At 42.5% G+C, this 144,179-nt stretch overlaps 1 protein-coding gene across 1 annotated transcript in view; it reads left to right on the top strand.

The window, feature by feature from the left end:
- LOC147697927 (uncharacterized) overlaps positions 1 to 2,992 on the top strand; it is a 5,232-nt gene extending 2,240 nt beyond the window's left edge. The window contains exons 2-3 of the mRNA XM_086936161.1: positions 1 to 41; positions 2,298 to 2,992. The exon at positions 1 to 41 is cut by the window's left edge and continues 19 nt beyond it. Of these exons, the coding sequence (XP_086792287.1) occupies positions 1 to 41; positions 2,298 to 2,992 (736 nt within the window). The remainder of the gene's footprint in view (positions 42 to 2,297) is intronic.
- The last annotated feature ends 141,187 nt before the right edge of the window (positions 2,993 to 144,179 follow it).

Raw genomic sequence — 144,179 nt, 5'->3', positions numbered from 1 at the left:
AAGGGATGAGGTGGAGTTGTTCAAGAATCCAAAGGCCACTGGTGAGTGTGAAATCATTTCTATCTTTGTCTGTATACTTACAATGTCTCCTCATGCATGCCTTGTATGCAGACAGTCCAAAAGCATCATTCTTGCATGCAGCATGTTTACACATCACATGTGTATGGAAGTGTCAAGGACTCAATGGCACTATGTGCAAATGCATAATGTCAAAGATAAGGGTCACATGTATGAGGTGTTACTGTGTGCGAGGGACACAGTAACACTTCTTGTGCTGCTGTATGTATCTACCACATAAAAGGAGACCACAATCAAACAATAAATCTATACCTTCATGGAGCACCATACTCAGGTGTGAGGGTCTCAAGGCGCTGAAGGAAGGGGGTGTGCTGCTACTGCTGAAATAGCCAGGTCTTGAGTTGTTTAATGAAGGTAAGATGGTCCTGGGTCAGTCGTAGGTGTGCGGCAAGGGAGTTTCATGTCTTGGTGGCCAGGTAGGAGGATGATCTACCTCCAGTGGTGGATCAGTGAATCCTTGGGATGGTGGCGAGTGCGAGGCTGGCGGAGCGGAGGTGGCTGGTAGGATCTGAGAACGAGAGGCGGATGAGGAGTCATTCTGGGCCCAAGTCATGGAGCCCTGTGTGTGTGTGGGTGAGGAGCCTGAACGTGATCCTTCTGTTGACGGTGACCCAGTGTTGGTTTATATGGCCGGTAGATATGCTGCTGTGGTGAGGGCTGTCGAGGATGAGTTGTGCGGATGCGTTTACTATGGGTTGTAGTTGTTACTGAAGTCTGGCGGTGGTTCCTGTGTATAGGGCATTCCCGTAGTACAGTTGGCTGGTGATGAGGGCCTGGGTAACCGTCTCACACGTTCCGGTGGTGATCCACCAGAATATCTATCGGAGCATGCGCAGGGTGTAAAAGCATAAGGATGAGATGACGTTCACTTGTTTGTTCGTTGTGAGTGAGTAGACCTGGATGAATCCCAAGTGACGTGGATGGTCCGTGGGTGTTGTTGCAGTGACCAGCGTTGTGGACCACCAGGAGTCATCCCCGGCGGATGGTGATTTTCAAAGGATGATGACCTCCGTATTGTGTGAGTTCAGTTTCTGCTGACTGAGCTTCATCCATTCTGCAGCGTCTTTCTTTCCTTAATGGAGGTTGATTTTGGTTGGGGCTGGGTCTTGAGTGAGGGAGAGTACCAGCTGGGTGTCATTGGCATAGGAGATTATGTGGTGGTTGTGTGTGCATGCAATGGCGGCAAGGGTGCTCATGGAGATGTTGAAGAGTGTTGGGCTGAGCGAGGAGCCTTGGGCTACGTGAGAGTCAGTGTATTTAAACAATGCCTACATGACACATGCTAATTGTAGTATAACATAGATATACCTCCTACATGTAGTAATTCCTTGTGCCCCACGTGAGTCAGTACTTGCCATTGTTAGAGGGATGCAACAGTGCTGCAAGTCCATCATTAATTATGTACAACATTCATGCAGTTACCTATGCAACTAAAAGGGTCACTTGCAGATTTCCCTATTGACATCACTACTTCATATGCAATGATGTACATGTGTCTAAATGGTACTTGCATCATTTGCCAGGCATAGTCAATCCACATATCAGGCATTAATGCTGGGCATGATATGATGTCCCCTGTCCAGATGCGTCTACCATGAAAGTGTTGTGCAGTGTGTGTTGCGTTGTGTCAAAATGCTGCACGTATTTACTCCGAAGCAGCACACCATATACAAGTGTAAGAATAATAGGAGGCGGTGCCCAAATCAATAGCAGTGCACGCCTGTGTTTTTCCTAGCAACACAGTCCTAAATTGCCAATTTTTCGTTTCTATGGTGCATTTTACATGTGTGTTGCCTTGTGCAGCATACAGGGATGATGGTCCGTATAACTTGCAATGTATCTGCGTATGAAGTGTCACCTTTTAATGCCTAAACAAACCTTGCCTGCACACAGATGCACTGGCATCATGTTGAAAAGGGGCCTGCATTTGTGCATGCAGAGCATTGGGTTCATGCCCAGGTCAAATGCATTGGAATGCACCGTCTCATATGTATTGAGGCCTTTCATGTTATCTAGATTTGTGATCATGTTAGGAATTACGCAACATCACTTAGCATCCCTGTGTCTGAGCATCAATGATGATGCCAACATGCGTAGAAATTGATGCCCTGTTAACAATAGGCCCTTGACAAAATGTGCCTAACATTGCATTAATGTGCATGTGTACAGGTGTCAATGTGTAAGTCCAGACTGATGTGGATGTTATTGCTCCATTGCAAAAAACATGTCACAAGATGAGGAGAGGCAGTTTCGGATTCGTCTCGAAAGATACCGCCACATCCGCAATGTTGGACGTTCCTTCAGGCAGATGGGACGCAGACATGAGCAGTCACGTGCAGCTGGAGCCTGGAGATCACCAACTCCCACTCCCCCATCCAACACGCAGAGCCGGAAGCAAAAGGAAAAGACATCTCCCATGGACACTGGACCAGGAGCTGGATCATGGCAAGAACATTCTCCCCAAATGGACACCGCATCCCCAAAACAGAGTGGACCCTCAAGCCTACCCACCTCTGCACCATCAACATCTGGTTTGGTCGCACCCCCAGCTAATCTCGAGTCCGGATCATCAACAGATCCCACTTCCGGACATCCCTATGCTCTGACCGCTGTGACAACCACTGCTCCACCATCTGGACCCACCACTGCTCAGCCCCTTGCAACTAACACAGATCAAGCAGCAGTAGCGCCAACTGAACGGGCTCATGTGGAAGTCACACATCCAACAACTGGACATGCAGCAGCTCCCCCAGAGCTCGACGTTGTGCTACTGATGGGCAAAATTGACACAATTGAAAAGGCCCAAAAGGACCTGACTTTGAAGGTGGCGGGCATACAACTGCAGCTGGCCACCCTGTTGAGCATGGTTGCTGACATAAATGCCACCATTACCCAAATGGACGAGCAGCAATGACCACTAACTCAACAACGCCATCACAACTGTGGTAGTTGTCCCTGACATGTAATTTCACATGTAAAGTTACTGACATTGTTATTGTTTACCTCTTTAATAGTTAGATAGCCATTAGGATAGTTGCAGTACTTAGGAATAGTGTTAGGATAAGTGTTAAGTTATTAGGAGTGGGTGGAGGGTTGATGTATAGTATATGTAAAATGTATTTTAAGATGAAAAAAAAGATATCATTGTTTAGTTAGGTAGGTTAATTAGTATGTGTTTAGATTAAGTGTATGTATGCCTGATGTGTGATTGTTGAATAGGGGGTGGGGGGTCATCTGTGTGTTGTGTTGTATGTGTGAGGTAGGTTTAGGAACAGTAAGACAGTATAAGTGTAGATGTTAGTGCCTTAGATTAGCTTAGTGTAGGATTTTTCTTCAAATGTTTATACGTGTAGTGTAGTTGACCATTGCATTTTATTTGTGTGAACTATTTTTGTAAATAAAATATGTTTTTCATTTACAAAAAGTCTGACTTTTAGGCATATGAAGTTGTGAAATCAGCTTAGGGTGAGCCTTACACTTGCTGGCCAAGGAATGTCAACAATGATCTCATATCTGAGATTACCGTTACATGTTAGGTATTGTAAGCCAAATGTTCATTACACTAACACTAATTCATAGAGGCCACTACTCACCCTTGAGGGACTTAAGGTATTGTGTGGCAGGTGAGCCCATGTGATCAACAATCATGTGAAAAGATTGTGGGACCTCTTTCATGATGTTTTGCCAGAGTGAAGCACAGCAGGCCTTCCAGTTGCGCTACCCTTTTGCAGGATGAAGGGCAGGACCGTGCCGTATCTGCAAGATAGTGCGCAGTCCTGTTGTTTTCACCAGCACCGGTGCACAATGGCCTGTCCAGCGCAAACGCAGTCACCTTTGCACAATGGGGCAAGGGTGGCTGCCTTGCGGGGAACATTATTCTTGTACAGGAACGGACACCTCTCAGTTAAGCAATCATCACAACAGCCTCTTCCTCTTACTATATGTGCTGCATTGTGTGGAAAAGGGAAGACAAGGAGAAATGATCGTATTTCTCACCATTGTGCCTTCCTCACACCTGCCCTGGGTCTGTGTAATTTCTGGACAGTGCCTCAGATTTCAGGTTCCTATTACATCTGGGGCAGTGTCAAAAGCCAATGGATGTTGCTGGGAACGAACCCAGCAACACACATTGCACGTGCCTGTAACGCAGAACAATGCGTTCAAGGGTCGGATTTCTAGCATGCAGCATTATCCCATGACTATGGGCCTTGGTGATGGCTGATAAGTATTAGGCAAGGTTAGGCGTCACACGACGTCACAACAAGTGAGGGTCAGATGGCACAAGGGGCGTCATTAATTAGGCCACCTGGTATTGAGACTGTAGCTCAATGTTTGCAGTGTTGTCCCAATGCTGAGGGCCAGTATGACCCAGGTCTTTCCTGCAAGTGGAAAATAAAGCTGCTTCATGGTCTGGCTATGAAGATGCATGGAAATGTGACCATGGCTAGGTCTGTATTGCAGAGGTATGTCTTGTGGGCGTAGAAGCAGATTCATTGGTAGAGGTTTTCTGGTCCAGGGTTGTGGCTGACTGTGGAGGTGGGTGTGAGCTCCTTGAGTGTCAGTATATCTGTATGGGTGTGGATGCAGTAGAGCTCCTGTATGTGCTGGCGGATGTGGTATTGTCATGGGACCCACAGGGAACGTCTAGCTACGATTGTCTGGACATTCATCATTTTTTTCCTTAGGGAATTTGTGATACTAATATTGAGGGCTATCACATTGAATAGGCTGATGATGATGGATGTGTGGCTGATGTAATCAATGAATTTGGTGGCAATAAATTTGATGCTCTTGCAGAGTTTGCGGAGGGTGAAGAAGTATGGTGAGGATACTGCTATTATCCCTAATGACATGGTGAGAGATGAGTTCTGTACAATGTATAGTTTGTGTGCCACATATGAGTGGTGTACTGTTTATCCAGCCCAGGGGACCACCAGGTATAGTCCCATGTGGTAGGGGTTGTTGTGAGGATGATGACCTGTTTTGACAACAAATGGAGATTTGCCCAGCTGAGGCACATACTTGTTAGCACATCTTGCATCCATTGTGGTTAGTTGTGTCCTGTGATGTTGGGTACCTTGGTGAGGGAGAGGCAGCGCTGGGTGTATTAGGCGTAGGGTACTATGCAGAGTCCATGTTCAATGATGTTGTCAGCAAGTGGGGCCATGTAGACATAGTAGACAAAGGTACTGAGGGACAGTCCCTGAGGAACTCAGCATCAGTACTCTGTGTGTTGTGCTGTGAAATGTATTAGGCTGAATCATCTGCTCCGGTCTGCAAGGGAGGAGACAATCCAGTGTGGTGTATTAACTTGCCTCATGCCATAGTGGAGTCTGGCTGCTAGTGTGTTGTGGAACATTGTTTCTTGAAATGATGAGATGTATTGTGTATATGGAGTGGCAGTGTGACCTACTTTGAGGAGTGTGTGGATGTTGCAGTGGCGTGTAGGAGGGACCTCTTGATGCTGTTGTTTGTCATGGAGCAGGATTGGGGATGTTGTATGTTCCTATGAACTTCACTGGGTGCATGTTGACCCTCTGGTTTGTGACTTTGTCTGCAAATGTGTGTGGAAAGATGTGCCTGTTGGTCTTGCGGCCTGTTTGGTCAGCAGGGGTATCATTGGTAATGTCATTTAGCTCTCACCATTTGCAATTACTGTGGATGTGCATGTTCCAATGGTGGAGTCCATATACTGTCACTGTTCATCTGCAATGGGGGATGCAGCCCGGTGGAAGATGTGCTGTGGGCAGGGGTGTGTGGGTGCTCCTTAAACTATGGTCATCAAGGTGTTTGTGGTGTGAAACATGTTGAAATGTGGCCACCAGAGGATGGTGTGTAGTGTGGCTTACTTGGGCTAAGGTGTTGTGTGGGATGCCTTGGTTATGTTCATCTAAGTTGACATTCACTTTGCTGATCTAGTGGTAGGAGACTGATCCAAGTTCTTGAAAATTCCCGTGGAGTGAGTGAGGCCTGAGCTGGGTCATATTGTTAAATTTGGTATGGAGTTGATGATTCCCATGGATTGGCAGGATGTGTAGAGGATTGTGCCCTTGATGATTTTGCATTTGTGTGGATCAGATGAGTTTGACATTTTGCTGTGATGTTGTCCCTGTAGGCGGAGTGTATTTTCTGGGGTTTGGTTGTCCTCAAAGCTAACTCCAGTAGCCTGCACATGAGCATTGATTATTGTATGTCCGTGGCTACACATGTGACATTGGTGGTGTGTTGTATGTTGTGCTTCAAGGAGGTGTGCAGGCATGTATGTGCATATGTAGTACAACATCTGTAATTCGTAATGATCTGAGTTTGTGTGGCACATGGTGGATGGAGGGGTGTGTATTAGTGCTGAGGCACGGGGATCTGTGTTGATCTTGCACCAGTGTCTGCACAGGGACTGTGGCCTTGACATGTGTACCGTGTGTTTTCTGAATGATGAGAGGATGCATTGGGGCTTGGATCAGGGAGGATGTGAGGGATGGCCAAGGAAAATGTTGTTACCTTGGATGAAAATGTGTTCAAGGGTGTGTCCCACCTTGTGAGTTGTGTTGATGACAACCTGGGTATATCTGATATTGGCGATGTTGTCTAGGAGTGCGGTGAAGTTGAATTTGTCAAGGAGTTATACTGGTGTCTGAGCTGTACATAGTCCGTGTATTGTAGGTTGTTGTGCGCTCAGTGATCTGCATTGGAGTTGGCAAATGTTGTGGCACATCAAGGATGTCTGTATGCGAGGGTACAACATGGAGTTGTCCTGTAGTTGACTTTGATACAGGAGTGAACATGTTCAGGACTGTGCAATCACTTGATCATAATGGCATTAGTCTGTTGGAGGCAGTTCCTGGAGATGATGGCAAGGCATCCCTCCATGGTGTTTGTGGCCGTATTTCTGCATGATCTTGTACAAGTTGTGGATTGCGTATGCAATGTCAGTTGCAGATGAGAGCCAGGCAACGTAACTTGTGCCAGAAGCTGTTGATGGCCTCACACATTTATATGCCATATCTGTGCAGAGGACATGTGTGTAGGAGGATGCAGCTCAGGCATTACTGTGCATTGGCATACAGCTGGCTGTTCATAGCTGTCATTGTCTGCAGACAGGGTAAGGTGCTTCAGCAGTGTCAACATGAGACTGTTGCTTGTTATTTGCACGGTGTTAAGAGCTAACAGTTGTATTATCTTACAAGGTTGCATACATGGAGTGCTGCATTTGTAGTGGGGGTGGTTTTAACGACCAGGGTAACTTGAGCTGGTCTTGCTCATGTTGTGTATGTTCACTGATGTGCTTGACCTCTGCACAACAATGGTACCTATATACATAATCCACCATTCAGCTGTGGTCGTGTGTAGGGTGAGCAGCTTGAAGCTGGAGCATGGACGTGTGTGGGTGCTTGATGGACAGGTAACTGCAGTGGCAGTGGCAAGTAAAAGTCAGTGTGAATACAGAGAAAAACAGGGGATACACAACAGACAGCCCAAATTAGCACTGTCAGGAACAGCAGACACACACACCAAGGGCACAATACAGTGAACAAGGCACAGACAGACCATGGTGCCACTGGCAAATTGTCTAATTGGCAATCTACATTGTACTAGTGATACGGATCGTACCATGAGTCTAGTGGGGCATTTCAATTGGGGAATGACATTTCTTGTCTGCTGTTGTACAATAATCTGTGTGACAGGCCTGTACATAAGTAGTTATTGTGGAAGTATGCTAGCTGACTCATTCTCACATAGCGATTTAGCGGATTTTCTAACAGACTCCAAGCTTGAAATCTGTCACGTTGTCACTTCTCCAAAGGAAAAGTGTGACCGTGCTCAAGGATCAGTGGTGTGCCGAGGCTTTGCCATTTGCTCAGATTCACATATGTGTTAGGACATCTCAATTCTGACATGTCATGGAAGTCATCTTGCCATGGCTAATTCCACGGCCAATTTTGTGCATCAGTGTGTCAACATACATCAGGCACACTGAGCCTCATCAATGACAGCCTTGATTCACTTTTGGCATGTGAAAATCGTGATGCTTCGGTGCCACAAGGCTTTAAGGCATGAGGCCCACTGTCTTTGCAGCAGCACTAAAGTGTTTGTAGGACTTCATACATGAGACACCATTTGAGTGTTGAGTGATGTGGTTGCAGGCACTGGTGTGATGCATGTCCCTATTCCTATGCTTAAGTTAATTGAATTGTCTGCTACTTATCTTACATTAGGATGTGCCTTTGATGCCAGCCACGTGCTGATGTTTCCCATTTATACATACATGTGGTATGTCAGATATTTCATCATCACATACATACACCTTGGACTGACCCATATTTATGGTAGCGTGCAAGCAGATCTGATTTTACCAGTCACCCCCTCCTTGTAAAAATTGTAGTGTTAGTCATAACAACTTGTGACATCATTTGTTATGTTAGACATTTCCAATGCTGTACTACACACGTTACTAGTCACTTTATGAACGTTGCCAGTTGAACATTGCATGTTGTGGTTGCAAAATAATGTAAGTGACACAACTTAGCAAGTAGCAAGGTATGACAGAACTCTACTAATCAAGGGACACATACAGTAGGGTTGAGAATGTACATGCACAGTCCATACAACATGACATTTGTGACATGTATGAGGGCCCGATTCACAGAATGAACTTACTACTTTTGGCATTCACAGAATGCACTTACTACTTTTGGTATTCACAGAATGAACTTACTCATTTCGGTATTCACAGAAGTTAGGACTACTAACTTTAGGACTCCTAAATGCCTTCTGTGAATACCAAAAGTCTTAAAATTAGGATTTTTCTCAATTTAGTAGTAATAAAGTTAGGACTCCTAACTTTAGGACTCCTAAATGCCTTCTGTGAATACCGAAAGTCCTAAAATTACGATTTTTCTCAATTTAGTAGTAGTAAAGTTAGGACTACTAACTTTAGGGCGCCTAAATGCCTTCTGTGAATACCGAAAGTCTTAAAATTACGATTTTTCTCAATTTAGTAGTAGTAAAGTTAGGACTACTAACTTTAGGATGCCTAAATGCCTTCTGTGAATACCGAAAGTCTTAAAATTACGATTTTTCTCAATTTAGTAGTAATAAAGTTAGTAGTCCTAACTTTACTACTACTAAATAGAGAAAAATCCTAATTTTAAGACTTTCGGTATTCACAGAAGGCATTTAGGCATCCTAAAGTTAGGAGTCCTAACTTTACTACTACTAAATTGAGAAAAATCCTAATTTTAAGACTTTCGGTATTCACAGAAGGCATTTAGGAGTCCTAAAGTTAGTAGTCCTAACTTCTGTGAATACCGAAATGAGTAAGTTCATTCTGTGAATACCAAAAGTAGTAAGTGCATTCTGTGAATGCCAAAAGTAGTAAGTTCATTCTGTGAATCGGGCCCAATGTGAGTAGGTTTTTATTGTGTGGTAAGTGAGTGTTAACATCATACATTCACCTCATGGAGGGAGGCCACAGATAATTTATTGTAAATCCATTGACTAGCAGTAATTGGTATTTCATAATTACTGGGGTACACTGTCAGTAGTATGAGCACCGGACAGTGTATATTTAGTGTCCTGGTACAATAGGTGATGCTAACGTGCAGTTTTGCGGCGGACTGGAACATCTTCAAAATCTTCTTCATCAGATGTATGTGTTGCCTCAGCTGATGGTGTAATCACTGGTGTAGTCGACATAGGAGGCATACACACATCAGGGACTGCAGATGTTGATGGGATTGTACCTGCATCATGTTCATTGCCCATCAGGTAACGCATAAATGCACTGAGCATGACTTGCTGGTTTACCAGCACTGCTGTAACATCCCGTTGGTAGGCAGCCAAGTTGGTTAGGTATGCATCCTGTTTTTGATTCATTGCTTTAAGTATGTCCTGAATTTCTCTCAGCCTGTTGGCAACTTCAAGGCTGGCACTTGTGTTGGGCATTTGTCTGTGCCTCTGCTGCTTGACTTCTGATATGTCATTCAGGGTCTGAAATAAACTACGTGGTGGAGCATCGTTGCTGCTACCAGTTTCCGCACTGCCACAACCGGATGTTAGGCAATGGAGGACCCCCTCTAGGGTGGCTGCCATGCTCTCTATCCCTTTACGCACCTCCTGCGCCAACTGACCCTGTATATCAACAACACGTTGTTCAAAAGCATTTAGCGTGTCCTGCGAGTGGCGAGGCTGAGATGTTGTGGGAGGTGGCGTAGGAGTGCTTCCATGTTGGGCAAGCGGAGATCCCACTGTGCTGCTTTGCGTTCTTGTGCGGGGAGAGGGTGTTTGAATTGATTGTAACAGGTCCTGGATGAGGCCTATGTCCACGCTTGGTACACTGTCACCGTCCTCATCATCGGCTTCAAACAAAGGTTCCTGCTCATGAGTAGGTGTAGCATGCCCTGAAATGTAAAAAGATGTAGGTTTATGCTCATGTCTGACATATGGTCTACAGATTCACAATTTTGAGTCATCTAGACTTTTTGAATTTGATGTGTGTCAACATGTCAAAGTTAAAGCTACACATCATCACTCATGCTACCTTAAATGACATGGAATGATTCATTTAATGGATTCAAAAAGTTTTTCCTATCACATAGCACATGGCCAGACAGTGCTTGCACACTTGCAACATTCAACTTGAGTGCATGTCCTGATGACTGTTTTGTTGGTGTATATTGAAGACACATTCCAGCACAGTAGCAAGTCCAAGTGGCATTATGCACTCTGTATATGTCTAACAGGTATCAGTCCACAATTACTGATGAATTGGCACATGGATTTTTTACCATCTCACATCATCCCACCTGTCATAGCCATCACGGCTGTGTTGTTTGTGTGTGACCCATTTCCTGTGTCTTCATGCTAATGACGTTATATTTGAATAATACAGATTGCTCCTGGTATGTTGCTCAACCTACACGCAGCTACGTCTGTGTGCCCCTGCTGCCGCTGCTGAGTACACACTGGTAGGTGTGCTGAACCACCATTTTAGTGTCCCGTTAGTGGCCTCCGTGCAACTCTTTTTCCACCTGTTTGCACACCATTTTGCTTTCAGTGCCACTGTTTCACCACCCCATGTACACTTGCTGCTCCCGCCTAACAGCTGCTCCTCCCTCCCACATCCCCATATGTGCCTAACTTTGCGCGGCTGTGCAGCTTGCGCACCAAAGGCACACCTTAAGCAAGCCAATCTGCAGCCATCCGCGCCTGGACCGTGCCCAGCGCTAGGACCCCTAGAGGCCACAAACGCCACTACACCAGACTCCAGTACTACGCCTGTACCCTCCATGTACTCAATGCCGGCCAATACCACACTTGCTTCCAGGCCACCACAATAACATACACACGGGACCCTTTTCCTGCCGCACATGCAGCTTCACATGCGCCTGAGCCACCAAACCCCCACGGACTGGCCCCAGCCACCTCCAATGCATTATCCACAACACCCACTCCACACGCAAACAGCCCATGTGGCTCTGGGATCTGCTGGACACCTCCGCCCCAGATGTGTGATTCTTAACCGTGACCTAGTGGAACTACTCCTCTGCGACCAACATCACCATAGATATCCCAGACAGCTACAAGATCAACCACAGGGATTGCGCTGACTGATTTGGTGGATGAATCGCCATCAACCACAAGTCCACCCTCAAGGTCAGCACCCATGCAGACAACACCATCAACACCGCCAACCACCTGCACTTAAAGATCCACACCGACACCCAACACCACCCTCAGAGGAACCCTCGTCTACAGCACCCCGGACCCTGTGCTCAGTCTGCAGCTCCATCGATGACCTCACCAGCACCCACGCACTCGCCTCCACGCACTACATTATCCTGTGGGACCTGACCTTACACCTCAAGGATAACAACGATGACAACTCCACCATACTGATCAACAACCTCACCAGACCCTGCCTCAGACAACTCGGGACCGAACCCACGCCACAAGCTGGACCCCGTCTTCTCAACAGGCACCCACGTCACCTCCAACCGCACCACTGAACTGCACTCGAACGACCACCACTGCATCAATTTGACCTTCAATAAATCAACCACACACCACCGCAGACAACAGCTGCCTCGCCAATGCTGGGTCAAAGTAAACGTAGACCAGCTGGTCACCCCCCTCGGACAGAGCCCAAACTACAACCCCACCAACCCAGACGCCACTGCCCAAAAACTCTGACAGTGTATCTAGGACTGCACCAACACCTTTGCCCCACTCAAGTTACCCTCCAACAGCCACGCCTGCAACAGAGCCACCTGGTTCAACAACTACCTCCAGACCTACCAACGGGCATGCCGGAAGATGGAGTGAACATGGCTCCAGGGACACACACCGCACAACCACACAGTCCACAAGGACGCCACCTGTATACATCACCACCTCAACAGATTGGCAAAGAGCTCCTCCTTCAGAGCCCGGCTGGATACCAATGCACACAACAGCAATGAGGTCTTCAGCATTGTTATAGAACGCTTAAACCTGTGCGCAAACGTAAACAACATCCCACCCTCACAAGAACTGTGCGACTCACTGTCCATCTTCTCACAGCGCACGTTTGGTGACATCCACGACAGCTTCAACACCACAACCGCCCCAACTATGCCAGACTCCACCTCCCCGGCGAGGACCACCAGCGCCAACCGCATCACCTCCTGGTTCAACGTCAACGAGGACGCAACACACAAGGTCATTCACTCCATACACTCTGGATCACCAGCAGTACCATGACCACACCACATATTGTACGAAGCAGAGGAAGCCATCATACAACAACTACGCAAGTTCATATACATCTTCTTCAATGCAGCAACATTCCTGGACATATGGAAACATGCCAAAAGCAATGCCCTCCTCAAGAGGCACAAGGCACACCCCAAGGCCCTCAAGGACTCACGGCCCATCTACCTGCTCACGTTCCCAATGAAGGTCATCTATGAAATCATCAACATGCAATTGGGCCGCGAGCTGGGAGACACCAAAATGTTTGACCTGTCCCAGTCCGGATTCGTACGTACATACAGCAGCAAGACAGTCCTCATGTCCGGCACAGACAACATCAGGCGCCAACTAGCCGGCAGTAAGACATCAGCCCTCTTGCTCCTGGACTGGTCAACCGCCTTTGACACGGTATGCCATCACACTCTGAAGACACACCTCTGAGAATCCTGAATCCAATTAAAGGCCCTAGACTGGACCACGTCCTTACTCTCCGGCAGAACCCAGAGCGTCCAGAGTTTCCGAATCCCATCCATCAAATCGAACGCCATCAACATCATCTGCGGCGTACCCCAGGGGTCATCCCTCAGCCCAACGCTGTTCAACATGTACATGGCCCCCTCGCACAAGTGGCCCGCCATCACAACCTCTACATCATCTCCTACACCAACAACACCCAGCTCATCCTCTCCATCACCAGGGACCCACACACAGCCTAAACAAACCTCCACGAGGGAATAAAGTCCCTCACCAACTGGATGAGGAGCAGCAGTCTGAAGCTAAACTTGGACATGACACAGGTCCTCATCCTCGGACCCACACCCTCAGCCTGGGACGACTCCTGGTGGGCAACCACACTGGGAACAGCAACAACACCCACTGACCATGCACGCAACTTACAATACATCCACTACTCCTCCCTCTCCATGTCTGAGCAGGTCTACGCCATCTCCTCCTCCTGCTACAACAGCCTCCGCATGCTATGCATGATCGACAAGTGGATCCCCACCCCAGACAAAAATAACGTGACACAGGCCCTCAGCAGCAGCAGACTGGACTACCGCAACGCACTGTATGCAGGATTCCCAGCCACCTACAACGACTGCAACGCATCCAATACACATACGGCTAAATGATTGTCAACGTCCCCCACTGCAGCCACATCATCCCCCAAATGTGAGACCTACGCTGGTTCCCTATCAGAAAGTGGATCACCTTCAAGCTCCTGACCCACCCACACAATGCACTCCAGTAGGCCGGACCAGCCTACCTGTACAGCAGACTCAGCTTCTACACCCCCACATGCCAGGTCCGCTCCACCAGCCTCCCCCTCACCACTGTCCACCGCATCCTATGACCAACCTCCAGCAGCAGATCTTTGTCCTACCTCGCCGCCAAGACCGTGCACACCCTCCTGGCCCACCTACAGCAGACCCAGGACCTACTCGCATTCAGAAGACTCATCAAGACCTGTCTCTTTGAGCAGTAGCGGCAGCCCCCTCCCATCAGAGTGGGAGATCCAACAGGTGTTGTTGCATGCTGAAGGAGTGGTTCCAAGGACACGGACTTCTGTATTCTCTGATTTTGTCTTCATGCAGACTGCGACGTCATGCATTCCTCAATGTATTTCAAGTCTGTGGTTGGTGTAGTCTTAGGTGTGAGATAGTATGAGCTGTGTGTCATCAGCAATGGATACAATGTTGAGGCCGTGCTGGTTTCAAATGGCGCTGAGGCAGCCTGTTGATGTTGACAAGGGTCAGACACATAGATGGTCCCTCTTGCATTCAGCATTGGATTTACGTGTTTTTAAAGAAGAAGGTTGTCAGTCTGATCCTTGGATCTCTTGCTGGGATGAGTGACCCAGTTAAGCGTTGTTCCTTGGAATCCTGCATCATGTAGTGTTGCAAATACTGTGTGGTGTTAGTCTGTGTCGGAGCACACTCACAGCTCTTGGTCCGGGAGGGTGCGGATGCCATCTGTGGCTGTGAATAGGGTGATCTTGGTGCTGTTGTTGATGTGATGAGGACAGGGCTGTATGTGATCCCACAGGTGGCTGTATCTCATGGTCAAGGGGCTGCATTCAGCCGTGACTGGTGTCCTGGTGGGGATGGTAGTATGGCTGTTGTGTTGGGAGAGGTTTGCGTGGTGCTGCCTGTGGCATCTCTTGTGTACCGCAAAGTTGTTATTGTGTAATTTTTTACATTAGGGGGAGCATTGTTGGACACTTATCACAGGGCTGTAGTGCCAGGGTGATGTCTGTAGCTTTGCTGCATAGGTTGTTGTATTCATGCGTGACCTTGATGAGTTTGCAGGAATTTCCAAATTCTTAGACTATTTATTCGTGGGAGTCCCTCATTGCGTCCATGTATGTGTTGGACATTTCAGGTGTCTTGGTGTTTATCCAGTTCTTACTAAGGTATCTGCTGGTGCCTCTTGCTTCTTAGAGATCAGTGCTCTGCCATGCGGTGTCCCTGTAGTGCTGTTTGTCAGGCTTACAGAGGGTGGAGGGCTGGTATGCGCAGTTGTGTATCCAGCTGTGAAGTTCACTTGCTGAAACGCTGGCGTTGGCTGTGTTTGGGACCAGGGTGGTGGTTGTGCTTTGTCAGCAGTGTAGGCAGGTGATATGGCTGCGGGTCATGTTTGCCAAGGCCTGTTGTCATTCTCCGATGTTTTCCATGTGTGAGTGCATGGAGGCTGGCTGAGCTGCATCAGTGAGTGTCTCTAGATCAGTTGTTGCTGGAAATGATTGCGTTTGGGACACGGATGTGCGCATACAGACTTGCCTTAGGCGTGCCTTCAGCACACCATGTGCATGCGTCTGCTGTGCGCTTGCACAGCGGCTGCCATTGAGTAGGGTAAGTGTAAAGTACAATATTCAGTGATGACGGAACACATGAAGACAGGGGTGGGGGCCTTAGTGGTAGAAAATAGACAATATGTGGAGTATGAGCTCAGATGAGAGCACTGAACTAACTTCTAATGAAGACACAAGGGATGAGTGACTGATGTGATCATGCTATGTCTCATCATGGCATGGGAGGGTGGGTAGGGGAGATCTAATATGAGGTGGGGCATGTGCATATTGGGAGATGACTCAGGTGCCACCCATGATGACCAGAGCAGTAATACCCACTTCCATGTTTGGTATGCAGGCTGCATTTCAGCCTCCATGGCAAACATGGCCAACACTCCAGCATGAGGCTGCATAACTTATCCCATTTACAATTACCAGTCACACCAGCACTTCACAGCGTTGTGATTGACTCAGAGTAGGGAGCCTGGCTGTCTAATTCCTTTTACGTGACACAAAGGCAGGGTTGCATAGGCTCCAGAGACATGGGACACAGCTTTGAGGTAAGACTTCCCTTAATATATGTTTTGCAGCACCCACTCACACACACATCCCCGCATCCATACGACATTCATTGTTATTTCCTGCATTTCAAAACTCACAGCTGTCCACCCCCGTAATTGCCAATGTATGCCGCTGTGCCCCCATGCAGAGCAGGTGTACCACTCGTGTGCCAAAAGGCACATACATATTACCAAAACATGCCATGTCATCACATTCCATTGAATTCATTTTTAATAATAGGCATGTTGCAACTGTAGAGTAGGTGTTGCATAGCGGAGACTTTAAGTACACTGTTCAAAGTTAAGTGAGTACATGCCCAAACTATCCTTGTCACCACACACCCAGACCTGAAGCATGAAAATCCTTTAGGAATAGCCACGATCACACAATGGAGTCAGATTTGAGACTAATGCACACACCATTTTTCATTGGCAAAACAAATATACACAGCATTTGTTATATTTAACAACATTTCACCCCCTATTTCTCATGATGTACATCAATACAAATAAGAGTTGAGCCATATTTTACCCCATGACACAACCAAATGTTATTAATTGACACATAAATGCACAACATTTTACATATTTTGTACATTTGTCAAATTTTTTTTTTTACTACTGACACACATAACCACATGAATAACTTACATCACAACATAATTGTGGTCACAATGACTTATTTTGAGATGATATTTTGCAACACATGCATTGCATTGTTGACATTGTACAGCATGCATTGTAATGGTCATCTCAAAACACTAAGGCAACCATAGTCTACGCTGTTTGCATCTGACTGGCTCAGGTCCACACTCTGAACCAAGGTTTATTCCTCTTGGACACTGCAACAATACAATGTCAGCAACCTCCTCACCATCAACCCTGTATACCACCTCACCTGCCAGGACCTAACTCTGCTACAGACATCACCATCACTGTCACTGACAACTTCTGTGTCACCTGCAGGAGGCAGCACAACAATCATGGAAGAGGCATTGAAAACTCATAAACTGGTACACTCAGAATGAGCAGGCACTCTAATGTGCCATGGTTGACCATGTACTACGACAACTACATTATCGTGACCAGGCCCATGGCCATACTCAGCAGCACACTCATGTGCAGGACACCCAGGCCATGTGCCCCATTCTCCAACACCATTGTAGACCTCATTGCCCCCCAGTGTGTGACATCCACAGACAGCATCCCTCTCAATGAACTCAAGTTCAACCTCAGCAGGTAAAGTTACCTGACCACCAACACCTCCTGGGTATCTTCACTGACATCAGACACAAGCATCAAGGGACCTCAACATACCACTGAACAGGACACGGTTAAGTACATGTACTACGGCTGCAGGTACTTCTGATTCGGGCCAGACTTCTGACTCTCCTGGCACTACCATCATTAAATGCATGACATATGTGACTTGCCCAGCAATCACCACCCCCATCCTTGCACCCTCTTGCAGCTGGAGCAAGGACACTGCATGACATCTCATCAACTCCTTGTGCAATGACAGTCCACCAATGCTTAAATACTTGTGACACTACAGCACACAACTACCACTGTTAGGATCTCTAATGACACCATCATTTCTGCACCCCTCATGAATGTACTTGCGTCCGTACTTTCCCCCTGCCTCATGGCAGGCATGTATGTGGGGCAGTGCCATTGGGATGGGCTGCCACTATGCATTGCTAGAGTTGTGTCATGGTTGTGCATACACTAACATAATGATTTATAATGGATCAGTCATTACTTGAATCATCGAGCAATGTCCAGTGAGTACTGTACATCCATGCTATTGCCAGGGGGGACATGGTGGGAAGTGTTGCCTCACTGTCTTCTTGCAGCAACACTTTTCATGTTTGGGGCATAGGAATGCACACAATATTGTTGTTGGTGCACATTCGTAGAGTGTATCTTTGTCACAGGGCAACCCAGTAACCTTGTTTGCAGTGCTGTCCATTACCAGTCCCATGCATATATGTTGTCCCACAAATTGTCACCTTCTTTAGGGACATGTATGCTGTGGTTTTACATTCCAGCAGCTATTGTGCATTTGTGTGAGTTTGCTTGTTTCTTTCATGTCTGTGACAGCCTTGCTAATCTTGCGAGGTGCAGTTCGTTAGATTGTTAGCATTATTTGGATACGTAACGCCTACTTTGCATGTCATTGCCATAGTTTTGTTGGGACATGCAATGCCATTGACATACAAGTTGCTATCACTCCTGAGTAGTTGCTCTCATCTGTATGCTACAGCTTGCTAATGTGATAATACATTCTTGGCACTTTAGCTGCACAAACAGTGCTGCAGACTCGCGGATGATCCATTTGTATAATTAACTATGGTGCATTTTTGCTGAATGTTTAGCAGCTGGACTGCGCCACTTGCAATATAGGTGTGCTGCAGTGCATGCGTAGGTACAGGCCATGAATGGGCTCCATCGGTGAGATGGTGCGCATTCCGGCAAACTATTGATGTTGGGTGTTGTATCACTGCAACAACACCATTGGTACACTTATGTTTTGGCCATTCTCATGACAACATAGATGTGCTCTATTCACTGTGTGACACTACATGTTGTGATTCATGGTATATACGTCATTCATCTAGACGTAGCTGGTCAGTGCTTAAGTCATGCATTCATGTCAGGAGCATCATTCAAGTACAGCAAACCTTGGTGCAAGCCTCTCCCTGTGGCACTGCCTCACCCCTACACCTACCATGATGCAGGTGTGAGGTACTGACACACTTGCCAGATGCTAGTTTATTTGCAGAATTTACATGGATTGCACAGCACCACTATTAAGACTTTTTTTTGGATGTGCAGACCCACCATGCATACGTTATGCATGATGCTTGTGTAATGTGGCACAGGGCTTCACATGCTCACTAACATTCCTGAGTACTTTCCCTTACATATGCAGATCATGAGGCTGAAACCATCATGCACAGAGTAGAACGATGACAGATTTTGGGCCAGTATGGGGTGACTATCAGTAGGGGCTCTTTATTGGGCTCACCTGTCCTTCACAACGACATAGGTGCACAATGCTTGCCATGCGCCGACCCAGGCAAACTTGCACCATGTTGCTGGGGATCCTGCGGTGCAGGGGATCATTGTTTGTGTGCATGGAAGGGACACATTCCTGCATAAGCAGTCATCCAAAGATTTTTCCTCTTTCTATGTGTCCACTTGGATGCAACAGCTATATGTTGGGTATATCGAAGAGGGAACAGATAGTATTTTTTCAGGTTGTGCAAGCCTTACACAGACCCTGAGGATGCATGTCTTTGTGGCGCAGCGTAATAGTTACAGTTTGACTTTGCTATTGGACATTGTCAATAGGACATGGATGTTTCCGGGTACACCCCCAGCAACAGGCCTGGAATTCCGCTTTCTCACACTTTAATGTGGGAATGATGCCAATTACATGATATGTTGTACTATGTAACATGGCTGTCTCTGACCTATTATTGTGGCAGTGGCACATTGTGCCACCAGTACATGATCAGAGTTACATCCTGGCAGCACAGTGGTGGCAGTCCAGGTTATAAATGTGTTAAACTCGGTCTGTTGCAGGATGTTGTGTGATTGGTATTTCATAAGGGTAGTTGTATATTTGCACCTGCGTGTGGCAATTGTCAGGTGTACCAGTGGGCTAGGACTTCACTTTGGAAATATGTTTTTAGTTTGACAGGGGTAGATGTTTACAAAATGTGACATCTGCATGTCCGTGGTACAATACATTTGGAAGACACTTCACTGTTAATGACATTGCATGACTTCTCTTTCCACAACACATCAGTAATTCACCCAGCCACCTTAGTTTATGCACTGCACAACATTACCTTCTTTGCAACATTTCCCCTTGTAGGGACTTACCCTGTGTGTCTTGCGGTTCCTCATGCTGTGCACTGTCCTGTCCTGCAATTTCTACCACCAACTCGTCTGGGATGACAGCCGCAACCCGCTCCTCGAGGTCATCCAGCTCTTTCTGTTGTGATGGGCTGCCTCCTCCTGTCAGCGTTGCTTCTTTGCGGTTTTTTGCCATTTTTTCTTTTGTCCTGTGCTTTGTGTCATTCCAGCGTTTCTTAATGTCAATCACTGTCCTCTTTGATTGGGCCACACAGTTGACCTTTGTCATTATGGACTGCCAAATGACCTCTTTTTTTGATAATGGCAACTTCGAACTTGCAAAAAGCTGGTGCTGGTGGTCTGTCACCTCATTAATGAGTATGTCGTTCTCCTCAGCACTGAAATTTATTTTCCTTTTCCTCTTTCCATGTGTTTCTCCCTGTGTTTCAGGCTGGGCATCCTGGCTGCCCTGTGGAAGGTTCCCTTGACTGCTGATGTCTCCTTCACGCTCCATGGTAGCTATTTTTCGCTTTGCGGGAGAATTAGGAGATGGATGCGTGTATTTTTGGCGTTTTTCCGGAATCTGACGCAACGTGAAAGTGGCGCAGCGCGACGTAGACTTGCGTCAGTACCGCAATTGTGACTTACAGCACTTTTCCAGCAGTTGCGTGACTTTCTGGTGCGTCAGGACGGCAGCGTCTGCGTCACTTTTTTCCGACTTTCGGCACCACTTGCAACATGATGCGCCATTGCATTCATTTGACGCATCTGCGTCGCAAAATTGTGACGCAGCGCGTCGTACGGAATTGTGACGCATCCCTGCGCCTGCGCAAGGATGCGTCTTTTCATAAATGAGGGCCATTGACTTCACAGGGTTTGCAGTTGCAACCCCTGGCACCCTTGGCAGGCTCCTGGTGGTCTCTAGCACTGCCTTTGCTACCCCTGGACTCAGAAGTGGGGAAATAAGTGCCAAAAACCCAGGGGCTGTTTTGCATTCGGTATTTTCAGCATGTTTCTCTTAATACAATGAATGTCTTTCCACTAGAGGAAAGACAATCATTCAACTAAGGGTAAAAGACTATGAATGCAAGCAGCGTGCTTTGGTGCAGGCTTACCTCTGAAGAAGTTCTAGGGAGAACGAAATGCATTAGGAATTCACCTCATGCTGTTCCAAAAAGAAATAAAAGCGGCAAATAGAGAGTTACGTGTGCGGCTCATTTTCTGTCCTGAGGGGGAGAAGTGTGGAGATGTTTATCGGCTTGGTTCTGAAAAGGAGCGACGTACCACCACAAGAGCGCCATCATCGCCCGACTTTGAACCGTCTGTGAAGATCATTAAAATATCAAGGGCGATGCGGTGCCGCCGAAGACTGGCTTCTGTATTGGACACGGAAGAGTCTTGAAAGTGGACTCGAACACGGGGCAACTATGTGCCATAAAAACAATAATTAACAAAAGTATTATACTCGGAATAGCATGTTTTAGCACCGCCCACTGGAGGGATGAAACTTGGCATGACCGTTTGAACCACAGGCCCTATAATGCATTTCAAAAGCATTCCACTAGAGGAAAGACAATCATTCAACTAAGGGCAAAAGACTGTGAATGCAAGCGGCGTGCTTTGGTGCAGGCTTACCTCTGAAGAAGTTCTAGGGAGAACGAAATGCATTAGGAATTCGCCTCATGCTGTTCCAAAAAGAAATAAAAGCGGCAAATAGAGAGTTACGTGTGCGGCTCATTTTCTGTCCTGAGGCGGAGAATTGTGGAGATGTTTATCGGCTTGGTTCTGCCGAGGAGCGACGCACCACCCCAAGAGTGCCATCATCGCCTGACTTTGAACCGTCTGTGAAGATCATTAATATATATATATATATATATATATATATTCACTGAAAAAACCATAGGTTATAGACCATATATAGTTAGGAATTTGCATTTACAAAACCTTGAAAATTCACTGAAAAACCATAGGTTAGAGACCATATATAGTTAGCTGGACATTTTATTGACATAAAACCAATGAAATTCCATATATAGTTAGTTGCACTAACTATATATCGCGCACCCGCAATCCACTGCTGATGATGTCACATATTACATCATTCATGACATGGTCAGTGACATCACTGATGACATCACTGATGACATCTCAAATGACATCACTGATGACATCACTGATGACATCACTGATGACATCTCAAATGACATCATCTAGTGTCTGTGTGTTTTTGTAAAGTTTAAATATGTTTTACATATTGAAGAATGAGTGGATGTATGGAAGACTGAGTGTGTGTGTGGCTGGCTGGGAGGTGTGTGACTCTGTGCATATCAATGTGTACTTGTATCAGTGATTGTATAAGAGAGTAAGTATGTGTTAGTATATGTGTGAAAAGTATGGTGTTCTGTGTTTAACTGTATAGATGAGGAAATCGAAGTGTGATTGATTCTTCACAGGACTGACTAGGTGTATGAGTGCATATGATAGTGTTGTAATAATGAGTGACTGTATGTATGAGTGATTGTATGGGTGAATGAGTGAATGTGTGTGTAGACGTAGGAATCAGTGAGTGCGTATGTAGTAACTGGTATTGGTGTGTCATGATGTCATCAGTGATGTCATTTGAGATGTCATCAGTGATGTCATTTGAGATGTCATCAGTGATGTCATCAGTGATGTCACTGAAGTATGGTGTTCTGTGTTTAACTGTATAGATGAGGAAATGGAAGTGTGATTGATTCTTTAAAGGACTGACTAGGTGTGTGAGTAACTCCATGGATGAGTGGCAGTGTGTGAGTGTCTGCATAGGTGTATGAGTGCATATGATAGTGTTGTAATAATGAGTGACTGTATGTATGAGTGATTGTATGGGTGAATGAGTGAATGTGTGTGTAGACGTAGGAATCAGTGAGTGCGTATGTAGTAACTGGTATTGGTGTGTCATGATGTCATCAGTGATGTCATTTGAGATGTCATCAGTGATGTCATCAGTGATGTCATTTGAGATGTCATCAGTGATGTCATCAGTGATGTCACTGACCATGTCATGAATGATGTAATATGTGACATCATCAGCAGTGGATTGCGGGTGCGCGATATATAGTTAGTGCAACTAACTATATATGGAATTTCATTGGTTTTATGTCAATAAAATGTCCAGCTAACTATATATGGTCTCTAACCTATGGTTTTTCAGTGAATTTTCAAGGTTTTGTAAATGCAAATTCCTAACTATATATGGTCTATAACCTATGGTTTTTTCAGTGAATTTCATTGGTTTTTTAAAAGCTAATATCTATAGCTGTAAAATATATTCTTTATTACGTGACGTATCACGTAGCCACGTGGGACGCCTCATGGCGCGTCGCATAACCGTGACGTATCGGCTCTGCAGCGCAAACAAAACCCGTAACGTAAGCGTGCCGGAGCACGCTTACAGATATATATATATTTTTTACCTTAATTAGACAAAATCCACACGTGCACATATCTTGAGGCCTTGCAAAGGCACATCAAACAAACAGTCCCTACAATTTTGCCAAGTTTGCTGGAAATCTATTCCCTTAATTTTTTTTTTACTGTTTCTCTTGGTTTTCCCCTTGTTACGCTTACCGGGACGCTACCCGGTACGCGAACCGGACGCTCCAAAAACACAAGATGGCGGACTCCCGTTACGCTGCCGGTTAGCTGCCCGGTTCGCGTACCGGGAAGCGCCTCTACCGCGAAAAATCGCGGGGGACTTTAATATCCCCCTCATCAATCCTAGGGGGTCAGGAGGGGTTTACCTTGCCCCCTTTCCTTCATCTCCCCCTTCTTTTTTCACCACATCTTGTCTCTCGAACCTACCGAGAGACAAGATGGCGGCCGCTCCGGGTCCCAAAACGTGTTTTTCCAATGCAATTTTCCATAGGGGCGGTTGGCCTCACTTTTAGCCTGAACGGCTGAATGGATTTACACCAAACTTGGCAAAATTGTAGGGACTGGTAGCCCGACGTGCCTTTGCTATGTCTCAAGATATGTGCTCCAGTGGATTTTGAGTAATTTAGGTTCAAAAAAATATATATATCTATAGGCGCGCTCCGGTGCGCGCACCAGGGAGCGCACCGGGGAGCACACCGGGCGCGCACGGAAAGCTGATTGGCTCTCAGGTGTCTGTAAACATTCTAAACAGTCCGGAGCGGCCGCCATCTTGTGTCTCGGTAGGATCGAGACATGAGAGGTGGCCAAAACAAAGGGGGAAATGACCATAAGGGGGCAGAGTAGACATCCCCTGTCCCCCTAGGTTTGATGTGGGGGCCATTAAAGGGCCCTGCGGGGTCTCAAATTTTATTTTTATTTTTTTCGATTTTCGCGGGGGAAGCGCCCGGTACGCGCACCGGGGAGCACACCGGGGAGCGTACTATGGGAAAAAAATCACTTTAAAAAATTGTATGTTTATTAATTGTTTTTTTTGTTGTTTTTTTATTTTATTTAAGTACCTACATGTAGGTACCAATGCAGAGACTTAAATTTAATGTACACCATCTCCTCTGTAGATATCTTGCATGTTGTTATCGAAGTTATTGTGGTATATGGAATCCATAACATAGTCTGTCAGGAAAGCAGAAACAGATCTTTTAAGCACTCCCTGAGAAGTCCTAGGGGATCATGGGTAGTCTATCCTGATCCCTTATGATGAAAAAGAGGTGTAAAATACACATAGGAGATAATATAGTGGGAGAAAGGTAGTAACTATGAGTAAACTTACTATGTAACAGAAAAAAAGTTGCACAGTATACTATAAGTCTCATTTTTCAATGTTAAATCTCAAAATTCTATTTGGAATAACTTTTGCGCCGGATGACAAATCTGCCTGAAAATTTCCTCAAAATGGCCTCGCGGCGCCCCGGTCCTTCCCTGAAAGTTTGGGGGGGATTCGTCAAGCGGGGGCCGAGATAAAAGGGGGGGTCCCAAAACGCGTTTTCCCCATGTTAATTTCCATAGGGCAATCGATTTCACTTTTAGCCCGAACGGCTGAATGGATTTACATCAAACTTGGCAAAATTGTAGGGACTGGTAGCCCGACGTGCCTTTGCTATGTCTCAAGATATGTGCTCCAGTGGATTTTGAGTAATTTAGGTTAAAAAAAAATATATATATATATAGGCTCGCTCCGGTGCGCGCACCGGGGAGCGCACCGGGCGCGCCACGCGACTTGCGCACGGAAAGCTGATTGGCTCTCGGGTGTGTGTAAACATTCTAAACAGTCCGGAGCGGCTGCCATTTTGTGTCTCGGTAGGATCGAGACATGAGAGGTGGCCAAAACAAAGGGGGAAATGACCATAAGGGGGCAGAGTAGACATTCCCTGTCCCCCTAGGTTTGATGTGGGGGCCATTAAAGGTCCCTGCGGGGTCTCAAAATGTTATTTTATTTTTTTGATTTTCGCGGGCGAAGCGCCCGGTACGCGCACCGGGGAGCGCACCGGGGAGCGTACTATGGGAAAAAAATCACTTTAAAAAATTGTATGTTTATTAATTGTTTTTTTTGTTGTTTTTTATTTTATTTAAGTACCTACATGTAGGTACCAATGCAGAGACTAAAATTTAATGTACACCATCTCCTCTGTAGATATCTTGCATGTTGTTATCGAAGTTATTGTGGCATATGGAATCCATAACATAGTCTGTCAGGAAAGCAGAAACAGATCTTTTAAGCACTCCCTGAGAAGTCCTAGGGGATCATGGGTAGTCTATCCTGATCCCTTATGATGAAAAAGAGGTGTAAAATACACATAGGAGATAATATAGTGGGAGAAAGGTAGTAACTATGAGTAAACTTACTATGTAACAGAAAAAAAGTTGCACAGTATACTATAAGTCTCATTTTATAATATAATTATTTTGGTAATACTTCATGAATTACATATAAAAATGAATATTGTCTCAAACAATTTAAAATTATTAAATATACATTTATTCCTCTGATACTTTTTCATAATTTAATAAAACTTGTAACATAATATTGTCCGGTATTTCCTCATAATTATAAGTACGTGATTCCATTTGTTCCAAACATTCTATTAACCGTTGGTCCAAAGAGTCATCCATGAAATCAACATTATCTTTTTGCTCTTCTGGATTTTCCACCTTTACTTCGATAGAAGTAACATTTGCTTGTTTTTCTCCTTCCATTTTCTTTCTGAAAATTGCATAAAAATTAACTATATTAGTAGAGTTAGGGTACTGTTGGGTTTAAGTTTAGACAGGTACTTTTTTTTTATTTCAAAGTATTTTATTTATAAAGAAATGACAAAGAATAGAAGGAACAAAATACAATAAAAGTGATACAATTGAAATAAGATCAATGCACAAACAGGGACTAAAATTGAGGTGTAAGCAAAATAAATGCATACAAAAGCAAAAATAGCCTATTATAGATTACAGAAGCCGATTAGGTGAAGGCTAGCAACAAAACCTTAAGAACAAAAGTATCACTATCAAATTTGAGGTGAGGACCGGGGAGGAAATAGAAGAAAGAAAGAGGAGAGAAAGAGAGAGCGATAGGAAAGATGAAACGGGGATAGAGGACAGGAAAAAGAAAAAAGAAGGAGAGAAAAGAAGAAGGAAAAAGAAGGATTCCCACATGACTAACCCTACATAAAGACAAAAAGAAAACATAAGACACCAGTTAGACAGACTAATCAAAAGGAAACTGAGCGACCAATCCTTTCGATGACAAATCCATATAATCATCCAAAGGTTTCCAAACCCCACTAGAAATAGAAGGAGAGAGATGAGCTTGATCAATCGAAGTGTGAGCGCTGCGTAAGAAGGAGACCCAAGCCCACCATGTATGATAGGAAACCGAAGAGAAGGATTTCCACTCCATAAGTATGATTTTCACCGCAACAGTCAGAAGAAGATCCATCAACTGCATTTCCATTGGATCTAAGGGGAGAGGTACTTTTGAGTTTTTAACAGTGAAGTAATTTTTGGGCAGTGTATGGTTTCAGGCAGGAAGTAGAACTATTAAAAAGTGCATGTGATGAAGCCTAAGTAAATTCATAATTATACCAGAGAAGCCTAACTCAATCCATAACTATTACAGAGAAGTCTATCTCAATCTATAACTATTACAGAGGGATAGTATATAACTAGCAGAATATTTTCTCTCAAATTAACTTAAAGTGCACAACATACTTCACTTTCCAAAATAACAACTTACCTTTGAGAAAGCAGTTGAAGTTGTCAATGTTATTTCTTTTCAAATGTACTTCAGGAAACAGTAGTCAAAATGGCTGTGTTTCCCTCTCTTCTTTTATATATATTCTTGTACATAACCAATCAAATGCCAGGAAAAAATCTTAGAAAATGAAAGAAACTTTTTAATTGGTTGTAAATTCTAACACTTCATATGTGTTTTTGACATGTAATTTACCTCAGGATATTTAGACAGGCCTGTAGCCTAAATGTCTCAATGGAATTCCACCAAATTTGGGCAAATGGTAGGGACTGCTATGTAGTAGGGCCTATTCTATATTTGATGAAAGTGTCTCCAGTGGTTTTTCTGAAAATTACTTTCCCACCTTTTTTTATGGAGCGCTTACAGGTGCGCGCTCCGGTACGCGCACCGGCAGTGTAACGGGAGTCCTCCATTTTGTGTTTCGGTACAATCGAGACACAACATGGAGGGTAAACAATGTTCGGTATGGCTAGAAGGGGGCACGGTAGAGACTTCTTGACCCTCTAGGTTTTCTGAGGGGGGCTTAGGAGGCTCATAAAGGTAAAAAAAAAATTGTATTTAATTTTCCGCGGGGGATGCGCCCGGTATGCGCACCGGTAAGCGTACCGGGAAGCGTACTTTGGTGAAAAATAGTGAAAAAAGTTAGAAAAAGATTAACGTTTTGAATGATCAGAGGTAGGGTAGCTCTGAAAAGAGCTTTTGGGTTCTGTGGTTGAGTTAGGTACCTACAAGTAGGTTCCAATGCACAGTCTTAAATTCAGGAGGAACATTCTATTTCCCTCATCTGAGAAGTGCACACCATCTCCTCTGTAGATGTCTTGCATGTTGTAACGCAAGTTATTATTGTATATTGAACCCATTCCACATTCTCTCATGTAAGCAGAAACAGATTTATTCACATGTTTCCGTGCTTTCTCAAATTGTGGACAAAATTGGTTGGACCAGTTCCATTTCTGTCTTTGGCATATATTGGAATATACCAAGGCACCTTGAGGAAAAAGTGCCATTTAATTTCTTATCTAGTGTTTTTAAAACTAAAGTTTTAGTAAAGGGAATTGGCCTTTGAAGACGGGAATAGATACTAAAAGTTAGTTAGTTAGTTAGTTAATCTAATGTTTTAAATTATTTATCTCATGTAGATACTTTAAGTGGATCTCAAAGTAAAAAATACTGATATATCTGACACAAATTGGCCGTGAGGAAAGTGTAAGGTATGATGTTCTTAGATCTTTTTTCATAGGAAGTCGATGAAATGGAAGTTATAGAGCACAGCAGACTTTTTTTCCACCAAAAGGACCTTCACTATCTTCTATTTGGCCTTACGGAAAAGTAAGTGAATCAAAGATTAGTGTACATATATGAGATGTATGTTTGAATGGGTTTTTTTAAACACAATCTTTTAGATTGTGTTCTTTTTTTTTCCCGCTGTTATATGATGAAGACTTTGAACTCACTAATTTAAGTGAAATTCAATATATTCTGAGAACAGCAAAAATAAATAATGTAATATATTGTAGAAGTTATTGTGTAGTTTGCATTGTGTAATTTATATTGTGTTCACATTGTCTCACACTCATTTTCCTTTTTCACCCTTATTTACCTCTCTTTACTCATTTACATTCTCTTTTTTTAACTTTATTTCATCGCTGTTCCTTTACTGCACTTCATTCACAACTTCTCAATCTTATTTGAACTGTCTGCATTTCCTCTCTTCCTTCCACCACTTTTTATCTTTTTCACATTCTCTCAGTACCACTGCTTTAGTTTTCTTACCCTCTCTTTCTTTTTCTCCTTTTTTTCTTTCACACTCATTGTACTGTAGTTCACTTAGTTCTTCCCTTTGTTTTTCTGTGTACTTACTCTCTCACTCCTGTTTTATCCATCGTTCTATATTAACATCATTCCCTTCATCCCTTCACTCTGTAACTCCCCTTCACTCACTCTCAGTCATCTTCTATTCCTCTTTTTTATTAATAGTTCCTTATTCAGACTCCTCTCCTTTTCACTCATTTTCCTTTTACTTTCTTATCTTGCCTGATTTTGTTTTGGTATCTCACATTCTTTTAGTATCTTACTTACCTTTAGTAATTTGTTCTCTTTCTATTTCTTTTTCCTTCTTTTTTCTCTTTCTAAATTACTTTATTTCTGTTTTTGTATCCTTCACTATTGCTTCATTTCCTAGTAAACTATTTTAGATTTTTAAACCTCTTGAACTGTTTCTTCTATTTTAATATATATTTTAAAGTAATTATAATGTGTTTTTTCTTTTGTCTTTCACAGATACACGTTTTCATTAATTATATGGTAAGTGTGTTTACAAAATGTAGTTTGTTATCACCTTTTGTTTTATTTTCACTACTTTTCTCTCACCCTACCTCACCCTTGTTTCCTTACTTTGCTTCCCTCACTTATTCTTATCCTCCATGTTTACTTCCTACCACATTCAACTTCTTTCAGTACCTCTGCTTATCCACACTCCTTCACTTACCTTTTTTACTGGTTCACTTAGTCCCTTTGTGACACTCCTTCCTTTACTCTCTCTCTTCTTTCTCTCTGTCACTCCCCATGTCTTACCCTTATTCACTTATATCCACCCTCTTTCACTCCTCTTTACTTACACTCACTGCTATTTTCTTTCCCTCCGTCACTACTGTTTTTTTTCTTTGGTTCCGTCACTATCTGTCATTCCCCATACTTAACTCTCCTTCCTTTTACTTTCATCATCCATTCACATTCTCCCAGAACCTCTGCTTTAGTCTTCTTCCTCTTTCTTCTCTTCTTTTGCTCCCTTATTCATTTTCTTTTTCTCAGTTACTTCCTCTTACACTTTTTCTCTGTCTTACTATCTATTACACAGTCCCTCTGTGTTCCTCCCTCTAGCTCTCTTTCTCTTAACACCACTCTCTCTGTCCCCATTCCTCATGGTCACTCCTTCATTATTTATTTATTTATTTTTTTTGGGTGCGCTGACGGTACGCGCACCGGGGCGTTCACCGGTACGCGCACCGGGAGCGCTCCAGAGTCAAATATAAAAAAAAAGTAAAATACTATTTTAAAACAAAAAAATTATCTTAATATACATTATAGTGTTCATTTTTAGAAAAACATACCTTTCTCAGCTATAGACATTTGTGAAAAAATAAGCTTAGAAATTCACTAAAAAGTACATCGGTATGAAGCCCTATAAAAAGTTAAAAATTAGCAGTTAAAAAACCTATGAAATTCACAGAAAAAACCAAAGGTTTCACACAAGTTATAGTTAGAAATTAGCATGAAAAAAACCTTTGAAATTCACTGAAAAAAACAGAGGTTTCACACCAGTTATAGTTAGGAATTAGCATTTAAAAAACCTAGAAATTCACTGAAAAAACCATAGGTTTCACACCAGTTATAGTTAGCTGGAAATTTTACTGACATAAAACCAATGAAATTCCCACGTTATAGTTAGTTGGACTCACTATAACTTGCGCCTGTAATGCACTGCTGATGACATCACATATTACATCACTCATGACATGGTCAGTTACATCACTCATGACATCACTGATGACACCATCCAGTGAATGTGTGTCTTTCTGAAAAATAAATATGTTTTATATATGTATATGTAAAAGTTGATTGAAGAATAAATGTTTAAATAAGTGTCTAAATTGATTTTTTTTAATTGATCGGTTAACTGGCTTATTAAGTGTATCTTAGTGAATACATATATTAGCGAGTAATGTTTAAAAATTTAAATATATGTATCAGTGTTTCACTTTGTGTATAAGTGGCTGTATGGGTTGGTGAGTAGCTACATGTGTGTGTATATGTGTTATTATATGTTTTTTTTAATATCAGTATGAGTGTCTGTATGGTTTGATGGGGGTGTTACTTAGCACATAGATGCATCAAAGACTGACTCACTGTATGTTTTTTGAAAACAGCATATGTGCAGGACTGTATGAGTAGATGAGTGTGTATATGTGTGTGTTAGTGATTGAATGCCTATCTCAGTAGTGTGTTTATCAGTAACAAGATATTTTTAATCTAGTATATGTGAGTATTGATGTATATGAGTCGGTATATGTGAAAGTGAGAGATTGTAAGAGTTCCAGTTTAAATAAGTATGTGTTTCTATGAGTGATTGTTTAAAAGAGTACATATTTGTAAGTTTCCTTAGAAGTAAGGTGGTAGTGTGTGTATATCTGTATATGCAAATAAATGGATGTTTATTAGTTTATTTGCATATGTGAGTATATGTGTGAGTAACTTTTTGATGACTGTCGGTGTGTAACAGGATGAATAGGTGTATCACTACACATGATGAGTGAGTATATGTATGAGTGACTATATAAAACTGTTGGTGAATGTGTGAATGTGTACATAGATGGTGAAATTACTGAATTGGTTGTTGTAACTGGTATGGGTATATCCACTTTTTTGAAAATGTTAGTTTCTATTTTTGAATATGTGTTTCAAGGGTTACTTTACAGTGAAAGGAGATCAGTCACTGTGTCACAAGGATGGTGTCATCAGTGATGTCATGAGTGATGTAACTGACCATGTCATGAGTGATGTAATATGTGATGTCATCAGCAGTGCATTAGACGCGCAAGTTATAGTGAGTCCAACTAACTATAACGTGGGAATTTCATTGGTTTTATGTCAGTAAAATTTCCAGCTAACTATAACTGGTGTGAAACCTATGGTTTTTTCAGTGAATATATATATATATATATATATATATATATATATATATATATATTCAATGAAAAAACCATTGGTTTTAGGCCATATATAGTTAGGGATTTGCATTTACAAAACCTTATTTTACTCGCATAAAACCATTGAAATTCCATATATAGTCATAAGCGCTAACTATATATCGCGCACCCGCAATCCACTGCTGATGATGTCACATATTACATCATTCATGACATGGTTAGTGACATCACTGATGACATCACTGATGACATCTCAAATGACATCACTGATGACATCACTGATGACAACATCCAGTGACTGTATGTTTCTGTAAAGTTAAAATATCTCTTACATATTGAAGAATGAGTGGATATATAAGTGTCTGGATGAAGGATTTAGTAGGTGCATGACTGACTGTATGAGTGAGTGATTAAATGTGTCTCACTGAGTGCATGGGTTAGTGACTAAACTGTCTTAATTTGTGCATCATTATGTCTGTTGTTCTGTAAACTGTTGCATGTGTTGATAAGTAGCTATATGAGTAACTATATGGGTTATTGATTGGTTGCCCAAGTATTTGTATGGGATACTGAGTGTGTGTGTGGGTGGCTGGGAGGTGTGTGACTCTGTGCATAGATGTGTGAGCAGTTGATTCACTAGATGTATGGTTTCAAAAGTGCATGTGGAAACAGCTGTATGGGCGGTTGACTGTGTGCATGAGTGTATTGGTGAGTGAATGGATATCTCAGTGCTACATGTCAAAGTAAGTACATATGTAAAACACAGTACATGTGAGAGTTGACATATATAAATAACTGTGCATAAGAGCCAGTGAATGTGTGAGTGGCTGTATGGATCATTGTGAACTTGTATCAGGGATTGTATAATAGAGTAAATATGTGTTAGTATATGTTTGAATAAGTAAAGTTTGTATAACTGTATAGTTGAGGAAATGGAGGTGTGATTGATTCTTTGCATGACTGACTAGGTGTGTGAGTAACTCCATGGATGAGTGACAGTCTGTGAGTGTCTGTTTACACTGATTGTATCTAAGGTTATATTAGAGTCTGAAGAGGTTCATCGTATTATCACATGAATGATATCATCAGTGATGTTATCAGTCATGTCAAATGAGATGTTTTCAGTGATGTCATCAGTGATGTCATTTGAGATGTCATCAGTGATGTCATCAGTGATGTCACTAACCATGTCATGAATGATGTAATATGTGACATCATCAGCAGTGGATTGCGGGTGCGCGATATATAGTTAGCGCTTATAACTATATATGGAATTTCAATGGTTTTATGCGAGTAAAATAAGGTTTTGTAAATGCAAATCCCTAACTATATATGGCCTAAAACCAATGGTTTTTTCATTGAATTTTCAAGGTTTTGTAAATGCAAATTCCTAACTATATATCCACTATAACCTATGGTTTTTTCTGTGAATTTCATTGGTTTTTTAATAGCAAATATGAAAAGCTTTAAAATGTCAAGTACGTGATAGATAAAAACATTTTCGTATTTATGCACGCTGATGTGCTTTGAACGCTGCACCCCCCCCTCCCCTCTTTTGTCTTAGTAGTACTCTCTCTTTGCAGATACTGAAGGGTAGTTAACGCAGGCCTTTACCCCCGTTGTAATCCGTCGTGCCTGCTTGTCTCTCCATTTGATTGATTGTTGTCCAAGCATTTACTGTTTTAGAATTGGTTCTCTTTGGATCATTCTCTATTTACAAACAAGCACAAAGTCGCAATACTCTGTTTAGTCTTTGCAGATAGTGAAAAATCGTGTAAAAAAATAAAAGTAATCGAGCAAAATCAGTAGGCCACTAATTGGATCTCTTTTTGACCTCGCTAAAATAGAAATATTAGGAACAACCCTTCATGAGAAATACGAAAATAGTGAGATGAACTGAGCTCCACACCATGAGGGCTGCAAGACAGCTCGGCTCCATCACCCATCCCGCACAAAATAACGACAAACCCTATGCAAATATTAAAAATATAGACAACACACCAGCAAAGAAACAGGGTAAAACATTTTATTAAAAAACTATTTACATAACGTTGGTTTATAAGATGATGTCAGTAGTGGACCGATGTGTGAATAGGTCGAAAGCAGCACAAGGCTCCAAGATCCGGATGGCAACCTCCTGGATGTTGGGTGCCATAGTTCAGAGTTCTGAGTTTGAGCCTTTTTCAATGCCTGTGCTTTGTTGAATCAAAATGGCGGCTTGACACAAAGCTGACTCAAGCGTTGCTACTGATGCTATGCAGACCAAAACTGGTTTTCAGTTTGTACATTTTTCTAGATTTTTCAATCCAAGTTTGGTTGACTTTGTAGAACGATGGCTTCAAATTTTCAACATACGGTGTGGTGGCGCTGACTGGGAGGGGGCGCTTCGCTCCTGCCCCCTCCCCAAGTAAGATTTTCATACGTGAAAGTACGTTAATGGTTTTGGTCCCTGAGTTGCTTCGATGTCACTGCCATTCTCAAATGGCATAAGTTCTGGATGTTGGGTGCCATAGTTAAGAGTTCTGAGCAGTGCTTGTAACACTGTCTGAAGCTTATTTCCACCTACTGCAGCTTCACTATTCTCAAAGTAAGTGAGTGTCGTTTGTGGACCTGACTGCATTAGAAAACAATGTGATATGTTACCTTCCTAAACAGCTTGACGGAGGCCCCTTAGGGGCGGTGTGATGGCCATGGACTCGGAGAAGACGCTTGGCTCCGACACCCTCCCCAAGTCTTATAGCACTGGTGTAGCCTGAGATCGCCCCCGACATAGGCGGCCGGCTCCCGGGGTCCGGCAGAACTTTTTGCCTTTTGATGACTCTTCAATTCTGAACCTTGTCCCACAATCCGTTTGACCTGAAGACACGCTGTAGTGGGGCGCCCCTTTACCGTTTCAGTTGCCATTCCGCCCGCTTTTGCTACACTGTGCCTCTTCCGCCATTCAGCTGTTTACCGCCCGCTCTTGCGACTACAGCGTCTCGCTCATCATGTAGTTGAGTTGCTCCCGCTCTTGCGGTGCAGCGATAGGCGGCTGCCACAGGACTCTCAAAATGGCGGCCGGCTCTTCGGTTTTGGGCCTGGTCCACTAAAATGGCCCTGGGACACCTTTGAACTCGGACGCTTCCCTGATAGGGCTTGGGTCCCATTCTCGAAAAGCGTCCCCTCAGCCGTGAAGATTCTACAAAAGTCTTGGGGGCCTCCGACTCCCGCAGGCTTCTGGTGGGGAGCGGCTGCCATGATTGCTCGTGGAATGGCCACGACGGAGCTACGAGATGGTAGTGGTCTCATGCTGACGCCAGCTTTAGTCTGAAACATCCAGAAACACTGTAGACTACCAATTCGATCAGTTCCGGTAGCGCCCCAACATGACCCGGAAGAGAAGAACTTGCCCTCCCCTCTTTGACTGATGGTTCTTGTTGCCTGTCCCCTCTGTTGTCATTTAACAGAACTTTTTGGACTGCTGAAAGGGGTTGTGTTCCGAACGCTGGTTGGTGGAGACATTTTGACTATATTCTTGACCTACGTTGTCGCGTAATGCGTTATATGACACGCCGCGTTAGCGCACCCGGAAGTGATCCGAGGCGCGGCGCGCAGCGCGTAACGTAAGCATAACAGGTCATGTGACTTGTTAATAAAACTTTTCATTGGTTCATTTTACTTTTGTTAATTTAATGATGAAAAGCTTGATCATATGACCTAAAAATTACGCTTTTTATTGTTTTCGAACAATATTTTTTTTCAAACATATGTTATAATATTCCAGGCTAATGTACTTTCCCGGAAAATTTACAACTGTCTTGCAAGTAAAATATATTTCTTTTTCGAGAAAAAGGGCGTTTCTTCCTTCCATGACGGAGCCGTTGAGTAAAAGAGATTCGGCCTGCTGTCTTAGTCTCCGATACGCCTGATTATCAGATTCTTATCGATCACTTTATGTTGCAGACATGAAAAACACAACTGCCCTTGACCATTTATCTTTACTGCGTTCCTACATATTATACCTTTTATCCGTCATGTAATTGGACTGCTTTATTTCACTTGCCTTTTACTGATTCGAAAACAGTGACTAAAAGTAAAAACTTTACCAATGTAAATACTACTACCGTGTTTTGTTTTAAAAACCTTTATTGTGAAAATGTCAGTATACAAATACGGGCCTATAACCACGTGGGCCGGCCACGGAGCAAACTGAAATCGTATATGATGAGGAGACATTTACACTGTAGAAGAACGTAACGAGCGGGCCATTAGGTTGCAAGAACAAAGGTGTCTAACAGTTGCGGAATTGTAATTAAAATACGACAGGGCCACTTACAATAACATTTTCTAGATATACATTTGCGGGCAAGGAGTTACGAGTCCCATTTATACCGGCGCCATTTTGGGCGAGGCCGGGCAGGTCCAAGATATAGTCAAAATGTCTCCACCAACCATCGGCCAGACCAGAACCCCTTTCGGCCCTTTATGCTACAAGATGGTGTCTTCCATTCAGAAAATATTGTTGGCAGCATTTTGAAAGGAAACAGAAACAGCCGTTCTCCTAGTGAGTTTCACATTGTTACATTTAGGAAGAATGTTGAAGAGTAGATATATAGTTAGCGCTTATAACTATATATGGAATTTCAATGGTTTTATGCGAGTAAAATAAGGTTTTGTAAATGCAAATCCCTAACTATATATGGCCTAAAACCAATGGTTTTTTCATTGAATTTTCAAGGTTTTGTAAATGCAAATTCCTAACTATATATCCACTATAACCTATGGTTTTTTCTGTGAATTTCATTGGTTTTTTAATAGCAAATATGAAAAGCTTTAAAATGTCAAGTACGTGATAGATAAAAACATTTTCGTATTTATGCACGCTGATGTGCTTTGAACGCTGCACCCCCCCCCCTCCCCTCTTTTGTCTTAGTAGTACTCTCTCTTTGCAGATACTGAAGGGTAGTTAACGCAGGCCTTTACCCCCGTTGTAATCCGTCGTGCCTGCTTGTCTCTCCATTTGATTGATTGTTGTCCAAGCATTTACTGTTTTAGAATTGGTTCTCTTTGGATCATTCTCTATTTACAAACAAGCACAAAGTCGCAATACTCTGTTTAGTCTTTGCAGATAGTGAAAAATCGTGTAAAAAAATAAAAGTAATCGAGCAAAATCAGTAGGCCACTAATTGGATCTCTTTTTGACCTCGCTAAAATAGAAATATTAGGAACAACCCTTCATGAGAAATACGAAAATAGTGAGATGAACTGAGCTCCACACCATGAGGGCTGCAAGACAGCTCGGCTCCATCACCCATCCCGCACAAAATAACGACAAACCCTATGCAAATATTAAAAATATAGACAACACACCAGCAAAGAAACAGGGTAAAACATTTTATTAAAAAACTATTTACATAACGTAAATATTCCGGGCCGGCCACGGAGCAAACTGAAATCGTATATGATGAGGAGACATTTACACTGTAGAAGAACGTAACGAGCGGGCCATTAGGTTGCAAGAACAAAGGTGTCTAACAGTTGCGGAATCGGTGGACGTACATTTTGTAATTAAAATACGACAGGGCCACTTACAATAACATTTTCTAGATATACATTTGCGGGCAAGGAGTTACGAGTCCCATTTATACCGGCGCCATTTTGGGCGAGGCCGGGCAGGTCCAAGATATAGTCAAAATGTCTCCACCAACCATCGGCCAGACCAGAACCCCTTTCGGCCCTTTATGCTACAAGATGGTGTCTTCCATTCAGAAAATATTGTTGGCAGCATTTTGAAAGAAAACAGAAACAGCCGTTCTCCTAGTGAGTTTCACATTGTTACATTTAGGAAGAATGTTGAAGAGTAGTATGTGGAAAATCTGAAGCCATTTTTCTACAAACTCTCAATCAGACTTGGATGGAAAAAAAAAACATGAAGAATGTACAAACTGAAAACCAATTTTTGTCTGTATAGCATCAACAGTAACGCTTGAGTCAGCTTTGTGTCAAGCCGCCATTTTCATTCAATCAATAGCGTCCCCCTACACACATTCAGGGACCTGGTCGTGTCTTCAGATGAAACGGATTGTAGGAAAAGAAGCAGAAAGGAAAAGGAAAAAAGTTCCGCCGGACCTCGGGAGCCGGCCGCCTATGTCATGTGCGACCTTTGGCCACACCAGGGCAATAGTGAAGCTGCAGCAGGTGCAAATAAGCTTCAGACAGTCTTACAAGCACTGCTCAGAACTCTCAACTGAGGCACTCAACATCCAGGACTTGCCATTCGGATCTTGGCGCCTTGTGCTGGTTCCGACCTATTCACACATCGGTCCACTACTGACATCACCTCATAAGCCAACGGGGCACCCTACACTGACTTTCGGCGCAGCATTGTAGGATGGCCACACCAGTGCGGCAACTTGCTGGACACGACCTCGGTGCCATCCGGATCTCGGCGCGTTCGAGTCACTGTACCGCAAGAGTGACCGGAACTCAGCTGAACACGCCGTCTTTCGGCGCAGCATTGTAGGATGGCCACACCAGTGCAGCAATTTGCTGGACACCACCTTGGGCAATAGTGAAGCTGCAAAAGATGCAAATAAGCTTCAGACAGTCTTTAACTTACTCTGATTCTTATAATAAACTTCAGATAGTCTTACAAGCACTGCTCAGAACTCTCAACTATGGCACTCAACATCCAGAACTTGCCATTCGGATCTTGGCGCCTTGTGCTGGTTCCAACCTATTCACACATCGGTCCACTACTGACATCACCTCATAAGCCAACGGGGCACCCCACGCCGACTTTCGGCGCAGCATTGTAGGATGGCCACACCAGTGCGGCAACTTGCTGGACACAACATCGGGGCCATCCAGATCTCGGCGCGTTCGACTCACTGTACCGCAAGAGTGACCGCAACTCAGCTGGACACGCCATCTTTCAGCGCAGCATTGTAGGATGGCCACACCAGTGCGGCAATTTGCTGGACACCACCTCGGTACCATCCGGATCTCGGCGCGTTCGAGTCACTGTACCGCAACAGTGACCGCAACTCAGCTGGACACGCCGTCTTTCGGCACAGCATTGTAGGATGGCCACACCAGTGCGGCAATTTGCTGGACACCACCTCGGTGCCATCCGGATCTCGGCGCGTTCGAGTCACTGTACCGCAACAGTGGCCGCAACTCAGCTGGACACGCCGTCTTTCGGCGCAGCATTGTAGGATGGCCACACCAGTGCGGCAATTTGCTGGACACCACCTCGGTGCCATCCGGATCTCGGCGCGTTGTGCTGCCTTCGGCCTATTCGCACATCGGTCCGCTACTGACGCCGCCTCACGTGCCAACGGATTTTCTACGCTTTTTGTAGCCCTATGCCGCATAACAGGTCATGTGACTTGTTTATAAAACTTTTCATTGGTTCATTTTACTTTTGGTTTCCTAAAGATGGAAGTCTTGGTCATATGACCTAAAAATAACACTTTTCATTGGTTTAGAACATTTTTTTTTCCCAAACGATGAAAGCCCCACCTTGTTTCTAGATCATTCAGACTGAAGCTGGCGTCAGCATGAGAGCACCACCATCTCGTGGCTCCGTCGTGGTCATTCCGCGAGCAATCATGGCAGCCGCTCCCCACCGGAAGCCTGCGGGAGTCGGGGGCCCCCAAGACTGTTGTAGAATCTTCACGGCTGAGGGGACGCTTTTCGAGAATGGAGCCCAAGCCCTAACAGGCAAGCGTCCGAGTTCCAAGGTGTCCCAGGGCCATTTCAGTGGACCAGGCCCAAAACCGAGGAGCCGTCCGCCATTTTAAGAGCCATGTGGCAGCCGCCTATCGCTGCACTGCAAGAGTGGGAGCAACTCAACAACATGGTGAGCGAGACGCTGTAGCCGCAAGAGCGGGCGCAACTCAGCTAGATGGCCGCCACCTGGGGAGGCCCGTTCACGCCGCCTCCCCCACGCCCCCCCCCCCCCGGGCCGCCGCACGCCAATTTTCGGAGCAGCATTGTAGGATACCAAAACCAGTGCGGCAGTTTACTGGACATCACCTGGGTGCCTGTCGTACATGTTGTGTCAGCCATGGGACACTGGACACAGTCCCATCAACATCTCAACGCGTTCTGCTGCCTTGGGACTATTCGCACAACAGACCGCTACTGACGAGGCCTCCCCCCGCACCACCCGGGACGCCCCACGCTGTTTTTCTGTGCTGCATTGTAGGATCCCAAAACCAGTGCGGCACCCAGGCGACATCACCTGGGTGCCGTCCAGAACTCTGCACGTTGTGCTGCCTTGGGACTATTCGCACAAAAGACAGCTTCTAACCATTGTTGCTTTTTGAGTTGAAAAATGTTTAAATGTTTTTAGTTTTTGTTCCGTTCATTATAGTTAAAAGTTAATAAAGTTTTATAATCTTACTTTGTTGGAGTGTTATCTATTTTTTTAAAAACGGGTGAATAGGGCCTTGAATCGGGTTATTGTCATGTGTGGGCTTTGGAAGTGTGCTGCTGCAGGATCGGACATTTCAAACTCAAATGCACGTTCTTTTTCTTACCTTTCCGAAGCATGGAGCGCAATAGCAGGCAGAGAAAGGGTGATGCACGTGTTGAACACTACCTGACCTGGCAAGTTGCTGGCAGTGCCCCCCCGCCCGCTCCTGAAAGAGGGCACACACACACCGCCGCCCCGAGTACTTCACAAATCTTTAAAAGACCATGCGCTTGTTCATGAGGCTTAAATGGTTTATCACCTCTTCTAGAACCCCTGCATCGACCCTCTGACGTTTCCTGTAAAAATTACCATGTAACACAATACCAAGCCCTGTCAGCTGAAACCCCCAAGGAATCATGGGGCATATTATCAAGGGGGTTTATCTCCGCTTTTTTGGCTTTAAAAGCCATGAAAGCGGAGATAAAATTATCTCCCTATTACCAAGCTGTCGCTAACACCAGTTAGTGACAGCTAAAAGGAGATAGCGACCATCTTGGGCCCCGCTTTGCATGTCAGTGATACTTATCACTAATGACATGCAAAGTGGCGTGCCAAGATGTTAGCGACTGGAAACAGTCCCTAACATCGCTATGTCCTATTACCAACTTTTGGAGATATTCGCGCTAAGCGCGAATATCTCCAAAATCTAACACCTGCCCTGAGCAGTTCTTAGCCATGTTATCCAATGGGAGGTGGATAAAATGGCTAAGAGCATTTGCTCGATAATGCATGAATATCGCTGACTTTTCTGCGATAATAGCAAGGTTTATCTGCGATAAAAATCGCCGATGTGCGGCGATAATTTTTGTCTCTAAACAAGTTAGAGACAAAAATTATCGCTAGTTGTTCGTAATATGCCCCCGGGTTTTTGCTTGCAGAAATCGGGAGGCGGGAGACTAGCACTGAAATCAGTAGTCACACGCCTGAATCGGGAGGGTTGGCATGTCTGAATTCTCTACAGCTGGGGCCATAAACTACATCCGCAGGGGTAGGTGATAGCCTGGGACCAGCCTGGCATCTAAAATGGCTGCCGTGCACGACAAAATTGTGGCATTGGAAAAAAGGCAAGATGGCGCAGCCGCTGGAAGAGATGTATCAACATATATCAGCCTCCTCAGCCACCCTCAGGAAACATAGGGGATTAGGATACGTCTCCCGCACCCCCTTATACCTAGTAATTTAATTAACGAAGCACAAAATGGCGAATTCCCGTTTCGCTACCAGTTTGCGGCCCGTGAAGCGCTTCTACCGTGAAAAATCATTTTTTTTTTTATTTTCCCCACGGGACCCTTTAATAACCCCAACAACATTCCTAGGGGGTCAAGAGGGTGATACCTTGCCCCCTTTCACTAAATTCCCCCTTCGTTTTTCACCTCTTCTTCTCTCTCGATCCTACCGAGAGACAAGATGGCGGCCGCTCCGGACTGTCACGCAGCAAAAAAAAAAAAAGCTCACGCACAGCCGCTGGAAGAGATGTATCAACATATATCAGCCTCCTCAGCCACCCTCAGGAAACATAGGGGATTAGGATACGTCTCCCGCACCCCCTTATACCTAGTAATTAATTAACGAAGCACAAAATGGCGAATTCCCGTTTCGCTACCAGTTTGCGGCCCAGTTCGCGGCCCGTGAAGCGCTTCTACCGTGAAAAATCATTTTTTTTTCTTTTCCCCACGGGACCCTTTAATAACCCCAACAACATTCCTAGGGGGTCAAGAGGGGGATACCTTGCCCCCTTTCATTAAATTCCCCCTTCGTTTTTCACCTCTTCTTCTCTCTCGATCCTACCGAGAGACAAGATGGCGGCCGCTCCGGACTGTTTAGAATGTTGACAGACACCGGAGAGCCAATCAGCTTTCTGCGCGCAAAGTTCCGAAACGCGAAAAGTAAGCGGACCGGATCGCTGCCCGGAGCGCTGTTACAGATATATATCTTGATTTAAACGTTAATTTCTCAAAATCCACTGAAGCACATATATTGAGACCTAGCAAAGGCACATCGGGCTAACAGTCCCTACAATTTTGCCAAGTTTCGTGCAAATCCATTCAGCCGTTCGAGCTAAAAGTGAGTCCAACCGCCCTATGGAAAAATGAATGGGAAAAACGCGTTTTGGGACCCCCCTTTTTTCTCGGCCCCCGCTTGACGAAACCCCACCAAATTTTCAGGGGCTGCTCAGAAACAAAATGTGCCATTTTCCTGAAAATTTCAGCCGATTCCGTCCACAAACGCCAAAGTTATTAGACATAGAATTTTCAGAAATGCCATAGGGAATTAATCCTAACTATATATACCTACTGGCGATAGCCAGTAGGTAATATATATATATATACATATATATATATATATATATATATATATATATATATATATATATATATATATATTGTGATCAAGGCCTCTGTGTAGGCCGAAACGTCATGCTGTGGTGTGCCGCTTCCTCGAGGCTACAATAAAGGATTATTGCTCACTGCACCTGAGGTCTCCTCTCTTCTTCCTGCGCAGCGGTTTCCAGCACTGGGCTCCGGGCGAGAGGCAGCAGGGATTGTTTCATATATATATATATATATATATATATATATATATATATATATATATATATATATATATATATATATATATATATATATATTACCTACTGGCGATAGCCAGTAGGTATATATAGTTAGGATTTTTTCTCTATGGGACTTTTGAAAATTCTATGTCTAATAACTTTGGCGTTTGTGGACGGAATCGGCTGAAATTTTCAGGAAAATTGCATATTTTGTTCTGAGAAGCCCCTTTGGGGGGGTTTCGTCAAGGGGGGGCCGAGAAAAAAGGGGGGTCCCAAAACGCGTTTTTCCCATTCATTTTTCCATAGGGCGTTTGGCCTCACTTTTAGCTCGAACGGCTGAATGGATTTGCACGAAACTTGGCAAAATTGTAGGGACTGTTAGCCCGATGGGCCTTTGCTAGGTCTCAAGATATGTGCTCCAGTGGATTTTGAGAAATTAACGTTTTAAAAAACAGATATATCTGTGACAGCGTCCCGGGTAGCACTCCGGTTCGCGAACTTTTCGCGTAACGGAACTATGCGAAGCGAAGCTGGTTGGCTCTCCGGTGTCTGTCAACATTCTAAACAGTCCAGAACGGCCGCCATCTTGTCTCTCGGTAGGATCGAGAGACAAGAGGAGGAGAAAAACGAAGGGGGAATTTAATGAAAGGGTGCAAGGTAGACCCTTCTTGACCCCCTAGGAATGATGTTGGGGTTATTAAAGGGTCCCGTGGGGCAAATAAAAAAAAATGGATTTTTTGCGGTAGAAGCGCTTCCCGGTTCGCGAACCGGGTAGCGAACCGGGTCGCGAAACGGGAATTCGCCATTTTGTGTTTCGTTTTAATTAAATTACAAGATGGAGGAAAAACAATGTGAGAAGTGGGTATAAGGGGGTACGGGAGACATATCCTGACCCCGTATGTTTTCTGAGGGTGGCTGAGGATGCTCATATATGTTGATACTTGTCTTCCAGCGGCTGCGCGTGAGCGTTTTTTTTTTTTGCTGCGTGACGTCTGTTAACGTTCGATTCGAAGGAAATCAGGAAGTGTTGACCGCCATTTTGACACTGCGAGTAAATATATTGTTAAAAATAATTGTTATAAATTAATCCGTATTGATAAACATTGTCTGCGCCATCTTGCTTTTTTTCCAATGCCACACTTTTGTCGTGCACGGCAGCCATTTTAGATGCCTTGACCAGACCTACTCTCTGCACGCCGCCGATCCTCAGCATGGCTCCCCACCCTCGCAAGCATCTCCCCCACGCACTGGTCACGCCCGCTCTCTCTCTCATGCATGGGTCATAAACCTCGCCCCATCTGCGCTGCTCTTCCCTGAGAATCACACCCCGTGCCCGCCCGACACCTCCCTTTCACCCTATTTACTACCGCACCCTCTGACACTCCTCTTCCTCTGTGTCCGATTGGCCAGGCCGGTCCCAGGCTATCACCTAGCCCTGCGGAAGTAGTTTATGGCCCCAACTGTAAAGAATCACCCCTCTTCAAAGGAGTTACAGTAGATCAAGGCCCCCACCCCATGAGATCCATCACACCACACAGGTTCCTACTATCTGATAACGATCCTGTATTGTGATTGGGGAGGGGATTCTCACTGTGAGGGTGTGTGGGACCGAGCCTGAAGCGGAAGATTCCAGGGATGCCTTTTTGTACATCAAAGTCTTCACAATTATGTGTCACATTAAAAATATATTTTATTATCAAGAGGATATCGAAATCAACTTATTTCGGATCCTGCCTACTTTGGACATTCTTCAAAGACCATTTACGAGTTATTTGCCCTTGAGCAAAATATCAGTTTTTCTCAAATAGAGCGCTACATAACTGTAACACTCTTACAAATGTGTAATTTCAAGGCAATTATCCTCTGTCCTGAGGATGAACCTTTATTGTCCATGGTTCGAAACGTCGTCGACACCATTACACTAAATGCATAAGTTGATTTATACTTTCTATTGCATATGTGTATGTTACAGATTGTCTGGTATATGATTTATTCTAATCAGATGTCCTTCTATTGCCTGCTATTATCTTCATGTTGTATGTTTTCTTAGTGTGTTAGTCGGACACCGGCTGGTGTCCCGCTTCTATCACACTTTGTGTTCCATGATTACTGGTGTATCAGGGTAATATTTTCCACTATAGTTTCTTCTTCTAAGGACCCCTGTTCTTGATAATAAAGTACCTACCCATGGTCCTTAGTATATTGTGCCTTGGGTTCCCTTGTCCTGGTCTAATAACATTAAAAATATATAGCACTCCAACAAAGTAGTAGGATTATAACACTTTAATAACTTATAAATATGTACAACGCTCCAACAAAGTAAACACGTTAAAAAATTTTTTTTAAAACAAAGCAACAATGGGCTGCTGTGAGGTGGCGTCAGTAGCGGTCGGTTGTGCGAATAGTCCGAAGGCAGCACAACATGCTGAGATCTGGACGGCACCCAGGTGATGTCCTTTACTTGCCGCACTGGTCTTAGCATCCTACAATGCTGCGCCGAAAAACGGCATGGGGCGCCCCGGGGGGGGAGGAGGCGGCGTGAACGGGCCTCCCCAGGTGGAGGCTCCTCTGCTGCAATGGGGCGCCCCTTTAGCGTTTCAGTTGCCATTCAGCGGTTTTCCGCCCGCTTTTGCTGCACTGTGCCTCATCCGCCATTCAGCTGTTTACTGCCCGCTCTTGCGGCTACAGCGTCTCGCCCACCATCCAGTTGAGTTGCGCCCGCTCTTGCGGCTACAGCATCTTGCCCACCATCTAGTTGAATTGCGCCCACTCTTGCGGTGCAGCGATAGGCGGCTGCCACAGGACTCTTAAAATGGCGGCCGGCTCTTCGGATTTGGGCCTGGTCCACTAAAATGGCCCTGGGACACCTTGGAACTCGGACGCTTGCCTGCTAGGGCTTGGGCCCCATTCTTGAAAGCGTCTCCTCAGCCTTGAAGATTATACAAAAGTCATGGGGGCCCCCGACTCCCGCAGGCTTCCGGTGGGGAGCGGCTGCCATGATTGCTTGCGGAATGGCCACGACGGAGCTACGAGATGATGGTGCTCTCATGCTGACGCCAGCTTCAGTCTGAAACATCCAGAAACACTGTAGACTATCAATTCGATGACTTCCGGTGGAGCCTCAACGTGACCCGGTAGGGAAGAACTTGCCCTCCCCTCTTTTGACTGATGGTTCTTGTTGCCTGTCCCCTCTGTTGTCATCTAACGGAACCTTTTTGGATTGCCGAGTGAGAAAAAAAAGGGTGGGGCTTTCATCGATTGGGAAAAGAAAATGTTTTAATCCAATGAAAAGTGTTATTTTTAGGTCATATGATCAAGCATTTCATCATTAGGAAACCAAAAGTAAAATGAACCAATGAAAAGTTTTGTAAACAAGTCACATGACCTGTTATGGGGCTTTGGGCTATAAAAAGCCTACAAAATCCGTTGGCCTGTGAGGGGGCGTCAGTAGCGGACCGATGTGCGAATAGGCCGAAGGCAGCACAACGCGCCGAGATCCGGATGGCACCGAGGAGGTGTCCAGCAAGCTGCCGCACTGGTGTGGCCATCCTACAATGCTGCGCCGAAAGACAGCGTGGGGTGCCCGGGCGGGGGGGAGGCGGCGCGAACTGGCCTCTCTCGCCTCCCCAGGTGGAGGCACCTGATGTGCAGTGCGGCACCCCTTACCGTTTCACTCGCCGTCCAGCAGAGTTGCGCCCGCACTTGCTGCTACAGTAGGCCGAAGGCAGCACAATGCGCCGAGATCCGGATGGTACCGAGGTGGTGTCCAGCAAGTTTCACTGGTGTGGCCATCCTACAATGCTGCGCCAAAAGACGGCGTGGGGTTCCCGGGGGGGGGGGGGGAGGCGGCGTAAACGTGCCTCTCCTGCCTCCCCAGGTGAAGGCACCTCATCTGCAGTGGGGCGCCTCTTAGTGTTTCACTCGCCTTCCAGCTGAGTTCCGCCCGCTCTTGCGGCACAGTGCCTCACCCTCCATCCAGCTGAGTTCCGCCCGCTCTTGCGGTACAGCGTCTCGCCCGCCATCCAGCTGAGTTTCGCCCGCTCTTGCGGTACAGTGACTCGAACGCGCCGAGATCCGGATGGCACCGAGGTGGTGTCCAGCAAGTTTCACTGGTGTGGCCATCCTACAATGCTGCGCCAAAAGACGGCGTGGGGTGCCCGGGGGTGGGGGAGGTGGCGCAAACGGGCCTCTCCCTCCTCCCCAGGTGGAGGCACCTCATCTGCAGTGGGGCGCCTCTTAGCGTTTCACTCGCCTTCCAGCTGAGTTCCGCCCGCTCTTGCGGTACAGTGACTCACCCGCCATCTAGCTGAATTGCGGCTACTCTTGTGGTGCAGCGATAGCCGGCTGCAACAGGACTCTCAAAATGGTGGCCAGCTCTTTGGATTTGGGCCTGGTCCACTAAAATGGCCCTGGGACACCTTGGAACTAGGACGCTTGCCTGCTAGGGCATGGGCCCCATTCACGAAAGCGTCCCCTCTTTTGACTGATTGTTCTTGTTGCCTATTTCTTCTGTTGCCATTTAACGGAACCTTTTTGGACTGCCGAAAGGGGTTCTGGTCCGACCGCTGGTTGGTGGAGACCTTTTGACTATATCCTGGACCTGCCCGGCCTCGCCCAAAATGGCGCCGGTATAAATGGGACTCTTAACTCCTTGTTGTGTACTGGTTGCCCAACCTTGATATCACGAGATACGTATGCAGTTTTGAAGCACATGGCGAGCGGGGACGAGAATTGATTGAACATTTGGACATCCCTATTGATATTAAGTTCTGATGTGTTATTGATTACTGTGCTATTGAAAGTTCGAATTAACGTCACCCATGGTACTTGCCCGCAAATGTATATCTAGATAATTTTATTGTAACTGGCCCTGTCGTACTTTAATTATAAAATGTACGTCCACCGATTCCGCAAATGTTAGACACCTTAGTTCTTGCAACCTAATGGGTCGCCCGTTACGTTCTTCTACAGTGTAAATGTCCCCTCATCATATACGATTCCAGTTTGCTCCGTGGCCGGCCCACGTGGTTATAGGCCCGTATTTGTATACTGACATTTTCACAATAAAGGTTTTTAAAACAAAACATGGTAGTAGTACCTACATTGGTAAAGTTTTGAATAATAGCCACTGTTTTCGAATCAGTAAAAGGCAAGTGAAATAAAGCAGTCCAATTACATGACGGTTAAAAGGTATAATACGCAGGAACGCAGTAAGGATAAATGGTCAAGGGCTGTTGTGTTTTCCACTCCTGCAACATAAAGTGATCGATAAGAATCCGATATTCATGCCTATCAGCGACTAAGACAGCAGGCCGAGCCTCTTTTGTTCAACGGCTCCCTCATGGGACGAAGAAACGCCCTTTTTCTCGAAATAGGAATATTTTACTTGCAGGACAGTTGTAAATTTCCCGGGAAAATACATTAGCCTGGAACATTGTTAGTGATAAACTGTAAATGCATCTGGGTCCTTTGCTTTACAAGTCAGAGTGAGAAAAAAAAGGTGGGGCTTTCATCATTTGGGAAAAAAAATATTCGAAAGCAATGAAAAGTGTTATTTTTAGGTCATATGACCAAGCCTTTCATCATTAGAATAACAAAAGTAAAATGAACCAATGAAAAGTTTTATTAACAAGTCACATGACCTGTTATGCTTACGTTACGCGCTGCGCGCCGCACTCTGGATCATTTCCGGGAAGCTGCGCCTCGCGCACCGGAGCACTTCCGGGTGCGCTAACGCAGCGCGTCATATGACGCATTACGCGACAACGCAGGTCCAGAATATAGTCAAAATGTCTCCTCCAACCAGCGGTCGGAACACAACCCCTTTCAGCAGTCCAAAAAGTTCTGTTAAATGACAAGAGAAGGGACAGGCAACAAGAACCATCAATCAAAGAGGGGAGGGCAAGTTCTTCTCTACCGGGTACGTTGGGGCTCCACCGGAACTGATCGAATTGGTAGTCTACAGTGTTTCTGGATGTTTCAGACTGAAGCTGGCGTCAGCATGAGAGCACCACCATCTCGTGGCTACGTTGTGGCCATTCCGCGAGCAATCATGGCAGTCGCTCCCCACCGGAAGTCTACGGGAGTCGGGGGTCCCGGTGACTGCTGTAGAATCTTCAAGGCTGAGGGGACTCTTTTGGGAATGGGGCCCATGCCCTAGCAGTCAAGCGTCCGAGTTCCACGGTTGCCCAGAGCCATCTTTGCAGGCCAGGCCCAAGTCTGTGGAGCCGACCGCCATTTCGTGAGCTCTGTAGCAGCCGCCTGTCGCTGTACCGCAAGATTGGGTGCAATTCCGTTGGATGGCGGGTGAGACGTTGTAATAGCAAGAGCAGGCGCAATTCAGCTGGCCGAGCGAGGCACTGTGTCGCAAGAGCGGGCGCAAGTCAGCTGGTCGAGTGAAGCGCTGGGGTGTAGCTGAGAAACCTCCACCTGGGGAGGTGGGGGAGGCTCGTTCGCGCCGCCTCTCCCTTCTACTGCACCCCACGCCGTCTCCTGGCGCAGGTATATGTGATGGTCGGACCAGGGCACCGCAGGACGTGTCTTCAGGTCAAACAGGTTGTCGGACAAGGTGTGGAGCAGGCGCAATTATCTCGGGGGCCTCCGTCATGCGGTTCAGGGAGGCACCGCATCACATTGTTTTCCAATGCGGTCAGGTCCACAAACAGCCCCCACTTACTTTGAGAATAGTGAAGCTGCAGCAGGTGCAAATAAGCTTCAGACAGTGTTACAAGCGCTGCTCTGAACCCTGAACTATGGCACCCAACATCCAGGACTTATGCCATTTGTGAAAGGCAGTGACATCGAAGCATCTCAGGGACCAAGCAACATACCATATCGAGAGTCCTTCCCACAACCTCTGCCTTCCTTCTTACCTAGTTATTGTTCTTTCACTCCCACTCCAGGCTTTTAGTCTGTGGATGGAAAACCATGAACCTACACTCACCTATGAAAATCTTACTATTGATGGTTTATTTTGAGCCCAAAATACAAAGCCTTGTTTGGATCGATGTTGCAGCAGGCTGCCATGTAAATAGTTATTTAATAAAACGTTTTACCCTGTTACTTTGCTGGTGTGTTGTATATATTTATAATATTTGCATAGTGTTTGTCGTTATTTTGGGTGGGGTGGGCGGCGGAGCCGAGCTGTCTTGCAGCCATCATGGTGTCGAGCTCAGTTCCTCTCACTAGTTTCGTATTTGTCATGAGGGGTTGTTCATAATGTTTCTATTTTAGCGAGGTCAAAAAGAGATCCCATTAGTGGCCTACTGATTTTGCTTGATTCCTTTTGTTTTTTAACGATTTTTCACTATCTGCAAAGACTAAACAGAGTATTGCGACTCTGTGCTTGTTTGTAAATAGAAAATGAACCAAAGAGAACCAATTCCAAAACAATAAATGCTAGGATAACAATCAATCAAATGGAGAGGGAAGCAGGCACGACGGATTACAACGGGGGCAAAGGCCTGTGTTACCTACCCTTCACTATCTGCAAAGAGAGAATACTCCTAAAAGAAAAGAGGAGGGGGGGCAGCGTTCAAAGCACATCAGCGTGCATAGACACGAAAATGTTTTTACCTACCACGTACTTGACATTTTACAGCTTTTGATATTTGCTATTAAAAAACCATTGAAATTCACTGAAAAAACCATAGGTTATAGACCATATATAGTTAGGAATTAGCATTTACAAAACCTTGAAAATTCACTGAAAAAACCATAGGTTATAGACCATATATAGTTAGGGATTAGCATTTACAAAACCTTAATTTACTCGCACAAAACCATTGAAATTCGCATATATAGTTAGTTGCACTAACTATATATCGCGCACCCGCAATCCACTGCTGATGATGTCACATATTACATCATTCATGACATGGTCAGTGACATCACTGATGACATCACTGATGACATCTCAAATGACATCACTGATGACATCACTGATGACATCTCAAACGACATCACCGATGACATCACTGATGACATCTCAAATGACATCTCTGATGACATGACTGATGACATCTCATTTGACATTACTGATCACATCACTGATGATATCATTCATGTGATAATACGATGAACCTCTTCCGACTCTAATATAACCTTAGATACAATCAGTGTAAACAGACACTCACAGACTGTCACTTTTCCATGGAGTTACTCACACACCTAGTCAGTCATGCAAAGAATCAATCACACCTCCATTTTCTCAACTATACAGTTATACACACCTTACTTATTCAAACATATACTAACACATATTTACTCTCTTATACAATCCCTAATACATGTTCACAATGATCCATACAGCCCCTCACACATTCACTGGCTCTTATGCACAGTTATTTATATATGTCAACTCTCACATGTACTGTGTTTTACACATGTACTTACTTTGACATGTAGCACTGAGAAATCCATTCACTCACCAATACACTCATGCAGACAGTCAACCGCCCATACAGCTGTTTCCACATGCACTTTTGAACCCATACATATAGTGAATCAACTACTCACACATCTATGCACAGAGTCACACACCTCCCAGCCACCCACACACACACTCAGTCTCCCATACAAATACTTGGGCAACCAATCAATAACCCATATAGTTACTCATATAGCTACTGATCAACACATGCAGCAGTTTAAAGAACAACAGACATAATGATGCACAAATGAAGACAGTTTAGTCACTAACCCATGCACTCAGTGAGACACATTAAATCACTCACTCATACAGTGAGTCATGCACCTACTAAATCCTTCATCCAGACACTTATACATCTACTCATTCTTCAATATGTAAGACATATTTTAACTTTACAGAAACATACAGTCACTGGATAATGTCATCAGTGATGTCATCAGTGATGTCATTTGAGATGTCATCAGTGATGTCATCAGTGATGTCACTGACCATGTCATGAATGATGTAATATGTGACATCATCAGCAGTGGATTGCGGGTGCGTGATATATAGTTAGTGCAACTAACTATATATGCGAATTTCAATGGTTTTGTGTGAGTAAATTAAGGTTTTGTAAATGCTAATCCATAACTATATATGGTCTATAACCTATGGTTTTTTCAGTGAATTTTCAAGGTTTTGTAAATGCTAATTCCTAACTATATATGGTCTATAACCTATGTTTTTTTCAGTGAATATATATATATATTCAATGAAAAAATCATTGGTTTTAGGCCATATATAGTTAGGGATTTGCATTTACAAAACCTTATTTTACTCGCATAAAACCATTGAAATTCCATATATAGTTAGATGCGCTAACTATATATCGCGCACCCGCAATCCACTGCTGATGATGTCACATATTACATCATTCATGACATGGTCAGTGACATCACTGATGACATCACTGATGACAACTCAAATGACATCACTGATGACAACATCCAGTGACTGGAAGTTTCTGTAAAGTTAAAATATGTCTTACATATTGAAGAATGAGTGGATGTATAAATGTCTGGATGAAGGATTTAGTAGGTGCATGACTGACTGTATGAGGGAGTGATTAAATGTGTCTCACTGAGTGCATAGGTTAGTGATTAAACTGTATTAATTTGTGTATCATTATATCTGTTGTTCTGTAAACTGCTGCATGTGTTGATCAGTAGCTATATAAATAACTATATGGGTTATTGATTGGTTGCTCAAGTATTTGTATGGGAGACTGAGTATGTGTGTGGGTGGCTGGGAGGTGTGTGATTCTGTGCATAGATGTGTAAGCAGTTGATTCACTAGGTGTATGAGTTCAAGAGTGCATGTGGAAACAGCTATATGGGCGGTTGACTGTGTGCATGAGTGTATTGGTGAGTGAATGGATATCTCAGTGCTACATGTCAAAGTAAGTACATATGTAAAACACAGTACATGCGAGAGTTAACATATATAAATAACTGTGCATAACAGCCAGTGAATGTGTGAGTGGCTGTATGGATCATTGTGAACATGTATCAAGGATTGTATAAGAGAGTAAATATGTATTAGAATATGTTTCAATAAGTAAGGTGTGTATAACTGTATAGTTGAGGAATTGGAGGTGTGTTGGATTCTTTGCATGACTGTCTAGGTGTATGAGTAACTCCATGGATGAGTGACAGTCTGTGAGTGTCTGTTTTCACTGAGTGTATCTAAGGATATATCAGAGTCTGTAGAGGTTCATCGTATTAACACATGAATGATGTCATCTGTGATGTTGTCAGTGATGTCATTTGAGTTGTCATCAGTGATGTCATTTGAGATGTCATCAGTGATGTCATTTGAGTTGTCATCAGTGATGTCATCAGTGATGTCACTGACCATGTCATGAATGATGTAATATGTGACATCATCAGCAGTGGATTGCGGGTGCGCGATATATAGTTAGCGCATCTAACTATATATGGAATTTCAATGGTTTTATGCGAGTAAAATAAGGTTTTGTAAATGCAAATCCCTAACTATATATGGCCTAAAACCAATGGTTTTTTCATTGAATTTTCAAGGTTTTGTAAATGCAAATTCCTAACTATATATCGACTATAACCTATGGTTTTTTCAGTGAATTTCAATGGTTTTTTAATAGCAAATATGAAAAGCTTTAAAATGTCAAGTACGTGATAGATAAAAACATTTTCGTATTTATGCACGCTGATGTGCTTTGAACGCTGCACCCCCCTCCCCTCTTTTCTCTTATTAGTACTCTCTCTTTGCAGATAGTGAACGGTAGTTAACGCAGACCTTTACCCCGTTGTAATCCGTCGTACCTGCTTGTCTCTCCATTTGATTGATTGTTATCCAAGCATTTACTGTTTTACAATTGATTCTCTTTAGTTCATTCTCTATTTACAAACAAGCACAAACTCGCAATACTCTGTTTAGTCTTTGCAGATAGTGAAAAATCGTGTAAAAAAATAAAAGTAATCGAGCAAAATCAGTAGGCCACTAATTGGATCTCTTTTTGACCTCGCTAAAATAGAAATATTAGGAACAACCCTTCATGAGAAATACGAAAATAGTGAGATGAACTGAGCTCCACACCATGAGGGCTGCAAGACAGCTCGGCTCCGTCACCCATCCCGCCCAAAATAACGACAAACCCTATGCAAATATTAAAAATATAGACAACACACCAGCAAAGAAACAGGGTAAAACATTTTATTAAATAACTATTTACATAACGTTGGTTTATAAGATGATGTCAGTAGTGGACCGATGTGTGAATAGGTCGGAAGTAGCACAAGGCGCCAAGATCCGGATGGAAAGTCCTGGATGTTGGGTGCCATAGTTCCGAGTTCTGAGTTTGAGCCTTTTTCAATGCCTGTGCTTTGTTGTTTCCCCTCCATCAAAAACAAAAAAAAATATAAAACTGTTCAAAAATACAAAAAAATCAAAAAATGTTTACAAAAGCAGTGCTTGTAAGACTGTCTGAAGCTTATTTCCACCTACTGCAGCTTCACTATTCTCAAAGTAAGTGAGGGTCGTTTGTGGACCTGACTGCATTTGAAAACAATGTTATATGGTACCTCCCTAAACCGCTTGACGGAGGCCCCCGAGGGGCGGTGTGATGGCACGGACTCGGAGAAGACGCTTGGCTCCGACCCCCTCCCCAAGTCTTATAGCACTGGTGTAGCCTGAGATCGCCCCTGACATAGGCGGCCGGCTCCCGGGGTCCGGCGGAACTTTTTGCCTTTTGATGACTCTTCTATTCTGGACTTTGTCCCACAATCCGTTTGACCTGAAGACACGCTGTAGTGGGGCGCCCCTTTACCGTTTTAGTTGCCATTCCGCCCGCTTTTGCTACACTGTGCCTCTTCCGCCATTCAGCTGTTTACCGCCCGCTCTTGCGACTACAGCGTCTCGCTCACCATGTAGTTAAGTTGCTCCCGCTCTTGCGGTGCAGCGATAGGCGGCTGCCACAGGACTCTCAAAATGGCGGCCGGCTCTTCGGTTTTAGGCCTGGTCCACTAAAATGGCCCTGGGACACCTTGGAACTCGGACGCTTCCCTGATAGGGCTTGGGTCCCATTCTCGAAAGCGTCCCCTCAGCCTTGAAGATTCTACAAAAGTCTTGGGGGCCCCCGACTCCCGCAGGCTTCTGGTGGGGAGTGGCTGCCATGTCTGCTCGTGAAATGGCCACGACGGAGCTACGAGATGGTAGTGCTCTCATGCTGACGCCAGCTTTAGTCTGAAACATCCAGAAACACTGTAGTCTACCAATTCGATCAGTTCCGGTAGCGCCCCAACATGACCCGGAAGAGAAGAACTTGCCCTCCCCTCTTTGACTGATGGTTCTTGTTGCCTGTCCCCTCTGTTGTCATTTAACAGAACTTTTTGGACTGCTGAAAGGGGTTGTGTTCCGAACGCTGGTTGGTGGAGACATTTTGACTATATTCTAGACCTACGTTGTCGCGTAATGCGTTATATGACACGCCGCGTTAGCGCACCCGGAAGTGATCCGGGGCGCGGTGCGCAGCGCGTAACGTAAGCATAACAGGTCATGTGACTTGTTAATAAAACTTTTTATTGGTTCATTTTACTTTTGTTATTTTAATAATGAAAAGCTTGGTCATATGACCTAAAAAATACGCTTTTTATTGATTTCGAACTTTTTTTTTTAAACATATATGTTATAATATTCCAGGCTAATGTACTTTCCCGGAAAATTTACAACTGTCCTGCAAGTAAAATATATTCCTTTTTCGAGAAAAAGGGCGTTTCTTCGTTCCATGACGGAGCCGTTGAGTAAAAGAGACTCGGCCTGCTGTCTTAGTCGCCGATACGTCTGATTATCAGATTCTTATCGATCACTTTATGTTGCAGGAGTGGAAAACACAACTGCCCTTGACCATTTATCTTTACTGCGTTCCTACGTATTATACCTTTTATCCGTCATGTAATTGGACTGCTTTATTTCACTTGCCTTTTACTGATTCGAAAACAGTGACTAAAAGTAAAAACTTTACCAATCTAAATACTACTACCGTGTTTTGTTTTAAAAACCTTTATTGTGAAAATGTCAGTATACAAATACGGGCCTGTAACCACGTGGGCCGGCCACGGAGCAAACTGAAATCGTATATGATGAGGAGACATTTACACTGTAGAGGAACGTAACGAGCGGGCCATTAGGTTACAAGAACTAAGGTGTCTAACAGTTGCGGAATCGGTGGACGTACATTTTGTAATTAAAATAACACAGGGCCACTTACAATAAAATTTTCTAGATATACATTTGCGGGCAAGGAGTTACAAGTCCCATTTATACCAGCGCCATTTTGGGCGAGGCCGGGCAGGTCCAAGATATAGTCAAAATGTCTCCACCAACAATCGGCCAGACCAGAACCCCTTTCGGCCCTTTATGCTACAAGATGGTGTCTTCCATTCAGAAAATATTGTTGGCAGCATTTTGAAAGGAAAGATAAACAGCCGTTCTCCTAGTGAGTCTCACATTGTTACATTTAGGAAGAATGTTGAAGAGTGATATGTGGAAAATCTGAAGCCATTTTTCTACAAACTCTCAAACAGCCTTGGATGGAAAAAAAAATCCTGAAGAATGTACAAACTGAAAACCAATTTTTGTCTGTATAGCATCAACAGCAACGCTTGAGTCAGCTTTGTGTCAAGTCGCCATTTTCATTTAATCAATAGCGTCCCCCTGCACACATTCAGGAACCTGGTCGTGTCTTCAGGTGAAACGGATTGTGGGACAAGCAGAAAGGAAAAGGAAAAAAGTTCCGCCGGACCTCGGGAGCCGGCCGCCTATGTCATGGGCGATCTTTGGCCACACCAGGGCAATAGTGAAGCTGCAGCAGGTGCAAAAGAGCTTCAGACAGTCTTACAAGCACTGCTTTTCTAAACATTTCTTTGTATTTTTGCACAGTTTTATATATTTTTTTTGTTTTTGATGGAGGGGAAACAACAAAAAACAGGCATTGAAAAAAGCTCAACAGTGCAGGGCGCCTTGTGCTGGTTCCGACCTATTCACACATCGGTCCACTACTGACATCACCTCATAAGCCAACGGGGCACCCCACACTGACTTTCGGCGCAGCATTGTAGGATGGCCACACCAGTGCGGCAACTTGCTGGACACGACCTCGGTGCCATCCGGATCTCGGCGCGTTCGAATCACTGTACCGCAAGAGTGACCGGAACTCAGCTGGTCACACCGTCTTTCGGCGCAGCATTGTAGGATGGCCATACCAGTGCGGCAACTTGCTGGACACCACCTCGGTGCCATCCGGATCTCGGCACGTTCGAGTCACTGTACCGCAAGAGTGACCGGAACTCAGCTGAACACGCCGTCTTTCGGCGCAGCATTGTAGGATGGCCACACCAGTGCAGCAATTTGCTGGACACCACCTTGGGCAATAGTGAAGCTGCAAAAGGTGCAAATAAGCTTCAGACAGTCTTCAACTTAGTCTGATTCTTATAATAAACTTCAGATAGTCTTACAAGCACTGCTCAGAACTCTCAACTATGGCACTCAACATCCAGAACTTGCCATTCGGATCTTGGCGCCTTGTGCTGGTTCCGACCTATTTACACATCGGTCCACTACTGACATCACCTCATAAGCCAACGGGACACCCCACGCCGACTTTCGGCACAGCATTGTAGGATGGCCACACCAGTGCGGCAATTTGCTGGACACCACCTCGGTGCCATCCGGATCTCGGCGCGTTCGAGTCACTGTACCGCAAGAGTGACCGCAACTCAGCTGGACACGCCGTCTTTCGGCGCAGCATTGTAGGATGGCCACACCAGTGCGGCAATTTGCTGGACACCACCTCGGTGCCATCCGGATCTCGGCTCGTTCGATTCACTGTACCGCAAGAGTGACCGCAACTCAGCTGGACACGCCGTCTTTCGGCGCAGCATTGTAGGATGGCCACACCAGTGCGGCAATTTGCTGGACACCACCTCGGTGCCATCCGGATCTCGACGCGTTGTGCTGCCTTCGGCCTATTCGCACATCGGTCCGCTACTGACGCCGCCTCACGTGCCAACGGATTTTCTACGCTTTTTGTAGCCCTATGCCGCATAACAGGTCATGTGACTTGTTTATAAAACTTTTCATTGGTTCATTTTACTTTTGGTTTCCTAAAGATGGAAGGCTTGGTCATATGACCTAAAATAACACTTTTCATTGGTTTAGAACATTTTTTTTTCCCAAACGATGAAAGCCCCACCTTGTTTCTGGATCATTCAGACTGAAGCTGGCGTCAGCATGAGAGCACCACCATCTCGTGGCTCCGTCGTGGTCATTCCGCGAGCAATCATGGCAGCCGCTCCCCACCGGAAGCCTGCGGGAGTCGGGGGCCCCCAAGACTTTTGTAGAATCTTCACGGCTGAGGGGACGCTTTTCGAGAATGGAGCCCAAGCCCTAGCAGGCAAGCGTCCGAGTTCCAAGGTGTCCCAGGGCCATTTCAGTGGACCAGGGCCAAAACCGAAGAGCCGGCCGCCATTTTAAGAGTCATGTGGCAGCCGCCTATCGCTGCACTGCAAGAGTGGGAGCAACTCAACAACATGGTGAGCGAGACGCTGTAGCCGCAAGAGCGGGCGCAACTCAGCTGGATGGCCGCCACCTGGGGAGGCCCGTTCACGTCGCCTCCCCCACGCCCCCCCCCCCCGGGCCGCCCCACGCCAATTTTCGGAGCAGCATTGTAGGATACCAAAACCAGTGCGGCAGTTTACTGGACATCACCTGGGTGCCATCAACATCTCAGCGCGTTCTGCTGCCTTGGGACTATTCGCACAACAGACCGCTACTGACGAGGCCTCCCCCCGCACCACCCGGGACGCCCCACGCCAATTTTCGGAGCAGCATTGTAGGATCCCAAAACCAGTGCGGCACCCAGGCGACATCACCTGGGTGCCGTCCAGAACTCTGCACGTTGTGCTGCCTTGGGACTATTCGCACAAAAGACAGCTTCTGACCATTGTTGCTTTTTTGGGTGAAAAATGTTTAAATGTTTTTACAGTTTTTGTTCCGTTCATTATATTTAAAAGTTAATAAAGTTTTATAATGTTACTTTGTTGGAGTGTTATAATTTTTTTTTAAAACGGGTGAATGGGGCCTTGAATCGGGTTATTGTCATGTGTGGGCTTTGCAAGTGTACTGCTACAGGATCGGACATTTCAAACTCAAATGCACGTTCTTTTTCTTACCTTTCCGAAGCATGGAGCGCAATAGCAGGCAGAGAAAGGGTGATGCACGTGTTGAACACTACCTGACCTGGCAAGTTGCTGGCAGTGCCCCCCCGCCCGCTCCTGAAAGAGGGCACACACACACCGCCGCCCCGAGTACTTCACAAATCTTTAAAAGACCATGCGCTTGTTCATGAGGCTTAAATGGTTTATCACCTCTTCTAGAACACCTGCATCGACCCTCTGACGTTTCCTGGAAAAATTACCACGTAACACAATACCAAGCCCTATCAGCTGAAACCCCCGAGGAATCGTGGGGCATATTATCAAGGGGGTTTATCTCCGCTTTTTTGGCTTTAAAAGCCATGAAAGCGGAGATAAAATTATCTCCCTATTACCAAGCTGTCGCTAACACCAGTTAGTGACAGCTAAAAGGAGATAGCGACCATCTTGGGCCCCGCTTTGCATGTCAGTGATACTTATCACTAATGACATGCAAAGTGGGCGTGCCAAGATGTTAGCGACTGGAAACAGTCCCTAACATCGCTATCTCCTATTACCAACTTTTGGAGATATTCGCGCTAAACGCGAATATCTCCAAAAGCTAACACCTGCCCTGAGCAGTTCTTAGCCATGTTATCCAATGGGAGGTGGATAACATGGCTAAGAGCATTTGCTCGATAATACATGAATATCGCTGACTTTTCTGCGATAATAGCAAGGTTTATCTGCGATAAAAATCGCCGATGTGCGGCGAAAATTTTTGTCTCTAAACAAGTTAGAGACAAAAATTATCGCTAGTTGTTCGTAATATGCCCCCGGGTTTTTGCTTGCAGAAATCGGGAGGCGGGAGACTAGCACTGAAATCAGTAGTCTCACGCCTGAATCGAGAGGGTTGGCATGTCTGGATTCTCTTTAGCTGGGGCCATAAACTACATCCGCAGGGGTAGGTGATAGCCTGGGACCAGCCTGGCATCTAAAATGGCTGCCGTGCACGACAAAATTGTGGCATTGGAAAAAAAGCAAGATAGCGCAGACAATGTTTATCAATAAGGATTCATTTATAACAAAATATTTTATCGCAGTGACAAATTGGCGGTCAACACTTCCTGATTTCCATCGAATCGAACGTTAACAGACGTCACGCAGCAAAAAAAAAAAAAGCTCACGCACAGCCGCTGGAAAAGATGTATCAACATATATGAGCCTCCTCAGCCACCCTCATGAAACATAGGGGATTAGGATACGTCTCCCGCACCCCCTTATACCTAGTAATTTAATTAAAACGAAGCACAAAATGGCGAATTCCCGTTTCGCTACCAGTTTGCGGCCCAGTTCGCGGCCCGTGAAGCGCTTCTACCGTGAAAAATCATTTTATTTTTTATTTTCCCCACGGGACCCTTTAATAACCCCAACAACATTCCTAGGAGGTCAAGAGGGGTATACCTTGCCCCCTTTCATTAAATTCCCCCTTCGTTTTTCACCTCTTCTTCTCTCTCGATCCTACCGAGAGATAAGATGGCGGCCGCTCCGGACTGTCACGCAGCAAAAAAAATAAAAAGCTCACGCACAGCCGCTGGAAGAGATGTATCAACATATATGAGCCTCCTCAGCCACCCTCATGAAACATAGGGGATTAGGATACGTCTCCCGCACCCCCTTATACCTAGTAATTTAATTAACGAAGCACAAAATGGCGAATTCCCGTTTCGCTACCAGTTTGCGGCCCAGTTCGCGGCCCGTGAAGCGCTTCTACCGTGAAAAATCATTATTTTTTTTATTTTCCCCACGGGACCCTTTAATAACCCCAACAACATTCCTAGGAGGTCAAGAGGGGTATACCTTGCCCCCTTTCATTAAATTCCCCCTTCGTTTTTCACCTCTTCTTCTCTCTCGATCCTACCGAGAGATAAGATGGCGGCCGCTCCGGACTGTCACGCAGCAAAAAAAATAAAAAGCTCACGCACAGCCGCTGGAAGAGATGTATCAACATATATGAGCCTCCTCAGCCACCCTCATGAAACATAGGGGATTAGGATACGTCTCCCGCACCCCCTTATACCTAGTAATTTAATTAACGAAGCACAAAATGGCAAATTCCCGTTTCGCTACCAGTTTGCGGCCCAGTTCGCGGCCCGTGAAGCGCTTCTACCGTGAAAAATCATTTTTTTTTTAATTTTCCCCACGGGACCCTTTAATAACCCCAACAACATTCCTAGGGGGTCAAGAGGGGTATACCTTGCCCCCTTTCATTAAATTCCCTCTTCGTTTTTCACCTCTTCTTCTCTCTCGATCCTACCAAGAGATAAGATGGCGGCCGCTCCGGACTGTTTAGAATGTTGACAGACACCGGAGAGCCAATCAGCTTTCTGCGCTCAAAGTTCCGTTTCACGAAAAGTAAGCGAACCGGAGCTCAGCCTGGAGCGCTGTTACAGATATATATCTTGATTTAAACGTTAATTTCTCAAAAACTACTGGAGCACATATATTGAGACCTAGCAAAGGCACATCGGGCTAACAGTCCCTACAATTTTGCCAAGTTTCGTGCAAATCCATTCAGCCGTTCGAGCTAAAAGTGAGTCCAACCGCCCTATGGAAATTAACATGGGAAAACGTGTTTTGGGACCCCCCTTATTTCTCGGCCCCCCCTCGACAAAACCCCCCCAAATTTTCAAGGGCTGCTCAGAAACAAAATGTGCCATTTTCCTGAAAATTTCAGCCGATTCCGTCCACAAACGCCAAAGTTATTAGACATAGAATTTTCAAAAATGCCATAGGGAAAAAATCCTAACTATATATACCTACTGGCGATAGCCAGTAGGTAATATATATATATATATATATATATATATATATATATATATATATATATATATATATTACCTACTGGCGGTCGCCAGTAGGTAGTTATAGTTAGGATTTTTTTCAATGTTAAATCTGAAAATTCTATTTGGAATAACTTTGGCGCCGGTTGACGAATCTGCCTGAAAATTTCCTCAAAATGGCCTCGCGGCGTTCCGGTCCTTCCCTGAAAGTTTGGGGGGGATTCGTCAAGCGGGGGCCGAGATAAAAGGGGGGTCCCAAAACGCGTTTTCCCCATGTTAATTTCCATAGGGCGGTCGATTTCACTTTTAGCCCGAACGGCTGAATGGATTTCCACCAAACTTGGCAAAATTGTAGGGACTGGTAGCCCGATGTGCCTTTGCTATGTCTCAAGATATGTGCTCCAGTGGATTTTGAGTAATTAAGGTTCAAAAAAATATATATATCTATAGCCGCGCTCCGGTACGCGCACCGGTACGCGCACCGGGCGCTTACCGCGACTTGCGCGCAGAAAGCTGATTGGCTCTGGGGTGTCTGTAAACATTCTAAACAGTCCGGAGCGGCCGCCATCTTGTGTCTCGGTAGGATCGAGACACGAGAGGTGGCCAAAACAAAGAGGGAAATGACCATAAGGGGGCAGAGTAGACCCCCCTTGACCCCCTAGGTTTGATGTGGGGGCCATAAAAGGGCCCCGCGGAGCAAAAAAAAAATTAAAAAAAATTTTGATTTTCGCGGGGTGAGCGCCCGGTACGCGCACCGGTACGCGCACCGGTAAGCGTACCGGGGAGCGTACCATGGGGAAAAAGAATGACAGTTTTAAAAGTAGCTGTTTAAAAAAAAAATGTTTTGTTGTTTTTTTTTATACATACACATACATATATATATAAATGCATATGCATATATATATATGCATATATGTGTATATGTGTGCGTGTAGAGAGAGGTAGAGAGGTAGAGGTGTAGAGGTAGAGAGGTAGAGAGGTAGCGGTAGAGAGGTAGAGATTAGTAGAGAGAGAAGAAGAGAGAGGTAGAGAGGTAGAGAGTAGAGAGTGAGTAATAGAGAGTAGAGAGTGAGTAGTAGAGAGTAGTAGAGAGCAGTAGAGAGAGTAGCAGAGAGTGAGTAGTAGAGAGTAGTAGAGTGAATAGTAGAGTGAGTAGTAGAGAGTAGTAGAGAGTGAGTAGTAGAGAGTGAGTAGTAGACAGTAGTAGAGAGTAAGTAGTAGAGTGAGTAGTAGAGAGGAGTAGAAAGTGAGTAGTGGCGAGTAGTAAAGAGTGAGTAGTAGAGAGTGAGTAGTAGAGAGTGAGTAGTAGAGAGTAGTAGAGAATGAGTAGCAGAGAGAATAGTAGTGAGTAGTAGAGAGTGAGTAGTAGAGTGAGTAGTAGAGACTAGTAGAGAGAGAGTAGTAGAGAGTGAGTAGTAGACAGTAGTAGAGAGTGAGAAGTAGAGAGTGAGTAGTAGAGAGTAGTAGTGAGTAGTAAAGAGTGAGTAGTAGAGAGAGAGTAGTAGAGAGTGAGTAGTAGAGAGTAGTAGATAGTGAGTAGTAGGGAGTAGTGAGTAGCGAGTAGTAGGGAGTGAGTAGTAGAGAGAGAGTAGTAGAGAGTAGTAGAGTAGTAGAGAATGAGTAGTAGACAGTGAGTATTTGAGAGTAGTGGAGTAGGAGAGAGTAAGTAGTAGAGAGTAGTGGAGAATATTCCAAAGTTTGGCACAGCACCACTTTCACAATGAGTCCAATCAAATCATATCACTTAGAGTCCTTATTGAAGCGCTGAATCTTGGTGTATATTCAAATGCTTTTATTTTCCTTAAGTTTATGTACCACAGCCAGCCGAAAGGTTTCGTTCTGTACAACAGAACTTCTTCAGGGCGTTCTTATTTCCTTCAAGTTATGTCGGTATCCAGTTGTCATATAACTAGATATTTCTTCCAAATGTTAGACGAGACATAAGTATATTCTTATTCAAAGTGACTAGGTATCAATTTTACCCACACAATTCGGGCAGACTTGAGTAATTTATAGCATCCTCAAAGTCAGTCTTTCAAAAATTCCAAAGTATAGGACATGATAATCCAAATCCAAATGTTTCTCAAGAAAAGTAATTTACAATCGTTCGGAATATCGGTGTTTGGGCAGATATGATCCAGGGACCCCCAGTATGCAAGGGGAATTAGTCCCCCCTCTACAAACGCGCCAGTGGCGTGCATTGCAGAGAGGTGTAACAAGGGTGTGGCCTCATTACACTTCTCTGCAATGCAGCTCCCTCGCGCATACTGGAGGCTCCTGGTGGACCAGTTGACCCCAGGGACCCCCAGTATGCAAGGGGAATTAGTTCCCCCTCTGCAAACGCGGCAGTGGGCTGCGTTGCAGAGAGGTGTAACAAGGGGCATAGTCTCATTACACATCTGCAATGCAGCCCCTGGCGCATACTGGAGGTTCCAGGTGGGCTAATTGGCCCCCAGGGGCCCCCAGTATGCAAGGGGAATTAGTTCCCCCTCTTCAAACATGCACGGGGGCTGCGTTGCAGAGAGGTGTAAAAAGGGTTGTGGCTTCATTACACCTCTCTGCAATGCAGTCCCCTGGCGCATACTGGAGATTCCTGGTGGGCTTTCAGGTCTTATATAGTTAGGAATTAGCATTAAAAAAACCTTTGAAATTCACTGAAAAAACCATAGGTTTCACACCAGTTATAGTTAGGAATTAGCATTTAAAAAACCTTTGAAATTCACTGAAAAAACCATAGGTTTCACACCAGTTATAGTTAGGAATTAGCATTTAAAAAACCTATTAAATTCACTGACAAAACCATAGATTTCACACCATTTATAGTTAGCTGGAAATTTTACTGACACAAAACCATTGAAATTCCCACGTTATAGTTAGTTGGACTCACTATAACTTGCGCGCCTGTAATGCACTGCTGATGACGTCACATATTACATCACTCATGACATGGTCAGTGACATCACTCATGACATCACTGATGACACCATCCTTGTGACAGAGTGACAGACCTAATTTCAGTGTAATGAAACGCTTGAAACACATATTCAAAAATAGAAACAAACATTTTCAAAAAAATGGAGATACCCAAACCAGTAACAACAACCAATCCAGTAATTCCACCATCTATATACACATCCACTCATTCACCAACAGTTCTATATAGTCACTCATATATATACTCACTCATCATATGTAGTGATACACCTATACATCCTGTTACACATCAGCAGTCATCCAAAAGTTACTCACACACATACTCACACATGCAAATAAACTATTGAACATCCATTTATTTGCATATACATTTATACACACACTACCACCTTACTTCTAAGGAAACTTACCCATACTTACTCTCTTAAACAATCACTTATAGAAACACATACTTATTTAAACAGGAACTCCTACAATCTCTCACTATATATACTATACTCACTTATATACATCAATACTCACATATACTAGATTAAAACATATGTCGTTACTAATGAAGACACTAGTGAGACAGTCATTCACTCACTAACACACACATATACACACTCATCCACCCATACAGTCCTGCACATATGCTGTCTTCAAAACACATACAAACAGTGAGTCAGTCACCAACCCCTGCAGCCACTTATACACAAAGAGAAACACTGATACAAACATTTAAATATTTAAACAATACTCGCTAATATATGTATTCACTAAGATACACGTAATAAGCCAGTTACCCAACCAATTTTTTTTAAAAAAAACATCCATTTACACACTTATTTAAACATTTATTCTTCCATCGACCTTTACAAATACATATATAAAACAAATTTATTTTTCAGAAAGACACACATTCACTGGATGGTGTCATCAGTGATGTCATGAGTGATGTCACTGACCATGTCATGAGTGATGTAATATGTGACGTCATCAGCAGTGCATTACAGGCGCGCAAGTTATAGTGAGTCCAACTAACTATAACGTGGGAATTTCAATGGTTTTATGTCAGTAAAATTTCCAGCTAACTATAAATGGTGTGAAATCTATGGTTTTGTCAGTGAATTTAATAGGTTTTTTAAATGCTAATTCCTAACTATAACTGGTGTGAAACCTATGGTTTTTTCAGTGAATATATATATATATTCAATGAAAAAACCATAGGTTATAGACCATATATAGTTAGGAATTCGCATTTACAAAACCTTATTTTACTCGCATAAAACCATTGAAATTCCATATATAGTTAGTTGCGCTAACTATATATCGCGCACCCGCAATCCACTGCTGATGATGTCACATATTACATCATTCATGACATGGTCAGTGACATCACTGATGACATCACTGATGACATCTCAAATGACATCACTGATGACATCACTGATGACATCTCATTTGACATTACTGATCACATCACTGATGATATCATTCATGTGATAATACGATGAACCTCTTCAGACTCTAATATAACCTTAGATACAATCAGTGTAAACAGACACTCACAGACTGTCACTCATCCATGGAGTTACTCACACACCTAGTCAGTCATGCAAAGAATCAATCACACCTCCATTTCCTCAACTATACAGTTATACAAACTTTACTTATTCAAACATATACTAACACATATTTACTCTCTTATACAATCCCTGATACAAGTTCACAATGATCCATACAGCCACTCACACATTCACTGGCTCTTATGCACAGTTATTTATATATGTCAACTCTCACATGTACTGTGTTTTACATATGTACTTACTTTGACATGTAGCACTGAGATATCCATTCACTCACCAATACACTCATGCACACAGTCAACCGCCCATACAGCTGTTTCCACATGCACTTTTGAAACCATACCTCTAGTGAATCAACTGCTCACACATCTATGCACAGAGTCATACACCTCCCAGCCACCCACACACACACTCAGTCTCCCATACAAATACTAAGGTAACCAATCAATAACCCATATAGTTACTCATATAGCTACTTATCAACACATGCAACAGTTTACAGAACAACAGACATAATGATGCACAAATTAAGACAGTTTAGTCACTAACCCATGCACTCAGTGAGACACATTTAATCACTCACTCATACAGTCAGTCATGCACCTACTAAATCCTTCATCCAGACACTTATACATCCACTCATTCTTCAATATGTAAGACATATTTTAACTTCACAGAAACATACAGTCACTGGATGTTGTCATCAGTGATGTCATTTGAGATGTCATCAGTGATGTCATCAGTGATGTCACTGACCATGTCATGAATGATGTAATATGTGACATCATCAGCAGTGGATTGCGGGTGCGCGATATATAGTTAGCGCAACTAACTATATATGGAATTTCAATGGTTTTATGCGAGTAAAATAAGGTTTTGTAAATGCGAATTCCTAACTATATATGGTCTATAACCTATGGTTTTTTCATTGAATTTCAATGGTTTTTTAAATGCAAATTTCTAACTATATATGGTCTATAACCTATGGTTTTTTCAGTGAATTTCATTGGTTTTTTAAAAGCTAACATCTGTAGCTGTAAAATGTATTATTCTTTAAATCCCAAAATATATTTAGATGTTTATTGATAATTTTTTTTTTAATATTTTTTTTCTTCGCTTCTAGTTCGCGAACCGGGAAGCTTTCCGTTAGCTCATCTTGATGCCGCGATCTAGTCCGCGAACCGGTCAACGTTACGTTAGCGGAACAGTGACGCGCCGCGGAAGCGCGACGTATCACGTTATCGCGTAATGCGTCTAATGACGCGCCGCGTTAGCGCTCCCGGAAGTGCTCCGGACCGCGAACCGGAAGCGATCTGGGACGCGGCGCGCGCCGCGTAACGTAAGCGGAACAGGTCATGTGACTTGTTTATCAAACTTCTCATTGGTTCATTTCACTTTTGGTTTCCAAATGATGTATGACTAGGTCATGTGACCTAAAAATAACACTTTTCATTGGCTCAGAACTTTTGTTTTCCCCAAATCAAGTAAACCCCTCCTTATTTCCTCACTCTGACTTTCATCTTGGTGAGAGAAAGACCATTTATCTGAAGATCCACAATGGCTTCCATTGTTGCTGCAGCTGGTGCACCCCCACCACCACCTCCACCTCCCCATAAGAAGAGAGGACCACCCAGTCAAATTATGACTAACAGAGAGGAGGAAGATGAGGAAGAAGAAGAAGAGGAGAGAGAGGGACAACAATTTGTTGATGAGTTGCCCCGGGTTTCTAAACGAAAAACCAGTTTCATCTGGCAGTTTTTCACCATCCCTCCTGGAACCAAGAAAGTGAATGCAAAATATGCCACCTGCCTCATCTGTGACCACAGATTGTCGAGAGGCACAGAAAAGAAGTACAGTATGGGGAACTATACAATGCACCGTCACATGAGCAGGTGGCATCCCTTGAACTACAGCCGGGCTGAGTTGAGGGATCTTGAAGACAATCCGACGGCAACTCCTGTGGCAAGATCTACATCCACATTGTCTTTGACGGGAAGAGAGGCACAAGAGACTGTGCCAAACATCCAACGTAACTTCCAGCACATGAAGGTGTCTTGTATTTACTGTGGTGCTATGCTGTCATATGGCAACATGAGTGTCAACCTCATGAACATTGCATATGAAAATCATAAGTGCCCTAATGCACCCAAAAAGTAATTTTCTTTTTTTTTGCTCCAGTTGAGCCGTTTTGAAAGCCTGTTTTTTGTTGTCTCCCCTCCTTAAAAAACACAAAAAAAACATAAAACAGTTCTAAAAATACAAAAAAATCAAAAAATGTTCAAAAAATTACAAAAAAAACATAAAACAACAAAAACAAAAAAAAACAGTTCTTTTCAGAACTACCTCCCCTTTCAAACAAAATTGCTAGAATGTTTATCACTCTGGCAAGCTCTATTTCTTTTGGTTCGCTTCAAGTTCGCTGACCGGTTCGCGAACTTTAAGCGAACTAAAAAAAATATTTTTTTAAAAAAAAAGAAGAGTTAGTATAAGGGAAGTAAACAGAGAATAATGTAAAAAGAAAGACAGCTAGAGAGAGTAAATGAGAGATACTGTCAATGACATCATCAGCAGTGCATTGCGGGTAAAAAGAGTGGAAAACATTTACCTTATAATTCTTGTTACCTTTTTTAAATATTTTTTCATACTTTCAATCTGTAAAACAAAGAACAAACATTTCAAAAAATATTAAAACATGTATTTAAAAATTAGAAAAGACAAGGGAAAAGGTTCAAAAACAAACAGTTTTTCAACAACTTTGACATTTACAGAAGTCTCTGCTTCTCTACGTTCCCTACACAATCCTAAAGATATATATTCGAAAGAAACTGTATCTTGATATTGCTGAACTGAGGCCTATTTTGAAACATGATGTTTTTCTTGCACTGCTAATGTCTCACAATAGTGATGCAATAGCAGCGCAAAAAAGATGTAAAGTCATAATAAAATTGTGTCTAACATTGTAAATGATTGTTTTAGGATGCAAATAAGATGTGTGCTTTCAAGAGCTTTCTTTGAGGTGAGGCCTCTTTTTTTTATAAAAAAAAAACACTACCCAGAAGTACAGCACTCTAAGCATTAAAATTGATATTTACAGAACTCACCTTACCCATATGTACCACACATTTCTAAATGTATATCATAAGGACAAAAAGCATAACATTAATTATACATGTTAAATGGTTTATTTTTGCTGTTCTCAGAATGTATCAAATTTCACTTAAATCAGTGACTTGAAGGTATTCATCATGTAACAGCGGGGAAAAAAAAACACAATCAAAATGACTGTGTTTAAAAAACCCATACAACCTAAGAAATCTGATTTCAAAACTTCTTAAAATTAACTTACTTTCAATGACGTCGAAGGATCTCCTATAAACAGCATCCACTCTGTTGTGCTTTAAATATTTTCAGCCCGCCACTTTCTGAAAGAAAACCTCCATCGATACGTGAAATATGTTACATAGAAAAAAAACTTCTCTCATTATATCACATGTTTCCACTAGGCCAAATCATGTTGCCGCGATTCGCAAATCTTGTAATTCTTCCAATCAAATCCCGACATTTTCTATTTTCGCAACTTTCAAAAATAAAATATTTGAGATTATTTTCACAATCCTGGACTACTAATATCTTACTCTTCTTTGTCAGTCATGTTCTCCTTTTCCTATGACACTGATACTGCTTACTATGAAGCAGACTTACTTGCATTAGGTTTATATAGTTGAATTTTTAATCGAGACAGCATTGCAGACTTACATTCCCTCTACTTAAAATTTTGGTTTTAAAAACACCAGGTAAGAATTTTTAAGGTCAAACGGCAATTTTTTTTTGAACGTTACAACAGAATCATTACAGAATGACCAGCCGTTTCCAGACTTTAAGTAAGCTGTATAATGTCCTGATGTTGTTGATGGACCATCGTGATAGATAATTGCTACAGTAACAAAAGTCCTCCCTGATATTGACAGCTGAGAAGCCACAAAATTTTTTATTAAAGTTGACAATTTTGTTCCATCAGGCCTACATCGTTGCATCATTAAAATGACATACTGGCCATATCTACGTATAAATAATGTTGACATCATATCACATTTACATTGGCTACACTCCATGTTGTGATCCGCTGCATTTACTAGCTTATTAAAGGAGACTGATTTACTGTCTGGCAAAGTTAAATATATAAATCTTTCTGAGTCTACACTAGTAGTACTTGATACCATACAGTTCTCGCAGTCATGCTGCCATTGATAAGAAAGCCCAAACAGGTGATCTACATCTACACCCTCAACTTGCAATATATCAAGCATATACATTAAAAACTCCTGACAATCTTGCTGATTATTTTCAGAGAAGTCTGTTTGACCTGAACATTCATCTAACAGATAACGAACTTCAGACACACTTTCTACTTTTGTTCGATCACTGCTACATTTCTCGAAAACAGAATTCAACAAACAGCATAAAATTTGTTCAGAATTCAACAGAATCTGTTCTTTTAAACTCTCTAGTGAAAAGAGAACATTAACCACTACATTTGCATAGCAGTTGACACCAGAACTGTTTTCAAATTGAAAACCGACAACATCTTCAACAGAATCCACTTTCTTTCTGCTAACAATTTTCGGTTCATTGACTTTTAGTCTTTTTGCAACAACCTCCCTACTATTACTGCTATTTCTACGTTTGCGGCCTACCACACGTTTCTCAAACAAAGGATATTGAGGCAAATGTGGCGCATACTCTCTTCTTAACCTATTGTATTCCTTAACACAATCTAGATCCGCACAAATGTTTGTGACATCACAGTCAATCAAGTACAATCCCGATAAAGTTCTAACTCGTGACAATGCCACATATGCCATACCCTCCTTGAACACAGAACTGCCAATATTCACCAATGCACAGTCTACACTTAAACCTTGCGATTTATGGATTGTCACCGCATATGCCAAGCAAACAGGAAACTGTTTACGGCGAACATATAAATCTTTAACAAGCAAAAACCTAGCAGAACAACGACCAATTTGCTGTACTTCCTCAATGCCATCAAATTTAATTTTTAAAAATTCTATTCCATCTCTATTTCTGTATTTCTCAAAATCAACAACATTACCCATTGATCCATTTACCAGACCTCTTTCTACATGTAAATTCCTTCTCAAAATAATTCGGCAATTTAAACACACATTCAAAGTCTTTTCAAAACCCGCTGTTTTAGATATAGTCTTCTCTAATGAATCCAATTTTGATTTCAAATTGTCTGACAAAATAATTGTTGATCCCATATGCTCTAATTTGTCGATAGCTTCAAGTTTCACAATCTCTTGCTTTTCTAAATTCAACATTTTGTTGTTGAAGATGGCACATTCTGCAAGAGTTGGCATGAGACATATCCCGGATTTCTTCTCAGTAATTTTCTGAAAAATATTCTCAGGCACAATATCTTGTTTGGGATACAAATTTGACAGTAACCGTGCATTTAAAGCTTCTTTCCCATGCTCGGTCACTTTTCCAATTCTAATATCTTGTAGAATATTCTTGTAATCTTCATCCTTTGCCTGACGCATATTTTGATGCAGTTCTGCATAATTGAAGTTTAACCATATATTGACGTTGCCAATGCTCCCTAGGCACTTCCTGGTATCTTCATGCGTGAGTATTTTGAACACAGGTTGACCTTTTACTGGTGTCAGCTGTAGAAGATCTCCGAAAACAATAATGTGTTTCCCACCAAATAAGACATCATATTCAGTTTTAAGTACTTCTTGCATTCTCAAATGCACAAAGGCAAGCATGACATTGGAAACCATGCTTACTTCGTCAATGATAAGTAGTTTCATTTTCCTCAAAACTCTTGAAACTTCACAGCAAGCATCTCCAGATAACTTGTTGTATTGTAATTTGTTGTCATGCTCCACCGGCAGCATCAATAGACGATGCAAAGTAATACCTTTAATATTATGTGCTGCCAGTCCAGTAGGAGCGGTGACAACACAAGACAGCGATGACTCAGTCCTTTCCTGCAAATAACAAGAGATTGCTTTAATGAGGAAACTTTTTCCAGTTCCCGCTTCTCCACTCACGTACAGTCGGACAGGCTTCAACGACGTACACGAGCACTCTTTCTTCTCATGACTTAATCCGTGCTCAATTTCCTTGGTAACTTCATCATATATTTTCCTCTGCTCAACGTTGAGTTGTTTTTCCAAGTCTTGTAAGTTAACTGAATCCTCCTGAGCATGTGCCATGGCTCTTTCTACTTCATTCATAGCAGTGGCAGCTTCATTTTCGATAATAGGTCCTCCAAGTGGATCTTGACTCAATGAAACAGAACTCTGACTGTCCTGAGAACTGTCTCTGGCAATCTCGGCTGCAATCGTTGCTTCCTGCTCAATTTCCAAAGTTAGCATTTCTTGATATTTAGAAAAAGCAGGACATTCTATGGACTCCTTGGCTGCATTGAAAGAGTCTTCGTAACAGAGGAAATCTCCAAGCAGTTCCTCTTCTGCACGCCAAGGCTTGAAAAGTTGCAAAAGTGCTAAATAGAAAAACTCCTTTTTTTCTGGAGATTCGCCACTTAATTTTCGATGGTTTACTAATTGGCATTTTCTTTGCTTGACCAGGCATCCCTCACTTCCAATTACAGCATACACTCCTTTCTCAATATCTTCTTTGAGGTTCCTCTTGAATATATAATTTTGGAGAACCTCATATAGACAAATATTCTCAAGGTGACTGCTTCGATTTGGATAATATGTATCCAACATGTTGGTCTTCAAAATGTCGGTACTGTTTGGTTCCTTTTCTGCCAAATACTCAATTTCCCGAACAGGTTTTAGAACTCGATTTCGCGTTGCAGCAAGACCAAGACTCGCCCAAACGAGACTCCTGGATTTGGCATAGAGACTTGCTGAAGACAATCGATCAGAACATTCGTAAGCTCCGATTTCTCGATGCGACAACATCTTCAGACTGAAACTGTACAACTTCTTGCTGAGGCTCTTTTCATGGGAAATGTCCTCCCACATATCCTTCAGTTCGGTCTTTTCTTTTTTGGTGATGTAAGATGTCACATACCGAGCCACAGCCATACAGTTGTCAGCCACAAACTGTATATCCATGTTGGCATTCCACATGGACAAAATCACTGGGTTGTAGTCATTGATGTACTTGGACTCTTCGTTCCTTTTCAAATTGTATGTATTCTTGGGTGATTTCCTCGTCACATTATGTCGCAGCGAAGACATCAAACTGTTCACTCTTCCTTTAGAAATCACCGGTCGTGGAAAGTTGAAACGACATTTGGTGTAGAACTTGTCCTTGTTTCTGAATTTACGACGACAGTACTTTCCACAACGATGGCTTTGGAAACGTAGAACTTGTTCTCTTAGACTTTTCTTCTCCGTTGCGTTTGGAACAGCACACGTAGAATACTGTTCGATGAAATTCATCACTAAGTCATCCGGATCTGTTCCAAATTTAGGTGCATCCTTGATCCACAGCAACATATGTATATGAGGGGCACCTCTTGCTTGGTACTCCTTTCTCCAGAAGAAATCCAACACCTCTCCAAGAGGTGGATTCTTTTTATTTGTGATGAAAGACATCATAGCTTCAAATCTATGATTGAAGTACCTGCATACATTCACAGGATCCAAAGAACACAGTTCTCCAGGTGTCTTGAATTCAATGTTTTCAATATTTCCATTTGCCTCTCGTAGAAATTCAAGTAAGTCATCCCAGCCATACTCGGCACAGCTCAGAGTGAGGAACCATGTCGGAGTTCCTAAGTTCCTCAGCATACATTTTAAGTCACCATGACGACGGTACCAGTACTCATTAGTACCACGCTGACACGCCATGAGATTAATTAAGTGAGAATCCAAAATACTGTCTTGGACATTGACTTTATGCATAAAGTCACTTGCCGAGATGTTTCGCATCTGTATACCACTTTTTAAGATGTGGTTCACTGCATATGACAGTCCAGACAGATCGCTTTCAAACAGGAGATGAAACAAATAGGGAATGCATTGCCGAAACCTAGGATCTTCTGCATACAATCGTAAAGTCCGGTATTCAGACGCAGGAATTTCACGAGGTCGCTCATCATATCTTCCTCCTTGACCTGTGGGAAATAGCTGTGGGAAACACCGAGCTTCCAAACTTTCCTCCCAAACACTAATGGGACTCCCTTTGGCTTGTTTCATTTGAAACAACTCAATAGCATTCCCCATCACTTCCTTGGAATGCAAAGGATGAACACTATAATGTTCATATATTTCTTCACTTTTAGAGGCCTCTACTTTCTCAATTTGGCCAGCACACAAATCGCTATCCTCTTCATCACTTACTTCCTCTTCTGCAACATATACATTCTTATAGTACTTATTATTTTTCTTCAAATACACTGTTGCCTTTTTGACTTTCCTAACATCCACTAAATCTTGCCATATTTTCTTATTCTTTGTCGGAACCCCATTAACCAAGATAACCAGAGGTTCCTCTTCCACTTTTTCTATTCCAATTGTGTTAATGTTTTTGTTCAAATCTAGAGGCAAATAAACAACTCTTCCCTTTAATCCTCTCTGTAAATCTGCTGGAGGCAATTTCCCTGTCTTTGGCTCCATTCTTACAATAGCCTGAAAGGGATGGATACTTTGAATCAAAATAGATTCATAAGTATTTAAATCCTTCAATTCAGAAGGAATCTCAACCAATTCCAGATTATTATGAACTGCCCTAGCAGGCATCTGGTTTTGGTTTAATTTATTACAACAATAAGTACACACACGTTGATCCGATCCCAAATCAAAATAATTTTCTACCATCAAGTATGTGGCTAAATCCTTCCATTCACTATTATTTTCCCTTTCACTTTTTGCATATAAATCCACTACCTTAGTCTGATTCTTATAATAAGTGCGTCGACAACATACACAAGTGAAATTAGGCCTCTCACTTGATTTCATCTGAAACGTGGCAATTTCCTTCTGAAAATTATCTGTACTGGAAACCTGTACATTATCTTCCACATTACCCTCTACTTCAGGGTCAATTTGAACATTCTCATCTTTACTACCAAAGTAACAAAACTCAATTTCTTCACAAAGATTCTTCACATCTATTTCAGAACCATGCAAAAGAGCAGCACATAACTGTTTAAGCATAATTGCTGGACTCTTAGCATAATACAACATTCTCACTAATTTTCTCACTTTATTATGATGCACTGCTAGCATCCTGAAATGATGAAAAACACTCTGGCATACTCTCCTGGAAAGACAAGCCAGTGAATGACCACGCAAACCTGTCATTTGTCTCACTCTGCAAGGATCTAAATCTTGCAACAACTTCATTTTCTGCTTCAAACTTTTCTTATTAAATGTCCGTATAAAATCACATAGCAAATTGATGGAAACCTGTCGCACACTGCAAATAGAACTACACTTCCAAATGTACACAGGACCCTTAGGACGTCTTCCTAAAACCTCATCACTTAGCGCCTCTTCTGTCTCTGTTGTCACAAGTAGTTCTTTTTCAACTGGACAACCATCCTTCACTTCATAAGCTCGACCACTGATGTCAACTGCATGCACCAAATCATTATCCTGAAAATAAGTCTCCTCATTAAAAAATGCCTCAGAACTTGAACTATGCATCCATTCTCCAGAAAAAACTTCACAAAAGTTAGTACGATTTACTACTCTCTTCCATCTACTTTTTGTTTTGAAATCAGAAATTACCTTGCTTAGTTTCCTAATTCTATTGATTACCAAAATAAACAACTTTCGCTTGATTTCAAAAGCATGATCAATAATTTTCTCTACATTTTTCTTCTTCCTATAAAATGCCGCTTTCTGTTGGCCTTTCTTTTTAATATTTTTCAATAAATTAACTAATATCCTATTACGGAACATTCGTTGTCGAATGTCCCTAAACTGTTGTTTCCTTCTACTATCATGCACAGAGTTATCTCTTCCTCTACCAGTAACATTTGTGATGGGTCTCTCCTTTCCATTTAAATTACTTCTCTTTTTGTTAAGAGACACATTTTTTTGAGCAAAATTTTTTTTACTACAAATATTTCTTAAGAATGATTTCGTGCTCTTACCCGGACCTTTCTTGGTGTTTTGACAAGTATTTGGGGAAGAGGACTGCTGCAATAAAACATCATCCTGCTGTCTTTGACGTTTTCTAGCCTTTCGTATTCGACTTCTGGAAGGCATTTTCCAAACTATGAAAGAATCTGCAGTTGAATCTGTGAAAAAATATAATATAAAATGTTATTAACCACTATTACCAAACAGTAAATAAATAACAGTCATCTAAAACTTAATGCTGTACTAATTATTTAACATAGCAAATATTTTCCACCAGCACTGCATCACAAAAATGACACTCAATGGTACAAAACAGGCATACAACACTCATAAATCACTCCCTAATATTTTAAATCATTAATTCAGGATGACGATAAGATGTAGCCTATCTAAAGGTTTGTTTAGGCCCAGATCTTTGGACTGGGGTGAATGTGTGTCATTGATCCACATTCAGTCCATCACCTGTTTTGTTTATTTGAGGTGAGGCCAACACATGGTTGCAGATAAGATTTTCACTGAAAAAAAACCAAGGTAAAAAAACATGTGAAGGCCTACCAATGAAGTAAATCATTAAATGAAAACCAATACATTTCTGGAAATATGCACTACTAGTGCTTCATAAGATGTTTTGGATCATATTTATAAGTTATTTGAGTATCTAGTATGCTATTTTACATTCTTCATGGTGCAAATTTATTGTAAATACGCTCCCACCTGCGGTTGGCAAATTTAGATTTTGATTATGGGAGTTAGATAGGCATGTTAATAATTTCCCAAAAATGGTATATAACCCCAAACAACCTTTGAAGCAAATGCTCTTAGCCATGTTATCCACCTCCCATTGGATAACATGGCTAAGAAATGCTTGCAAATGTGATAAAAAAAGGCCTGCAATGCATGAATAACGCAGAAAAATCAGCGATATTCATGCATTTTCCAACAAATGCTCTTAGCCATGTTATCCACTTCCTATTAAATAACATGGCTAAGAACTGCTCAGGGCACCATGAGGAACGCTTTCCATTTAAAAAGGGAAAAATAACATCAAAGACACTAAAATGCCTTCTAAATATGAACCCAAACAACCTATGAAGCAATGTGAAAAAAAACTGCCGCAATGCATGAATATAGCAGAAAAATCAGCGATATTCATGCATTTTCCAGCAAATGCTCTTAGCCATGTTATCCACTTCCAATTAAATAACATGGCTAAGAACTGCTCAGGGCCCCATGAGGAACGCTTTCCATTTAAAAAGGGAAAAATAACATCAAAGACACTAAAATACCTTCTAAATATGAACCCAAACAACCTATGAAGCAATGTGAAAAAAACGGCCACAATGCATGAATATAGCAGAAAAATCAGCGATATTCATGCATTTTCCAGCAAATGCTCTTAGCCATGTGATCCACTTCCTATTAAATAACATGGCTAAGAACTGCTCAGGGCCCCATGAGGAACGCTTTCCATTTAAAAAGGGAAAAATAACATCAAAGACACTAAAATGCCTTCTAAATATGAACCCAAACAACCTATGAAGCAATGTGAAAAAAAACGGCCACAATGCATGAATATAGCAGAAAAATCAGCGATATTCATGCATTTCCCAGCAAATGCTCTTAGCCATGTTATCCACTTCCTATTAAATAACATGGCTAAGAACTGCTCAGGGCCCCATGAGGAACGCTTTCCATTTAAAAAGGGAAAAATAACTTCAAAGACACTAAAATGCCTTCTAAATATGACCCCAAACAACCTATGAAGCTCTAACAGTACATATCCTGAAATTTAATTCATTTCAAAATTCGTTTTTAAACACAGCATATAAATCAATTGTATACCTGCATTCATGAAGAAATGACTAAAAATGTCCTTGAGACACATGAAAGTGTTTTCTGGAATGCCCTAGCACCATTTTTGGGACACTATTAACATGGCTAGGTAACTCCCATAATCAAAATCTAAATTTGCCAAGCACAAGTGGGAGCGTATTTACAAGACACTTGTCCCATGAGGAACACTTTACATTTTAAAAGGCGAACACAACATCTTAGACACTCAAATACCTTATAAATATGGCCCAAAACAACCTATGAAGCTCTAGCAGTACATATCTAGAAATGTAATTGATTTCTTAAATCGTTTTTAAAAGCAACATATCTGTTTCAGCTTACATAACAGACCATGAAATGGCCTCCATGTATTACAATATCTTGTGTAACTGCATGCCAGAATGTTACACCAAATATGCAATTATAATTTCTCTTTGAAACTAATTCTATTAGTATATCACTAGAGACAAAACCACATTTTAAAAACACAGCTTTCTTCATCATTTTCTCCTTAAATCATACTATTCTCTATCTAAATTAAATAAATCTTTTCTCACCTTAGCAAATATTTTTTGAGTTTTGAAAACAGTCTCAGAAATACACCAAATTGTCTTCAGCAGAAGAAAAAGGATGCACTCCAAAGGCTGCAGCTATTGAAAGCACAGAAATACAGATATTCTTTTCACATATCTCTCATATTAGCCAATCATACCTCTTCCCTCACTTTTTTCAAATCAAAACCCTTCCCCCCTCTGCCCTGTCTGCCTTGTTTCCATAGCAACCACCTCCTGGAAGACCTCTCATGTTTGCAAATTCACACAACAATGTTTCAATTGAACTCTGAACTCTCAGTGCACCTGCGTATCCAGTGCAATCTTTCATTAAATGTTTCTTCCTTGACCATTCAAATTACATCTTTCAAAGAACACATCCATGCACCCTAACTTTCTGTTTTCAGAAATGGAAATGCACCAATCACTGCTAATGAATCATTAGCATTGTAAATCCACAGTTTTTTTTCTTTAGAAACTCCTACTGTTTCAACTGCCCTTTCATTACCACACTTCATCTGACTGCAGAACAACCTTCTTCCACCATGTTTAACGTCTGGATTGTTGGACATAGTTACATCCACTGGGCTCAAAGGTATGCTGAGAGCAGAAATTTACACAACCTCAATTTACAAGATGTGGAAATTAAGTGGTTGGGCCAAAGAGGATTAAAATGTCACCAATTGATACCATTGGTGAAAACCTTTATGCATTTGCCAAAACCTGACCTGTTAATAGTGCACTGTGGAGGTAATGATTTGGGCACTTTGACAGGGGTAGGTCTGGAAATGCTTTTAAAGGACACCTTGGAGCAATTAATGGCACTTTTTCCTCAAACTGCCTTGGTATATTCCAATATATGCCAAAGACAGAAATGGAGGTGGTCCAACCAATTTTGTCCACAAATTGAGAAAGCGAGGAAGCATGTAAACAAATCTGTTTCAGCTTACATGAGAGACCATGGAATGGGCTCTCTGTACAACAATAACTTGCGTTACTACATGCAAGATATCTACAGAGGAGATGGAGTTCACTTCTCAGATGAGGGCAACAGAATTTTCATTCTGAATTTAAGACTCTGCATTGGTACCTACTTATAAGTACCTAAATGTACCATAAACCCAAAAGCTCTTCTCAGAGCTACCCTACATCTGATCACTCACAATTATTATTTTTCTCTAACTTTTTTCACTAATTTTCCACAAAATTCGCTCCCCGGAGCGCTACCCGGTTCGCTAACCGAAAGCTAACCTCGCGGAATTTTTTTAAAAAAAAATTTTTTTCCGCACATATAAGCCTCCTCAGCCACGCTCAGAAAACCTAGGGGGTCAAGATAAGTCTACCATGACCCCTTCTACCCATTCTAAACATTATTTGCCCTCCATCTTGTATCTTAATGCGAACGAAACACAAAATGGTGGACTCCCGTGACGCTTAAGGTTCGCTAACCGGGCAGCTTCCCGGAAAGCGGTCCTAAAAAAAGGCGGGAAAGTAATTTACAGAATAACGACTAGAAACACTCTCACCAAATATAGATTAGCTCATACTACATAACAATCCCTTCCATTCTCACAAATTTCATTGAAATTCCATTTAGCCATTTAGCCTGTAGACCTCTCCAAGTACCGTGAGGTAAATTACTTCACAAAACACATCTGAATTGTTGGAATTGACAACCAATGAAAATGTTACTTTCATTTTCTACTTTTATTACCTGACATTTGATTGGTTATATACCTGTATATATATAAAGGGAGAGAAGGAAACACAGCCATTTTGACTACTACTTCTTGTTGTACCTCCTATTTCAAAAGCTTCAAAAAACTTCAACTTCTTTGTGAAGGTAAGTTATAATTTAATATATTGTGCACTATGACTTAATATAGTAGACTTTTTCTGCTACATATACACTATCCCTCTGTAGTAGTAGTGTCTTGGTTAAATCACATACACTTTTTTTTAGTCCTATTTCCACTCTCATACTATACACTGCCAAAAGATAAATTCACTGATAAAAACTGCCTATCTAAAATTAATCCCAACAGTGCCCTATCTCTACTAATATATATTTTTTTAATCCAAATTTCAGGCAAAATGGAAGGCGAGCAGCAAGTTTCATTTTCGATTGAACTGAAGGAGAGCAGCCAAGACAAACTTGATGACTTTATGGATGACAGTAGAGACCACGAACTTCTACAATGTGTTGAAGCAGTAGACAACTTGCTTCAAAATGAAAAACAATTACACCCTATAATAAATTATGACATTTCTGACAATGAAATGTTAGAAAATTTAATAAAGTATGAAACACAATCATAATAAAAAAAATAAATAAATAAAGAAAACAAAAAAAAACAAGAAAAACAACAAACAATTAACATACAGTATTAGAAAAGTCTTTCATTCTTTTATCCATAAAGTTCGCTGCCCAGAAAGCTATCCGGTTCGCGAACTTGGCGCTTACCACGCAAAAAAAAATTTTTTTTTTTGGACCCTCCTAGGCCCTTTTAAAACCTCCACATAAAACCTAGGGGGTCAACGAGGATCTACTATGCCCCCTTATGGTAATTTCCCCCTTTGTTTTGGCCTCCTCTTGTCTCTCGATCCTACCGAGAGACAAGATGGCGGCCGCTCCGGACTGTTTAGAATGTTGACAGACACCGGAGGGCCAATCAGCTTCTCATCGCAAAGTTCCGTTACGCGAAAGGTTCGCTAACCGGATAGCTGCCCGGAGCGCTGTTACAGATATATATCTTGATTTAAACGTTAATTTCTCAAAATCCACTGAAGCACATATATTGAGACCTAGCAAAGGCACATCGGGCTAACAGTCCCTACAATTTTGCCAAGTTTCGTGAAAATCCATTCAGCCGTTCGGGCTAAAAGTGAGTCCAACCGCCCTATGGAAATTAACATGGGAAAAAGGCGTTTTGGGACCCCCCTTTTTTCTCGGCCCCCCCTCCACAAAACCCCCCCAAATTTTCAAGGTCTGCTCAGAAACAAAATGTGCCATTTTCCTGAAAATTTCAGCCAATTCCGTCCACGAACGCAAAAGTTATTAGGCATAGAATTTTCAGAAATCCCATAGGGAAAAAATCCTAACTATATATACCTACTGGCGACCGCCAGTAGGTAATATATATATATATATATATATATATATGAAAACAGCAGACTCCCAACTGCTATGGTCGCAGTACTAGCGAGCGCAGACCTCGAGAAATCTCCTCAATCCTCAATCAGATAATAGATGAGCCAGACACCAACGCTGTTAGTTGAAGCAGTGCATTTAATAAGCAGTGGAAAGTGCAGAGCAAGTGCCCTCCATGACGCGTTTCGCCCCGCGGACGGGGCTTGGTCACATGACGCGCCAGGAGTAGGCGGTGGGTTAAATAAAATTAAAAGCCCAAACACCTAAAGAAACAGGTTGTAAGGGTAAAATAACAACATGGATTGGCAATACAATATATGTGATGATAAGTCCATAAACAAACAATTCTCAAAAATAATGGAAAGTTTGCAACAAAATTAGAGCATAGTGCTCATGAGCGATGAGGGATAATAAAACATATTTACTTAAGAAAAATGACAAGAATTCATTATGGAAATGAAACATCTAGATCAAAGTGCAAGTGCAATAAGTGAAATATTTTTCTTTAGAGGTATGTAAATAAATCAAGTCCCTTACCATCATCAATAGAACATCAAAGATTGCCAATATATACAGGTAAACTAATTTAGACCAAAAAAGATTCTTTTAGATGTTATATACATGGAGAAACAAACGGCGGCAAAGACTTCAATTTATGGAAATTGACAAAAACACTTCAGATTTCATGGCTATATTAAGCCCAGCTGTTATTTCATCTTATGAATATCTGAAACAACTAAAAAAGACTGAAAAAGACTCCTCCTCTTCAAAGATAACAGAAAGTACACATTTTTTGATATGCATCAAGGAAAACATATTGAAATTATAAATAATGGTGCAATTCATCAAAAGCATTCAGTCCGTTAGGGGATCTGGTATCGAGCAGGGCGATGAAATAAGCCTCTCTTTGACGGAGAAGTCTCTCTCGATCACCCCCCCTGCCCGGATTAGCCACTGAACATAACAAGGTATATGTAAGGTCTTTCAGTTTTTTGTCATGAACAGATTTAAAATGGCGAGCAACCGGGTAATTCATGTCCGAATTTACTATTGCCCAGATGTGTTGTAAGATGCGTTGATATGCTTGCAACTTGGTACTCCCTATATATGACAATGAACATGTGCAGGTCAATTTATATACAACAAAGTCGCTGCGACATGTTAGATGTTCCCTGATTGGTATAGGCCGATTGCTAAATGCAGATGTATACTCCGTGCCGTTGACTGCAAACGTGCAGGCACGGCACGAGGTGCATCTAAAGAAACCAGATTTATGGAGCCAAGTGGTTTTCAATTAGTTTTCTGGTTGTGCACGGTCAAGGGAATCTTTCATTGAGGGAGCCCTCCTGAAAGTTATTGCAGGAGATTTTGGCAAAAAAGGAGCAAGGATCACATCAGTTAAAACAATTGGCCATTCAGATCTAATAATCTGGCTAAGCTTGGAGCTTTGAGCACAAAAAGTAGTAATAAATCTAGCTGTTGTAGACTTAGTAACATCAATATCAACAGTTATCTTCGGGGTCAACAGTGATTCTCGTGTACGTACAGACACTGAATTGAGGGCCTTATCTAGAACTGCTTTTTTATAGCCCCTCCGAAGGAATCTATCTCTATATATATATATATTCAATGAAAAAACATAGGTTTCAGGCCTTATATAGTTGTGAATTAGCATTTAAAAAACCATTGAAATTGCTCCTATATAGTTAGTTGTACTAACTATATTTCGCGCACCCGCAATCCACTGCTGATGATGTCACATATTACATCATTCATGACATGGTCAGTGACATCACTGATGACATCACCATTGAAATGAGATCATCCAGTGACTGTGTGTTTCTTTTAAGGTCAAATATATTTTACATATTGAAGAATGAGTGGATGTATAAGTGTCTGGATGAAAGATTTAGTAGGTACATGACTGAATGTATGAGTGAGTGATTAAATGTGTCTTACTGAATGCATGGGTTAGTGACTAAACTGTCTGAATGTGCGTATCAGTAGGTCTGTTGTTGTGTAAGCTACTGCATGTGTTGATCAGTAGCTATATGAGTGGCTATATGTGTTATTGATTGGTTGCCCGAGTATTTGTATGGGAGACTGAGTGAGTGTGTGTGTGTGGGTAGCTGGCATATATAAATGACTATACATAAGAGCCACTGATTGTGAGAGTGGCTGTATGGATCATTGTGTACTTGTATCAGTAATTGTATAACAAAGTAAGTATGTGTTAGTATATGTTTCAATAAATAAGGTGTTGTGTATATAACTGTATAGTTGAGGAAATGAAAGTGTGATTGATTCTTTGTATGACTGACTAGATGTGTGAGTAACTCCATGGATGAGTGGCAGCGTGTGAGTGTCTGTATAGGTGTTTGAGTGCAGATTATAGTGTTGTATTGATGAGTGACTGTATGTATGAGTGATTCTATGGGTAAATGATTGGATGTGTGTAGAGACCTAGCAATCAGTGTGTGTGTATGTAGTAACTGGTATTGGTGTGTCAATGGTTTCAAGAATGGTAGTCCGTGTTTAACACTGGGTGTTTCAAAGGTTATATTAGAGTGTGAAGAGGTGCATCGTATTATCACATGAATGATATCATCAGTGATGTGATCAGCGATGTCAATTGAGATGTCATCAGTGATGTCATCAGTGATGTCATTTGAGATGTCATCAGTTATGTCATCAGTGATGTCACTGACCATGTCATGAATGATGTAATATGTGACATCATCAGCAGTGGATTGCAGGTGCGTGAAATATAGTTAGTACAACTAACTATATAGGAGCAATTTCAATGGTTTTTTAAATGCTAATTCCTAACTATGTAAGGCCTGAAACCTATGGTTTTTTCAGTGAATTTCAAAGGTTTTTTATATGCTAATTCCTAACTATATATGACCTGAAACCTATGGTTTTTTCAATGAATTTGCAAGGATTTTAAATGCTAATTCCTAACTATATATGACCTGAAACCTATGTTTTTTTCAGTGAATTTGCAAGGTTTTTTAAATGCTACTACCTAACTATATATGACCGGAAACCTATGGTTTTTTTCAATGAATTTGTAAGGTTTTTTAATTGCTAATTCCTAACTACATATGACCTGAAACCTATGGTTTTTTTAATGAATTTGCAAGGTTTTTTTAATGCTAATACCTAACTATGTAAGGCTTGAAACCTATGGTTTATTCAGTGAATGTATGTATTTAATATAATATATATATAATTTTTATTTTCAAGTTTTTTTTATATGATTACAGGGTCCGTGCACCGTAAACGCTCTAAGCTCTTACCCCGACAAATTTTTAAGTTTCTAAAACATAATATCTACTGATTTAACGTACATTTTAAAGGTAGACAATATCTGCTTTAATGTAGAAAATGTTTTTTTTAAACTTTTAACAACAGTATATTACTTTTTAAAGTAGTAACAAATCTCGCGAGGGTAGGTCACACGTGCACGCAACGTAAGAGCTCTGTCCGAGCACCGTGAAAGCTTCGAGCTCTTACCCCCGAAAGTTTTATAAACTTTAAATCGTTATATTTACGTATTCATTGCACAATATAAAGGTACACATAATCTGGGATAATAAAGAACATGTTTGTTAAAAATTTTAAAGCCCATATATAACTTTAGGCAATTATAAATCTCGCGAGGGTGCGTAATACGTAAAGGCATCGTAAGATTACGTCAGCGCTCTGTAAATAGAGCGTAAACACACCCTAAGCTTACGTAAGCGCTCCATAAACGCAACGTAAGCGCTCCTTAAGCTTACGTCCAACCATGTGACCTCAAAAGAAAAGATTTAATTGGTTTATAATACTTCCTACTCCAAATGTTAAAGACCCATCCCATGTTCATCATTCTTCTTTGGCTTTCAGAGAAGCAACACCTTTTTTCTACAGCTCCTAGCTACAGAAAAATACTTCCAATAGGCTGAACATCCAGAGTCTGACCATTCTTCTAATGATGATTTTGTTGAAGAGGACCCTCACCCAAGTAAGAAGAAGGAGTCCATAGTCTGGAAATTTTTCAGCATACCAGAACTTCAAAAGAAGGTAATGCACCACTGGTCACCTGCAAGATCTGTGACACAGTGTTATCAAGAGGAAATCCAAATAAGAAATATTCATTTGGAACTCACATAATGGAACGCCATGTAAAAAATATACACCCCAACAATTGGAGTAGAGCTGTGGTGCAAAGATCTCAGGAGGAGGACTCTTCTCCTAGTACATCTACAGCAACAACCGGAGTACCAACCATGCCATCTTCAATGGTGGCGAACATTCAGCCAGAACTGAAAAATGTAATGTTGCAATGCATACTTTGCAGTAAATTAGTATCCTTCAGACAACAGTCCATGAAGTAATTTTACAGAAGAACAGGAACCACAGATGCATCAAATAATTTTTTTCTTTCAATTTCATAGTTTGTTCCTGTTGAACAATTATTTTGTGTTAAAAGTTCATTTTTCTACGTTTTTCAAGCAAAACAAAAAAAACTGTTATTTTTAGAACTACCTCTACTGGTTAAAGAAAGAACTAAATTTCTATGTTTGTATGTAAAAGTTTGTCATAGTGAATGTCAAAGTGCAAAACTCTAAGGATGTGGTACAGCATAAACCTATAAGGTGTTTACCTATAGTATACTGTACTACTTCCAAAGCACTGAAATGTAACATATGTATATAAATATGTTACAACTCAATGGGCCAGGTGTACATAATCTCGATTTACCTACTCATAAATAACGAGGGCCCGATGTAGGTAATCCCAGATTACCACTTCTTAAATACCGAATCATATCGATTCGGTTTTTAAGACCTGGCAATGGGGATATAGGTATTTTTACCAAATTAATTACAGATTCGGTAAAATGCGGTAATTACTGATTCGATAATTACAGAATCTGTATTTGCCATTGATTCCTATGGGCCTTGAAGCCCATAGGAATCAATGGCAAATACCAATTTGGTAATTACCGAATCAGTAAATACTGAATCCTGCCAGGGGGAACAGGGTGTCACTTTGACACCCTGTAGCACCCCTGTTTTTGGCTTGTGTGCAATGTGATACACATACTTGCCCTTAGGGCATGTATGTGTGCCACATGGCACAGGTGTACATGCACAGATGTGCATGTACACAGGAATTCCTTATTTACCACCCAATTGTATTGGGTGGTAAATAACGAATTATTAGACGCCTCTAGCACTGTCAACAGTGCTACCTACATTATAATTGACAGATTTGGTATTTTTACAGAGTCTGTATTTACCGATTCGGTAATTTTACCGATTTGGTAAATACAGAATTGGTAAAAATACCAAATCTGTAAATAAATGCCTCCTACATAGGAAAAGGCATTTACTGGTCAGCAACGGCCAAATTCAGCCGTTACCGACCGGTAAATGCCTACCAACATCGCGTCCTAAATCATACCACTTCAATATTTAAGAGTAAGTAAATGGGAGATAGGTAATTTGTCTTTTAAAATTACCGAATCTGTTTAATTCAGTCATTTTACCGAATCAGTATTTACCAATTCAGTAATTGCCATTGATTCCTATGGGGCTTGAGGCCAATAGGAATTAATGGCAATTACTGAATCAGTAAATGCCGATTTGGTAAAATAACCGAATTGTCAAAGGGGACAGGTTATGACTTTGACAGCCTGTTGCACCCCTGATTCTGACTTGTGTGCCATGTCACACACATACATGGTCTTACGACATATATGTCTGCCACATGGCACAAATGTACAGGCACAGATGTGCATGTACACAGCAATTCATTTTTTACACCCAAAAGTGTTATCGTTATATCTCCATATTCATTGTACAATATAAAAGTACACATTATCTGGGATAATAAAGAACATGTTTATTTTAATTTTTAAACAACATATATAACTTTATTTAAGCAACTTTTAAACAACATATATAACTTTATTGAAGCAACTTTTAAAAAACATATATAACTTTATTTAGGCAATTACAAATCTTGTAAGGGTGTGTACCAAACAGTTCTTTTTACAACTACCTCTACTGGTTAAAAAAAGAACTACATTTTTATGTTTGTATGTAAAAGTTTGTCATACTGAATGTCAAAGTGCAAAACTATAAGGATGTGGTACAGCATAAACCTATAAGCTGTAACAAGAACATGTTTATTTTAAACTTTAAAACAACATATATAACTTTATTAAAACAATTATAAATCTCATGAGGGTGGTAAATCATTATATCTACATATTCATTGTACAATATAAAGGAACATATTAACTGGGATAATAAAGAACATGTTTATTTTAAACGTTTAAACAACATATATAACTTTATAACAAAAGATGTTATTTGTTTATAATACTTCCAACTCTAATTCTTGAAAGACCCCTCCCATGTTGATCATTCTTCTTTGGCTTTCAGAGAAGCAACACCTTTTTTCAAGTCTGGAAGTTTTTCAGCTTTCCAGAACATCAGAAGAAAGTAAATGCACCACTGGTCACCCGCAAGATCTGTGATACAGTTTTATCTAGAGGAAATCCTAATAAGAAATATTCATTCAGAACCCTCAGCATGGAACCCCATGTAAAAAATATACACCCCAACAATTGAAGTAGAGCTGTGGTGCAAAGATGTCAGGAGCAGAACTCTTCTACTAGTACATCTACAGCAAGAACCAGAGTAACACCAATGCCATCTTCAATGGTGGCGAACATTCAGCCAGAACTGAAAAATGTAATGATGCAATGCATACATTGCAATAAATTGGTAGTCTTCAGACAACAGTCCATTGTAATTTTGCAGAAGAACAGGAACCACAGATGCAACAATTATTTTGTGTAAAAAGTTCATTCTTCTACTTCATCTTCAGAAGAGTTTGTTCCTGAAATCCCTAGAACACAGAGAGAGTCCATAGTACGGAAATTTAAAAAAAAAACAGAAAGAGAGAAAAAGGTAAATGCGCCTTTTGTCTCATGTAAAATCTGTCAGACAGTTCTTTCAAGAGGGAATCCACAGAAACAGTACAGCTTTGGAACTTATAGCATGGAATGCCATGTCCAGAATACACACCCAAACAATTGGAGTAAAGCTGTAATAAAAAGATCATCAGAGGAGCAGGGCTCTACTTCCAGCACTTCTTCTGAAGAAGCAGCACCACCAATGCAAGCATCAATGGTTGCAAATATCCCACCTGAACTTAAAAATTTGATGATGTAATGCATTTGTTGCCATAAACTAATAACCTTTGCACAAGAGGCCATTCAAGTTATCCTGCAAAAAAACAGGAAGCACCGGTGCATTACCAGGAGCATTTTTTCTTTTCTCTGAAGATTGTCTTCTGGATGAATCTTCTAATTGAGTCCTCTTGATTGATAAAACTTGCTTATAAAGTCTTTGTTTGCGGTTCTTGGTAGGCATAATCTATTATGACTGTAGATATTTACAATCTGTTGAAAAGAAAAATATGTCATATTATAGACCACTACCAACATAGCACATAGCAATTACATTAACTATACAATATAAACACTAGTTCACATCTCTCTTTTTGTGTCTCATATCACTCTCTGCCTGCACCATCTCCGTCTTTCCAAGCTTCATCTCACTCTCTCCTTCCATCATCTCTCTGTTTGTATGTGTGTGTTATCTCAATCTCTGCCTACACCATCTGTCTGTTTGTATGTGTGTCTCATCTCACTTTCTGTGTCTAAAACGATTTACCATACTAAATGTTTTTGTTGAAATGTCTGGCTTTAAGTTTTTTGACAAGGAACACACTGAGTGTGTATGTGAATTAAGGAATTATATTTTCATCTTTTTCCATAATGTTAGCTATGTGTGCTAACAATTTGTATATTTTAGCTTACAGGGTAGACTTCTTTTTAAAGTGTTTATCATACTTAAATTCAATGCTGGTACAGAGATAGTGCTAATAGTTTACTTTGGCTTGTAAATATGCTCCTTTTTTAAAAGTGCCTTGTGCAATTTTTTACATGGGTGGAAGCAGTGAATGTATGGAGAGGGATAGGAATGGCAGATAGAAAACCATGTGAAATGGTGTGAGAGATGTGTAAAGGATTTCATTAATGGCATCATTTGAGATGGAATATGAGATAAAGAGGGGCATATTTACAAGCCCCTTGCACAATGTTTGACATGGGTGCAAGCAGAAAATGCATGCAGAGTAATAAAATTGCCACACAGACAAGAATATGAAATGTCTTGAGAGATGCTTAAAGGGTTTTTCTAATGCGCGGACCTATCGTGTTTTCTGGTATTTAAAAAAAAAAAACAACCTTAGGAGTCCTTGAAGAACCCCCTGAGAAGACCTAAGGGGTCTGAGACAGTCTACCCTACCCCCTTCCCACGTGTTTAAGTTATATTTTTCACTCTCTTCTGAAACCACAAAATGCCGGCGAAAGGGTTCGCGCACCGTACATGCACCGAGCACTCACGTTGCGCGGACCTATTGGAATTTAAAAAAAAAAAAAATGGACGTCGTCTCCTCTGTAGATACCTTGAAGGTTGTAATGCAAGTTATTATGGTATATTGAATCTATACTGTAGCCTTACTCAATCCATAAGTATAACAGAAAAACATTAAATAACTAACAGAAGACATTTTTCCTATTAACTTAAAGTGAACAACAGAGTTATCCTTACAAATTAACAACTCACCTTCTAGAATACTGTTGTACAGTAAAATCTGTCTCAATCTCACACCTCAGAAGTATACCTCAAACACTAAAATCTCAAAATGGCTATGTTTCCCTCTCATTTTTCATACATATTCAAATACCCAGCCAATCACATATCATCACACACAAAATCAAAACCAAAGTAAAATTGTAATTGGTTCAAATTATCAACACATTCAAACTCACATAATCTTCAACCTACCCCCAATGCTCTCTACCAATTACCATACTAATTCTCCACAAAACACCTACCAAAACCCAAAGGTGAAAGAGTCATCACTCAATGTTGCACTCAACCAACATCTAAACACTGAAACTTGTTATTTTAATGTATTTCTTTTTTGTCTTTTTGAGCTGCGGTCCCCGCACGGTGCGCGGACCCCGCGATTTTTAAAAAGTGTTTTTTTTATTTTTTTCAACCTTCGGGGTCCTTTACAGACCCCATGACAAAACCTAGGGGGCTCAGGAATCTCTACCCTGCCTCCTTGTCAACTATTACACTTCTGTTTACAACCACTCCCATCTGCCACAAAAACAAGATGGCGGACAACACTTCCTCATTTCGACTGACTGGAATGTTGACAGACGTCCAACAGCCAATCAGAATTCCGTGCGCGCACGCAAAGGTCCGCCCACGTGCAAGGACAGTGCAAGGGCGCAGCATGCCCGTGAGCACACCGTGTCCCGCCCATAGATATATAATTTGAAAAAAGCTGATTTTCTCAACAATTACTGGAGGGATTTTCAACAACTATACAAAAGGCACTTCTGCATACCAGGCTCTACAATTTTGCCAAATTTGCAGTAATTCCATTCAGCCGTTCGGGCTGTAGCTGTGTCTAAAGGTCCAATGGAAAATTGCATTGGACTCAATTTCACATTCAATTTTCTCATAAACTACTGGAGGGATTTACACCAAACAAACAAAAGGCACTGCTCCATACCAGTCCCTACCATTTTGCCAAATCTGGTGCAATTCCGTTCAGCCGTTCGAGCTGTAGCCTTGTCAGAATGTCCCTATGGAAATTAACATGGGAAAACACGTTTTGGGACCCCCCCTTTTTTCTCGGCCCCCGCTTCACGAATCCTCCCAAAACTTTCAGGGAAGGAGCGGAGCGCAGTGAGGCAAATTTGAGGAACATTACAGGCAGATCCCTCAATCGGCGCCAAAGTTATTTCCAATAAAATGTTCGGCATTTCCTATGGTAACTAGGTCCTAACTATATATACCTACTTACTGGCTATCGCCAGTAGGTAATATATATATATATATATATATATATATATATATATATATATATATATATATATATATATATATATATATATATATATATATATATATATATATATATATATATATATATGCACCCAGTTTAGCTCCGGTTTGGCAGACCCCTGGCGCTGCTTGACTTCGGTGCGTAATCCTCGGCCGAGCCCAGCCTTGATTAATTGTGTCCGACTCTCCTTCGAGGAAGGAGAAATGAAAACACACTCACGGTGTCAAAGTAGTTTCCTTCCGATTTATTTACCAAATGGCATTCAGTTCTTCAGCAAAAAAGCACCGACGCGTTTCGCTGTGCACACACAGCTTTCTCACGGTCAATACAAACAAACATTGGTGAGCCCCTCCTATATCAATAGGGTGTCGCCAGAAAACATTTACAAAACGTCACTTCCTTTGTTAGTGATGGAGGTGATGTGGGAGTTGTAGTTCATGTTGTGATTTAGACTATTCTGTTTTGATTGCTACAAGTTAAGCTCATAGATGTTACATATCAGTTATATTGTCACTTTGACACCGTGAGTGCGTTTTCATTTCTCCTTCCTCGAAGGAGAGTCGGACACAATATATATATATATATATATATATATATATATATATATATATGAGAGCACAAAGTTCCCCCTCTGTCAGATCTGCGTTCGTAGCCACAGCCTCCACGCCAACAACAAAAGGGATACGGACCACCAAGTCAGCAATGATCTTGTTTATTTTAACTCCACAGAGCCAAATCAGCGACGCATTTCGAGCACAAGTGCCCTTGTTCACGCTGCCTATATATATATATAAAGAAAATACGCTGTCTCAGCACTTCCTTTCGGCGAACCACAGACAACACGAATCCCAAATTCAGGCACAGATATATTTATTCTTGGAGCTGCAAAATCTGATGAGTTTCGGGCGGTTGCCCTTGCTCACATATATGTATATATATTTTAATCCTTCTCCTTCAGACAGACCAATTTTAATTTTATGTACACTTATTTTCTCCTTGTATTCAAAAGGTGATTCAGGTGACTATGTACTGTTATTTTGCTTTTTGTAACGAGATTTGCATTTCCCTTGATAAACCTATTTCTGAACTTAAATGTATGCTGTGTGTGTGCTTGCAGGTTAGAATATGTTTATGTGAGATAAGAGCGTGTGTATGTGTTAGCATATGTCTGTATGTGTAGGCATGTATGTGTGAGTGATAGGGAGCCGGAATCAGCTGCAGGTAGTGAGTGAGATTAGTTGAGATTGACAGCTAAATTAATTATTCCTTGAAACAAGGCAACACTGCATCAAAGATCCTGCTTTGCCTTGCGTCAAAGGGAGAGTTATGGTGCTTTGTTTCTCTCCCTATGCCCTGGTGCCCTTTTGGCAGTAACACACCAATGCAAACACCCCGGCACCATAGTGCAAGGATGTGCACTTTGAAGCATTTGTTTTGTACTGGAAGTATTACACTCCAGTACAAAAACCATGCTTTAAGGCTTTTCCAACTTTATGTATGTGCTGTGCAATGCAAAAAGCAAGGAGAAATAAAAACATTTCTCCTTGTTATGCCTGCCTCAAAGAGTAGTAAGATATAGGTCCAAATTCCCCTCAAACACCATTTGTAGATAGAGATCTGCATCAAACTCAATGGGTGGTTGGATTGGAATGCCCATGCATCACTCATGGAAAGTTCATTTGATGCAAAATAACATCATTCAGTCCGTGACGCAATTTTGCTTTCATTTGTAATACTATCCAGCTCAAATCAGGATTTTCGATGGCTAGCTAATCCTACTCTAACACGTTGCACACTTTGCACACTTTGAACAACATTTGCATCACAAAAGTCACACAAACACAGTCCAAAGTGTTATGAAACCTGGGCCTGAGTACCAGTAAGTATGTATGAGTATGAGTGAGATTAAGAGTGACTGCAAGTCAGTAAGTGAGAATGAATAAGTATGCATCTAAGGGAGTGTAAGAGAGTTTGAGTGTGATGTTAGGGTCATGTGACATGCCTTCCTCGAAAGAATCTGGGTCATGGGTCATGTGATGGCACTTCTTGTGATGTCATTAAGGTCAAAGTGTGTGTGATGTCACTTCTGCTATCCCTGGTGTTTTGGTGAATCAACTTCCATGTGTAAATTGATAGAGATCTCAGTTAAATTTACCAGTTTTGCACTCCTAAATAATTTTACATGAAAAGAATCCATAGTTATATAAAACTGGAACTCTACAGAACTTGTTTGTTTCTCATTTTCAATATTTCTAGCAATTCTAGCCATTAACAATGATTTTAGTAATTATTTGTGGGTATTTGTTTTTGCTTTCTGCAAACACGTGTAGCCATGGGGCATTATTTGCTAATCAGACATTCTCTCTCAATGTGACTTTGACTGGCTGTGATTTCTACGCAATGCCCTTACAATTAATATGATTTCCCTAAGATATGTTACAGGGTTTAGAATAATGTGATGGACAGTCTGTAGCAGTACTTAATGCTCTTCTGTGAACATAATATGCATCTTCTGTAATTGATTGATAATAGTCTCCTTCACCAAATTGAACATGTTCTCTATTGTAGGGCAATTTTCAATAAATTATATGTGTCCATAAAATTTTGGGAAATTGTATGCTGATATTAGAGGATAGTGGCCTGCCGCGATCCTTAGTGTATTTGGGGTTATGGCCTGCCCCAAATAATTTGGAGATCACTAGACGAGGTCTTGTAAAAATCTAGGGTCTTCACCAACTAGAATGAGCTTGTCTCACACCACAGGTAGATGACTGCTTGCAAAGTGTTTTGAGTGAGACACCTTATTAGAATTCAGCATCTTGCTGTCTACACATTTCACCCCTAACAAAGGCTCAAAGCCGAATGCAAGAAAGGTGGCAACATAGAGTTTTCCCACTTCCCTGCAGAGTTTGACATTAAACTTCAAGCCTAATTCATAAGATTACTCAACATGCTCAGATGCCAATGAAGGTGAATATGCTAGAGCAAGCCATGAGGGGTATATCAATCCAGATGATGCCTTATTTGAGGAAATCAGATGCCACCTGATTAAACGTTTGTGTTTTTTCACTTGTCATTCTCCCAACCAGAAGGAAATATTTGTACAAGGACTCTGGTAATGAGCATGTGTGTAGGCAGGAGAAATAATAATATTTATCAATTTTCTTTTCTCAAAAAATAAGTCATAAAGAGCCTGCAACCCGGAGGCCGGCTTATATAATTGTAAGTGTTGTACAAGCTCCCCACCCACTAAGCACCCTCCCCAGTATAAACCTCTTCAAACTGAGTATAAGAGGAACAATAGCTTGCCGGGAAACAGATCCCAGTGCCAACTTTTGCAGCTCAGGTTTCCCACTTTTGTCAAATTTCAACTCACAGGTTAGCCTTCTGCGGAGTCATTTTGTTCCTGCTAAGATGTGGTCTTTAGTGGGGGTTGTGATATGTGCAGTACTTTCAAATACATTGTGTAGGTAATTTCTCGGAATTCAGTGGAAAGAAACACGACAAAGGGAGTCGAAACTGCAGAAAAATTGTCTTTGGTGTGGGTCAACAACATCCTGAGACATCTCCATATCCATTAGGCCCCACAGGTGAGAAATACATTGACCATGCTCTTGGATTTTGGCTGCCCCTCGGTGTGTGAGGATCATTTGGTGCACAGAGCATTGTCCCATAGCCATCTGCTTACCCTCAAGAGAATGTGGTGGATTTGACAGCCTCCTGGGGAGACTCAATGCAGTGTATGCTGAGAAATGAGGAATGTGAACCCTGTTACGCCTTGTAATTCATTAAGTGCCTCTTGCCATTATTGTGTTCATTTCGATCAATGCCAAAGCAAGTATATGAGCATATGTTGCATTCATGATAATAAACAGCAAACTCTTTGTAGATGTGAATGAAGTTAATTCATATCTAAGGATTCCATCCACAGCTTTAGCAGGCAGCACCAACTGATCTAACCATCTAACATTCACTTAGCAACAAGACTATGACATCTTACAATTCTAATAGATGATGTAACTGGAGTATACAAGAAGGGAAGGGAATAAAGACAATAACCATGGAGAATAGAATGTAGAGATATCACATATCTCCCCCTTTAACAAACTATATACATGACACTATAGCAAGTAAAAAAACAATTATGTATAATCATAGAGATATTTAGGACGTTTGATCAGTCTTGAAGATTGATGAGTGTGCTCCACTTCATCCTTCCTTTGAGAAGCATTGTCATTATAAGAGGAATCAAAAGAATTTGAAGAAACATCACCATCCTTACTACATTCATCACTGATCTTACCCTTTACAACTACCACTCTGTAGAGGTTCCAAATCCGATGATCTTGTGTTTTCATAGCATTGTTAAAAACGTTGATGACCAACATGGGCTTCAGATATTTGGTAGTATTACCACCAAGGAAACCAGGGAGCTTAGAAGCCACCCAATCACCCACCTTAACCTCAGTTTTCTTTACAGATTTTTTCTCATCAAAATACATTTTTCTTTGTATAGCTTTGAATTCCTCTATTGACTGCACTTCCTTACTACTAAAACCTTGAGCTTTACCCTTGGACATACAATAACTATTAACCCAAGAAGGTTCAAGACGTGGGTTTGGAGTTCTGCCTTGAAAGAGTAAGAAATTAGTCTTTCCAGTAGTAGAATGAGGAGTCAACCTGTATTCTTCAATTTTCTTGGGAACTTCACCCTTCCACTCAAGAAACAAAGACTTTGTCAAGGTAATAGTCTCTTTCAATACTCTGTTGAATCTCTCTACCATTCCATTTCCTTTGGGATGATAGAGAGCACTTGTCTTATGAGAGATACCATTGGAGGAAAGAAACTCCTCGATTTCTTTGGAAACTAGCTGGACACCATTATCAGATAAGATTGGTCCAGGAATCCCCTCCCTGAAAAACAATTCTTTCAAACACCTAATAACACTTCCTGTTTCAATGTTAGACAAGAAGAAAACCTCTGACCATCGAGAATACATATCAAATATCACTCAAAGAAGTACCTGAGAACCACTATTATGAATCGGATCCAAGATATCCAAAGCAACATCTTCCCATGGATGTTTAGGACGTCTCCTCAAAATCATAGGTTGTACCCTAGGAGATTTAAACTTAAAGTACACGGAACACACTCATGTATTACTCTCTCTATGAACTTGTACATCCCAGGCTACCAGTATGTTATGCATAATCTCTCTTTGGTTTTAGTGATTCCCGAATGTGTGGCATGAGCTAAATCCACTAACACCTCCCTGAGACTATTGGGAGGAATTAATCTAATTCCACAAAATAATAGTCCTTTATCAACTGACAACTCATGTCTCACATACTAAAAAGGTCTAGTGGATTCTGATCCCACTTCTGCACTTACCCAATTACCTTGCAGCAAAGACATCACGTCAGTAAGGGTGGCATACTGCTCAACTTCTCCACACCACCTATCTTCTGTCACATGCCCCTGATCCAACACCCACACCCAGTCTTTACCTGTACTTTCATCATCACCCTCACAATTCTCAATGGAGACAAGGCATGAAAGAACATTGGCAATCTTGTTCTCCACACCTGGAATGTATTTAATGAAGAAAGAGTATTCCTGTAATCCCATAATCCACTTAGTAATGCAACCTGAAAGCAAGTCTAATCCCTTTTTATCCAAAATATCAACTAGGGGTTTGCGATCTGTTCTAACTTCAAATTCTACAACCCACAAAAATGTCTTTAATTTTTTTATTGCCCAATAGACAGCAAGTGATTCTCTTTCCACCACTGAATAGAGTGACTCTGGATTTCTCAAACTTTGAGATAAGAACATGACAGTCTTCATACCCGATGAATACTGCTATTGTAATACTGCACCCATCCCTTCTCACTTGCATCCGTGGTAAGTATTGGCTTGAGGCTAGTGTCGAAATTTTGCAGAGAAAGAGCATTACTTCAACTTTCTTTGATACACAAAAACTCTTTTTCACAGTCAGCTGACCAATTATAGCACACATTTTTCCTCAATAAGGATCTCATATTTGTTGTGACTTCAGCACATTTTTTTTACAAATTTCGCATAGTACTCAACCGTGCCCAGAAATTTCATCAATGTTCTTTGTTAGATGGAGAGCTCGTTTTTTTCAATGGTTTCCACCAATTCTGCTTTTGGTTTAACACCACTTCCATCTATGTTGCGGCCTAAGTAATTTATGGAATCTGATCGAAACCTACATTTTTCCATTTTTATAGTAAGGTTACATTCGCATAAGCAACGGAGAACAGATTTCAATCTTGAATCATGTTCATGCAGATTATTAGCAAAAACAAGTATGTCATCTTGATAGATGCAGACCACAGGTAAATCTTTCAAAACACTTTCCATGACACGCTGAAACATTGAAGAGGCCGATACAAGGCCAAAAGGCATCCTTATGAACCTAAAGGTACCAAATGGCGTAATAAATGCTGATAAGTCTCTGCAAGATTGTTCCAGTTCTATCTGGTGATATGCGGATGTTAAGTCAATTGTACTAAACCCTTTAGCCCCCCCCAACAAAACAAGGAGTTCATTTATGTTCGGAAGAGGATATCTATCCACAATGACATTTTTTGTTCAGTTGGCGCAAGTCTATGCACAAGCGTAAGTCCCCATTAGGTTTGCACGTGGCGACCACCGGAGCCAACCATTCAGTGCCCTCTACTTCTTCTTAACACCGTTTTTTAAAAGTTTGTCAAACTCTTTTTCCATATCTTCCCTAACAGATAATGGAACACTCCTGACTATACAGCTAACGGGAACAGAATTTTTTTTTAAGATAATCTTGTGCTGGTAACCCTTTAGACATCCTAAAGTTTGTTTAAACACTTCAGGAAATCCTTTAGTAAGTGCTTGAATGAATTCTCCATTATCAGACTTCTCAATGACAGACAAGTTATCCTTAAGCAGAATGGGAGGATCTGAATTGGGATCTAGATATACTCCCAAATCCCCTTGATGCAACCAACTGATAATACTATCTCCCTTTTTGGACACATAAATCTTTCCAGCTATCAATCTATCTTTGTACTCAATCGTCCCCATGAAATAACCATGTAGTTTTATTGGCTCACCACCATACGCCAGGGGAATAATATCTGGTTTAAAAAGCTTAGTTTTGTTTTTGAGTTTAGAATTGTAAAATCCATTTGAGACAATGGTTATTATTGCACCTGAATCAAAGAGCACTCTTGTAGATTCACTCTCAATAAGAATGTCGTTAAAGGGGCAATTTTTTGTGTTGTTTAAATTTTGAACTTGAACAACAATTTGTCCACATTCAAAATCATTTGGACTAGAATCAAAATCATTCTCTTCATAAACTTCTACTTTTATCACTCTGGGTACCGGTTTAGTTATACACATGGCTGAAAAATATCCTTTCTTCTTACATTTAGAACACATATGATTCAATGCAGAACATTTCCTGTCATTGGCTAAGTGACCAGTCCTATCACACCTATAACATCTCAAAAGGATAAAGTTATCACTGCTCCTACTTGTCTCTTTGCTATATTTTCCTTTTTATTTCACTTGGGATATAAAACCTTTGTCTTTAACAGATTGAAATGTATCTTCCTTTACTTCCTCTTTTTTTGATAATAGCCACACACTTTAAAGAATGTTCTATTCTTTTAGTAGCATTAAGGACCTCTTCAAGAGTAGCCTCATCATGTAGCCATAATTCCTCTCTTACTTTATCCATGTTGCAATCCAACATAAATTGATCACGTATATGTTCATCCGCTAGCTTCTCAAACTTGCATGATGAAGCAAGCTTTCTTAAGTCAGTTGCATACCCTTCCACCGTTTCGCCATCCCTTTTTAACCTTTTACAAAAATAATATTGTTCTAATATTGTGCTAATTTTGGGAAGGTAATTTGTATCCAACTTACAAATACATATCTCATAGTCATTCAAACCATCAGTCTCTGTTGAGGACAAATCTGGTAGATGATCAAATACATCATGTCCTTCAGAGCCAAGGTAATGAAGGAGAAGATATGTTTTTCTTTCTGCACTTAATGAAGCCCCACAATCTCTAGCATACCTTTCAAAAACTGTTTTCCATTTCTTCCACCTAATGGGAGGATCTCCAGGAGCAGCAAGGAAAAAAGGAGCTGCAGTTACATTTTGCATAGCGCCAAACATGTGATGAAAATTGCTTTCTTCCAATAATATAACAGAGAAACTGAGTTAAAACCTGTTAACATATAAAGTTTGAAACAATTCAGTAGAAGTAAATCGAAACAAATTCATGACCCACCAATATGAAGTACGTGAGAGAGATATTCTTACTCTTATGCTTCTCAGCACATACATCAATATTACAGTGTAAGGAAGTACCTTAAAGTAACAAAGACATAAGTAAAAATGATGATATTAGAAATTGTAAAACGGTTTTGATTGAAAAATGTGCAGAATAATGTCACAAATATCAAATGGGTGTGCGTATCACTGAAGTAATACGCCGATTTGTTTCTATTTTCATCAGGATTTAGGCAAAACACCAGACAGTACCTTCTAATAACGATCATGATGCTGATGACTCCAGATATTGTAAAAAAAAGAATAATAATTCCAGTTAAACACTGTGCAGCTGAATAGCTTGCAGATCGCAGTGAATCGCAATCTGCAGGGACAAAACTTGGTTGCTAAGGATGAATAGCGTGCGGATCGCAGTGAAAAGCAACCCGCAGGGACAAAGCTTGGTTGCTAAGGAACAATGACAGCAACCAAGATGGCCATGACGTATCCGAGAGTAGCGTGATGACGAGGTACGCTACGCTTGTGTGATGGCGTGAAGTGTCAGGAGTTGCGCTTCTCCACGAAAGCTCCAAGATCGTAGAACTGAAAACACAGCGTGAACAATAGACTCCTCGTGTCGGTAAGAATAACTCGCAAAGAATGTTTGGATTTAAACTTTAGCTTGCGTAGGTTATCGAAATAGCAGTTTGATGCGTGAGCGCATGAGGAGTAATTACATTCAAATTTTAAGTAACGACATCTTGATTGCATTCAAACTTCAAGTAGTGTTGGGTTTCCAAAATGACAATTAGACAGTTAAATTCCTTAAAAGTTGAACCACAATCAAGAAAGCATGAATTTACACAGATGTCAATTCACAAATGAACGAAATTATATCCAAGCAAAATTGAAAGTGGATCACTTCAATTAACACCTTAATGAACTACAAGGATGAACCCACACCGATCTTCTACCTACTTTGTTAACTGTATATACGAGGGTATATGTAGCGAAGCTACATATCCAAGTTCTGTATTGGAAAGATGCTAAACATGCTCATTAAAAATTATGTTCCAGACCCAAAGCTTAATTCTCTGAGTATAAAGTTCAATAAAGGATCTTGATAAGTCCTGAAGTATAAATGTTGAACGTTTCCCTCACGCTCTCTTTTTTTTAAAGTCAATGAAAGATTTCTCACCTTTTTTCAAGAAACTTGTAAGGGAGAGAAGATTTGTGTTAGGATCCTCTGAAGCTGCCGACTATGCCAATGTTGCCTTCATGATAATAAACAGCAAACTCTTTGTAGATGTGAATGAAGTTTATTTATATCAAAGGATCCCATCCACTAGCTTCAGCAGGCAGCACCAACTGATCTAACCATCTAACATTCACTTAGCAACAAGACTATGACATCTTACAATTCTAATAAATGGTGTAACTGGAGCATACAAGAAGGGAAGGAAATAAAGACAATAACCATAGAGAATAGAATTTAGAGATATCACAGCATACCTGTACTGCCTCAATTCCTCTAGCATTGATCAGACCTTCTCCTGGGCCATTTGTGAATTCTGGCAGGAGGGTAGTATCAGTCACTATCTTCGTCATTGTTTCCCTATTAGCTGCACAATGTGCTGTCTTGCTGACCCTATGAAATATGGCTTACCACTGTTCCCATTGTTTTAGCTAGAGGTTTTAGCTTTTGAGGAGGTGCTTGAAGGAGGGAATAAAGTTCAGAGTGTAAATAAATGCTTGTCATTTGTTTTGGTCAGTAGTCCCTTCTCGTATGGTGTCAGAAGTCTTTTTGTCACTTCTTTTAACCCCTTATTAGATAGCCAGTATCTAATTTGTATGTAATGTATGCACTTTGTTTTAAGGAGGTGCCTGTTTGATTTGATTTTGAAGTAGTGAGGCATCTTTTGATGGCTAACATGTCCCATATCTAAGTGGCTGATCTGGTCACTGGTGAGTAATAAAGGCCGTAAGGCGTGTGTTTCATGTATGACCACGGGGGCTTCCAGATACAGATCCCAGCAACCTACTGGTGCATAAAGGATCAATGTTTCTCTGACCCTTCTCTGGACTACTCCATAATGAGACACCAGCATGCAGCGCTATTGTATGATGTTTAGGATGCCCATTCCCGCCTCAGGCGATTGTCGTTAGGGCAATGTAAGTGACATGCATGACTTTTTATTTGCACACAGAAAATTGGTTGCTTTTTTTCCGAATATCGGTAATGTGTTGGGAGGGCGTTGAAGGAGAGTGTTTGAAACATGAATAGTATCTGCAGGAGGGACATTGTGTTCAAGCTAGAAATGCGGACCATCGAAGCTTATCCCTTAGTCACCCATGACTGCACATCACTTTGCACCTGCCTCAGGAGATCTCAATGATTGATCTTTACCATAAGGTGCTAGCCAGATATGGGACATGGCTAGCTGTTCAGGCAGTTGGGTAGAGGGTAGAGAGGGCCTCCTGTTGTTGGGCCGAAACTGTGAGATTGGATATATGAAACTTTTTTAATTAATATTTTATCTCAGAGACTGCGCCAAATGTTTGTATCTCCTCCAGCACCATCGCAAGTGAACAGATGGGATCACTCATGGTATGAGGTACGTTGTTTGTATAGAGACTGATCTTGTTTGTTTCTTACTCAAATGGAAAACCCTGAATGGAGTTGTGTACCCTTATTGTTTGTGCTAGTGGGTCCATGTATATGGCAAACTAAAGGGTCAACAGAGGGCATCTCTGGTGTGTACCTAGAAGGATAGGAAATTGACCAGAAACAATGCCATTGACCATATTCAGTCTTCAGGGGAGGCGTACCCACACCGGACCCATCAGTGGAACTATGCCAGATTCCGAACTCTTGCAGTGTTTCCATTGATTATGACCCATGGACTCTGTCAAATGCTTTTTTAGAGTAGATGGTAATCGGTAAGGTATTGATTTTGGATCTGTGAACCTTATCCATTAGATGGACGAGTCTGGTGGTGTTATCTGCACACCGTCTTTCTGGAATGAAATCTGGCTTATCGGGGTCAATCATGGCTTGCATGTGGGTATTTGGTCTTGTTGATAAGATTTTGGGGAGCAATTAGGTATTGACACCAATAAGTGAAATTTGTCTAAACAAACCACATTGTGAGACATATTGTCCGATTAGGGAAACACTACATCTGTTGTCTCGGTCATCGTGGGAGCCAGGGATCCCCTGACAATAAAAAAGGTCAGCAAGTATGGGTACCTGGCAGTGAAAAAACCCTTGTAGAAATAATGTGAATATCCATCCCGACCTGGAGTTTTAACCTCTTCTTTAGTAATGGGTGCATCTAACAATTCTGCGTAGGCCACAGTTAGTTTTGGTAAGCTAGCTTAAGTAAGGTAGGGACCAATTAGGTCATCTGTAGGCTTTACGTTGGGTAAAGAGCCTTATAGAAATCTCTTATAGAATGATCTACTCTATTAAATTTACCCCTAAGCTTTTGCACCTGCCAGCCTTGTTTCCATCCAGGAAATATTTATGCTTCAACTTCACTAGTGCATACTCTGCTCTGCCCTGATCCAGACGTTGTAGCTGTTTTGTGACTGCTTATAGGGATAGTCAGACCGTAGAGGCTTCAATGAGGTTGTGTAACTGTTCTAAATCTTTGACTGGTAATTCATGTTCTGATAGATTCTCTCCCCTCATTTTGTTTTCATTGGCAGCCATAGCAATCAAGTGCCCTCTAATGATTGCCTTGATGGTGTCCCACACTGTTGTGTAGCTTACCTCTCACTTATTGTTATCTGTCATGTATTGTGTGGTGAACATCTGGATCACTTTCATATTTCCGCTGGGAACTGCGTGGCCATACTAACTGTAACACTCCCAACTGCATCTACTTATTGAGATGCCCATGTGGTCTGCAATACGTGGGCATGACCTCCCACCCTGTGAAAATCCGTATCTCTGAACATAGAAGCAACTTCCGTTGCAAGAAAACAAACACCAAGATGTGCAGGCACTACCTAGAACAGAACCACACGGCCGACTCATTGTCCTGGTTAGTTCTTGAATCCTCCCCAGACAAATCCAAGCACAATCTTTTCCTGAAGGAACAGAGGTGGATACACAGTTTGTCCACCGACAGCCAGGGATTGAATGAGGATATTCCGTGGAGTGCTCTGTGAACACATCTCTGCAAAAACATCCCTACTCTGCCTAGCGAACTATGCTAAGTTCAGTGTACACCCGCTGGCTTGGTCTTATATCTGTTATTATGATCAATATACACTCCTTAGCATAACACAGGAAAACTCCACCATAATGTAATCCCCATAATACCCTATGTACCTACCACCTTAATTGATGGTCAGTGTAGCTTACACGGAATGCCCCCTACCAACCAGCTAGGTGGGTGCCCGCTCCCGGGCAGTTTCCCATGACATATTCTTTACAATATACTCCTATGTATGCCCGAAACCAGCGGCAACTGTGGCTTTTCAACATCGGGCCCACAATTCATTAGATCGGCCAACACTCTAATGGCTGCAATTTATAGACCCCCACATCATGGTCCTTTAACAACAAACGAGAACCACAAACGAGAGTGGACACCCTTTGGCAATACCTGCCTAACCTCAGAGACCTATGCCAGATTAAGAGACCAACCAAACTTAATAAGGCCAATCACCTCCCACTTATAACTGAGCTACACCGCCATTTAGCGACATAACCCAGGATATGTCCACTTACTTTTCGTACACTACCCTCCACTCCATCATGGCTGCCCGATTTACGAGTGAAACCACATGACCTACCGGTGAGTCCTACTTCCTGTCTGGGATCCTGTGGAACACACCCGGGTTGCTACTTAATGAGGATGGACACGACCGGCTCTCCACTATCCGGACCCGGTGAGATGGGTAGGCTTGACTGGCCCTGACACGAGCAGTAGAAAGTAAGTGTACCGCTTTTTACATCAGCAGGGATCTCCAATCCATTATGACTAATACTTTTTGGCCGCGCTGCAGGGTCTTATTGTCTAACTATTTTCCTGTTCTTCTTAGAGCAGCCTATCTGGCCCTGAGAGGAACGGGCAGTAGCATTTAAGTGTACGCTTTTACAGCGACTAGGATCAAGTATCCGTTATGATTAGTACTCTTTGCGGCACGCTAGTGTCCCATGACTCGGGTCTATTTTCACAATGCAACCTTACCAGGAGCGTCTCCTCACTGTTAGCTAGAGAGTACGACGAACATACCAAACCACATGCCCCGATTCCCATCCACCATTCATTAACGGGTCATTACTGGCGGGATAGAGGGATTTAGATCACTCCCACATAGCGCCACGTAGCACCTCAAATGCACATCATGTAGCCAATATTCTACCATATGGCTTTCTATCCCGAAGACAGAACGTCTGCACCGAGGGTTTCCTGCAACTGGGAAAACGTACAACGCTCTAGGTCCAGCCCTGTCTTCCATATAACAAGAAATGCAGACATTGATACTGGGGCACCTTGATACCGCTCCCTTTAAGCTGTACCAACTACATCCTACATGCTGGTTGCAATGATTCAGCATTCGAAATAAGAAGGGCTATACAGACTTAAGATACCCCACAAGCGGTGGCTCCTTTGAATTTAACTTATTATATTTTACATGGAGACTGGACAACAGCCACACCTACAATGGTCGAACCCTGGTCTTCCGTGTAGCAGGATACGCATGCGCCCAGCATTTTAAGTTACCACTTATCTCAATACCATCCCACTCTTATCCTTCCCTTCCCAGCCTCAATCTCTATGGCTTCTCCCTTGATGTCAGACCCACCGGGTACTGCTGATACCCTATAACTCTAGCCTTTAGGTGAGTAACAGTATTACCGATTCCATGGGTGTGTGATATAGTTCAAATGGATACTGCTGCTACCAGTTTTTAACTTGTTTTTAATCACATACTAGTCACTATCACCACTAGTATGTCACTTCTTCACAGTGTGTTTACGGTCACTACAGGGTCACATGATGTTACTTACCTGTGATAATGTTCTCCTTTATCTCCCCTCTCTAGGCAAGAGCAGTGTCATACAGGTAGTACAACTTATGTGCTGTATTTATACTGATACTAATCATTAGGTCATGTTTTGTAGATTGCAGTTTTTTACTAGGTCCTGAAGAATCGCAGTCAATGTACTAGAAGCGAGAAACATGTTGACCACACCATTTGCACTCTAGCCCTGGTCCACTCTGGGAAACCACAGTTCCCATGAGCACCGGCTATCCTTGATTTTACTTGTGGCAGAGGACCACCAGAATAACATTGCTTTCCGGTACCTTGTGCCACATTTTATCCTCACCCACACTATCTACTCTGTCCTGGCCCCTCACCCCAACTTCACCCATAGGCAGTTGGATAAAAGATCTCTGATAAAGAACCCCTCTTTGAGGTGAGCCCGTTGGGCATTGCACCGCCTGCCCAAAGAGGAGCATTGCCGATGATGAAGCATGACACTCGCAAGGGTGTGTGAGGCCATTATATCCAACAAATTGGATACCCAGGGGTTGTCCTTCATTGAGCACTAGCCCTTTTACCCTAGTGACCATCTCCTTCTTTCATCCCCAAGGAACAGCCCAGTCATCTCTTTTGTTGTCTTCATATCTGGGGCTAAAACTGTGGCCGGACCTTCCATTCTCTTCTCTCTTGAATGGTAATCAAAGCCCTACTGGATCACAATTGATCCTTGTCTTCCCCTACCTATTGTTACATACTTATAGGGATAGTCAGACCTTAGAGGCTTCAATGAGGTTGTGTAACTGTTCTAAATCTTTGACTGGTAATTCATGTTCTGATAGATTCTCTCCCCTCATTTTGTATTCATTGGCAGCCATAGCAATCAAGTGCCCTCTAATAATTGCCTTGATAGTGTCCCACATTGTTGTGTAGCTTACCTCTCACTTATTGGTATCTGTCATGTACTGTGTGGTGAACATCTGGATCACTTTCATATTTTATTCATTATGAATTACGGAGTTGCAGGGCCTCCAAGGCGCTGGGTGTTTTTGTCCTTCTGGGAGATCTAATTCTGAGGAGGTTGGTGCGAGGCCTACATTGTTATGGGTGTATTCATGTCTATTTTACCCTCTAGCAGTGTTGGTATCCCAAGAAAGTGGTAAATGAATGCATACGTTTTGTGTGAGGCTGAATATTAAGTATAGTCTACTCAAGTGGTATACAACATCCTCCATATATCTAGCACCCATGTCTCTTTCAGTCATCGCATACCTCCCAGTGTGTATGCTTCTGAGCTCCCATATCGCTGACTCAGTCTGTCTTGTGTGATGCACATTACGTTGTTAAGGTTGACTCCAATCAGGACCCTTCTGTCTGGTGTCTGGAGTATGCTTGATATTTCTCGGATAAAGAAGGGTTCTTTTCCTGTGTTAGGGGTATACATATTAACTACTGTGAAATGCATGCCTCCTACTTTGATTCTAAGGGTGAGGCTCTCCCACAAAGTTCAAACCGCTTATCGTCAACTTCATCTGAGAATCTATTGGATAACAATATGCCCACCCCTTCTTTTTCTGGAGGGCTGATGAAAGATCCTGCCTGGGGGATCATTTAGGTCAGAGCCTATGTCAGTCCTTACTCAGGAGGTGCGTTTTGTGTATCAGGCGTGTGTCACCGTTCGATTCTTTTCACATGAAGAGTACTACTGAGTGTTTCCAATGGCTATTTTAGACCTCTGTCATTGAAGCTGATTATTTTAGCTGCACTAGTGGCCAACGAATAACAATGTTGTTTGTGTTGCTACCAAGGTGGATGAGGTTGTGAGTCACATTGGGACATTATGTATGTGTGCTCTCCTGCAATGTGAATTCCAATCATCCCAGCAAAGATTGCAAACAATAAATCAAGTATATAAGAATAGTAAACTAGATACAGTGTAGAGGCCAGTGGCACCGTCCACTGGCAACGACCTAGGAACTGTGGATTCTTATTTGGAGACTCTGGGAGTCATAGTAAACTGTTTTCTAAGGGCCCCCTGCCCTCCTGCACTAGTTGCTCGGCTATTCATTCATTTTGGTGACTCTTGGCCAGTCAGGTAACACCACAACAGCCTAGCTTCAATTACTTCACTTGGTGTGTGTCCATTTGGGGCACAATGTTGTTGTAGGCTGTCCAGGATTGCCTGCCTTTCTTGTCAAAGTGCAGAAGGCTCTGATTTTAAGATTTAGAGGTGCTGGTTTATTCTCTGCCAGTTGAAGTTTTGGTGGCATGTGGACACTCACTCTTTTGTGATAATAGCTAGGAGTCCTTCTCTTAGAGCCCAAGTATCTTGCAGGCTTCTGTAAGTAAGCACAGTTGACACAAGCGGTTCTGCTAGTGCAAGATTATGCACAATGTGTGCCTTTAGCTGTATTTAATGCCCTGAAATTTGAGAAGGTCTGTGACTGGTCTGAAGTCTATCCGCTGCTGATTGTCAAAGGTCTTGGAAAAGTAAGATATGGTGTCCTTAGAAGTCGATAGGACCCTTTTTCTCGTACTGCCCTGAGAATGCCTTTTTTGTCAGGAAATGATGTGAAGTAGCAGGTGCCAGCTAGAATGTTCAGTGCTCTGGCGCCTGCCATTGTCGAAGGCCCAATTCTGTGTACTTCATCTATATCATTCAGATGTTCTAATTCCTTGATACGCCTAAACTATTTCTGTACATAGAGTACAAGGTTTGAGCCTTCAGCATTATGGGACCTCCTCTTATTCATATGTTCTGCCACCTGGCATGATTTTCTAGGTTCTTTGAGTGAACTTAGAGATCCATCTGATGTTTAAGTCCAGACTAAGTAGTTGCATGGTGGACATGGGAGGCGATTCCCACAGAGGTCACTTTTCTTTGATAGCCAAAAAGCTAGGTAAGTGGAAGGTTGTTTGTCACTTTGACCTGGGTGTGATACATGGCCAACACATCAATCTTATTTTTTAGTCTGAAGGGTTTTCTCACTGCTGTTGGTTTCATAACACTGATAGTATCTGAAAGAAGTGAGAGGTCTTATTTGCTTGGGCTTCTGAGCATGATACAGCAGGTACACATGACCCCTGAGTGTGACATAGGTTGTAATTTGGACGTTAGGGAAAATTTGGACCTTGGAGATTAGGTGTAGCTTGTGCTTGGCCAAGGAGGGCCTGTGGCTGTCGAACTATCCCTTCCTCTCTGCGTAAATTGTTGCTATCTTTCTCCCAGAGCCGATATTGACAGACTATCAGGCTCACTAAGGGCCCGATGTAGGTAGGCCGTTACCGATCGGTAACGGCCGAAAATACCGATTTCTGGCCCTCACCGATCGGTAAACAGCCATCGAGATGTAGGGAACCAAAAAAATAAATAATCGGAGTGAAAACCGAATCGGAATGTGTACCGAATGTGAAAGAATCCGATACGTACATACCGAAAATCGGATATGTAACGAATCGGTAACACACCGATTCGGATGCAAACACCGAATCGGTCCATGTACCGAATCGGTAGTGACACCGAATCGGAAAATAACCGATTCGGTCCATGTACCGATTCGGTAGTGACACCGAATCGGAAAATAACCGATTCGGTCCATGTACCGATTCGGTAGTGACACCGAATCGGAGAATAACCGATTCGGTCCATGTACCGATTCGGTAGATAGACCGATTTGGACATGAGCCGAATCGGAAAACATACCGATTCGTATGAATCGCCGATCGGGAAATTCCCCGATTCCGACAGATGGGGAGATGTAGGGAGGCACAGAAACACCGAAATCGGCTCAGAATCGGTAGAATTCACTCGGTATTTACCATGGATTCCAATCAGGTGGTAACCAACTCCAACCCATATAAACAGTCCCAAAATGCATTGCAAGTTGCAGGATGGCAGCTTTTTATGTCATTGCGAGGCGGCTACGGCTACAGCAGGAAGGACAGAGGGAATGGCTACGAAATGAACAGGTCTACAGACAGAGGATAACCCTGTTCATGCTAACAGAGGCAGAGATCCTACAGAGATACAGGCTGGACTCTGACACCATACTTGAGCTCATCAGGGATCTCAAACTATTCTTGGACCACCACACCCCAAGGGCACACGCCATCCCTGCGCACATCCAGGTGCTATGCAGCCTACACCTGCTAGCGTCTGGCAGCTATCAAAGTGGAGTTGCAGCGGCAGGAGGGGTGAGCCAGAGCAGCCTGTCAAGGTTCTTCCACACATTCCTTGACGCCATGATACACAGGATGGACCAATACATCTCTTTCCCTGCAACCCACGCAGAACTGCTACAAACTAAAGCTGACTTCTACCAGATGGCACAATTTCCCCAAATCATTGGTTGCATAGATGGCACGCACATTCCGATTTGCCCACCAGCGGACACCGAATACATATACCGCAATCGGAAATCTACACACACCATCAACGTGCAGGTGATCTGCAATGCAAAGTGCACCATCACAGACCTGGTTGCAAAATTTCCAGGGAGTACCCATGACTCCTATATTTTCCAACAGAGCGGCATCTATGCACGGCTGATGGCTGGCGAATTTGGTGAAGGATACCTCCTAGGTGAGACACATCATCAGACCCCCATAACACATAGTAGTTAGGTGGAATACATGTATGCATGTGTGTAATGTAACCCCTTTCTCTTCCAGGCGACAGTGCATATGCCCTCCGCTCATTCATACTCACCCCCTACCTCAACCCCTCCACACCCAGCCAAAGGAGGTATAACCGGGCCCACATACGCACAAGGAATGTTGTTGAACGGACCTTTGGCATCTGGAAAAGTAGATTCAGATGCCTGCACAAGAGTGGAGGTGCAAGGCAGTATACCCCCATCACCTGCTGCAAGATCATAGCTGTATGTGCAATGTTACACAACCTTGCGGTGAAGAAGGGCACTGAGGTGGAGTTGTCTGACTACGAGGACCATGACGACGACGAAGGTGTGCCACTGACACAGCCAGCTGGGGCGTGTACGCCAAGTGATGGCAGATACAGACGTGAGGAGATTACTGAAAACTATTTCTGAGTGAGTACAGATGCAAAGACAGCTAAATGGTTGTTTGGAAAAAACAAATTTTAATACTGTTGCAACACAGTTACTGCACTGATGTGCAACAAAAAAATGGTGTAATGGAAAAGAAAACAAAAGTCCAAGGTCCAGGTTGCCTCACCCGCCCTTGCAAGTCTATTTCTTTGCCCGCTTGCCAGCCCCACTGGGGTGTCCCTCAGCCCCCTCTGAATGACCAGCAGCATCTGCGGAGCGCCTGGTGCTCCTACGTGGCTCAGACGCTGCGCTGGCCGGGCTGCTGCGGCTGCTGCTGTCCCCAGCATCCCCCAGGTCCAGGGCAGGATTTGTGGCTGTGTTCGAAATTATCATGGCCTCCATAGCAGTGGTGATCCGGGCCATTCCCCTTGTTAAATCAGCCGTATTTTGACTCAGGCTAGATTCCATGTTTGCGCTGCGCTGGCACAGTTGTGCCGTTGCCGCAGCAAGGCGACTCATGCAGCGGTTCTGCACCCGGGCATCCCGCCTGCGCACCAGCTCCTGCTCCTCCATTCTGCTACACAACTGGGTTATGGCAGTGGTTAGCCTGCCTAAACCTGCTGCCACCTCCTTGTTTGATTCCACGAAGGCCTGAAATCCCTTTACCATTTCTCCCATCTGCAGGTTGTGCTGCAGGAGCTGGCGTTGGCAGGCCATCGTGGATTTTGCCTGCTGCCTCTGTATCTTGACCATCTTTCCCTCGAGGCCCAGGAAGACACTGCCCTCCCGTGCTGGTGCAGCAGTGGTGGTGATGGCACGGCGCCGGGCACTGCTGCTGCCGGCCTGCTGAGTGGGCTGGGGTGCCACTGGTGGTGGTGTGGTGCTGGCCGGTCCCTGAGCCCCTGCTCCCAGGACAGGTTGTACTGGTGGCAAAGCCATGGTTGTGGCAGGAGCTGGTGTAGGTGGTAGGGGGTCCCTTGTCGGGGAGTTCTCAGGGGAGAACTGCAAGGGGGGTGTGCTGGCCATTTGTGGGGAGTGCAGTGCTTCGAAGTCTATCACCAGGTCTCCCTCCGTACCAAGCCCTAGGGTGTCTCCGTCCTCCTCCTCCTCGGCAGCCTGGCTGGTGCTCGGCCCTGCGAGTGCAGTGTCAGATGGTGCTGCTGCCTCTGATGACAATGGTTGTCCGCCTGATGGTGCCCCTAGGTACAAAGAGGCATTTGTAAATTGAGTGCCGATGTATTACAGTCAGTACAATTAAAGCATTCCACATGTCCTTGCATCTCCTTAGACTGTGTCACACTGTTTCCTGTCTTGTGATTCTGCACTGCCATATTTTGCTAACTTCTGCTGACTACATGTACCATGATGCTTGTCTCTTGTATGTTGGTTACAGTACTGTGCTGGGGTTTGCCTATGCATTGTGTCTAATGGGGAGGTGTCTGGTAGGGTGTGTCATGATGCGCATGCTTCTTACCTGTAGCTATAGCTCTGGCAGAGCTGTCCAGGGTCCCAATTCCAGTAACACTCTCCCTCTCAATGGTGGAGGAGACCATTTCCTCGAGGTCTGTGAGGGGTGGCGCCGGGTTCCTGCCTCCACCAGTGCCTCCAGCCTGCCTCTGGATCTCTGCCATCTTCCTTTTTGTGAGGCTGCGGATGTCGTAGAATCTCTTCTTGAGATCATCCACGGACCTGGGGGTGACACCCACAGCATTCACCTTTTGGGCGATTTCGCTCCAGATCCTCCTCTTGGTGCTGTCTGGCACATTGAGGGACAGCTTTCCAAACAGCTGGCGGTGCACCCTCACCACCTCCTCGACCAACACCTGAAGCTCGGTGGCGCTGAACTTGGGCTTCCTCTTCTGGGAGGACTTCTGGCTCTCGCTCTGGTTTGCCATGTTCTTCACTACAGTTCACACCCTCCTACTCCCACTGCTGCTAACTGTGAGTGTTGAGCTCAGGCTGGCTCTCCAGAAACTTCTTAATTGGCTGCACCTGCCAGGGTTGCCACTCCCAGTTTGGGTGGGGGAGGGGGAGCCACCTCATTGGCTGAATCGGCTTTGCCGAATCGGCATTTTCCGAATCGGATATTACCGATTCGGTAAAATCCGAATCGGTATTATCCGATTCGGATTTTACCGATTCGGTTTCTTCAATGCATTCCTATGGGCTTTTTCGCCATGGATGTGTTTTCGTAGCTACGAATCTTTGATTGCCGATTCGGATTTTACCGATTCGGCTATTTCCGATTCGGTGTTAGCCGATTCGGAAATATCCGATTCGGTGTTAGCCGATTCGGTACTTACCGAATCGGTCCGTGCCGAATCGGAACGTACCGATTCACATTACCGATGCCGACCGATTCGGTATTAATTCGCATTTTTTTAGCTACATATCGTTTTCCGATTTCAGGATACCGATTCGGACCGCCTCGGTATTTTGAACTCGGAAAATCGCTTTTACCTACATCGGGCCCTTAGTCCTGTGTCCCCTCATCAGCGGACAGCAGGTGCTAGGAGCAGGCTAAGGTTTTTTTTTTACAAAGTCCCCATTTTTCATGACAGTTTTTATTTATCATTCTCTCTCTCTCTCTGTCTCTGTCTCTGTATCTGTCTCTGTCTCTCTCTCTCGTTGTTTTAGTGGTCAGATATTACATTCACAATGTTTTGGATATTCTTGAAGTGGTGGTGCTGGTAGATTATTGCAACTGTTTTATGTGTCTTGTTAGTGACTTAATGTACGTATGAAGAAGTCGCCATTCCAGCAAACTGTTGTTCAATATGTGATATTCCGCTGCTAGAAATTCATAGTATTTTGAATTTAACCATTGCACTTTGTTCCAGTTTGTAACCCTTCAGATGCATTGTTGTTTTGTTTTTGTGAAAAGTCTGTTTTCGATGCATCTTCGTCTAAAGCTGAGCCTGTAGCAAGTAGTTATTGCCAACACAATTCCATGTACATATTTCCCCCCGATCAGAGGAGAAATTTAGGATTATTCTGACCCGAGAAGTTAGAGTATAAGGTTCTCTTGAAAAGTTCCCAACTAAATCATGGAGTCACCTCTAACCCACATACCCACTAGGTTCCCCATGCAGGCTAAAAAACTAGGTAAGTTCTGCCATGAATGAAATGTACACACTATAGCATATGCGTTTCCCTGGCCAGAAGAGGGAACATTCAACACCAACATAATAGAACACACGAGGGGACAGATTTGCACCAAATATGTAGGAAAAAAGAAAGCTAAAAGAGAGGCACTGCTAGAACTGTGGGCTAACTTCGAGGGGGCCCAGACTGACAATCCTGTCTCAGAACATGCAAGTAAGGTATCTGTACGCCCCCACCATATATGAAAGCGGAGTGTTCTACCTGATGCTTGCCATCCCAGCCACTCCTGCAAATGGATACATCAACCCGCCGGTTGGTGTATCCAATTGCAGGGCAGCGAACTGCTAGATCTAGGACTGGTAGGCTATCAGACTGGCAAGCCCAGGCGATTCCAACCTCACCCAGTTTGGTGCTAGGGATCCCCGAGTTTCAACCCCCCACCTATCTTGTTCAACACATCAAACACCGGTTGTCCAGCAAACCTGCACTCCATCCAGTCCATTAAAATGGTCTTATGTGACCGTGAGGTTCAAAGTAGGTCCGGACAGGAACACCGCAAGTGGGGGCAAGGAAGTAGGTCCCAGTCCTTGGGGGTCCGACATCGAGAGGGGAGCCACGGGGTATACTTCCCTACTGTATGCTTAGGCAGCAGAAGAAACAAACGAAAGTGAGTATGAGGGAAAATTCATACCGGGAAGAGTCTTGCAAAGCACCTAACAAAGGAGGTAGCCCAGGAGCAAGCTAGAGGAGAGGTGAGAGTTAAGGATGGGAAGAGAGAGAGCTCTCACTGTGGGAGCGCCAAGAAAGAACAGAACAGCACACCCTCCACCAGAGGAGAGCAGGCCAGGCCCAGGGCTCAACATGGAGATGAGTCATAAGTATGACCAGAGGGGCAGGCCCCATTTGGAACCAGAGTCTCACCAGATTGTCAGCATAGGAGGGTGGCCGACCAGGAAATAAGGGATAAAGGTAGCCTAGTTAAAACCTAACTAAGGTGTAGGAGGGGTAACAATGCTCCTTTATGCTCACTCAAGGAGTGCAGCAACAAAGACATCCGCCGCTCCGCCCGAATGCACCGGTGAGACAAACTGACCCGTAGACAGATTGTGACTAGAGAGAAAGGCAAGGTCTTTGCATGACCATTTTGGATCCATGACCCATTGGACCAAAATGAAGGGTCAATGTGATAGAGCCTGGCCGCAGGAGGGATTCCTCAAATCAGAGGACATGGCCGTCATGGAAGGCAGCATCTGCCACAGAGGGTGAGATCCCAAATTAAACCTCCCCTACATTCAGGATTGCCTTAGAAGATTGAAGCGCTACATGGGGGAGAAACCAGTGGAGCCACTCCAAGCAAATATGTGCCCATTATTGCAGAAGGACACGACCGGGATCGTCTATGTGCCATGGGCTCAGATGGATAAAGAATCGTAAAATTACCCCCGTTGATGGACGAGGCAGGAAAATGGATCTCATATTTTGAGAAAAATACAGCAGGAATATTCCTACCAGTAGGAGATGTTAAGAGTATGCTCAGCAGTCTCATTGGGGAACAGACCAATACAGTGTTCGCCCAATCCCGCATCCCAGCAATCACGCTGACTAACACCGAGCCTGATGGGGCCATATTCAATTCTTTTCAGGTACCAGGTGTGGACAGCCCTGAGGGAAATGTTCCCTGACTGCCCAGATGTAGGAGGATTGATGGTAGAAAGCATGAAACCAGGGGAGACTGTAACTGACTTTTTGGACAGAATGAGGGAACGGTGGGTGCAGGAGACAGGGCAGTCATGGACCAACTCAGGCTCCCCGGTAGCGCTTTTCTATAACATCTCAAAAAGTGGCTGTCCACAGAGTGTACTGGAAAGCAGCCTAGGATTAGACACCAAACCTTGGCGAGAAATTCAGGACTACATATTACACTACTACAGAAAGAAAACAGGAAAATAATAGGGAAAAACAGGAGCAAGCCCGCGGGACACCCCTAAGCTGGTCCAACTCAAATTGAAAACGAGTGCCCTTGAGGTGTCAGCATTGGCTGCAAGTGTGCAAATGGCACCAGTCTTGAAGGATGCTCCACCTCAGACCCACCAGAGGGTTTCCACCCAGTGCTAATGGCAGAGGTCAGGGAGGCTGGCAGCAGCCAGACTTCAGAGAATGTTTCTATTTCCACAGAATGGGCCACATGGCTAACCAATGCCAGTTAAAGGCATATCATGAGCAATGAGCCTAGGCCTGTCACTGCAAAATCCCCATTCACAAAATCAAGCCCAGGTCAACCTGAATGCACCTTACATTCAGCTACAGCTAAATCAGTTAGCAACCACACCACTGCATCAAGGACCAGGTGGTTGGCTGAACACGTGGGCACAACAGCAGACAGGGAACCCAGCCCAACAGGGACAGGAGCCGCAAACATGGCAGGAAGGGGTAACTGGGGAAGCAATACTTTCGCTCCAACACAAACCTCAAGAGCGCAGTAGATTCAGAAGATGCAGAACACACACGTCATGCATCCATCAATGCACATTTCAGAATAAAGACTAATAAGACAACATTCTGAATTTCCAGTCTTTACCTGCGTTTGGGAAACTCAGGGCTGCTGTTCTAACAAGAATCTGCTCTAGAATCTGCCATTAAGGTGCCTGTGGGGCCTAGGCCCTACTCTCCTGCTGTTCCTCGGGGTGGGGTTGACTGGCCATCCCATAGGGGGGAAGGGCAGTCTGATGAGGGGTTAAGATGGCTCTCCAGACCAGTGCATAAAAACAGGCACCCAGATCTCCTAATCCAAGTCCAGTTGCTACAGGTTCCCGTTACAAGATCAAAGAGACTTCATTCTTGGGCCTCTGGCGTGGGACCAAAATTCCCTCATGGCATGGTGTCCCAACCACCTTCAACTGCCTTTGGGCCAATGGAGGCCCCTTTTTGGTTCCAAAATTAGGAATTGTTCCAGTGTTCGGAGCCAGATTTACGGCGCACTTGGGATAATGGTGTCTGCAAAAGTAAGAAGTCCATGCACATAGTCTGACAGATTACAAGGCACCACATGGTGCCAAGTTGGTAAAGGTGGGTCACCAAAACCACCAGCTCTCTCGGTCCATTACCCGCATAGGGTGACCTCCGGTGAAGTTCTGACCATGCACCTGACCCTCACCTCAGTAAAATGTTGCCCCCTCCCCCTCTCCTCAAAATTTTCAAAGCCTCCAAAGTCTGCCCGCTGGGTCATGTCTTTCCAGACAACGAGGGTCACATATTGCCAGTCAGAAGCCCATGGCCACAGCCGGGGGTGGCAGGCCCAAATATCCTAGATCCCAGGGAGAGAGGGTGCTGGTAGGAAGGAAGACAAACATCCATCACAGCTCTGTGCAAGAAAACTAGAAATAACATTCCATCACTGAGCCTAGTATTTAGACACCTCACGAAACCTAACACACATCTTTCTGGAATGACCCATAGGCTCGATTTCAGACATTGCTGCAGAAACAAATGATTGATAGAATTCTGAAAAAATCAAAACATTTCCACCGGTCAAGAGATCTCAGTTAAATCCATTTTGATTTTTCTGACCAGGCCACCCAGTTTGTACCAAGCCATAGGCAAATCAGTGGCACAGCGTGAAAGGGACCCATGTCTGGGCATACCCATCCCACTTAGGGCAAACAATGCTGTGCAAACAAATGATGGAGAGAATGCAGTACAAATCAAACATTCAACCCCAGTCAAGAGATCTGAGTTAAATCCATTATTTGCTCACCATGCTACCCCAAATCAGTTTTGAACCTGCTTCTCAGGGGAACAGTTCAGCCTGAACTGCCAAGCCAGGTCCTCCCTGGAATGGAAACAATAATCATGGGACCGGTTTCTGGGTATCATCTCGCATCAGTCAGGCTACCTTGAATCCAGTGGCACAGCAAGCAAGGGACCCAAGTCTGGGCATACCAATCCCACTTAGGTCGAAAAATGCTGCTCAAGCAAATGATGGACAGAATGCTTAACGAATCAAACATTCACCCAGAGTCAAAAGACCTGGGTTAAATCCATCGATAACAATGGATTAAACCCAGATCTGTGACTGGGGGTGAGTGTTTGAAAAGTTTCAACACTCTGTCCATTATTTTATTTTGTGATGTTGCCATGTGCGCCTAAATGGCTAAGACGTGGGTCCTTTGCTTGCTGAGCCACTGGATTTAAGCTAGCCTCGCTGATGATGGTTGATCTCCTGAAACCGGTCCTAGGAGGCTTTTTTCTGCTCCAAAGACTGTATATAAATGCACTCAGAATGAATGCATGTTGAGACAGTCCTCAGCTCCGTTTCTGTGGTTGTTTCCAGGATGAAGCATTTAATTAAACCAACTGTTCCTGTTTTGCCAAACGCTTCTTGTTATTTGTTTTTTCAAGTGAAATTCATATTTTAGCAATAGTGCCCCACTTCGGGTGAGCCATTGGCCCTCCATTAAAGTTCTTATTTTACACGCCCTTCCCAAGGCCTTTGGCTGGAAAAAAGGTCCTGGCTGTTGGTTTAGGTTTTACTGAGCTTTGGCAAAGGATGCTAGAGATGCTGTGCTTGAGCCCTTTTGATGACTGTTCCTCTTCTTGGGTATGAGGATATTCTGGGCTCCCCCTGCTCTGTTGAGGCCTCAGACCCCTGCTCACTACTCTACAGTTCATGCTGGCTCACGCTCTTAGTCCCCCAAGCCTGTCACACTCCTTTAGATATGCAAGCTCTTTTATGTGCCCTCTTGCTACTCTTAATTGTCTACGGCACCTCTCCCATCCTTTCTGGTGGAGTCTCCCCAGCCTCTTGTTTATTGTGTCACTGGGTCTGATATTAAGAGGAAGGCCTTTTTTTATTGCAGCAGCATAATAACAGTTGCAGATGGCCTCTTACTGGAAAATGTTCCCTGGCAGCTTGACATTTCCTGGGCCCACTGCCATTGGTGACCGCACCCCAGGTGGTAGTGTAGTAATGGCATGTCCTGCTCTCATCTCTGTGCCTTGGAGGCCTGGTTGTGTTAACCCTTTGTTGCTTCCTGGGTGTCAGACTGTGATCTTGCCTGAGTCATGTGATATAATCAGAAAGATGATGGATACTTGAAGATAGATTATTCAAGTTACTTTATTAAGTTAAGATGTTAAGATATAATGATAACCCAATCAGGAGCAGCTGTCCTGCTGCTCAGCCCTCACCCAACTGGCATTCACAAACCCCTAACATTCCATTCATCCAACATTTCACATCACATGCATTCTAGCTGAGCAGCAAGAATACTCAAGATACAACATCATGCACTGTGTTGGGGATCATAGTAATCTTTCACATACAACACACCCTTCTTTGATGTATAACTGTTCCACTTTGGCGTTGCTATTACAATAAGTCGGCATTTTGTGATCCGAGGCTATGCATGCTCCGTTCTGGAGGCTAGATCTGTGACCTGATGCCGTCCAACGTTATTTTACACCCCAGGGTCAGGCTCTTATAGCTCTTCCACAGTCTATTTTGTGTGAGCTGTCCAGCCCCGGTGCAATGCAAAGGCAGGATAGCAGGTAATTTGCATCATACCCGTCCACCATCATTGATATGCCCCAAAAAATATTTAGAATTGTAAATCTCAATTGTGCATTGGAGGGATTACTCTTTATAGTCAGGAACACATTGATAGGTTGCACGTTAGTATGAGAATCTTATTTTAATATAATCCATAGGAGTTGTATGTAACTTTTGTTAGGTTAACCTGATTTGGGGGGTCGTTTGCCCACAATACAACATCTCTCTGTTTTCCCCACCACTCCCTCACTAAAATAATATATTCCTTTCAAGAAATAATAAGGGCAGCAGGAATGATGGATCTAGTGATTAAGCAGAACCAGATCTAAATGAATTTTCATAGTCCACCCAGTTGTTTGGGAGCCTTACACAGTGCACATCCTTCAGAGAAACCTACAGAAAATCACGAAAGGTAAAAATAAACCTCATCCTCTGGCTGAACATACAGAGGTACCTAATGAACAAGTGCAGGATATTCTGGCACCAGTGGCGGCTGACACAGATAAAGAATGGTTGGATGGGTGGAGGGGGTATGGGGCAGCGCAAGGGGAGCACGTAGCGAGGGATTTAATATTAAAACAAATTAAAAGACTTACCTGGTGCTGCCTGCTGCCTCACGCTCCTCTGCTTCCATTTCCTGGTCACAGCAGACTATGAGACAGCATCACAGAGTTCCCATCCAATCCCAGCACTGCTCTCATGCCTGAGAGCAGCGTGGATATTGGCCTGAGTGGACTGAATTAACGCTTACTCAGGCACAGGGAGTCTGTGCTGTTTCTCCAGTCTGGCTGTGCAATACAGCAGAGTGTAACCTAAGTGTGCATGTATGTTAGGCCGGTCTAAGACAGCTGCCAAACTGACATGCATACTTAAAAGTGCACCTACCACTCCTCCTCTCCCCTATTATGGCCAGGCCCCACCCCTCCCTGCACACGCTGGCATAGCCAGCAGCTGAAAAATAAAACTATAGTTTGTTATTGGGTGACATTCCTCGCCATTACAGAGGAGTCGCTGTTGGGTGGTACAATACAATCAATGCTGAACGATAATAGCTGAAAAGTATGCCCTTTAAGGGCACCAGATTAAAACACGGATTAAATCTCAAAAATGGTTCCTCAAAAACGAAATCCCTTAAAGACTTTCTTACTAGGCACACTAAAACAAAAAGCTTTCAGCAATGTATACCAACGGATCCCTTGGAAATTGTACACATTTCTCAAAAGATTTTCTGAATTGTTAAGTGCAGTGAAAGATCCACCTAGACACCTGAAAGAAGTGGCACACTCAGTAGAAGAATCTTCTAACTTTCATAACTTTTCTCCCAGGGACAGGTGTGGCACCGCGGGCAGGGTGACTGACGCTGGAATCTGGGAATCACGGTTCAATCCCCGGCGCCGGCTGCAGATTAGCCCAGCACCATGTGACTCTGGGCAATAGCTTGCTTAATCTTCCTGATGGCCCCCAGCGCCTGGAGACCCTTACGGGTGATTGTTCGCGCTTTACAAATGTGGTTTATTATTATGATAATATTAAAATTAATTATATTTAACTGTTATGATTAACCACATACACAAGAGATTCATGAGGAAGGTAGTGGTATAGGTAGGTGGCAAGATGCCCTATATTTTTATTTTGTAGAGGAGGGAGGGTACTGTCAAGGATTGTAAGGGAGAAGTACCAGTCTTTTTTTTATTTTGGAAGAGAAGGTTACTGCTGAGGGACTTGGGTAGGGCACCAAGATACCAAGTATTTTTTTATATGGGCAGTGAGAATTTGATCAGAATGTCAAGACAATTGGTATATTTAATTTGTGATGTTCAGCATTGAGGAAGGGGGTTGAGGGAGACAAGTTCATGATGTTTGGGGCTTCCTATGACTCCTCTACCCCATGCACACCTGATCTTAGTAGGGGAAGAGGATTGAGTGGGCCACCCACAATATAATATTGAGAATGGGTGGTTGTAAGTAACTTGGGGCCAGATGTAGGTAAAATAGATTTACCGATTTTTAATTACCGAATTTTACCGATTCGGTAATTAAAAATCGGTAAATCTAAGGGGTGGAGATGTAGGTATTCCAGATGTGCTGGAATACCGATTCGGAAGAATTCGGTATTTACCGATTCGGTAAATACCGAATCGGTAATGCCCATTCATTCCTATGGGCTTTGAAGCCCATAGGAATGAATGGGCATTACCGATTCGGTATTTACCGAACCAGTAAATACCGATTTTCACAAGGGTGGAGGGGGTGTCACTTTGACACCCTCTGGCACCCCCAAAGCAGGTTCGGTGCCATGTGGCAAGCATACATGGCCTAAGGGCAGGTCTGCCTGTCACATGGCATAGGTGTGCATGCACACATGTGCATGCACACCGGAATCGGTATTTTACCATCAAATTGGATCTGATGGTAAAATACAGATTCGGTAAGGCCTCTGGGACTCTGAAGAGTTCCACCTACATCTGGGTGCCTCAGAATCGTAAAATTACCGAATTTTTATTTTACCGAATCAGTAAAATTACCGAATCTGTAATTTTACCGATTCGGTAAAATAATGCCCCGTACATACCTGTCATCCATTTACCGATCGGTAACGGCCAAAATCGTCCGTTACCGCTCGGTAAATGGCCTCAAACGGCCACCTACATCTAGCCCTTGGTGTTTTGCACCTCAGGGTTTTCGTTCTGGATATATGAGTTTATGTTTGTAGACAGAGCTGCTCTAACCATGTTACCTCATTGTCTCTGGGAGATGCCTCTTATGTCACCTCTGAATGTCCACAGTAGAATACCTATAAGTGAGAGAGTGACAGCTATAAAGTGTATGCCTGATACTAGAGAGGGTAGTTGTTTGGAGTTAGGTGTGCAGTGTTCAGACAAAGCCTTGTGTAAGAACAGTTTGTGGCTTAAGCTCAGTACCACATAGTTAATTGATTTCAGGGTAGCTTCCATTCACATAAATGTGCCTCTGATCACCTGGACCCAGTAGTAAATTCAAAATGCAACTGGTCTTTTCCCTATCATCATGATTCATTCATTTTCCAGTATTAATTATGAGGGTTGGAGGCCTCTGCACTGTTGGACAATTCCCAGGCTATACTAAAGCAAGGGATGTCACCTCATGGTTGCAGTAGGTGGGATTCTTTTTTTAAGTGGGGTGGAAGCGGAGTTGGCAGGGAACTAGGGAAATCCCCATAAAGCAAAAACAAAAAAAAGAAATTGATCGAATACAGATTCACTTTTGGCACTTGGTGGATTTCTCAAATTGCAAAAAAGATACTAACCGTCCCAATAAAAGCAAAAAACTGTTCCAGGAATGGGTAACACAAGAAACAAAAATAGTTGAGGGCGGGAGGGGAGTGGGGGGAGTTAAAGGGATCAGTAAGCAGCATGCTCACCATGGGAAACTCGTCGATGCAAACCGTGGCGCGTAGTTTTCTGCAACAATTTGCTATTCTGAAGTTCATAGCTAGAAGTGTTATCTCACTTGAGAAATCTGAAATATCTCTTTATCTAGCATGTCAGAAAATACCCACTGCTAGCTTTAATGGTGTGCAATGTTCTTAAGCCTTGCCCTTATATCCGAATTTGACCATAACTCTTTAAATCTAATAGGAAACAAAACTCTACAATTTAAGGGTAAGATATTTTACTGTATGTCTTCTCCATGAAGAGAAACTGAAAATGTAGGTTTCAGCAAAGTCTGATCAATGCAAACTGATTTTAAGTTCTGATAAAATGAGAGAACATAGAACAGTTTTCAAGTCAAGTCAAGCAAGCTTTATTCGACGATCGTCATAAAAGCATACAGTACATTTAAATGTGGATAAAATATATACAAAATGAATACATATTCTTAAAATTGGATAAAAATGAATTACTAAAGCATTACAAATATACTCTTAAAAGGTACTATTACACATTGTTTAAACAGGGAAGTTTTGACAACCATGATATAAAATTAATCTGGTAACAGTTTACTTCTAACGGTCCATGCCCACCCCAGAAATGTTGCCACAGCTACGTACACAGTCATATTTGTACAAGTACAAATTATTCTAACTGCAGCCAATCCACTGCTAGTGCCCAATGCCCTACACAATGGTCAGAGCCAGAACCGTCGGGGGGCCGCATACGCTGGGTATTCAAACAATAGGTGGCCAATAGATTCCAAGGGGGCCGGGCATCCTGGGCAAGAAGCTTTAACCCCCCCAGACCATCTGCTAGTAAACGCCCTTACAGGAAAGCTTCCAGGTTTGGACCCTGTATGATGTCCATGAACATACCACTCAAGGAACAGGGATCAGTATTTCTAAAGAGTTTAAGGGCCACAGACTTCCAATACCGGTTCTTGAGAGGCTTTTTTCAGGGGAACCCGGCGTTTGCTGGGTCCTCCCACAATTCCCTTAGGCCTAGTTCACACAGAACACCCCGGATGTGCACCAGCCACTTAATTTTATGGGAATGGCCACTGCTAATTATATCCAGCAATCCCCTGGTATGGGTTGCCAATTATGGCGTAGTCCAAATCCGCCTCCAGTATAAAACTGGGTGTAAAGATGCAATAAGAGCTATAGGAGACAACCCAAGGTCATAAAAAAGTGGATTCAAAGGGGTGCTCTGAGGTAGTTTTATTAAGTTCCTTAACAAAGAATTTTCTGAGACTGACATACCCCTGAGGTTCTCATAGCCCAAGATTTCCACTCCATATAGGGCGGGACTAACCACTTTACCCTTATAAACCGTTAGTACAGGGGCAATTGGTTTAGTAAGGTACCTCGAGTGTTCCAGGCTCAGGGCTCCTGTGAGCTACCGATGTTTCAATGTAACCTTCTCGGTCTGCTGCTTCCAGCTCAAATCGTTCTGGATACACACACCCAGATAACTAAAAGCCTGAACGCTCTCCAGAGGACGGTTATTCATAGTGACAGTACCCTTAAAAGCTTTTGAAGCATTAAAAGACATAAACTTAGATTTGAGTACATTAACTTCTATACCTCGAGTGGAGCAGAATTTGTCAAAAAGCACCAGTGCCTTCTGCAACCCGCTAGGGGTTTTTGCTACTATAAGACAATCTTCTGCGAACATTAAAATCGGAACTTTTGCTCCTGCAAGGATAGGGGCATCAACATTAGAATCAATTAACATTCTGGCCACATCATTAATATATAAGGAAAATAAAGTTGGGGCCAGGCCACAGCCCTGTCGTACTCCAGTTTCAACAGGAAACTGGGTAGTAACATTACCGGGGCTTCCCCACCTAATCTGAGCATAATTTTGCTCATGAAGTTTTTTTACTAATGAAAGGAGAGGCCCAGGTAAGCCCATATCTTTAAGAACTTTCCACAGGATAGAGTGAGGGACCAAGTCAAATGCTGTTCTTAAATCTATAAATGCAGCGTATAAGCTGCCATGTCCAATTATCACAGTCGTCCAGTACAGCATAGCAAAATGCAATACCTGCTCGACTGTGCTAATGGAGGTTCTGAATCCTGCCTGTAAGTTGGACAAGATGTTATTATCCCGTACCCATACCAGTATTTTGTTGAGGATCAACCTGCCAAAATTTTTTGGGGAGGTGTCACTCACATTGCCCCCTAATAGCTTGGAGCAGCTGACCATTAGTAAAGATGTTGTTTGCACTGCATGCCTTTCACATTTTCATACTGAAGTTCTAGGTATGTGTGTATTCATTTAAATGCACACAAAGGCAACAAAGAAGGCAGAAGGTGATGGGTCTGAAGCTGATTTTGGCGTGTGCAGATGAATATTTGCAAAGTATGTTTCACGGCACCATCTCCTTCAAAATAGAATGGACATTTTTGTTTCCATGTGGCCTAGAAGAGAGGTGATTCTTCTAGGGGAGTTGCAATAGTTGCTCTCGATTAAAGACGCTCCAGTTGTGACGCAAATGGTCATAAAATAAATGAATGCCGGGTTGTGATGGAGAGACCGGTGGCGAGGTAAAGAGTAGAGGAAGATGATGCTTCAAACAAAGAGCGTTGGAATGCTCTTATTAATAATGTGATGGAGGCTGTGTATGTATGTGTGCATGTGGTATGAAAAAAACCTTCATGGATGGAGACCCTCATGTTTCAACACAGGTAACCGAGGGACAAATAATCAATCAAAGACTGTGTGAGGCAGCTGGTGAAGGACCTTACATTTCCAGCCTGGATAGAGAACTTTACAACATTCCTATTCCTTTCAACTGACTATTGAGTTTAGCAATTTAAAATGAGGCCTGTTGTTTTTTTTTGTTTTTTTAGTAAAGCACTGTACAGGAAAGAAATAGTTGTGAAATCGCTTCATGTAGCAGATACGGGGTAGGAGAGGATACAGTGATTGAACAAGGGAATTGATATCTGGCAGTACTAGAACCTGCTTAGTTGCACAAGTTTCGCAAATACACAGTTGGTTGTGCCTTCATGCTTAGATAAACATTCCTTTTCTGAGCAGTCCATTGATGTTGAAGGTTTAGCAAGCAACAAGCAAAGGACAATGCATGGTCGCTGTTTGGGACACAACCCTGGTTGCTGCACCAGTAATCCTTGGGCATAAACAGTTCTCGGTTTGCGAAACAATGGTCCTTGACTATTGATCATGGAACAAGCTTTACATGAAAAGATTTTTTAAATTTTGAAAATGCGAATTAAATCAGCATACTTAGACTCAAGCTAGATGAGGGAGATCTACATCTTATCTGAATTGGCTCTACATTAAATGAAAAAGAGCGAATATCCTGGCATATTAACAATTTCAAAAACTTGTTACCACACTCTGAGAATGTACTTCTGAAGAATTTACATATTTATTTACAATTTTTATAAAACAATAGTAATCAAAAAACGGCGCAAGGACTATTGAGTATAGTCAGTGAGAGAGTAAAGGGTGCTCAAGTGTTTAGAGAAGGAAAAGAGGAAATTGAGTGCACAGTTTTGATATTTACAGTAGAACAAAGCGGGCAACCTTCCGCTATTGGTGTGTGCCTGTCCACACACTTGGTTGGGGGGGGGGGTTTGGGGGGAGGTTAGGGACGTATTGGGTACAGGCACTGTGGTTATAAAAGCGTCGACGTTTCGACCCTGATGCTCATGGGTTGTTGGGACCTCGGCGGCGGGTCTTCCTCAGGACAAGGGTGGGAAGGGGGGGGGCGGGGGGTGGAAAGCTGGCTTGGCCGTGGTCCAATAAATGGTCTGGATCGGGCACCTAGAGTATAAAAGGGGAGGTTGCTATTAGGATCTTCATGAGTAAATATTTACAAGAGTGTGGTCTGAGTGTATGCTGCAGGGTACATTACCGATAATGCCGGTCAACTGAGAATTCGATTCGAGCTTGCAGGGTATGAATCACCTACAGAGTATAGAAGATATTGGAACAACATCAGTTCCCATCTCCCAGGGGCAACTGACAATCAATATCAAATCTATAGTAAGGCAAGATGTTAGACTCACCTACTGTCTTGGGGAATAATACACCAAGTGGGTCAATCTGTTCTTGCAAAGGACAATGCATGGTCGCTGTTTGGGACACAACCCTGGTTGCTGCACCAGTAATCCTTGGGCATAAACAGTTCTCACCACAACCATTCATGAGCCACACAAATGTCAGGAGAGCAAGCAGTCTGGTAGACAGAAGAAATAACATTACTATACGGATCATGAGCCATCTAAACTATGGATAATGGGTGATCTAAAATGCAAATTCTCGACCACAAGCATGTGAATTTGTGTAAAGAGAAATACACAATTGTGTACTCATTCAGCCCAACCTTCAAAAGTTGATTTCAGTCATATAATATTAAATAAAGAATGATGCTTCATGTACACATTTTGGCATTTCAGATGACATTTATTGTTCTTAAAACTTGCACCAAATTTAACACAGATATGGGAAATTATGCACAAATCATTTCTGTTTGAACAAAATTTAAGGTCAGACACATTTCAAGTCAAGCAGAAGAAATGGTCTTTCCGCCATGGAGGGTATCTGGGTTTTAGGTCTTAGTTGAGATCGATATGTAATAGATACACAAGTTTTCCCAGAGCACTCAAATATCAGTAAAGAAATATCTATATAAATCCTTCTTCGTGAAAATTAAAGTTTCAGTTGGTACAGTCTGGTACGAAGTTTCTTCCGAAAATATTTTATTTCAATGTTCTAATTTGCAATCCAAAGAAAAACAGCCTTCAATTCAAAGAATAACAGCCAACATGTGTTTCGTTGTGCTTAAATTTAGCAGTTGACTTCTTCAGGGCTGCAACCCAAAATGACATCAAATAAGAATAACTCTGAAGTTCTCACTTACACATTTCTGCAAATACTGTTCATTAATTAGGACTAAATATAAGGTAAACCACCTCAAGCCAATACCCAGTGTCTCAAGAAAAGAGGGATAGAACCAAGTTCCCAACATGATGTCACCCATTAAATGTGCCACTCTGAAATTAATTCTAGAGACTATGCAACCTTCAGTAACAAAAAAACTACCAACCTCTTGTAATGTCTGATCATCTGTCATATGTTCCTTCACAGGGTCAACTCAACCCAAGTCAAACTAAATTCCACATAAACAAAATAAACGGAATCTTTACTTTTCACGAAGAAGGATTTATATGTACATTTCTTTACTGATATTTGAGTGCTCGGGGAAAACTTGTGTATATATTGTTTTCTACATGTGTGGATGATAGTGGGGTTGTGGTAACCAACCTCTTGTTCCCCTGGAGCACCTTTGGAGACCTGCTTGTCATTACTTTCCCTGACTGTGCAGAGCGCCCATAGTTTATGACTGGTTACCATATTTAGATTTAATCGATATGTAATAGGTTGGGACTGATGTAGTAAGGTTTGGTGATGAATTTGCCCTCTTTGAAGGAAGATCAAAGGGTGAAGGCAGGACAGAGAGTAGACTACACGCGTGGATTTTTGGAGGAGAAGAGGGTGATTTAATTGTTTGCCCATTAGAATTTGAGCAGCCGACAAAGTACAAACATATTGGAATAGCCTTCAGAACATTGCAGCAGAGACTTAATCCAGCAGAGGAGCTGAATTATCCGGTATTGTGTGTTTAATTAAACCTGACAAAACAAGAGCAGCACAGATGGTCGCTTTAGATGTTAATACAAACCTTACACACTTGCAAACTTTCCAAAAATGGCCAAAACTATTTGTAATCAGAAGCTGTCCTAGGGTGACGGTTCTGAGACAGAACCTGAAAGTGGCAAGACATTGTTCTTCAACCCAGACCATGCTTTTGGCAACATTGTGCAGTAGTGTTATCATCCAATTACACAAATTGATAACTGATTAATTTCTTCATGATCAATTTTGTACCTGGGAAATAATGAGTAGTAATAAAATAATAATGAGCAAAATTAAATCCCGGTTATCAATAGTAAGTTCTGAAACACTTAGGGGCCCATTAGGATGTTGGGCGGATTGCCCCCGCCAGGCTGGCGGTAGTCACCGCCGGCCTGGGACCGCGGCGGACGGGAAGACCGTCCGCCGCTTTTCCGCCCCGGTCGCCATGCGGCCGGGGCGGAAAATGTTTAATATGGTGGCGGGGTCAATTAGACACCGCCAGCCATATTAGGGTGGGCCTTCAGACATGCCTTTGAAAGGCATGCGGTCTTCACTCTGGGGGGACCCCTGCGGGCCCCCAGAGTGAAGGAGGGGTGGGGGTTGCACACGGGGGGGTACCTGTGGTACCCCCCTTCATTTGCATGAACAAAGTGGTGCCTGACGCTTTGTTTATGCAAATGCATTAATGCATTTATAGCATTGTGGCGGACGGTGCAGAGAGCACCGCCCGCTACAATGCTATAAATGCCGCCACTGTGGCAGGCACATCCTAATACCCACCACGGGACCTCCGCCCTAATGGCGGGCGGTCCCGAATTCCGACAGGATGACGGGCGGACAAAGTCGGCCCGTTATCATAATGAGCCCGTTTGGTCCTAATTTTGACTGATGAGGTAATTGGGTGTGGTACAATCGTATTCAGATTTTTAATTACCAGCTAGTAAATCCATAAACGGGCTCCATAAGATTTCTTAATTTTGAATATTTTTCTTGTCCCTCAGAATCCGAAATGCTTGGTGTGATTAGGTCGAGCATTCAAGACCTCTTGTATATACTTTAGTATATACTTATATGTTTATGTACTTTGTGGGTTCTGGTGATCAGCCCCAGGACTTGTTTTCTTCCGCTTAGGGCAGAGCTTTCCAAACTGTGTGTCCCGACACAGTACTGTGTCGCCTGCAAATGGTAGGTGTGTTGCAGGCACTTAGCACATAACCGCTACTAATTAAGAGGCATTCCTAGACACTCTGCTCTATGGGGGCCAGGCGATTCACGACAAAACCTCATTAACAAGTAAATTATCTTTTAAAGACATTTGAAGTGCTCCGTGTGGCTGTGTGTGTGCCCGGGAAGCTGGGGTGAGGTGACAGAGGGAGGGAGACAGGCAGGAGGGAGACAGAGGGTGAGGGAGACGGAGAGTGAGGGAGACAGAGAGTGAAGGAGACAGGGAGACAGAGGGAGAGAGTCGGAGACAGAGAGAGATAGAGAGACGGAGACGGAGAGAGATAGAGAGAGGGAGACGCAGAGAGAGAGGGAGACGGAGAGAGAGAGGGAGGGAGAGAGAGACAGCGACAGGGAAGAAGGGAGACAGAGACAGGCAGAGATAGAGACAGACAGAGACAGGGACAGACAGACAGATATAGGCAGAGACAGGTGCAGACAGATAGAGGCAGAGACAGACAGAGAGAGGGAGACAGAGGGAGGAAGACAGGGAGAGACATGGACAGACAGACAGTGACAGACAGACAGATAGAGGCAGAGACTGAGACAGACCAAGGCACAGAGACAGAGAGGGAGAGGGAGAGGGAGAGAGAGGTGGTGACAGATGGAGGGAGAGGGAGGGAGACAGAGAGAGAGGGAGACAGAGGGAGACAGAGAGAGAGGGAGACGGAGGGAGACAGAGAGAGGGAGACAGAGGAAGGGAGGCAGAGGAAGGGAGGCAGAGGGAGACAGAGGCATGGAGTCAGGGGGAGACAGAGGTAAGGAGAGGGAGACAGACCGAGGGAGACAGACCAAGGGAGACGGACAGAGAGAGACAGAAAGAGAGAAGGAGGGAGACAGACAGAGAGAGGGAGACAGACAAGAGGGAGACAGACAAGAGGAAGACAGACAAGAGGGAGACAGACAAGAGAGAAAGAGAGGGTGACAGAGCAAGGGAGAGGGTTTGGAGACAGAGAGAGGGAGACAGCTGGAGACAGAGAGAGGGAGACAGAAGGAGGGACTGGGAGGGAGACAGAGAGAGGGAGACAGAGAGAGAGGGACATAGGGAGACAGAGAGAGGGAGATAGAGGGAGGGAGGGAGTCAGGGGGAGACGGGGGAAGAAGAGGGAGACAGACAGATGGGAGACAGACAGGGAGAGACAGACAGAGGGAGGGAGACAGGCAGAGGGGGGAGACAGACAGAGGGAGACAGACAAGAGGGAGACAGACAAGAGGGAGACAGACAAAAGGAGACAGTTAGAAGGAGACAAAGGGCGACAGATATTGTTCACCTGCCTCTATTTTACTGTCTTGATAGAAAACGACCAACAGAGGTCAGTAGAATACCAGAATCACTTTAGCATTCTCTAGATACCAGTCCATAGATATTGTCTTCCACGAGTGATGGAGCAAGGTGGTGAAACAAAATTGTGTGTACCCCTTAGGAAATCATACTCCAATAACAGTAACTTGTATTAATGAAACGTCGTGAATGTATAACCAACTTAGAATAAGAAACGCATCTACACAAATACATGTGGGAAATTAATCTTGCTTGTGTTGCAAACATAATCAACTAATTATGTGATTTTGTCATGTCCTAAACTAATAAGCAGCTTTAAATTAATGGAATGCAGCATAAAACCTGCTTTTGTTTATGTGTCTTTGTGCAAAAACGTGAAGATAAAGTAAGTATATTGCGCTTAAATGTAGCTATGCGCTAAGTAAACACTAATTGGGAAAACCTTAGTAAGGGGGAGGTAAACAGAAGGGTTATTCGATTTAAATTAACATTTGTTTGTGTTTGTTTCTTTGATAGTTCCCATTTCTGAGTCGTGAGACCTAAGAGAAAATGGAGTCACTCGATTATTGGGGCCACAAAAGAACTGCGCATGCGTGAAAACTGAATGCGAATAGCTTGAGCCTGGACTGAATAAAGTTCACGGTCGATTTGGACTGGAAGTGCAGATGGCTGCCAAGTGATGAGCACAGTGGTACAGAATGTGGGAAAGATGCCGAACGTTGCGATTAGGGAACCGGACTAGGCTGGACATTTAATAAAACAATAGGCCCATTAGAATAAATGCTGACGGAAGCAAACATGGTTTTCAATGATGAGATGATGCTCATCCACCCCAAAGTTGTCCAATCAGAACTAGCATTTAAGTCAAAAGATACACTTTTAGTTAGATAGAGCTAGTGAAAAAGGTATAAAAAGTGCTGATTTTACTGAAGGGTATAGCTTCCTTCGATTTGTTTTCGAGATGCTGCCAGGTTGATGAATTTTCCTGAAATGTAAGAAACTTACCTAACTCTGTTTTTCTTTTACAGGGAAATGCACTTTATCTGAGAGTCTAGATAGGGAGGTTAGGAGAATATGTAAATGTTTGGGGACTATCTGTCTTTTGCTAATATCTGATCTATTAAAATAATGAAAATGTCAATTCTTGATTTTTCCTTAAATAAATGATTTAACTGTCCTACATCTGAATCTTTATATATTTAAATGTCGAATTTTCTGAATAAGATAAATAAAAGTGAATAATATTAGAAATGCTGAATTTGCTATTAATAAAAATTAGATAAATAGAGAATCAAGCTGGTCTTGAGTTTTCCTTCGCCTAATTTTCTTACTAGCAGATCTATTGATCTCAATGGTGGTGTGCCTAATAAAATTATTGTATTTTATGAAACCATGGTAAATACATCTAAACTGCAGGTGTAAATAGTATAAATATGCAATTTACTATTTAGGCACTCCACTAGGATACAGCAGCTTTTCCTTTGAATTTTACCAATCCATGGAGTAAAGTGTAAGTGTATAGGAGTGATTCGCAGTGATATGGGTCCCACTGTTTGATAGTATGTTAGAAATTATACTTCAGGGAGAGGTGACATGTCTTTAGAAATTATTTCCGGAGAAGCGCTGTATCAGTAATATTAGCTTGGTAGCAGAGCATTGGTTGCTATAGAATTAGCTAGTATTATGTATAAAGTATTTCAAAAGAGTTTTATTTTTATGTACAGAATGATGACTAATATCTGTTAAGTTCGTATTGCGTTATTTGTAGTCCTGAAAAGCTTCCGAATGTGGCGTGAAGCTAGTTACTCTGTCTGCAGGCAGAGGAAGTGTGGCAAGTGAAGTCGCACTGTGCATTAGTCTGTTTCAAAGGGTAGTATTGTCGTATACTACGATGGTATTTGCACATATCACAAGTGGTGTCGTTGCACATCACAAGTTTAGGGACCTTAGGTGTTAAAGGATAAATGTATTGTGAGGGCAGTCTATGAAATCTTAGCCTTCAAGTATAGGGATCATTGTGTATTCTGTCTTAAAACTTACTGCTGGGAGAGTAGTAGGACTTAACCCGAGCTCGATAGAAGGGTCAAAGGAGTTGTGCCTACTTTACTAACGACAGAGAAATTCTGTGGTGGGCTAGAGGTAAGCGATGCCTACTGGAAATACAGAATTATTGTATGTATGAATAGGGATTTCCGTATGAACGTGTGTAAATGAAATATCAATATGCGTTCCTGTGAAACTCTGGGTTAGACTCTAAGGAGGTGAAAAAGATCTTTGTATGTGTTTTTCCTGGAGAAACGGGTTCGTTATTGCCTGGTAGAAGGGTAAGTTAGAGGGTCTAAAATCCTGTGGAGATAAGCGTTGTCTACTCCAATTGTGGGATACTTGAGTGATTGAAAATCTATCACTTTGTTTTAGCAAAACAGATAAGTGGAATTGTTTTGTGTAAGTTACTAAATGATTTTTTAAAATATCTTGTAAATATGGCTTCTTGAAAAAACCTTGTAAAGGAGGGGTCAGTCAGCGCTGCAGAAGCCGGAGCACTGGTGACGTCAAAAGTGTCGCGCTGGGATTGGTCCTCGTGACCAAGACAGAGTAGGAGCTGATAGGTTCATCATGAAAATGCAGCAAAGTTATTGGTTAAGCACTAAGAAAACTTATCTTGTTCTAATTGGTGCGTTAGTGTGAACCGCGCTGTGATAGGTTGGTGTTACGGAACAGCAAACAGCGATGTGCATGATCTTTTGAAAAACAGGGAATTTACCGGAAAAATGTCTTAATATTACGAAGAAGAAAAGAAGAAACCTTCATGGTTCAAGAAATTAAAGAATGTGTTTGCAAAAGATAAGGAAATTGTGACAAGAGAGGGAAAAATACTTCCTCCACCAAAAACGCCCTCTTTTTATATGTTGTCAAAATATGGTTACCATACGTGTGTTTGGTTAGAGAATTGGACAAGGTATACTAGAAATGATGGTGTTTTGGCGTTCCCCGAAGGAGGATCATTTGATGTGGCAATTTTGAGAAATGTAAGAGATAAAATGATGAATCTTGACCCGGAACCTAGACCGACTCAATTTGAAGCACTAGTTGAATGGGAAGATGAGCTGCATGAATTGGAAAGTGAGAGATTGTCAAGACATATCAGACCCAGAGGAAGGTTTAGAAATCTTTGGGGAGAAACACATGAGAGTAGAATGCATAGATGGAGAGATGCTAACATGTGTTGTGGTATGTATACGGTCAGATTAGTGAATGATTATGAAGGGCGGAATGTACAGAAAAAAGAAAGAATATAGAAACAGGGAATCAGAGCTATGGTGAAAGTGAATCAGCGGATGCTGTACTAGAGGAAATATTAATTAAAAGACCACCACCGTATCAACCGGGTTCTTTATGGACTACCCCGAATGCTCCAATGGTAGATGAGAGAAATAGTGAAACCCCAAAACAATTTTCAAATTTTAGTGAAGTACCTGAAAGAATGGAAGTAAGATATAATCTGAGTACCTTAATGACAGAACCAAGACTTACTTGTTCCCCTAAGCAAAGTAATGAACAAGGTATAGGAAATAGTGCAGAAAGGCGAGTTAAAGAGCAAGTTAGTACTGCTGAATATATAAGATCCACAAATGCATTGACAGAACAGATACAGGAACTTACGAAAAATATGGAAGCAGTAACTCTCCCAGTAACGATAGGACCTGTAATTCCAGTGTTTGAGAATCAAAGAATAAAAGAGCCAAGTTTGACAATCCCTTACAACAGAGTTTGCAAAAAATAAAAGGAACCATTTATCCAGACTTGTCAGAAATTAGGTGAACTAATAATGTGAATCCGCCTGAATTAACCCTTAATCAGAGTATACCATAGAGATAGGCAACTGGAGCAGAATCTGACTTTGCTACACCTGAAAGAAGTGTAGATAAAATAGATTTAACGCAAACACCTGTAGGACCATCAGAAAGAGAATTAAGTGACTGGATTAAAACTTTGAAATTAAAAGAGCATGAACCTAAAGTGTTGGACGTAGCAAAATTAAAAGTAGATGTGGAAGAATTGATTATTAGAACAATTGGAACAGAGAGACTAAAAACGTACCAAGACAATGAACCTATGCTTTTGTGTAAAAGTATAACATGGAAAGCGAAATCAATACATGATCAGCTGGAGAATTTGGCTTTTGAACTAGAAGTAGAGTTTGCAAAGAATAAATCATTATAGAAATTCTATAGAGTAGATTTTTCAGAAAAAGACATTGAAAACATGAATACGGCAGGAAGATTGTCCCAAATAAAAGAACTAATTGTTCTGTTACGGAAATAGGGAGATGTGAATAAATGGAGAGCCAAATGGGCAAAGCAGAAAAAGAAGACTAATGATAAATCTACATTAGCGTTTCCAGTTAGGGAAAAAGAGGCAGTTGTAAATGAATTCCAAATGAGAGAAATACCAGGAGGAGGATATGTACATGTCCCATGGAGTAGACAGGATATAGTATCATTTACAAATGATTTTCCTCGATTAAGGGAGAAACCAGTAGAATGGTATTGACAAGTAAATAGATTTGTGAAAGTCTCAAAAGTGCTGTGGGTTGATTTGGATGGATTTTTTGATATAGTTGTACCGGCAGATTTGTGGACTGAGTGCAAGATTACTGTACATTGGCCGAAAGAAAAATATCCTTGAGACAAAGTAACAGGTGCCCCATCGCCTGAAGTAATGAGAAAATATGAACAAGTGATTGTGTTTTTGAAAAATAAAATTGCACCAAAAGAGACAGATTGGGCAAAAATAGACAGAACTACACAAGAACCAAAGGAATCTATACATTAATTTTATGAACAACTGTTGTTAGTATTTAAACAATACAGTGGTTATGAAGAGTTAAAAGAGAAGGCTATGAGCCACTTTATTTACAATTTGTGTATGGATTGAGACCAGAAATTTGAGAAATGATGAGACACAACATGATAGGTTGGGAGTCAGGGTCTGTAGATGAAGTTTTAAGAAAAGCAAAGTATTGTAGTGAAGAGATTGATGCAAAACAAAAGAAGTTAAAGGAAAAAGCTATGTGGGCACAAGTGAAGGTAGCGGAACACCAAGTGTCACAAATGGAAAATAAAAATAGTGATACAAATCAAGGAAAACAAAAGGAAATTTCTCCAAAACGAAATTAGTAGGGAATATTGATGAACTCAAAAAGAAGTTATCGTGTCATAATTGTGGCAGATTAGGACATTGGAGAAAAGAGTGTAAGTATCCGCCGAGAGTTAACACAGAAAATGCATCATTAAATCCGCAGGAGCAGAATGAGGTAAGTCAGCAACACTAAAAGAGTGTTGTAAAAGATAAATGTATGAGCACAGAACGCAGAGGAGGAAAAATCAACCTGAATGAGTCACAGTGGAAATCAGTAGGGATTTTTCAGGAAGCCCTCACTCACCACCCTGGGTGGTGATATGCTTCATCATCGGGCCCACCAGGAGAAGCCGAATGCCTCCCTGGTGTGCTACAACGCCAGATTACTGCGGAGCAGGTTATTTGTGGCAATAGTGTCAAAAGAGGGTGTGATTTAAAAATGTCAAAGACTGTACCATACAAAAAGTGTATTCAATGGTCAGTCTGACATGGATAAAATATGTGTGTGGGAAATCTACCAAATAATGGTTTGGTTGTTTCCACTTAAAGTGGGGTCAACATGTTTCTGCCCATCTATGTGTAATTTACTGGGCTTTCTTCAGGACCGTAAGTAGTGTACCTCGGCGGTATGGGCACGCTAAGGCCCACCCTTACCACGAGGTCCGTTAGTAGGTGCGCTAGGTGCCGAGCGGGTGTCAGGCGTTGCGGGCGGTGTGCCATTGTCACCTCCACCCCCTCCCAAGACCTATGGGGTGTGGATCTTTTAATTTACAAACTATACAGGTTCCTCTCAAGTGAGGGAAAACCCACAACTTGATGGTTTGTTTTTTGCACCTTATTTTTTACACCTGATTTTAACTTTCACGTCCTCTGGTAAGGGTGGGCCTTAGCGTGCCCATACCGCCGAGGTACACTACTTACGGTCCTGAAGAAAGCCCAGTAAATTACACAGGGGCAGAAACATGTCGACCTCACTTTAAGTGGAAACAACCAAACCATTATTTGGTAGATTTCCCACACATATATTTTATCCATGTCTGACTGACCATTGAATAAACTTTGTGTATGGTACAGTCTTTGACATTTTTAAATCACACCCTCTTTTGACACTATTGCCACAAATAACCTGCTCCACAGTAATATGGCGTTGTAGCACACCAGGGAGGCATTCGGCTTCTCCTGGTGGGCCCGATGATGAAGCATGTCACCGCCCAGGGTGGTGAGTGAGGGCTTCCTGAAAAATCCCTACTGGTTTCCACTGTGACTCATTCAGGTTGATTTTTCCTCCTCTGCGTTCTGTGCTCATACTTTTTTCTTTTACGACACTCTTTTGTTGTTTGATAAGATTGTCCAGGGGGACAGAGAGTGTCCTTCTTAATACCCTCTCTCTCAATTTGTTGTTAGTAATTCAGCAACAACCGCAACAGCCACAGATAGTTAATCAGCAAAGTCAGGTGCCACAACCGCCACTTCCACACAGTTTAAATCAACAGAGATACAGTGCAGAGACAGGATTCAGCGGAGTCGAACAGGTAAATAGATCGCCTAGAGTGAAAGTGTGCCCTCAGTATTGGTTGCAAGAAGAAGGTGGAAATGAGTCGGATGAAAGTTTCTGACGGTGCCTGAGAAAGGGAGAAGAGTGTGTGTTTGGAGCCACTCTTGAGGTAGATCAGTCTGGTCTATTTGTAAGCGGAAAGGTAAATGACGTAGAAATAACTTTCCTAGTGGACACTGGTGCTACCCGTTGTACTGTTAGACCAGTGGAAGTTCAAAATCTTCCTCTCTCTGGTGAGTCGATCCAAGTTGTAAGTGTTGCCAACAGACAGATTAAAACATCCTTGACACAACCAGTTGAAGTTAAAATTGGAAACTTTAAAGATATGCACCGATTTGTGGTGTGTGACAGTAGTCCTGTAAATCTGTTAGGAAGAGATATACTGTGTAAGATGAACTGTGCCATATACTGTTCACCAGATGGCATAGAATTGCAAACCCCAGATGAAAATTGTCATTACAAAGTGACCATGCTTATGATTGAGGCAGAACAGGTTAAATTGTTTCCCGTCTTTGACCGAGAAAAGTTACCGGATGAGTTGAAAAAGGTAGTGACAGAAAAAGTGTGGGATTTCACACGTGAAGATATTGGATTAATGAAAGATGTAGGTCCTGTAACAGTCTCTATAAAAGAAGGGGCAAGTTATCCAAATATTCCCCAGTATAAGATGGCTGTAGAGATAATTGAAGGAGTAATCCCTGTCTGTGATCAACAAAATGATTGAACAAGGTTTACTGAGAGAGATAGAAAGTAGTCCTTGTAATTCGCCAATAATGGAATTGAAAAGGCCAAATGGAACTTTTAGAATAGTACATGATTTGAGAAAGGTTAATAAAATAGTTGTCCCATGTTGTCCGATTGTACCAAATCCAGCAGTGATTTTATATCAAATTCCTCATGATGCAGAGTGGTACACTGTGATTGACCCGTGCAATGCGTTCTTTACGGTTCCATTGCACCCAGAGAGCCAACCAATTTTTGCGTTCAGATTGGGAGACAGTATTTTGGCATGGAGACGAATTCCTAAGGGGTATACTGAGAGTCCATCTATCTTTAATCAATTGCTAAAGAAATCATCAGAGAGTTTGAGTATGCCTGGAGAGTCATAACGGGTTCAATATATTGATGATCTCCTTGTGGCATCAAAGACAAAAGATGAATGTGTGACAGATACTATTGCACTATTGAATCATTTGGCTGAAGAGGGACATAAGGTGTCTCCATCAAAATTGCAATTTTGTCAGCAGGAAGTGCAGTATCTAGGTCATAAAATTGCTAAAGGAATCAGACAAGTAACTACAGAAAGAATCAGAATGATACAAGGAATGCAGCCACCAAAAACTAAGAGACAAGTGAGAATATTCCTAGGAGTGGTAGGTTATTGTAGACAATGGATTAGTTGATTTTCATTGATCTCAAAGCCACTCCAAAGATTAACAAGAGTAGATATCAGAGACCCTATAGTTCTGACCAAAACTGAAATGGAAGCATTTGAGCAGCTAAAAAAAGAGTCTATGTGAAGCACCAGCTTTAGGAATGCCCGATTATAAAAAAGAATTCGAGCTATACTGCTGCGAGCGAGAAGGATGCGCATTGTCAGTTTTTTTAAATCAGAGACATGGAAAACTGAGGAAACCTATTGCGTATTTCTCAGCTGTTTTGGACCCTGTTGCAAAAGCATTGCCAGGTTGCCTGAAAGCAGTAGCAGCTACAAGCTTTAGTTTAGAACAAAGTGAAGGAATAGTGATGGGATTTCCCGTAAGAGTGTTTGTACCTCACTCTTTGTGACCATATCTAGATGTGTAAATGTGAACCCTTCCACATTACTGCCTGACACAATGGAAACAGAAGTGAGAAATGAAGTTGATCACAAATGCTTGGATATTCTTGAATACTGTACAAAACCAAGAGCAGACATCAGAGATGAGCCTTTACCTGAATCAGACTATGTGATGTTCGTAGATGGTTCATGTTTGAGAACAGATGAGGGTGCCTTGAGTGCAGCATACGCTGTCTGTACTGTGGCAGATGTATTGGAAGCTTCTTGTTTGAAAGGAATTCGATCTGCTCAAATAGCAGAGTTGATTGCCCTGATTCGAGCATGTGAGTTGGGAAAAGAAATCAAAGTGACCATAGTGACTGATAGTCAATATGGCTTTGGAGTTGTTCATGATTATGGACAACTGTGGTCCCAAAGAGGTTATATGACTTCTGCAGGAACACCCATACGTAATTCTGAATTTGTACAAATGTTGTTGGATGCCATCCAGCTGCCAGACAATTTGGCTGTATTAAAATGTGCAGCACACAAAAAGGGGGATGACTATATCACCCGAGGTAACAGGTATGTAGATTCAATTGCTAAATACTGTGCCAGAAATCTTGCATCAATTAATAAGGAACGGGAGAAGGAGCATGTTCCAAGTCCTTTAATGCTAACCACTGTAGTTGAGACATGGCAGGAAGTAAGGCAAATGCAGGAGGAAGCTGATGAGGAAGAGAAAAATGTCTGGTTAAAAGCAGGGTGCAGACAAAGAGAGAAAGATGAAATCTGGGTTTACAAAGATGAAAGACCAGTAATGCCTGATAGCATGATCTCAAATATGGCCCGAATGTACCATGGTCAAGCACACATTGGAAGAGATGCCATGCTCCGCTTGTTCAGACAGACATGGTATAATCCCAAGTTTAGGATGATAGCTAAGAGTCTGTGCCAAAGATGTTTAGTCTGCCAACAATTTAATCCAAACAGGAGAACAATTGTGAGTTTGGGAACCATAGGACGGGAGGGAGGTCCATTTACACCAATGCAATTGGACTTTATAGAACTACCGCCATGTAACAGACTCAGATATGTGTTGGTGATCATCTTTTTTTTCTCCCGATGGGTAGAAGCCTTTCCTACAAGAAGGAACGATGGGCTAACTGTTGCAAAACTGCTTTTAAGAGAGATCATACCAAGGTTCGGTTTCCCAGTGACAATTGAAACTGATCGTGGTCCACATTTTCAGAATGAGCTCATACACAGTTTTGGTTAGCACTAATGCAGTCAAATGTGCTGGAGTAAAGAGATAGGTACACGCAAGTCATACCATCCATGTGCCTGAACCAGAAAATCTTGACGAGGAAGGTGAAAGAACAACTGATTCAGATTAAGAAGGTGAACCAGAGACGGAAGATCGACAGGAATGTCGATATCTGGAAGTATCAGATACTAGTTCTGCATCTGAAGGAGAAGAAGAGAGTACTGAAATACCGAATTCTGAAGATAAATCTGAAGATCGAGAATTGGTAAAGACAGACACCAGTAAGGACACTGAGCAAAGTGAAAATAAAACTGGTGAAGAAGAAAATAATTCTGAGAGACAGACTGAAAGCTCTGAAGGCAGGAACGAAAATCTTGACACTGGGAAGGCGGAAACAGCTCATGAAGTAGATGAGATTCCAAGTACCAGCTATGGAGATGTTCCTAACATAGTGAAAGAACTGTCTAAAGATAGAACTGATTCTGAAAAGGAGAAAGACACTGTGAAAGTCATTATCAATGAAACTGTTGAAGATACTGACAGTGAGACTGATGACAGTGCAGATGAAACTCCATTGAGGAAGAGTCCAAGAAAAAGGGCTTGGAGAGTGGAACATAATACCACAGAGCCTAAGACTAAAAGACTTTGTAAAGGAGATAATTGGCAGAAAGTAAATGATGGACTGAGATTTAAACTGGTTAACAAAGAAAGACAACAAGAAGATCAGGTTAATGAAATAACCAGTCAAAGAGAAGCATTGGGAAAGAAAATAGAAGTTGTACAAAGGCCAAAGAGAGTGAGAAGACCAAATCAGAAGTGTAAATCACCTGAGTGGACGTATATAATACTACCTCCAATTGAGGAAGTAAATAGCAGTCAAGAGAATTTGAGTTGCCCAAAGACAAATGGAAAAGTGAGTAAAAGGCTGAATCAGGAAGAAAAGTGGTAATTGATCAAAAGTAAAATTTTTAAATTTCAGAAGAAGGAATGGATAGAAGGGCAATTGAAAGTAGAAAGAACATTTTTGTTAGAAAACAAAAGCTTGTAAAGACACTAGGTCGAAGAAAATGTGTTAGAAGCATTAGAACTTATAGGTGACATAAGGTCGAAGAAAACTTGTTAGCAAACTTGCTGTGTGAAAAAAAATAAAAAAAATAAAAAATTATTACTAATGACCATAAAACGAAATGTTCTATTTTTAGAAAATGGTGTAGAATGTGCTTGTTTAGTACTGGATTATTAATACTGATATGGATAATTTTATCTATTGTTATTCCTTTCCAATATAGCTTAGTAAAATTGAAACATAATGAAAGCTCAAATGAAGAGAATGTTAAATCAAAATCAAATAGGCAGCATGTATATAAGCCAGAATTGCATCAACATAGCTCTATTAGTGATTATACAAAAAACACTTTTTCAAGATTGTTAACTGAATATATTAGAACAATGGATGCTAGTGACTGTTATGTATGTGTAAAATTGCCTGCATCTGTTTCTGATGAGGTGACCTATCATCATCTCCCACTTACATATGGAATCACATATAGTGTGATTGCAAGCTTGTTTTATCAAACAGGTAAATTGGAATATCATTATTCTAATTCAGATGAAGTATTTGCAAAATTGAAAATAGATAGTGCATTAAATAAGAAAAGACCTGCAACATTTATGGGGAAATATTTCTTGGAAGTAGATGAATTGAGTCATGACTATGCATTTTAAAAAATGTAACTTGTAAAATAAGAGTAGAAGAAAAGGCGTTTTTAGACATGGTTGAAGAAAGGAGAATTGCTTATAAACGTAAAGAGAAAGTGAATCATAAAAAATCTAAATATTGAACATTTAATGATGAAAATATTGATGAAAGAAATGTGAATATAGCAATAAATATAGACACTCCATTGTTAGGGAAATGTGTTGCATTAAAAGAGACAATACCATGTATGACAACTATTTTGTGGGAGCATGTCAATGTAAAGATACTTATCGCATCCTAGGGGGATGGGGATTTAAATGTGGGAATGATCCTGTTTTTCCTGGAGTATATTTTATTTGCGGAAATAAAGCTTATTATAGGTTGCCTGACCATTGGTATGGACATATGGGGAGCATGCATACACATACTCCACTCCCAGGTGCACTGCTCGGGGGGATATCAAATCCAGCTTCATTTAAACTCGTTTCACCATTTCACATTTTTTAACATTGTTTGTCTTTTCTTGTTTTTACGTTGTTGTCACTTTTAACCAATCCACATGATTCTCGCACTGCATGTAAGTAACTTCTCATATTTCAATGTGCCCATCCGGACCTCTTTTGTAAATAAGATCTTAAATGCACAAAAAATGTTCAGAGCAGCAATCTTTTTATTTTATATAGAACCCAATGCATTTCGGGCTATAGTCCAGCCCTTCGTCAGGGGTAGCTGAAAAACGAATAATATTGAATAATATATTATTATAAAATAGTACCAATGTTACTACAGCCCTTTTTTTAAAAAAACATTATCAATGCAAGCGATCTCGGGGCCAGTGCTAGTTAGACTCTGTATGCATCAACTTTACACAAGTCCGCAGTCATCCTCATTACTGCATAAACCATAAGTTTAACATTACTAACGTCACCGCAAACGATGCTTATTATATCACTGGGGAGTTTAAATTACTGTGTGCTTATATACCTGTTTAGCACCACGCAAAGAGCTTAACATTATACAATTGCATTCGGAGAATGCCATTAGCCAGACGCATGAAAACCATGTTACAAACTCAATGATTGCTATCACAAAAATACTTATACTGTTTCCACTTGCTGTTCACTTATCAAATAG

This window comes from Lissotriton vulgaris, chromosome 8 (genome assembly GCF_964263255.1).
Source record: "Lissotriton vulgaris chromosome 8, aLisVul1.2, whole genome shotgun sequence".
Classification (NCBI taxonomy): domain Eukaryota; kingdom Metazoa; phylum Chordata; class Amphibia; order Caudata; family Salamandridae; genus Lissotriton; species Lissotriton vulgaris.
Note: the sequence above shows the minus strand (reverse complement) of the source record. Positions and strands in the feature narration are given on the sequence as shown.